Source organism: Camelina sativa, chromosome 2 (assembly GCF_030686135.1).
Source record: "Camelina sativa cultivar CO46 ecotype springtype chromosome 2, ASM3068613v1".
Taxonomy (NCBI): Eukaryota; Viridiplantae; Streptophyta; class Magnoliopsida; order Brassicales; family Brassicaceae; genus Camelina; species Camelina sativa.
In genome coordinates this window covers 20,445,355-20,579,146 of record NC_141881.1, presented here as the reverse complement: position 1 = coordinate 20,579,146, position 133,792 = coordinate 20,445,355, and the positions used below count along the sequence as shown (strand labels likewise).

At 34.9% G+C, this 133,792-nt stretch overlaps 24 protein-coding genes, 4 long non-coding RNA genes and 6 pseudogenes across 53 annotated transcripts; 15 read left to right on the top strand and 19 right to left on the bottom strand.

Annotated features, from left to right (window-relative positions):
* Positions 1-11,075: 11,075 nt before the first annotated feature.
* Positions 11,076-11,813, bottom strand: LOC147948926 (uncharacterized). Its single transcript, XM_087469285.1, has one exon. The coding sequence runs from the start codon at positions 11,811-11,813 to the stop codon at positions 11,076-11,078; it is 738 nt and encodes a 245-aa protein (XP_087325411.1).
* Positions 11,814-12,565: 752 nt separating this feature from the next.
* LOC147948925 (uncharacterized) lies at positions 12,566-13,515 on the bottom strand. Its single transcript, XM_087469281.1, has 3 exons — positions 13,141-13,515; positions 12,853-12,987; positions 12,566-12,727 (listed from the first exon to the last, which is right to left on the bottom strand). The coding sequence occupies exons 1-3, from the start codon at positions 13,513-13,515 to the stop codon at positions 12,566-12,568; spliced, it is 672 nt and encodes a 223-aa protein (XP_087325407.1).
* Positions 13,516-17,635: 4,120 nt separating this feature from the next.
* LOC104753030 (uncharacterized) lies at positions 17,636-19,628 on the bottom strand. Its single transcript, XM_087465487.1, has 2 exons — positions 18,418-19,628; positions 17,636-18,244 (listed from the first exon to the last, which is right to left on the bottom strand). Exons 1-2 carry the CDS (start codon positions 19,058-19,060, stop codon positions 18,207-18,209), a joined length of 681 nt encoding a protein of 226 aa, XP_087321613.1. The 5' UTR covers positions 19,061-19,628; the 3' UTR covers positions 17,636-18,206.
* A 1,841-nt stretch (positions 19,629-21,469) lies between these two features.
* On the bottom strand, positions 21,470-22,031 carry LOC147948924 (uncharacterized; annotated as a pseudogene).
* Positions 22,032-26,861: 4,830 nt separating this feature from the next.
* On the bottom strand, positions 26,862-27,326 carry LOC147948923 (uncharacterized; annotated as a pseudogene).
* A 5,722-nt stretch (positions 27,327-33,048) lies between these two features.
* Positions 33,049-34,748, bottom strand: LOC104727037 (protein DETOXIFICATION 50 pseudogene; annotated as a pseudogene). Its single transcript, XR_015580910.1, has one exon. The product of XR_015580910.1 is annotated as a protein DETOXIFICATION 50 pseudogene (transcript).
* A 1,449-nt stretch (positions 34,749-36,197) lies between these two features.
* On the bottom strand, positions 36,198-37,970 carry LOC104727028 (protein DETOXIFICATION 50). The gene has a single exon (XM_010446022.3). The coding sequence runs from the start codon at positions 37,838-37,840 to the stop codon at positions 36,308-36,310; it is 1,533 nt and encodes a 510-aa protein (XP_010444324.1). The 5' UTR covers positions 37,841-37,970; the 3' UTR covers positions 36,198-36,307.
* Positions 37,971-44,466: 6,496 nt separating this feature from the next.
* Positions 44,467-47,649, bottom strand: LOC104726997 (serine/arginine-rich splicing factor RS41). Of its 12 annotated transcripts, none has more exons than XM_087465475.1 (8): positions 47,467-47,592; positions 46,637-46,747; positions 46,311-46,468; positions 45,915-46,229; positions 45,621-45,733; positions 45,290-45,531; positions 44,678-45,187; positions 44,467-44,580 (listed from the first exon to the last, which is right to left on the bottom strand). In XM_087465475.1, the coding sequence occupies exons 4-8, from the start codon at positions 45,919-45,921 to the stop codon at positions 44,550-44,552; spliced, it is 903 nt and encodes a 300-aa protein (XP_087321601.1). In that variant the 5' UTR covers positions 45,922-46,229; positions 46,311-46,468; positions 46,637-46,747; positions 47,467-47,592; the 3' UTR covers positions 44,467-44,549. The 12 variants fall into 12 exon arrangements, with proteins under 12 accessions (XP_087321601.1, XP_010444314.1, XP_087321608.1 ...); XM_010446012.3 differs by having other exon boundaries at positions 44,467-44,583; positions 47,467-47,569; XM_087465482.1 differs by having other exon boundaries at positions 47,496-47,563.
* A 193-nt stretch (positions 47,650-47,842) lies between these two features.
* On the bottom strand, positions 47,843-49,979 carry LOC104726982 (uncharacterized). Of its 4 annotated transcripts, none has more exons than XM_087465433.1 (7): positions 49,378-49,979; positions 49,064-49,182; positions 48,862-48,950; positions 48,706-48,780; positions 48,505-48,612; positions 48,309-48,410; positions 47,843-48,230 (listed from the first exon to the last, which is right to left on the bottom strand). In XM_087465433.1, exons 1-7 carry the CDS (start codon positions 49,407-49,409, stop codon positions 47,928-47,930), a joined length of 828 nt encoding a protein of 275 aa, XP_087321559.1. In that variant the 5' UTR covers positions 49,410-49,979; the 3' UTR covers positions 47,843-47,927. The 4 variants fall into 4 exon arrangements, with proteins under 4 accessions (XP_087321559.1, XP_087321562.1, XP_087321567.1 ...); XM_087465436.1 differs by having other exon boundaries at positions 49,064-49,203; positions 49,378-49,926; XM_087465441.1 differs by having other exon boundaries at positions 49,361-49,912.
* A 3,110-nt stretch (positions 49,980-53,089) lies between these two features.
* Positions 53,090-55,134, top strand: LOC147948922 (uncharacterized). The gene is made up of 4 exons (XM_087469263.1): positions 53,090-53,597; positions 53,703-54,010; positions 54,088-54,579; positions 54,676-55,134. Exons 1-4 carry the CDS (start codon positions 53,090-53,092, stop codon positions 55,132-55,134), a joined length of 1,767 nt encoding a protein of 588 aa, XP_087325389.1.
* Positions 55,135-56,296: 1,162 nt separating this feature from the next.
* Positions 56,297-57,406, top strand: LOC104726971 (ethylene-responsive transcription factor ERF025 pseudogene; annotated as a pseudogene). The gene has a single exon (XR_015580906.1). The product of XR_015580906.1 is annotated as an ethylene-responsive transcription factor ERF025 pseudogene (transcript).
* An 8,592-nt stretch (positions 57,407-65,998) lies between these two features.
* LOC147948921 (uncharacterized) lies at positions 65,999-66,523 on the top strand. The gene is made up of 2 exons (XR_015566201.1): positions 65,999-66,158; positions 66,303-66,523. It is a non-coding gene; the product is annotated as an uncharacterized LOC147948921 (long non-coding RNA).
* Positions 66,524-67,860: 1,337 nt separating this feature from the next.
* LOC104726957 (uncharacterized) lies at positions 67,861-69,037 on the bottom strand. The gene is made up of 4 exons (XR_015566202.1): positions 68,887-69,037; positions 68,643-68,765; positions 68,163-68,242; positions 67,861-68,058 (listed from the first exon to the last, which is right to left on the bottom strand). It is a non-coding gene; the product is annotated as an uncharacterized LOC104726957 (long non-coding RNA).
* Positions 69,038-69,398: 361 nt separating this feature from the next.
* Positions 69,399-73,523, top strand: LOC104726944 (importin subunit alpha-8). Its single transcript, XM_087465414.1, has 10 exons — positions 69,399-71,163; positions 71,256-71,355; positions 71,457-71,551; positions 71,638-71,760; positions 71,837-72,019; positions 72,098-72,261; positions 72,357-72,435; positions 72,552-72,680; positions 72,779-72,906; positions 72,995-73,523. The coding sequence occupies exons 1-10, from the start codon at positions 71,146-71,148 to the stop codon at positions 73,311-73,313; spliced, it is 1,338 nt and encodes a 445-aa protein (XP_087321540.1). The 5' UTR covers positions 69,399-71,145; the 3' UTR covers positions 73,314-73,523.
* On the top strand, positions 69,571-70,952 carry LOC104726934 (uncharacterized). Its single transcript, XM_010445911.3, has one exon. The coding sequence runs from the start codon at positions 69,571-69,573 to the stop codon at positions 70,771-70,773; it is 1,203 nt and encodes a 400-aa protein (XP_010444213.1). The 3' UTR covers positions 70,774-70,952.
* Positions 73,524-74,708: 1,185 nt separating the features above from the next.
* Positions 74,709-75,715, top strand: LOC104726925 (dehydration-responsive element-binding protein 1D-like). Its single transcript, XM_010445901.2, has one exon. The coding sequence runs from the start codon at positions 74,812-74,814 to the stop codon at positions 75,478-75,480; it is 669 nt and encodes a 222-aa protein (XP_010444203.1). The 5' UTR covers positions 74,709-74,811; the 3' UTR covers positions 75,481-75,715.
* Positions 75,716-76,800: 1,085 nt separating this feature from the next.
* LOC104726908 (zinc finger CCCH domain-containing protein 63-like) lies at positions 76,801-79,704 on the top strand. Its single transcript, XM_010445877.3, has 9 exons — positions 76,801-77,036; positions 77,186-77,778; positions 78,107-78,196; positions 78,315-78,416; positions 78,517-78,663; positions 78,754-78,873; positions 78,953-79,012; positions 79,111-79,208; positions 79,291-79,704. Exons 2-9 carry the CDS (start codon positions 77,212-77,214, stop codon positions 79,433-79,435), a joined length of 1,329 nt encoding a protein of 442 aa, XP_010444179.2. The 5' UTR covers positions 76,801-77,036; positions 77,186-77,211; the 3' UTR covers positions 79,436-79,704.
* LOC104726916 (sorbitol dehydrogenase) lies at positions 79,675-81,539 on the bottom strand. Its single transcript, XM_010445889.3, has 5 exons — positions 81,155-81,539; positions 80,987-81,054; positions 80,358-80,885; positions 80,076-80,263; positions 79,675-79,981 (listed from the first exon to the last, which is right to left on the bottom strand). The coding sequence occupies exons 1-5, from the start codon at positions 81,270-81,272 to the stop codon at positions 79,786-79,788; spliced, it is 1,098 nt and encodes a 365-aa protein (XP_010444191.2). The 5' UTR covers positions 81,273-81,539; the 3' UTR covers positions 79,675-79,785.
* A 168-nt stretch (positions 81,540-81,707) lies between these two features.
* LOC104726891 (uncharacterized) lies at positions 81,708-82,927 on the bottom strand. Of its 2 annotated transcripts, none has more exons than XM_010445854.2 (3): positions 82,843-82,927; positions 82,326-82,547; positions 81,708-82,179 (listed from the first exon to the last, which is right to left on the bottom strand). In XM_010445854.2, the coding sequence occupies exons 2-3, from the start codon at positions 82,527-82,529 to the stop codon at positions 82,066-82,068; spliced, it is 318 nt and encodes a 105-aa protein (XP_010444156.1). In that variant the 5' UTR covers positions 82,530-82,547; positions 82,843-82,927; the 3' UTR covers positions 81,708-82,065. The 2 variants fall into 2 exon arrangements, with proteins under 2 accessions (XP_010444156.1, XP_087321538.1); XM_087465412.1 differs by having other exon boundaries at positions 82,326-82,541.
* Positions 82,928-85,796: 2,869 nt separating this feature from the next.
* On the bottom strand, positions 85,797-86,567 carry LOC104753015 (uncharacterized). Its single transcript, XR_015566193.1, has 3 exons — positions 86,328-86,567; positions 85,991-86,054; positions 85,797-85,890 (listed from the first exon to the last, which is right to left on the bottom strand). It is a non-coding gene; the product is annotated as an uncharacterized LOC104753015 (long non-coding RNA).
* A 1,339-nt stretch (positions 86,568-87,906) lies between these two features.
* LOC104726879 (protein HOTHEAD-like) lies at positions 87,907-90,638 on the top strand. 2 transcript variants are annotated; one of them, XM_010445834.2, is made up of 5 exons: positions 87,907-88,234; positions 88,341-88,982; positions 89,265-89,665; positions 89,768-90,339; positions 90,423-90,638. In XM_010445834.2, exons 1-5 carry the CDS (start codon positions 88,153-88,155, stop codon positions 90,484-90,486), a joined length of 1,761 nt encoding a protein of 586 aa, XP_010444136.2. In that variant the 5' UTR covers positions 87,907-88,152; the 3' UTR covers positions 90,487-90,638. The 2 variants fall into 2 exon arrangements, with proteins under 2 accessions (XP_010444136.2, XP_087321522.1); XM_087465396.1 differs by having other exon boundaries at positions 88,055-88,234; positions 88,354-88,982.
* A 7-nt stretch (positions 90,639-90,645) lies between these two features.
* Positions 90,646-92,219, bottom strand: LOC104726869 (DNA-directed RNA polymerases II, IV and V subunit 6A). Its single transcript, XM_010445822.3, has 6 exons — positions 92,045-92,219; positions 91,657-91,690; positions 91,399-91,568; positions 91,139-91,190; positions 90,980-91,047; positions 90,646-90,867 (listed from the first exon to the last, which is right to left on the bottom strand). Exons 1-6 carry the CDS (start codon positions 92,080-92,082, stop codon positions 90,798-90,800), a joined length of 432 nt encoding a protein of 143 aa, XP_010444124.1. The 5' UTR covers positions 92,083-92,219; the 3' UTR covers positions 90,646-90,797.
* Positions 92,220-92,469: 250 nt separating this feature from the next.
* LOC104726860 (protein HOTHEAD-like) lies at positions 92,470-94,847 on the bottom strand. 3 transcript variants are annotated; one of them, XM_087465383.1, is made up of 5 exons: positions 94,606-94,847; positions 93,849-94,490; positions 93,361-93,761; positions 92,761-93,254; positions 92,470-92,674 (listed from the first exon to the last, which is right to left on the bottom strand). In XM_087465383.1, exons 1-5 carry the CDS (start codon positions 94,676-94,678, stop codon positions 92,545-92,547), a joined length of 1,740 nt encoding a protein of 579 aa, XP_087321509.1. In that variant the 5' UTR covers positions 94,679-94,847; the 3' UTR covers positions 92,470-92,544. The 3 variants fall into 3 exon arrangements, with proteins under 3 accessions (XP_087321509.1, XP_087321512.1, XP_087321517.1); XM_087465386.1 differs by having other exon boundaries at positions 93,361-93,758; positions 94,606-94,767; XM_087465391.1 differs by lacking the exon at positions 92,470-92,674 and having other exon boundaries at positions 92,694-93,254; positions 94,606-94,764.
* Positions 94,848-95,223: 376 nt separating this feature from the next.
* Positions 95,224-98,268, bottom strand: LOC104726843 (protein HOTHEAD-like). The gene is made up of 5 exons (XM_010445795.3): positions 98,144-98,268; positions 97,378-98,019; positions 96,482-96,882; positions 95,837-96,393; positions 95,224-95,747 (listed from the first exon to the last, which is right to left on the bottom strand). The coding sequence occupies exons 1-5, from the start codon at positions 98,229-98,231 to the stop codon at positions 95,696-95,698; spliced, it is 1,740 nt and encodes a 579-aa protein (XP_010444097.2). The 5' UTR covers positions 98,232-98,268; the 3' UTR covers positions 95,224-95,695.
* Positions 98,269-102,442: 4,174 nt separating this feature from the next.
* On the top strand, positions 102,443-105,874 carry LOC104726834 (molybdenum cofactor sulfurase-like). The gene is made up of 2 exons (XM_087486511.1): positions 102,443-104,540; positions 104,736-105,874. The coding sequence occupies exon 1, from the start codon at positions 102,591-102,593 to the stop codon at positions 104,286-104,288; it is 1,698 nt and encodes a 565-aa protein (XP_087342637.1). The 5' UTR covers positions 102,443-102,590; the 3' UTR covers positions 104,289-104,540; positions 104,736-105,874.
* On the top strand, positions 104,779-105,874 carry LOC104726825 (transcription factor TCP19-like). Its single transcript, XM_010445774.2, has one exon. It carries the CDS (start codon positions 104,779-104,781, stop codon positions 105,721-105,723), a length of 945 nt encoding a protein of 314 aa, XP_010444076.1. The 3' UTR covers positions 105,724-105,874.
* A 354-nt stretch (positions 105,875-106,228) lies between these two features.
* LOC104726813 (alkane hydroxylase MAH1 pseudogene) lies at positions 106,229-107,856 on the top strand (annotated as a pseudogene). Its single transcript, XR_015566182.1, has one exon. The product of XR_015566182.1 is annotated as an alkane hydroxylase MAH1 pseudogene (transcript).
* A 186-nt stretch (positions 107,857-108,042) lies between these two features.
* LOC104753004 (putative long-chain-alcohol O-fatty-acyltransferase 5 pseudogene) lies at positions 108,043-109,365 on the bottom strand (annotated as a pseudogene). The gene has a single exon (XR_015566183.1). The product of XR_015566183.1 is annotated as a putative long-chain-alcohol O-fatty-acyltransferase 5 pseudogene (transcript).
* A 3,291-nt stretch (positions 109,366-112,656) lies between these two features.
* On the top strand, positions 112,657-114,227 carry LOC104726802 (peroxidase 66-like). Its single transcript, XM_010445753.2, has 3 exons — positions 112,657-113,069; positions 113,167-113,355; positions 113,488-114,227. Exons 1-3 carry the CDS (start codon positions 112,857-112,859, stop codon positions 114,052-114,054), a joined length of 969 nt encoding a protein of 322 aa, XP_010444055.1. The 5' UTR covers positions 112,657-112,856; the 3' UTR covers positions 114,055-114,227.
* Positions 114,228-114,301: 74 nt separating this feature from the next.
* LOC104726794 (uncharacterized) lies at positions 114,302-115,954 on the bottom strand. The gene is made up of 4 exons (XM_010445741.2): positions 115,772-115,954; positions 115,066-115,313; positions 114,687-114,906; positions 114,302-114,602 (listed from the first exon to the last, which is right to left on the bottom strand). The coding sequence occupies exons 1-4, from the start codon at positions 115,937-115,939 to the stop codon at positions 114,480-114,482; spliced, it is 759 nt and encodes a 252-aa protein (XP_010444043.1). The 5' UTR covers positions 115,940-115,954; the 3' UTR covers positions 114,302-114,479.
* Positions 115,955-117,763: 1,809 nt separating this feature from the next.
* Positions 117,764-121,116, top strand: LOC104726779 (MADS-box protein AGL71-like). Its single transcript, XM_010445723.3, has 8 exons — positions 117,764-117,899; positions 118,280-118,466; positions 119,711-119,795; positions 119,912-119,973; positions 120,087-120,186; positions 120,287-120,328; positions 120,454-120,495; positions 120,748-121,116. The coding sequence occupies exons 2-8, from the start codon at positions 118,285-118,287 to the stop codon at positions 120,883-120,885; spliced, it is 651 nt and encodes a 216-aa protein (XP_010444025.1). The 5' UTR covers positions 117,764-117,899; positions 118,280-118,284; the 3' UTR covers positions 120,886-121,116.
* Positions 121,117-122,754: 1,638 nt separating this feature from the next.
* AGL72 (K-box region and MADS-box transcription factor family protein) lies at positions 122,755-125,937 on the top strand. Of its 4 annotated transcripts, XM_087465369.1 has the most exons (9): positions 122,799-122,847; positions 122,995-123,070; positions 123,233-123,431; positions 124,339-124,423; positions 124,569-124,630; positions 124,735-124,834; positions 125,158-125,199; positions 125,285-125,326; positions 125,608-125,937. In XM_087465369.1, the coding sequence occupies exons 3-9, from the start codon at positions 123,250-123,252 to the stop codon at positions 125,701-125,703; spliced, it is 609 nt and encodes a 202-aa protein (XP_087321495.1). In that variant the 5' UTR covers positions 122,799-122,847; positions 122,995-123,070; positions 123,233-123,249; the 3' UTR covers positions 125,704-125,937. The 4 variants fall into 4 exon arrangements, with proteins under 4 accessions (XP_010443997.1, XP_087321498.1, XP_087321495.1 ...); XM_010445695.2 differs by lacking the exon at positions 122,995-123,070 and having other exon boundaries at positions 122,755-122,847; XM_087465374.1 differs by lacking the exon at positions 125,158-125,199.
* Positions 125,938-126,309: 372 nt separating this feature from the next.
* Positions 126,310-128,873, bottom strand: LOC104726745 (uncharacterized). Its single transcript, XM_010445679.3, has 4 exons — positions 128,155-128,873; positions 127,983-128,050; positions 126,909-127,877; positions 126,310-126,820 (listed from the first exon to the last, which is right to left on the bottom strand). The coding sequence occupies exons 1-4, from the start codon at positions 128,324-128,326 to the stop codon at positions 126,482-126,484; spliced, it is 1,548 nt and encodes a 515-aa protein (XP_010443981.2). The 5' UTR covers positions 128,327-128,873; the 3' UTR covers positions 126,310-126,481.
* Positions 128,874-132,395: 3,522 nt separating this feature from the next.
* On the top strand, positions 132,396-132,922 carry LOC147948920 (uncharacterized). Its single transcript, XR_015573824.1, has 2 exons — positions 132,396-132,556; positions 132,700-132,922. It is a non-coding gene; the product is annotated as an uncharacterized LOC147948920 (long non-coding RNA).
* The last annotated feature ends 870 nt before the right edge of the window (positions 132,923-133,792 follow it).

Below are 133,792 nucleotides of genomic sequence, written 5' to 3'. Positions count from 1 at the left end.
AGGAATTATTCATGAGACTTCTTGTGTTAGGACACTCCAACAGAACGGTCGCGTAGAGTGCAAGCATCGACATATACTAAACATTGCGTGGGATTTACGTTTCCAATCATCTCTCCCTGTGGAATTTTAGAGTTTTTATGCACTGACCGCGGGTTACTTGATTAACCGCACACCAATTGCTGTTCTTAATGGGAAGACTCCCTTTGAGATGTTATATGATCAACCACCGCCAATGAATCACCTTCGGGTGTTTAGTTGCTTATGTTACGTTCATGATCAACGCCGGGATGGTGATAAGTTTACTTCTCAGAGCAATAAGTCGATTTTTCTTGGTTATCCGTTTGGGAAAAAGGGTTGGAAGGTCTATAATCCTGATAGTGGTGTGATTTCTGTTTCTCGCTATGTCATTTCTGTTTCCATATGCTGTCACAGCTTACAAGGTGTCCAATCGATTCTTATGTAGATTGTTCTCAGTTTTCAGAGTACCATCGCGCCTTTCTTGCGGCTATAACTGCTGGTGTTATCCCAAAAACATATGCTGAAGCATTTCTTGATGAAAATTGGCGGAATGCGGTCCGTGTGGAGGTTGATGCTCTTGAGGATCAGAGCACTTGGATTGTCGAGACTCTTCCTCCAGGAAAGAAAACTTTGGGTTGTAAATGGGTCTTTACTTTGAAATATCGGTCAGATGGGACGCTTAAACGATATAAGGCTCGTTCGGTCGTTCTTGGCAACAATCAAACAGAGGGTTTGGATTACAACGAAACATTTGCACCCGTGTGCAAGATGACTACAGTTTGTTTTTTTCTTGAAGTTGCCGTTTCTTGTGATTGAGAGGTTCATCAAATGGATGTACACAATGCATTCTTACATGGGGACTTAGACGAAGAAGTGTATATTCGGTTTCCTCTAGAATTTCGAACTGATGATAAGACAAAGGTTTGTCGTCTATATAAGTCTCTTTATGGTCTGCGTCAAGCACCCCAATGTTGGTTCGCTAAGCTCTCTACGGCTTTGAAAGACTATGGTTTTAAACAATGTGTGAAGGATTACTCTCTTGTCACTTTTGCGGATGCGGATACACGGATTCATGTTCTGGTGTAAGTTGATGATCTCATTGTTACTGGCAGTTCTCCACAGATTATTGCTGGTTTCAAGTCATATTTAAGTTCATGCTTTCATATGAAAGATCTTGGTATTTCAAAATATTTCTTAGGCATTGAAGTGGCTCGTAATTCTGAAGGCATATACTTGTAAGTACACGCTCGATATCATTTGTGACTCAGGTTTGCTTGGTGTCAGACCGGTATCTCATCCTCTTGAGCAAGACCATCACCTCGCGCGAGCTGGTGGGGCAGTTCTTCCGGATCCTTTCATGTATCGTCGATTAGTGGGCCGGCTTATTTATCTTAGTGTGACACGCCCAAATATCTCTTATGTTATTCATATGCTCTCACAATTTATGCATGCTCCACAGGAGCTTCATTGGAAAGCTGTACTTCGTGTGGTTCGTTATTTGAAGAACAATCCAGGACAGGGCATTCTCTTGCGTGCTGGTACAGATCTTCGTATTACGGCCTGGTGTGACGCCGACTATGCTGGTTGCTCACTTAGTCGTCGCTCGCTCACGGCTTGGTTTATTCAGCTTGGTGGTTCTCCGGTTTCTTGGCACACACGGAAATAGGATGTGGTTTCGCGTTCTTCGGCTGAGGCTGAGTTTCGTTCGATGGCAGAAACAGTGTGTGAACTTCTATGGTTACGGAAGCTTCTTATGTTTCTTGGTGTTGATTGTTCTTATCTGATCCCACTTCATTGTGACAATCAGTCGGCTATTCATATTAGTAAGATTCCGGTGTTTCACAAACGCACGAAGCATATTGAGACTGATTGTCATTTTATCCGTGATGAGATCCTCCGTGGTGTTATTGCTCCTCAATATGTTGGTACTAAAGAACAGCTTGCTGATATTCTTACTAAAGTACTTGGCCGCAAAGAGTTTGATGAGTTTCATGGCAAGTTGGATATTTGTGATCTTCATACTCCAACTTGAGGGGGGATATTGAGAGATATAAATGTGTATATGTAATATTCCTATTGTCTAAGTCTAGTTGTATAATATCTGTAAGTACTTAGGTTTAATTGTATGAGTATATATATAAGGGTTTTAGCCTCCGATGAATACAAACAAAAAAACCTTTTATACCAAAGTAGTTTTCTTTACAACGTTTAACAAATATAATGCCTACAATCAACATAATGTTAACCTCCATTTATAAATTATAACAATATTCTGATTTTTTTTTTCTTCTTTTTCTTTTTAATGGTTAACTTTGATTGTGAGTGAGATTCAGTTTATCAGATTTTTTTTTTCTCTCTAGGAAAATGGTGTGAAACTGTATTTTCCATCGACATATGCGTCTAATATCAAATGCCATTATCTACTTGACTACTTGTGTCCTTTTTTATACATGTTTCTGTAATATTCACTAGAAAAAAAAAATATTAGTAAATTTTCATTAAAACATCGACATGAATTTCAAACTCATGTACCATTTATTTATTTCCATTTTGTTCTAACTATTTCATACCATTCTCATTTAAAAAATGATTACCATTTTGTATCACCAATCAATCCATCAATACTATACAGTATACACCAAAAAATTAATTAATAAAGTATTTTTGGAGGACGTCAATTATCTCTCACCATCAAATAATATATGTAATCATTTGGAAAACTAATCATGCAAATAGTTGACGTAAAGTACAGATTCACTCTGGCGATTAAACTAATAAAATGAGGCGCATATTAACATCAATCATATCCAAATTATCACATATTTCATGCAAATAAACATAATTATTAACATTTAACTATTGTAGATTGCATTTAATCAATGTAAAAAAAGATGAAAAAAAAAGATGAGATTAGTTGTCACTGTACAACTATTACGGATTATACATTAGTGAATTAGAAAACCATATTTATACCTAGGTTACAAATAATCAAGAATAACTAGCTCAAACTTCGTGACCTCTAAGAAGAATCATATTGGGACCAACTTATGGCACGAAATGATATATTATATTACCCTAAAAGATTAATTTTCGGTGGTTGTGGTGTCTCCACGAGATAAGAATCGACCAAATCGAGGGTTGTGCTGTGAAGTGTGGACCAAAGATATGATTATATCATATAATCATCAAACGAAACACACAGACACACTAAAAAAATCGGTAGGAGCTAAAAAATAAATGGTCGACTGTCGGTAGAAGAGGACAGAACAAGTAAGTAGTTAGAAGCAATTATCAAAGAAGCATCGCAATCAATAGTGAAGTCTTTTCTTTTATATATATACGTACACATATAAACCTACTAGATCAGATTTGGGACTAATCTTGAATACAATCATCACGTGAATACCGCAATATATCAATGAGTGTGTGGCCAATAAGAATTGACAAACAAAACGAAACAATTACTACACTATAACTATTTAATTCAGTACAATGTTTTTAAAAGCAAACAATGTTTTTTGTTTGTTTTGTTTTTTGTAATTACATTTTTAGAGATGTCAATATATTACATGCAAATTCTGCTTACAGAAAAACATGAGCATGCATCTCCCCCACATGTACTGCTGGGGTCTCAAAAGCTTGTCCGCAGCCTTTTCTTGAATCAATTGAAAGAAATCATAACATTAAGATATATTAATATATCGTCAATTACCTTTAATTACAAAAAAAAAAAACGAAATTATGGAGAAATTGTCGTAGAACGAAGTTGAAAAACCTACCATCACTAAAAGGATATTAAATGAAAACGAAGTTGACAATATTTGGTTCAAGGCAAAAGGGAAAAGCATCAATATTGAATAGACAATTCTACCAATGAAATTGGAAATATTTGTTTGGAATTATACATAGTGACACCGGACAGTGTGAGATTTTACTTAGGAAAAAGAGAGTTTCATATACATTCTCTTCAGATACAAAAGAATACTATCTTTAAAAACAATCCAAATTCTATTAGATTGGTGAAATTGACTCCCATCGACGAATCTTTGTTTGTAATTTGTTTATAGAATGATTCATCAGAACTATAATCGAAATTAATCTAGTTGGTGTCTTGTGGGGATTAGCCATGTCTAAATGGAATTATATTAAATGATTTTATTCTCACATAGAGATAGATTCCTATTGTTTCAGTGTATGTCCTCGGATGCCATGAAATACTATAGAACAAATTGTATTCTATTTTATCCAAGTGATTCAGTTTAGTCTGTTATAATATTCATTGAATAACATGAATGTACACCTTTTTGTCGTACCTTTTTGAATACTAGGAGGATTATAACTTAATTATAACTTTGAGCACCTATGTTTGTTATCTTTCATGTCTACAACCATGGTTATGGAACACAACTAAGCCTATATAAATAAATAAACTCCAAAACCACCCCACCATATATATTATAGGGTTGGTGAACAACTGAACAAGCCAGTGGGCTTCCGATTTTGTAAAATATAATAATATGTTTTGTGTTGTTATTTATATTATATTGTAACTGTATGCGGCAGGAGTAGGAGTAGTAGTATAGTAGTAGTCAGACTCAAGATGTGCAATGAAAGCAAATAATGACGAGGTCAGTGAAGTTATATGGCTTCTGCTCAATCATATCTTCTGATCTGGTAGTTCTCAGACAGGGAAGTGAATGCAAGATAGTAACGTTAAAGGTTGCTGTGGAGCCACCTAACCTCTTTTGTTAAGTCATCAATATTGATGACATTGACCAAGTTAGAGAAAAGTACCAGTCTTCTTAATTGTATAGCTAAACTTCAGTTCCACTAAGGATTTAAATAATAACCAACATGATTAGAAGATGTATAAAATCAATGAACAACGCATTCGAGTCCAAAAGTAACAAGTGGTGGAAGAATTAACGTGGAGTAAATATTTGGGTTTGATGATGTGAGCGAAAAGAACACAGCAAGAAAAGAAAAAAGCAGCTTTTGTTGTAAAACACTTAGTGGACTCCATCGACCGGCCTGTCTAAGGTCTATGTATTGTGTCTCAGTCTCTTAGGCCCATAGGTCCATTAGCTTATTACTTATGTCGGTCCATTGTAATCTCTATATATATGTAACCTCGAGACTTCATTCAATAATAAGACAAGAGATTTTGTCCCTAAATCCTCTAGTTTATAACACGTTATCAGCACGATAGCCTCTAAGGCCAGCTGAGAAAACCCTAACCCTAAAACCCTAAAGCCGCCGCCCACAAAACCCTAAAGCCGCCATCCACAAAGTTCTTGTTCGTCCAAAGTTTGGCGATAGTCCAAACCTCTCGGTGATAATCCAAAACTATCGGCGATTACTCCCTATTCACGATCCACCATCGTCCGCGGTCTGGATTCTACTCGAAGATACATCCGAGTTCGGTCCGCGCGAGTTTCTGTTCGAAGTTACTATCGGCGATCGGTGTTTACTCGAAGTAACATCCGAGTTCTATCCGGGGTGAGTCTTGTTCGGTTTTGTTTGAGACTTATCCGAGGTTTGTTGTTCGCGGTTCCGGGAAGCATCCGAGAGCGGTATGGGAGCGATACGAGGATCTGTCCGAGAGCAGTCCGAGAGCAGTTCGAGAATGGTACGAGGATTGGGTCGATAGCGGTTCTGATCGAGGTTCGTGAGTGAAATCTAAGGTCTTTAGCTCCCAGATCAAAACCAGTCATACCCTACTTGGTGAAAGGTAAATAAGATCTAAAATCCTCCTTAAAACCCTATAAATCGAATTTGAACCTAAAGCTATTGAATCCTAAAACATCCAAGTACATAACAAACAAATCTTAAGATCCCTATATCCTGTAAAACTTTAAAATCGGATTGCATAGGATTGTTAGATTGTTTGTGAAATTGCACCAAAAAGATATCAAGCTTGAATTTGGTTGATTGATTAATATTGCTTGATTGATTGTTGCATAAGAACCTAGAACTAAACTGTTAGATTCATAAGAAAGAAATAAATCAAACTGTTCTAGGATATTAAAACTTGGATCATTCATGCATCATTAGTAAAATCGGATCTTGTATAGATTGATATAGAATCGGCTGCATGAATTAATTCTTAGGATTTCTTAAGCATAAACTCAAACATAGATTTCCTGTAAAATTTCGGCCATAGGAATCATAAATTTCGAGCATAAGCTTGTTCTAGAATTATTAGGATAACTTCCATAAATCTTGATCATTATCCTAAAATTTATGTAAAATGAACTTTATTATTAAGAGTAAATCCGATTGAGAATAAAAACTTTTGTTAATATTCTGTAAATTAAAACATAAAATCTCGGATTAAATATTTGATTAGGATAAGTTCCTAAAACTCTTAAAACATAATATACTAAATCCTAGACTAAAAGGGAAAACATAGAAAAGGAAATCCTATCTAGAAATAAGGAAATTGTAGCATGCATCATCTATTTGTTTTTGTTGTCCTTGCATGCATAAATATAAGCCACGAAAATATGAGTAAGGCAAGGCATGTTTCGGTCTCAAATACCGCATGGCCTAAGTTTAAATTATAGGCATGGTTCGGTCTCAAATACCGCATGGCTTAGAAGAAATTGATGGCATGGTTCGGTCTTAAATACCGCATGGCCTAAACTAAAAACAGTTCCATGGTTTGGTCTTAAATACCACATGGCATGATCCAAATTAATTACATGGTTTGGTCTTAAAAACCGCATGATATAATCGGGTGCATGTTCTGTATTAACCTAAAAAATCAAAGGACCTATGTGAGTGTATTAAGGATGATAATGATTGCACTAAGAAAAATATATATAAGGTGATTATGCATATGCACACCTTGATGAGAGTCTCAAGAATCAGTACCTCACCATAGAAAATCCTATTGACCTTTGGACAGAGTTGGAAAATCAAATATGGACACCAACAGATGGTGCTCCTACCAAAGGCTCAATTCGATTGGAAAAACCTAAGGATCCAGGACTTCAAATCCTTGGATGAGTATAACTCAGAGCTTTTAAGATTGTCTCTATCCTAAGGTTGTGTGGTACTGAGATTACTAAGAAGGAATTGCTAGAGAAGACATTCTCGGCTTATCACACTAAGGGGTTTAAGACCTATGCAGACCTCATCTCTTGTTTACTGCTTGCTGAGCAAAACAATGAGCAATTATAAATGAAAAAGTGCAATGAAGCTCACAAGGTTAACATTACAAAGAAAAATCCTCAAGAGCCTAAAGAGCCTAATGAGACTAACTACGTCCACAGAGAAAGACACTACGGCCGTGGCCGTGGTGGTAGAGGACGTGGTGGTCGAGTAGGCCAGGCTAGCCGAGGAGGCCGCGGACATGTTGGTCCAGGTCGTGGGACTTACCAAGGAAATAATTATGGTGGTCAAGGCCATAGAAATCGATTAGGCTTCGGCCTTGGTTGGTGTAGAGGCCGCGGGTTATCTAAACCCGCAACATAAGACCAAGTCTACTTGTAATAATAATTATGGTATAGACAACCATTAGATAAAGACATGCAGAAATCCTAAAGCACCTTGTTGATCTCTATTAAGAGAATTTGAAATAAAGAAAATAAATCCAGAAATCTAACCTGGTTCATCTCGATGGTGAAGGAAATTTCAACTATGAGAATGATGACTAAATTGGATTATGAGATTTGTAATTGCCTAAAGAAAAATAATTAAACTCATGTGGTGTATTAATTTAATTTCTATGCTTTGAATTTGATTGAATTATTATTTCCTTCATTATATATTTGCAAGTTTAAAACATAAAATTATTGTCCTATTTGTAGAAATGGCCGAGGACATATAATAAAAAGTGCCAATGTTAGTACAATTGCGGGTATAGCAATTTTATGTGAAGGCTACGGCCAGGCTCACATTTTGTTACCTAATGGCACACATATTGAACTAAGTGATGCCTTATACTCACCCAGCTCTAAGAGAAACTTATTGAGCTTTAAAGATATAAGATCAAATGGTTATCATATTGAAACCAAGGGTGAAGGATCTAAAGAGTTCCTCTACATTACAGAAAATGTGAAAGGAAAAAAGAAGATCCTAGAGACTATACCTGCACTAGCCTCTGGTTTATACCATGCTAAGATTAACATGATAGAAGCTAACTTGGCAAAGCAAAGAAAATATTCAACGAATAATTCACTATGGCATGACCGGCTTGGCCGGCCGGGTTCGGACATGATGCGTAAACTAATTAAGAGTTCGAAAGGGCACAACCTTAAAGAAAGAAAAGTTATCCCTAAAAACTCACGTGTGTAGCATGTACACAAGGGAAGCTTATTATATCCCAAGCATTTAATCATAATGGTATGTCCATGGGGGGAAGTGTGGACCACCCTGTGGCACATGCACATACAGAGAATGGATTAGATGAATCCTTCATTAAGTGTATTCCATTAAATGCTCGACCATTACTTATGAGGTCGAAGCTTCTTGTGTCGGCTTGGGGACACACAATATTACATGCAACAGAACTTATACGCATCAGGCCATCTAGTGAAAATAAATATTCCCAATTAATAATGGGTCATAAGCCAGACATATCCCATCTAAAATAAGTGCCGTTTATATTGCATCCACATAGAGAACTAAGATGGGATTTCAAAGGAGAATGGGAATATACGTTGATATGAGTCTCCCACTATTATAAAGTATCTTGAGCCAACCACATGTGATTTATTTGTGGCCAGATACGCGGACTGTAAGTTTACATAATCCGAATTCCCTATGTAGGGTGGAGAGACTAACAAGCTGGTCAAAGAATTAATATGGAATCAAACATCCTTAAATTGGCAAGATCCTCGGACTCTAGCATGTGATGCAGAGGTCCAAAGAATTATATATTTGCAAAAGTTAGCTAATAAATTGCCAGATTCCATTTGACCCAAAGAGAGTAATAAAATTGTACATACCAGCTTGTAATGCACCAGTACGTATTGATGTTCACAAGGAACACAATAAACAAGTTGCTACAGAAAGGTTCCAAAGATAGAATCCTCGGAAAAATAAAAGAGGTGCATATCAGACCGAGGCTAAGGGAATTATAGAGAAGCCAGACATTGTTACAGAAACTCCTAAGGCACCAAGTGAGACTCAGGACGCTGAACCTCAAGAGCCTGAAGGAGTTGACAACAATGAGATCTCAATAAACTATATCATGTCTGGAATATAATGGAACTGCAAAGATGTCGACATTAAATGAAATATTATGCATACAAGGTAGCACTTGAGACAAATGAGGATCTAGAGCCCACGTCTATATTAGAGTGCACTCAAAGCAAAGAAGCTATTGACGTGGAGCTTAACTCTTACAAGAAGAGTAGTGTGTTTGGTCCGACCTTAAGGATAACACCGGAAACTAAACCCAGTTGGACATAAATAGGTCTTTGTAAGAAAGAGAAATGAGAATAATGAAATCGTGAGATATAAACACGGCTTGTAGCACAAGGATTCTCTCAAAGACCTGGCAAAGATTATGAGGAGACATACTCCCTTATGATGGATGCAACGACTTTTAGATATCTAATAAGTCTGGCTGTAATTTGTGGTTAATGGATGTTGTAACCACATACTTATATGGTCCACTGGAAAATAAAAGATTACCAGAGGGTATAGAGCTCAATTATAAGAGTGGTTCTCGAGAAAACACTGCATAAGGCTAGACAAATCCCTTACTGGACTGAAACAAAATGGGTGTATATGTTACAATAGATTCAGTAAGTACCAAGTCAAAGAGGGCTATAAAATGATCCCATCAGTCCATGTATTTATAAAGAAGTTTGCAAACAAAGGATTTGTAATCATAGCAGTATATGAGGATAATTTGAATATCCTAAGAACCTCTGGGAAATCACCCAAACAGTAGAATATCTCAAGAGAGAATTCAAAGTGAAAGACCTAGGCAAGAAGAAGAAAAAAATTCTGTTTGGGATTACAACTTAAGTACATTGATGATGAAAACCTTGTGCATCAAAGGGCATATACAGAAAAGGTACTCAAGAGATTTAATATGGAGCAAGCTCACTCATTGACTAGCCCAATGGTTGCGAGAAGTACACAAGTGGATAAAAGATCCATTTGCTCCTAAGAAGGACAATGAAGAAATTCTTGGTCCTAAAATGCCACACCTCAGTGCTATAGGAGTGTTAATGTTCTTGGCTAGCCACACTAGACCATAGATAAGTTTTGCCGTGAACCTCCTAGCAAGAATTAGTTCTTGTTCGACCCAAAGGCACTGGAGTGAAATTAAGTATTAATTACGTTACCTACAAGGAACATTTAAATTTGGGTTTATATTATACTAATTATAACAAAGATGTTTTAGTTGGTTTTGTTGATGCAGGTTATAGCAAAGAAAGTTTAGTATGTTTGGTTAATATTGATGATAAGGAGCCAACAGTACTATATGAAGACAATGCAGCCTGTATCGCACAGCTCAAAGAAGGTTACATCAAGGGAGATCGGACGAAGCACATCCTGCCGAAGTTCTTCTTCACACAGGAACTACAAAAGGCCGGAGCAGTTCAAGTGGTGCAAGTTCAGTCATGCGACAGCTCAGCCGATCTCTTCACCAAGGCATTACCGACAACGACATTCAGGAAGCTCACGCACCAGATTGGAATGCGGAGGCTCAAGGACTTAGAGTGATGTTTGGAACAGGGGGAGCAATGTGTGCTGTACTCTTTTTCCTTCACCAAGGTTTTGTCCCAATGGGTTTTCCTGGTAAGGTTTTAATGAGGCAGCATCCCCTAAGCACATTGCAGCGATCCCATCGAACATAGGCACGGTCATATTGTCCAAGGGGGAGTGTTGTAAAACACTTAGTGGACTCCATCGACCGGCCCGTCTAAGGTCCATGTATTTTGTCTCAGCCTCTTAGGCCCATAGGTCCATTAGCTTATTACTTATGTCGGTCCATTGTAATCTCTATATATATGTAACCTCGAGACTTCATTCAATAATAAGACAAGAGATTTTGTCCCTAAATCCTCTAGTTTACAACAGCTTTCTTCTTATCAATAGAGTGGTCGCCGGCTTGGTGGCCATGGAATTAAGTGAGACCTGTGTTTCATCGTTCTTTGAGATTCCTCAAAATCCAAACGTTTCAAAGTGCAATAGACATCAGGCAGAGGCTCCTCCGTCAAAATCATATTGATTGTTTGCATGTGAGATTGATTCACACTGATCAAAAACTGCCTAAGGCACTCCTCTTCCTCATATTTTTCCCAAGCTTCCTTTGCTCCACAGGTACACACAACAGGAGGTTTGTAATACTTCAACTCGTTCCACAATGTCATGAACTTTGTGAAATAGTCATTGATATTCATTGACTCATGCTGCTTCAAGTTCCATAATTGTGTCTTGTTCTGATACAATCTAATATTATCGTTTATGTGGTACCTAGTTTCAAGCGCTGACCACATTGCTTGAGCAGTCTTATGGTACATGATACTCTTTCTAATATCCTCAGATACATAACTCATAATCCATGACATCACCATGCTATTACAGCAAGACCACATAGCAGATGTTTGATCATTGGGAGGTGGTTTAAGAAGTGTTCCATCAACAAAACCAATCTTGTTCTTTATTCTCAAAGCTACGGTCATGAGAGGAATCCAAATATGGTAATTAGAACCAGTAAGAACCTCATCCGAAACAAGGCTTACACCAGGCTGATTACCTTCGCATAAGCATAAAGGGTTACGTTTAACACATTGGTTCTGATTGTTATTGGTACCTCCAAGAGTCATGATTCTAAATAGCTGGAAAAATATATGCAAAGCAAGTATCAAGTGAGTTAGGTTTAAACTGGAGAGTAATGATCACGGAACTGCCATAATCTGATGCTCATTATATGCAAAGCAAATAAAACTGACGATTTCTGGTGCTTTTAATCTGATGCTAGGTTGGTGTTAGTTGTAGTAAAGAGAAGTTTATGAGAAAATGTATTATGAAGTTTTATTAGCTAAGATTCTCCCTTCTTAGCACCCAAAGTATTAAATTTCTAGACATTAGAGAGTGTTGCATCTTATAAATTTGAAACTGCACATTTGGAAATAGACTATGAACTGGCTTTTGAGAGTTGGTACTTGGTAGTTCTTTCTGAAAGGAATAAGCATGAGACTACTTAGTGTTACCTCCTGTGTTTTAAATGGAGAGAGGCAAGGTGAGGCTACAAAGGTCTGGCATGTGCCTTGAGCCTAGGCGCCAATCGCTCCGCGCCTTTGCTGCCTGAGGCAAGTCTACACAATAAAACGTACAGGTTATTCATAATCATTGATTCCTTAGCTATATTAATACAATTTGTGAGTCTAAAATATGGATCATTTGAAACATAGAGAAAGAGACAACCCAATAATAGTAAAACTGATAATTGAAAACAAAACTAAGAAAAAGTCAATCCAACAAAGTTTTAAGCTGAGAACTGAAAACAAAACAAAGAAACAGCTAATCCAAACAAAGTTTTAAACTTAAAACTCTCAAAATTCATCTCATGATTCTCCTATTCATCATACTCAACATCTTCCACACCCGCTTGAGTGTCCTCATCTCCTCCTGTGAAATCTTCTTCAATTTCATTCTCATCATCTTCATCAATCAAAGTCAGTGGAGTTGTAGATGACCTTTGAGATGATCTTGGAGCTGGATTGGAGCTGGATTGGAGCTTGAGGCTGTATGCTTCCCTTTCTTAGCTCTACTTGTGCATTGTGCTGTTGCTTTTTTTTTGTTTTAGTAAGATAGTTAGGATTCTACTGTTGAGTATTCTACTGTTGAGTATGCTCTGCTTACCACATCCCATGTTAAATCATCATCTTCAAACACTAGATCACACTCAAAAGTAGAATCCTCATCCATTCTTCCAACCAGCCACTCATTACAATCATCAATATCTTCTAGGATGATCGGATCAATGGTGTCTTTCAGCTTGTAACAGCATTGTAAAGTGAGATTGTATTTAACAAACACCAAGTCATTCAAACGTTCTTGAGCCAGTCGATTCTTTTTCTTGGTATGGAGATGTTGAAACATGCTCTAGTTTCTCTCACAACCAGTTGCACTAAACATGAGACTAAGAACCTTTATGGCATAGTCTGTAAGTGTTGGTGTAGATCCTCCATAAGAAGACCACCACTCAGCTGTTGCTTTTATTTTCCTTTTTCTTTTTGCCATGGGCATCCCAAAGAGTTCTATAGCATTTTTAAACAGTGTCAACTCTGTGTTTATCTTATCTTGAGTTACAATTTCAGGAACCAACTTTTCAATAACATTGTAGCGACCTTTCATAACCTCTTCACAGTTCACCCTAGACTCTACATTATACTGAAATTCTGGATTCAAAAAGTAGTCAGCAACATGCAAAGGATGATGGAGTTGACAATCCCATCGCTTATCAATGATTGCAAATGCATCTTTGTATTGTTCGTCCTTCTTGTGAGACCCTTTTCGGCCCATTAAAGGCCCAGTCCCTTTGTTAAACAAAAACCCTAAGCGAGTGTGTATATATGGGTGTATGTATTGTCTTCTTCGTCATAGCCGCTTACAAGTTTTCGTTCCAAATTCGATCACTCCCTTGTTCCCGTAAATCTAAATCTCAAGTCACCATCACCATCCTCGTTGAGATCAAGTTGCTGTCCTTGTTGTGGTGTGTCCTTGTTCGTGAGAAAGTAGAAACGAGTTGTTCGCCACGTTACGTCGAGCCGTAGTCACCACCGCTTGAGTCACCGTTTGTCTCCGTCGTTAACTTCTCTCACCGGAGTCCAGATCCATTACCGGTGGTTTGTTTGGGTAAGGAAATCCAAACATTAATCTGTTTTCCATCTTCTTCAAGTCACTGTTTTAGCTTCGTTAATCTGTTGCGAGATATCTGAAAGTTTTGGTTGTTGTTTCTGGTTGCTTCTGTCGCAAGTCAGGTTGTTGGCTTCTTCATCTGCAAGTTAGGTCGTCTGCTGTTGTTTCTGTTTCCCGTCTGCAAGCGAGGTTGTTTGGTTCCATGGGCAGTAAGTCTCTGGTTCCTTTGTTTCTGGTTTTCTTGATCTGCAAGTTCCGGATTAAGGTGCTGAACAGTATTCTTCTTGTACAAGTTTCAGGCTTACCGCTTTCAACTTCTCCATTCCTAGTGTCGTCGTCTTCAATCAGGTGGGGGAGGGATTTGCGGATTCATAACACCTCATTTACACTTCTGTACATCGGATAAGCGTTAGTCTAAAGTTAGACATTATTGATTGTTGGTTGCTAGGTGGTTAGAGTAGTAATATTTAAATGTTTTAATGCTTGTTGCATGGTTATATGGTTACGTGAGATGCATGTAGATTATTAGTGTTTTAAGTCGTAAAGTTGCTGCATGGTAATATGAGGACGTGAGATGCATGTTGCTTGTTAATGTTTTACGTCGTACTTTAGTCTTTGTGGTGATAAAATTATTAAGAAAATAATTAAAAATGGGACTGAGAATGTTGGACTGTAATGAACCGACGGGTTCATTATGGGTCATAAACCCCTGACGAGCAGGAGAAGAATCGAGCTATGGGCCGTGGTCTTCTAAGAAAAGGAGGGTTTGGGAGCCATAAAAAGTGTTAATGGCCAAATCTATAATCAAAGTAAAATATTAAAATATATATTATGAAAAATATTTTGTTGTGGAACGTTGTAGTCTTTCACGTAAGTGAAAGCTATATGCTTGTTGTCTAATTTTATGCTGGTGTTTGGAAGTTGTGTGAAAGTATATCTGTAAGGTTATGTTTTGGTGGGCAGTGTTGACCACCTCACTGAGTAATTAATTACTCACTCCCCAATCTTTTCTCTTCAGGTCACGGTGAGAATCTTGAGTAGTTGCACAAGTTCGTCTCACTTTGTGGTGTGTTTTTTGGGAACGTTGGGTTAATATTTTTACCGGTTATTCTCTATCTTTCTTTTTACGTTCGGATTTCTTTTTATTTATGACGTTCTTTTCTTTTCTTTTTAATAAGACTATTGAGATATTGCATTAAGGTTTTTATTTTAATTAAGTAAGGATTTTCTGGAAATATGAGTAACTTAGTATTTTTATTATATAGATGTGTTTTTAAAAAAAAACCTTTTAGTAAGAAAACTAGTGTAGTCCCAAAAGGGTTTGGGAGCGGGTTGTGACAATTTTGGTATCAGAGCCAGGTTAAAGTCAAGCCGGTGTTGACCCAGAAGGCTAAGTTATATATATATATATATATATATATATATATATATATATATTTTTTAAGGTAAAAAAAAAAAAAATTGATTTTTCTTGAATGGTATTTTGAAAGGAAGTTTTCAGTATTTAAAAAAAAAAAAAAAAAAAAACACCTAAAGTGAGACTTGTGTTAGTATATTTGTAAAGTTCGTTCTGGCAGTGGTCCTTATATTTGGCATTGTGTGAACAGAAAATGGCACCAAACAAAAGAGGAAGGCGTCCTGCAAACCCTAGAGAAAACCCAGTTGATGCGGCACCAGCTAATGAGCGAGTTCAGCCAGAGATTCCGGTTGCAGCCAACGCGGCAGAGATTGCTGCAAATCGTACTGAAATACAAGAACTCCGTAACATGATGCGGGAGATTTTGGACCGACCTGTGTATGCACCCCACCACCACCTAGAGAAGCGGCACCACGTCAGCCACTGCCAGCACCTCCAGTTGTTGCACCTCGACAGCGTCAGCCACCACCGCCACCGGCAGAGTTTTCTTATTTTGAGACAATGAAGCTCGTGGGCACCATGAAGACAGAGTACTTTAGTGGTGGAAATGATCAGGCAGGAGCTGATGATTGGAGACGGATGCTGGAGAAAAACTTCAGGTCAGCAAGATGTCCTGTGGAGTTTAGAAGGGATCTCGCTGTGCACTACTTGCGCGGAGATGCAGATAATTGGTGGAGAAATGTTGAGAGGAGCTTTCCAGTTGATTATGAGCCCACATGGGAGGATTTTCTAGAGGAGTTCAATAAGAAGTATTTTCCTCAGGAAGCTATGGATCAGCTAGAATGTGAGTTTTTAGAGCTTCGTCAGGGCACAAAGACGGTCAGGTCATAGCCTATGCATCGAGGCAGTTGCGGAAACACGAGACTAACTATCCTACTCATGACTTGGAGCTAGCTGCAATTGTCTTTGCTCTTAAGGTTTGGAGATCCTACTTATATGGAGAGAAGGTGCAAGTATTTACTGATCATAAGAGTTTGAAGTATATCTTCACACAATCAGATTTGAATTTGAGGCAGAGGAGATGGGTGGAGTTGCTTGCGGACTATGATTTGGATATTGCTTATCATCCAGGAAAGCTAACCAGGTAGCGGATGCACTAAGTAGAAGGAGAAATGATGTGAATGGAACTAAGGAGGTGCAGGAGTTGGTTTCAGCCTTATCGAGTCTGAATATTTGTGAAGCCTCTGTTGATGACGATGTAATGGGTCTGAAAGCAGTAAACCAAGCTGATTTACTATTGAGAATCCGCGAGGCACAAAAAGAAGATGCTGAGACAAAGAAAGCAGTAGAAGCTGAAGTTGGTGGTTATCACACGACAGAGAATGGAACATTTATTTTTAAAGGTCGAGTGTGTGTTCCAGATAATAAAGCTCTAAAAGAAGAGATCTTGAAGCAAGCGCACCAGTCACGTTTTGCCATTCATCCAGGTTCTACTAAGATGTATAGAGACTTGAAAAGGTATTATCATTGGAAGGGAATGAAGCGAGAAGTAGCTGATTGGGTATCAAAGTGCACGACTTGTCAGTTGGTGAAAGCGGAACATAGAGTGCCAAGTGGACTTCTACAGAGTTTACCACTGCCAGAATGGAAATGGGATATGGTGACTATGGATTTTGTTACTGGGCTTCCAATGACAATAAGTAAGCGAGATGCAGTTTGGGTAATTGTAGACAGACTTACAAAATCAGCTCATTTCTTGGCAGTAAATAAAAGGGACACGGCAGAACGCTTAGCTCAGAAGTATTTGGATGAGATAGTGAAACTTCATGGAGTTCCTGTGAGCATTGTTTCTGACAGAGACCCAAAGTTCACATCAGTATTTTGGAAAGCGTTTCAAAAAGCCTTGGGGACTAGTGTGCACTTAAGTACAGCTTACCACCCGCAGACAGACGGTCAATCTGAGCGGACAATTCAAACGTTGGGAGATATGCTTAGAGCTTGTATGCTCGACTGGGGAGGTCGTTGGGAAAAATATTTGCCTTTAGTGGAATTTGCTTACAACAACAGTTACCATTCTAGCATTGGCATGCCCCCATTTGAGGCTCTTTATGGACGACCTTGTCGCACACCACTTTGTTGGACAGAAGTGGGGGAGCGTCGGGACATCAAGCCTGAGATAATTCAAGAGTCAACTGAGCAAGTGGAATTGCTCAAAAACAGAATAAAAGAAGCTCATGATCACCAGAAAAGTTATGCAGACAAGAGACGAAAGGATTTGGAGTTATTCTCTATCTTTCTTTTTACGTTCGGATTTCTTTTTATTTATGACGTTCTTTTCTTTTCTTTTTAACAAGACTATTGAGATATTGCATTAAGGTTTTTATTTTAATTAAGTAAGGATTTTCTGGAAATATGAGTAACTTAGTATTTTTATTATATAGATGTGTTTTAAAAAAAAAACCTTTTAGTAAGAAAACTAGTGTAGTCCCAAAAGGGTTTGGGAGCGGGTTGTGACACTTCTCATTGAAGGTCCAAGCAATGGCCTCTTTAGCCCTATCCATCGCTTCGTAAATGTACCCCATAGCTGGTTTTTTCTCTCCGTCAACCACCTAAGAACCTTAACTAGAGGCCCTGTCAACTTGAGTGCATACACCATGCTGTGTCAGAATCTGTCACTCATGATGAACTTTTTCACATTCATTGCTCATAAATCCTTTGGCCACTTGGAATCATTCCATTCTTGAGAAGTTACAAAACTCCTCAAGTTTTTCCTCTGCTTGTGATATTGCGCAAGTGTGATGAATGATGTAGCAAACCGAGTAACTGCTGGTCTATGTAGATTTGCTTGGTTTGTGAATTTTCTCATCATATTGACAAAAGAAGTGTGACTATAGATGTAGTTGTTCATGTACATGCAGTTCTTGATTACAGACTTCACTGAAAGAAGTTTTCCTATATACTCCAACATGAGATCTATAACGTGGGCTGCACAAGGAAGTCAATACAGATGTGGTCGTTTCACCATTAGCAATTGGCCTACAATAGTAACAAAACACAAATCAGTGTTAGTATCAGTCTGAAAAAAACATAACCTTATAAAGTAACAAACTCACCGGCCTACAATAGTAACAAAACACAAATCAGTGTTAGTATCAGTCTGAAAAAAAAAAGTCTGAAAAAAACAGAACCTTATAAAGTAACAAACTCACCAGCTTTTACATAGTTTGATGTGTTGTCCGTTATCACTGTCACAACATTAGATTCCCCAACTTCTTCCACCATTCGATCAAGCTTATCAAACAACAAATTAGTATCTTTCACATATGTTGAAACATCAACTGATTTGATGAAAACTGATCCCTTTGGCGAGTTAACAAGAAAGTTAATAATGTCTTTTTGGACAACAGAATCACGCCATCCGTCTGACATGATTGAACAGCCTTTAGTTGCCCATTCTGTTTTGTGCTCCACCATCAGTTTTTCTGTTTCTCTTACTTCCTTCTTCAGGAAAGGAATCCGTAGCTCATACATAGTTGGTGGTTTAAAGCCAGACCCATATTGACCAACTAATTCAAGTGCTTCTCTAAAACTATCAAAGGTAACTGCATTAAACGGAAGCCATGCATCATAGAACCACCTTGCAATAGCAGCGCATGCCTTGTCCCTAAGTTCCTTATCAGATTTTCTAAAAACTTCTTTTCTGTCTTTTCTTCCTTTCAAGATATCATGAGGAGTTGGACAAACATATCTATCCATTGGACCCTTATGTTTCTTGGAAGGTGGCTGACTAGGCTGACCTTCATCTTCATCTTTATCTTCCACATCATATATAGTGGCTTGTGGTGGCATCATTTGAGTAGTGGCTTTGACTTAAGCCTTGTTAAGCATGAAAGTTTTTACTTTTTTCCTCACATTGTCTTTAACTAGATTGCAGGCAGTAACATTCTTATAACCACCAATGATATGTTGTTTTCACGTTGAACTCCACCATTTGTGACTTTCTTACAAAAAATACACATAAAGCTACCATGTTTACCATAAACAGGAGTGGTATATGTCCATGTTGGATCTTTTGGCTTAGTAGAATCAGATATGATGAGGAGTTTGAAGAAAGAAGAGTAAAAAAAAAAAAAAGTAGGGAGAATGGAGAAAAAGCTAGTCGTAAGAAAGGCTGGAGATGTGAGAAGAGGCTGAAGATGTGAGGAATAGGAGTTTATATGCACGATTTTAAATAGGGTTTTCATTTTTTAGCAACCAAATCAGGCAAATAAATATCAATTTTTAACTATTGTTACCTTTTTTTCAATAGGCGCCAAACGCTTTGGAGCGAGCTTCACGTCAAGGCGTCAAGGAGTGAGCGCTTTTGGGCTATAGCCTCGCCTCAGCTACTAAAGGCGATGAAACTTGAGCCAACCCTCGCCTAGGACACGCCTTTTAAAACACAGGTTACCTCTCGGCACTTGAACTTAATATGCTATAGGAAAGTTTCTAGGACGTACTATTCTTTTGCTAAAATCATGCATAGGACCACCTCATCAATTATTGCGGATGCTTCATCCCTCTTGGTTATTGCTTCTTTTCCTCTCTCAGCACACACTGTGTGTTAATGGATCTGATATGCAGCTTGTCTTTACCAGGTGTAGGATTTAACAGTTAGGAAACTGTTGACTGAGTTTAAGAGTCACGAAGGGTAAATTCAATATTAATTGGCTCCTTCTCCTTCTCTTTGGCTGGGATTTTTGGAATGGTGCTATATGTTGAGTTGATAATAACAATATTGGCTCCTTCTACTTCTCTTTGGCAACGTTCACCAAACTGTTACATAGAATATGTAAAATTAGTCTGATTACAGTTATTTAGAGCATTCTGTTTTTGCATGTGGTACTGGTTCAACTAATAGGACTGTAAAATTCTAGGGTCTGGAAACATTTGAGCTGGTAAGGTACTACATTTTTAATGCTATGTCGAATTAGTGACATATTTATCATCCGTCTGCTTGGTTGTGATTAACTTTGTCTCCGATAAGAAGATGAAGAAGACAAAGAAGAAGAGAAGAAGAGAAGAAGAAGACATATACTTGCATACATGTAATTGTAATAGTTTAGGATCAACTATTGGACCCATGAAATTTCAAAGGAAATTTCAAAGTTTCTTAATGAATTTCTTAACTTAACATTTTTCAAAATTTATAATAATAAAAAAATTAAGCAATTTTGTTAATGACCAACCAATGGAGATGTACTTACTAACTTCTTCATCTTAAACCTTGTGGAGGAATTGCTCGTGCATGCCTGATTCAGGTGAAAACATATAACATATATGAGCTACATCAATCACAATCACATTATCAGAATCACCATAAATAGAGAAGAAATGACGGAGATCATGAATAGATATATTACCTTGACTGAGGCGTGGAGGTAGCAGCCTCAGAACCTCAGACAGTTTGCCCTGAATACAAGTTGTTGTAAGGATCAATGAATATATATATATAAGCCGACAAAATTACAAGATGGACAAAGGGTTTGCATAAAACAATAAGATCTGAGCTTCAGATTCAGAGTCAGGTAATTAAGGTAGCCTATCAGAATCATCACTTTGAAGCTCCTTGGCCTTCTGAATATCCATCTTTATCTGCATCCGCTGTTCCTTATATAACCCTCAACTCAAAGAAAGTGGCTTTCTCAACTTTCAACGGGTGAAGTGGGAGGAGATCACCATTACCAAAACGAGGATTACGGTAAGTGAAAGGACGCATTTATCGCTGAGAGAGAAATATCAAAGCCTCCAAATTAAAACACTTTCAGGACTGTATAAACCCTAGCCAAGAAACTCGTAAATTCCACAAAGAAACCTAAATTAAAGACGCCAAATTGACAATGAAAAAAAAATCGAAATGTGACGAAAAAAATGAAGGAGCAATACGTATGAGAAGATTATTAATGATCATACAACTTTTTTTTTTTGAGTCCAACGAATCAGATTTGTTCGAAGACGGAAACGCAGTGAGAATAAAAATTTCATTAGGGCATCCTTAATGGGAGAACTTTTTTTTGTGTTCTTAGATTAAATATATAGTGAAAATAATGTAAAATCAGTTGTTAAGATCATAGGTAAAAAAAATGGGGGAACTAATTTTGGTGTTCTTAGAATAAAAATATACTGTTTAAGAACATGTTTAAGATTTAATACAAAAACAAAAAAGCTTAGTTGATGAACAAACTAATACAACTAATCCTAATAAAAGAAGAGTCAGGTCTGAATTTAAAGCTCTGTCTCGTTTTCGTTGAAGTTCCAGTCTCTGACAAGGTCTCTTCTCACAGCACGGCTTCGTACTAAGCGTGGTGAGGCTCCTTCACCTGCTTGGAAATTGGGTTGTGGGGTTACCTTTGAGGATGATGCAGGGAAAGTGTTTACCTTTGAGGATGATGCAGGGAGAGTGTTTACCTTTGAGGGTTACCTTCCTTGTGAGGCAGCTGACAATCACAGAGCATCTACCTTTGTTGTCTGAGCTAGAAACAGAGTAGCTTCTAAATGAGTGGGATGGGCTCTCTACACTATGGCACACGGGGTTTGAATCACAAGCACACTTGCTCTTTAAAATTCCTGCGTTTAGACATAGTCCAATGGTTTCAGAAACATACGAATGGAACATAAGATAAAGGTCTGCTGCGAGTGATCTCACATTTCTGTGGAACAAGTTACTTGAAAAAGGACCCTTCATTGTGAAATAAATAGAACAAGAACTAAGCTAACCATTCACAAAAAGTCAATTCCTTTACTCACGAAATCTAAACAAAATCAGACACCGTTTCAAACAGCAATATTGAACTTCTTCGAATCACCAACTTACTCATGAACACTAGCAAGCAAAAACAAAGACAATGCAAAATTTTACATCATTCGAAAAAAGAACATCAACCTTCAACTTCTCCCCATCATCAGCCCACACGAATACCAAATTAAGTATCTTTCCAGTTTCTTCCTCTCTATGAATCTAACAAGAAACACCAAAACCCATCACTAAACTCAAAACTCATTCACAATATCCGCATTTTACTAAATCCAACGATTGAAACTGAAATCTTAAGAATAATACCCTGAGGGGAAGTACTCGACCCGATTCAACAAGCGACGAAGAGCCCTGACCAGCTCGGATCTGAAGCGGGAATCCGACTGCGGGAAAACCACGGCGGGAATCCGACCAATCGTCCGGTCTCGAGCCGATACTCCTCGACCCGTGGCTTCGCGTGGAATCGATTTGGGTGTTTTAATCGGAAGATTTTTGTGTTAATACGGCGAGGATGAAGGAAACGAAGTCGCGATATCGAAGAAGAAGGTGAATGCTACTTTTTTCGACCAATCAGAGGAGAGGAAAAATATTAGAACACCCTTTGGATCAGTTCTGAACCAAGATCAAAAATATTGATCTAAGCCCACTGTTACTTATTTTTATTATTTATTGGGCTTAGAACAGGGGGAAAGTTATCCCATTAAGGATTGCCTTAGGGAAAAAGAAGGTATACAGATCTCGATCTCAGCATTTGACCACTTGCAAAGTTTATAAATTTTGACTTTTTTGGTCCTCAAAATACTGGGATGTATAGGTAGTAGGAAAATCGAAGTCCCAAACTCAAAATTTTGTAAACATATATCACAACGTATGTATAAGTTCAAGAATGATCTTTTATGTTATTTGTTTTTGGAACATATAAGATCAAAGCTCAAAGTAATATACGTACGAGGTACCCAAGGAATAATTGGGGTTAGTTTTCAAAAAGACTTAGAATAATATATAATGTATATATATGGTTCAATCTACTCATTGTTATTAATATTATATTGATTTTGATAAAAGCAGTAAACCTTGATACTGCAATGTTCAAATTATGTAAGCGTGATTGTTGAAACGTTTGACATCGCTATAGATAGGTTTGAAGACTTTCATAGTGTGCCTATGAACCAATCCATGGTGCGTGACACTATTAAGTACAACAGCTATATAAAGTTAGCACTTGCAGTGTTCGTTATCACTCATTGCTAAGTTTTCAGTTTCCATCAAAATCATTGCTACTATATAATTTATTGTATATAATAAAAGATGAAAAAATATATAATGATTCTGATGGAAACTAATATGAAATATGTATGATGTGGCTCACACATCTCAACAGACTTCCCACGAGAACTAGGCTGGCAAGCTGGAAAATGCAAATTGATAATGTCTGTTGTATCTGCGGTCTCTGCCTTAAAACCCGCGAGCACCTCTTTCTCCATTGTGAGTACAGTGAAGAGTTATGGCTGCAGACGACAAGGCGGTTGGGGTACAACCCGTTTGTATTCCATATTTGGGAAGCTTTTGCGGTTTGGATGGGTATATCAGATGCTACCTCTTCGCAAACCCTTTGGAGACTGGTGGCACAAGCAGTCATCTACGCCATTTGTCTGGAAAGGAACAATTGGTTTCACAATAACATTACAACTCCACCGCATATATTGTTCAAGGTTCTGGACAGGCAGATTAGGGATGCAATTCTCGCAAAGAGCGACAGGAAAAATGTAACATTCGCGAACCAGAATCCTGGTTTAGGAGCAAACGAGTTTAAGTTAAACGATGTGTTTTGGGGTTAGGGTAAACCCAGGAATCGTTTATAAAAAAAGAAACTCATGGATTTGGCCGAGTTTGGCCGTTTTTGAGAAAAAGAGAAGAGAGAAAGAAGTTCTTGAGCTTTTGGTGAGTTTTTGGGAGATTCATAGCTGTTCTTGGGAGATCAGAAGCTAGGAACGTTGTAGGAGCTTGCTAGGAGTGTAGATCCGCTTGTTTAAGGGTTAGAATCTTCTTGGCAAAGGTGAGTGCATGACCATGGCTTCTCTAAGTTTGAGATTCTCTGATTTTGCTTGTTTATGTGTTATATGGTTGATTCCATGGCTTGTTAGCACGTTATTGAGCCACAAGAGGCTTTGGGAGGCTTCTTTGTGGCATTGGTTTGTGTTTTGGTGGTTTAGGGACGGAGATCTGGCGAGGAGCTTCGGGGAAGAAGATGCTCGGCATATGCGTCGATTGATGCAATTTGTGTGTCGGTCAATGCAATGCGAGGACAGCGTGAATTGACCTAGGAGCGTCAGTCGATGCCATGTGGAGGTATCGATCGATGCAATTAGGGATTTCGTGAAATGTCAAACATGCATCGATCGATGTAGTGTTGGTGTCGGTCGATGCAGGCGAGCCTTGTGTCGGTCAATGCAAGCTTGTGTCGTTCGATGCATGGTTTGGTGTCGGTCGATGTAATTGTTCTGGTTTGTTGTTTGTTTATTGATTTTTTTATGGTTAGAGTTATCTCAATTGCTTGTGTGTATAGCCTAATAGATGGGATGATTGCCTCACTAAGTATTTATAAAATACTCACGCATTTCATGTGTTGTGATGCAGGTAAAGGCAAAGTATGATCGTGGAATCAAGGCAATGAAGAGGAGGATGTTCTAGTGGCTCATTGATGTGTTGTCTGGCTTCTATTAGGTTGCTAGAGTTGAGTCAGTAGAACATTGCTATGTTGCTGATTTTATGTTTTATGACTTGGTTGAATTATCACTATTATTGGTTTATTAATTATTAGTTATTGATTATTGGTATCTTTTGGCTATTTCTGCTGTTTGGTTTGATTGTGGTTAGGTGGCTAGTGGGTATGAGACCACTAGTTAATTATTATTAAAAAAAAAAAACAGGTCGACTCGTTTCAAAAAATTTCAAGAGTCTCATGCGTGATTGGTTGAGATATGTTTAGGGGCTTTTCCCTATTTCATTTTATATCTAAGATAGTTCTTGTTTTTTCCCTTTTTTGGCAAGCTCTATATTCCTGTAACAAAGCTATTGTACAATCTATTTTCACTAATGAAAATTCACATATTTAAAAAAAAAATATGAAATATGTATGAATTTTCCGCAATATGTTAAAATGACCAAATGAAGACTTTTAAACGCTTTTAAGTTTTACCACTTAAGTATCTAATAATAGAATTTAGTTATAAAATGTGAATATTATAAAGGGAAAAATGCCAAAAAAAACCCAAATTATTTTTATTTTTAAATTTAATATCCAATGGTTTTGCATTGGAATAAAAATGCTTCGTGTATTTCTTTGATGCTTTTTAAAACATCATGTTATATTGATTTGTCGATTCAAACATCCGACTTAACAGACGTTAATTTGATTAACGGAATGTCTAAACCGGGTTAATTAAACCAAACACATGGGTAATTGGTGTTAAACGAAAGACAATAATGCCCTTAGTTATCTCCCCCAAATCAAATTGCTCAAACCCTAAAAACATATTTCCCCAATTTCTTTTCTTCTTTGTCGTGTGTGTTCTGCTTTGAACAACTTATGGATCGAGTGATGAGTGAAGGCGTTTGATTTTGTTGATTGGGTTCAGTGTTTTGGGCGTGAATTCTGAGAGTATCACGGAGATGAGGTATGTCGATTTCAGGTTTTTAGGTTTTGGGTTCTCAGTCAATTGCAATTTTGGGGCCGATTTTAATTCTTAGGGATTTTAGGGTTCATAGATTCTATTATTTTTGATTGGGTGAGTAAAATCGTTCATAGATTCTATTATTTTTGATTGGGTGGGTGAAATTGATTATTTTTGGGTTCATAGATTTTATTATTTTAGGGTTCATAGATTTCAATTCGATTTCTGTTTTTAGGTATTTGTTTGTACTAATCGTGAATGTCTTCTTGTTGTGTCTAGTGCTTTCGAGTGTTTGAAGTGCAAAATACACTTTGGAGGAGATGGAGAGAGATTGTGACTTGAAACAGATAAATGGTCTATTGAAGTGCCTGACAAAAGAAAAAAGCATAGGCGTCCTAAGAAGTATGCTAGGATAAAAGAACCAGGTGAATCATCAACCAATCCGTCCAAGGCTACAAGGGAAGGCCAAACCGTAACTTGTACAAATTGCAAGCAACGAGGTCATAATAAAGGCACTTGCAAAAATCCGGCTGTACAACCAGCTCCTACACGCAAAAGAGGAAGACCAAGAAAGCAACTGGTAATTTTCATTATTGGTTTGTTTCTTTTATGAGAGCTTTCTGTTTGTGACATTTTAGCGTTTCCCTAGGATAATAATGATCCATGGAGCATACACAATGCACCAAAGAGGTGGCAGCAAGCTCAAAGCCAGTCCACTCCAATCGTTTCTCAAAGTCAATCCGCAGAACAACCTCAGCATTCAAGTGCTCCCGCAGCTGGTAGAGGACGTGCTCATGGACTTCCTCCTGGAACTAAAAATGGTGAAAGAAAAGGTCGTCTTAGAGCTCGTGGTAAAGGTCGTGGCAAAGGATCAGATGAAGCTCCTAAACTGCCTTTTTTCTTTATGTCTCCATGGACTGACAAATTCTTTGATGTTTGGCAACCAAAAAAAAAACTAAGTTCATGTCTTCTAGGTTCTGATTGATTAGGATGGTACGATGATCTATTTAGGAGGATATTTTGGTGGGATCCTTGTATGTTATCAAACTAAACGGCTCTTTTGGATCAATGGTACTGATTTTTAGGAAATCTCCATTTCAAATAACATCAAACAAAGATTAACCATACAACAGACTAAACGAAAACAACAATAACAAACAACAACAACAACAACAACCCAAGATAGCTACTTTCCCAATCCAAGTATCATCACAATTACGACAATTAATCCTCCCCAGGACAACACGATGAACTGTCGGAGCATTTTCTCTCTCTCAGTAGCTGCCACAACTTTATTTTCAAGCTGATTCTTCTCTTGCTCGTATTTGTTTACTAACCCAGAATGCATCATCGTCATCGCACCACTCACACCATGTTCATTCATGGCCTTCAGAGATTCTTTAAGCGTTTTGATTTCATCTTTCTGATGACGAATCTCATCTCTAGCTTCTAATAAGCTAATCTTCTGTCAACCATACGGCTTTTCTTCATATGTCCAACCAAAGAACCCATGAACAACACATATGTAGAATCTTCTTCCTGGATTATCGTTTTTCCATGATTTTACAACAATCGTCGCTTTTCCACAATTGCATATAGGATCCCCAAAACGTCTCCCTGAGTTTGCATCAGACCCAGAACTTTGACTCATTACTCGATCCATAAGTTTTTCAAAGAAGAACACACATGATGAAGAAGAAAAGAAATGGGGGAATTATGTTTTTAGGGTTTGAGCAAATCGATTTGGAGGAAATAACTAAGAGCAACATTGTCTTTCGTTTAACATTAATTACCCACGTGTTTGGTTTAATTAACCCGGTTAAGAAATTCTGTTAATCAAATTAACGCCTGTTAAGTCGGATGTTTGATTCGACAAATCAATATAACGTGATGTTTTAAAAAGTATCAAAGAATACACGAGACGGTTTTATTCCAATGCAAAACCATTGGATATTAAACTTCCAAATAAAAATAACTTGGATTTTTTTTTGGGTATTTTTGCCATATTATAACTATACTGTTTAAGTTCTATATATTGTAATTTACGAATATATCGGTTAGTTCTAAAACCAGCAACGGAGAGATACGTGGTTATACAATAGTAATGGTATCCACAGACTTGTACTATCAAGGACTTGCAATTTTTTTCATTCTTTATTTGCAGAAACTAGCTAGTTTTTTTGTTGTTGTCGTCACTCGTCAACATGTCTTTGAAGAAGACTAGTATATACTTAAACCCTTTTAAATATAGTTGAATGTTTGAACGTATTTTTGACGCCCGAAAGGAAAAGTCAAATGCATGAGCATTGGGTTGGGGTTGCATGCACACCGTACGTGATACGTCCTTTGAATAAACTTTGTTAGTTATGATTATAAATTCTAAGTCGGTATATACAACTACAAAACCAATAAATTAGCGACAAGACCCTCTAACTTGTTTACGTCTTTATCAGAATAAAACGTAACAAAGTCAATAATGCATCTTAGACTTCAACTAGCCATTGGTTAATAATAACACGTATGATATAAGACTAGTCCAATAAGCATTTGGGCTTACAAGGAATCTGTCTCTCCAAATGAATCAAGAATCCTTACATATAAAAAAATAAAATAATTAAGTATCACTATTTGTGTGTACGGCTTTTGGTCATTTCGATAGGACGATGAATAAATTTGAATTAAAAGTGACTATTGCAGCTAATCAAAAGACCAAAGTGAGGCTGTGGAACGAACAGCAAAAGCCTCTTTCTTTGTTCACTTCCGTTGTCTTGTCTCCTTCAAGCCCACCACTTTCTATCTATGATTTGACTTTAATAATTTGATAAATCTGTGGCCTATTAGGTCTTTCTTACATTTTAATCTATTTGTTAACATAGTAGGGATCAACCTCGTTGTATCTTATTCGCTATTACGCTTATAGTAATGGAGTGACGAATGATGATATACGAGGACACGTGCGTAAACCGAGAATATATGTATATTCTATGCATTTATGGTTCTGTCTTCGATTAGAATATTAACAACATAGCATACAATTACATCTACACATACATGTAATCTACGTGGAAACTATATGTGCAAATGCCAATAAGCTAATCCATGAACACAAAGGCCAACTTATGAGTGTAATATATATACTACTTATATTTTAGCTATGAATGAAATTTATAGGAATATAACTGATAATTTCGATAAACAAAGGGATCAATTGTTATTGGGATTATATTTCTATTGCCACTAGCACCCGCATTTTCAGTAATACCCTTTCATGTAAAGCAAAAGTCTCAAACACTAAATCTAGTTAAGCCAATTTGCATCAAATGGCCTCTGACCATTAGTAGCAAAATTAATTTTCGTCCTCACAATAGCAAATAATTATCAAACCTCCAAGTCTCCAAGTATATATATGGTTCAATCATTATTTTAGGATCTATATGAGGCTCTTTTTTGTTTCCACAACACTAAGAAAAAAATGTATCTAGACTTTACTTCTTTCACCATATCAAGGATTTTCAAGTTTGTTCACTATTGGCTATTGCTCCAAAGTGGGAAGTATCGAGGATAACTGTGATCGATTATAATCACTTATTGGTGAGCTCAATTCTCAATTTTTGACTTCCTTATTATTCAACGTCATATGTACATTTTGAATTAATTTGTGTAAAGAGGCTACTCGAATATATTTTCTTGACATCATCCGTTTGTTCATTTTCTTTGAATCCGTATGTTTTACGGGTTAGGTTCTTTTACCTTTAGAAAAAAAAAATGTTTTCATCGACAGCAACTAGATGCTGACTAGAGACCTTGTATGATCTAACTGCAGATGTTTGTCATGTATGTTGTATATATCTAAATGTTTTGAATTAAAAAAAAAAAAATGGATGGTGTAAATAAGATAATTATTTCTTGTTTGATGAAGAGGCATACACAATAATTGACGATGATATTTCTATTATAAACATTGTAACTATTCAATGCTCTAATCACAATTAATTTTTAAATCAGAGTGATGAACTTATTAAAGTTTCCGTTGTTGTTTCGTTCTCAAAACATAGCTAGTACCCCCTCTGTCTGTCGTCGTGTCCTTTGTTTCTTTGTCTCCGTGGTTTAGGCATTGTCATTGTGGTCATAGCCACTGTGATTATCATTAGTTAACATTTCCATACTCATAATTTATGTCCTAGTATTTGTAACGCTTGGACAATTTATGTCCAGAGGCGTCATTGTCTATGATATGTTACCAAGAATATTATCAACAGATCATTTTCATTTTTATGACAATCGAAAATCGTCAAACATTTTTCTACCAAATGTAAACATTTTGAGATGTAAAGACCATTAGATACATTTTCCTACATGCATATAATTAAAAAATCGACCAAACAATTAGAGTATTCGCGTAATTCACACAACTTTTCGTGGTGACAAAATTGATTTTTAAAAAATCAAACATAAATACATTTGGTAATTTCTCTGAGTCGCTTAGCTTTCATGAAACTTGTGCCATTCTCTCTAGTTTAGTTTGTCGTTTCCATAGTCCCGAGACTATGCAAGTATTATTAAATCTGATATAGTAGGATTCAGTTTTTTTGGCCTGGCCTTTCGAGGCCGCTCTATAGTCAATAGGAGTATATACTAGTATAACGATTCTTAATTAGTCAAAGGGTTAGCTCGGGTTTTTAAATAATTATTTTGTGTGTGTTTCATAACCACAAGCCGAGGAGACAGAATCTCCTGAATATGATCAATATAAGGTACTAATGCATGTGACAACATTGATATTATTAATGTATATGCTTTCATCTCATCAACTTCAAATTATTGCTGAACCATAAAATAATTAAGAAAGTGATAATATTGCTGAACCATCTCCACTTTTTTCAAATAGAGAAACTGATATATATTTTATGCAATTCTTTTTTAAGGAATGATAATATAAACTTCAATAATGTTTTGGCATTAATTGTCAAATCTTCTGTATACATGTGGAAATCTCAATATTAAATTAGTAATTCGATAGAACAATAACAAGTGTAATTGGCTCTTCAGTCCTAGGAAGTAAGTACCCCCTATCCTTAAAATCAATTAATTAGCAAATCACAAATTTTGGAGTTGTACGTGTTAGAAGAATTTATCAATACTCCAACATGAGTGATTCTTGGCATTGTGTTTCCTAACCAAATCTTTCTCAGTCCTCGTAAGCTGCCACGTTAAGACAAAAGATGCTGTGTAGTGTAGTTCCTTCTCAAAAATATATATCAAAGAATTTAGTAATTAATTCAATAATAATCCATATAGTTCACTTCTAAGGATCTTTAACCCAGGTTCTGTTTTTGTTTAATCACTCTTCTCTAGTCTCTTTCTTTACGTCATAGATTATTTTTGTGTTATTAAATCTAAAGAACACTAGAAACTGCACTAACTTTACTATCTGTCAGAGAATTTTAGATATAATTCTAACATCTCTAACACTAATTTCAATCCCACTCTATATTTTGCTTTAAATTTTATTTTAGAGTAGAAAATTCTGTAATACTATTCTAACTCTAAAACAGAAATCTCCGTTTTAAAAATATATATATTTAGAAATTTCCATTTTTGATTTACACTAAATTTTGGAAAATTTTGTTTTATAATTAGAAATTTAGTAGGAAAAGGAAAAAAAAAAAAAAACTCATCTCCTATAAAACAGAGTTAAAACAGAGTACTCTGTTTTGAAGAAAAAAATAGAAAAATCTGTTGGAAATGCTCTAATACAAAAAAAAAAAAGTAAATATATAATTCAAAACGTTATGTAATTATGAAATAATAGAGTTTATCAATATCTTTTAATTCGTAGCTAGATGGCAAGGGACATTCAGGCATTTAGTTTAAAAAGTTATGTATGTGCATTTTTTACTAAAAATAAAACACATATATATGAATATATGCATCATAATATATATATATATATATATATATATATATATATTTATATATATAAATGGCGATACCAATTGCTAGAAGAAGAATGATACGTTTAGCGAACAAAAAGATCGACCACTTTGAAACGTAATGCAAACGAAATTAAACTATAGTATCACATAAGTGAATCGATTTCCCATGAAGACAGGGATTTCTTAAGAAATAAGTACAAATAAACTAATATATGAAAAACTGTTGAAGTGCCTCAAGTGATGTGAGTTATTATTCACTTTGGTTGTTTTGTAAAGACAAAATCTGTAGAGAGTGCCCTTTGAATTACTTAAAAGGGAGGATATTCCCTCACCATATTTTACTAGTTTTCGTGGATACGAATCTCTATTTCTTATTATATATAATTAATCAAATGTATTATTAGATAAAATTGAGTTGTACTTAGTTAGTCTCTTTAATTTGATATAATTGTTATAGATTGCACCATAACGATTTGGTAGCTGATATAAAATTTTATATTCGAGTTCAAATGTTTCTATTTGGTAGCTGGTTATAGGTTTTAGATTGTTTTGGAGGATAACGAACCAATTTATGGTGCAAACGTGGAAGTGGTGAAAAGGTCACGGAGAGATGCATCATGATGAGTTTAGAATTCGTTTAAAGACTTCCCATTGCTGTCGACTACGGGTTCAAACGCAGCGGTTGCGGTTGCGGTTACGGGAGTTTGCAAAAATAGATGGTTGTGGTTTCAAGCGTTATTAAACGTTTTAAACAATTGGTTTAGCGGTTTAAAATTGGTGCGTTTGCAGGAGGTTTACGACTGGTTGACCAGCGAGTGCAATAGCAGTTAAAACATAATAAATGTGATATATAATTATATAAATGTTTTAAAATATCAAAAACTTTTTTAAACTTAATTAATAATTAAAAATCATAAAAATACTACAATAATTATTTAGAAAAACAAATAAATTTCATAGTGAAATGTTTATTACTTTATGCATTTGGTCTATCAACAAAAATTTCATCAAGTAATGTGACAAATAGCAAAACACATATATATAGAAGATAGAAAAAAATAAATTGTTGTCTTTAAAATAAATAAATAATAATAATAATAATATTCCAACCGCAATCATCCGCAACTGCAAATGCTTGCGAGAACCAATTTTTGGAATTCAGTTGTTAGAAGCGGTATAAACGGTTTATGTGATTGGCCCCAACCGCTAGCAACTGCAAACGTAGCGTTTGTGGGAGCTAGCGGGAGAACCAGTCAGGCCCTAAAGTTATAATCGATTTATGAAATTGCAACGATGAATCTCTCGGTTGTTATTGGTATCCTACAAAATTTACATCAGCATCTCACATTTACTAAAAAGTTACCAATTAACTCGAAACAAAGACATTATTATTGACTATCTTAGACTTTTTATTTATTTATTTAAATTAACATGACATCATTCAAACTTTTACCATTTATTTTATTTATTTTAGTTATTTTATTTATTTTATTTATTTTATTTATTTTATTTATTTTATTTATTTTATTTAGGTATACAGGATAATTCATACATGGTCAACTAGTTTACTACCACTTGGTCAACTAGCTGAGCCTCAACTTCGTCCTCGTTGTTGTGGTTGCCACTAGCCACTGCCATTGTGAGCTCCCTAGCCCTTTCCGCCTCCAATTCCCAATCAGTCCTGTATATTACCATCATCATACCAACCATACAGGTGATTTGTGCGGCGAGCATTCCTTTCCAAAATCCCTCAAATCCAAATTCAAACCAAAACGCCATAATTACTCCCACAGGTATCCCAACCGCGTAAAATGACACTCCATTAATGATAACTACGGTCATCGGTCTCGCAGATCCTCTAAGAACGCCGCATCCCGTTGTTTGCAGAGAGTTCCCTAATTCGCAAAAGCCAACGATTAGCAGAGCCTTCATAGTCAACTGAATGATATTGTCGTTGTTGGTGAAAAGCCTAGTCCATTTTTCTCTAAAAGAGACAACAAATGTGAGAGCCATGAACCCCATTGCAATGCTGAGACTGAGTCCAACAACGACTACTCTTTTCACTCTCTGTGGTTGGTTGGAACCAAGCTCATTTCCAACTCGGGTCGAGACTCCTAAACTCAAGGAATGATGGAAACTGTAAACAAGAGAAGTTATTTTGATGATAATTCCCATCGAAGCAATGCTTGCTTTAGGGTCTGAGAGGACTCCACAAAGAAATGTGATAATTTCATAGAACCACCACTCAAGACAAACCGATATACAATATGGTAGTGCGAGACAAAGTAGTTTTTTCCATTCTCTCACATTATCTTCATATGTCTCCTCATAAATCTGCTCGGCCTCGTCATCACTTGGATTTTCTTCAGAAAAACAATTGTAGAGGAAGATAAAGGCGAGTAGGTTTAAATTTGACACAACTTCACTCATGGCAAAACCTTTAATCCCATAACCAAGATACGTCACAAAAAATGACATGATTGGCCAGTAAAGAAGATTTGCGGTCAGTGTGCAGTATAATAAAGGAAGAGTCTCTGATTTGGTCTTGAGATAAACTTTTAGTGGGTGTAAGAAAGACTGAATGAAGAGATCTGGGATAGACCAAAGCAGAAAGATGTGAGCTTCAGACACGAGGTCCTGGTTTTGTAGCAACATTCCAGGAATTTTCTCCATGTAGATCCAGACAAGCATAATGGGAAAAGAAATTAGGAGGAGGAGGATGATTCCTCGTTTAATAGTTGCATGGACATAGTTATAACGTCTAGCGCCAAAGGCTTGGGAGCAAATAGGTTCAATACCCATTGTTAGACCAGAGAAAAGTGAATATCCAGTGATATTCACAAATGCAATGGCAAAGGCACCACTAGCAAGAGTGTCATCTCCAAGACCCCCGAGGATGGACATAGAGATGAATGAGCGAATGTAGCTGGCGATATTTATAAGGACCAATGGGTAAGAGATTTTACCGATTAATATTGCTTCATTTATGAAGACGGGGAAAAGAGAGACGTAATTTCTTAAGAATAGTAGTCTCTCATGATTGACTCTCGGGAGTAAGGGTGTTGTAATTTCGCTTCCGGCAAGATTTGATTCACTCATTCTTGTTGTTTTTTGTCAATAAAATTTAGGTGTGATTTGTGAATAATAATTGTTAATGCGCTTGGCTTTATATAAAGAATGTAGTATGAGTTTTCACATTATTAGTATGCCATTTCTGTAATATGTTATATATTCAAGTCAAAGTTTCGAATTTGAGCAACCTATTTAATTTTACACATAGTTTCTACTAAATTGAATATACAGTGATTAGGCTTGGGCATAAAAACCGTACCCGAATATCTAGTCTGGAACCCGATCCAAAAAACCAGGTTTAAATTGGGTATGGATTTACCTATAAAACTTTATTGTGTTCTATTTTCCAATACCCATGGATTCGGGTTAGGGTTGGTTATACATGGTACCGGTTCGGGTATTCATCAAATCATAATATATAAATATATCTAAAAATATTTATAATATTTAGCATTAATATAATTCAGTTGCCCACAATTATAATTATAATTTTGAATATATCAATTAGTTTTATACCTAAATATCAAAAAGTAATCAAATTATTTAAAATTATTTGTTAAATAAGTTTAAATTTATTTGAATTTAATTAATTTTAAATCTTTTTTTCGGGTATCCAGTTGTTTGGATACGAATCAGGTTTTGAAATTTGTAACTCAAATCAACTCGAATGCGATATTACCCGAACCGAACCGAATCCAAATATCAAAATATATTCAATGAGTTCTATTTTTTAAAATCCGTTTATCTGAACCCGATCAGATAATATCTGAACTCGAACGGATTATCCAAATTCCAGACCTAGTAGTGATACATGGTAACATCCATATAAAACTATATGATACGACTAATTTAAGGTCGTTGTTGTTTAGAAAAATAAATTACTTTCTGTGATTGTGATATGTTTTTTTCTTATTTCAGTCAACAAACACAATATTAAATGTAAATTTATACACATGAGTTTTGTTCTATTTGAATTTGTATATTTTTTCTATTCAAATGAAATTGCTTTGGTTGCATTTGCATATGGATGTTGGTCTCATGGTAATTTTTGGCCAAACAAGAAATGATGAAAGGCTCCTTATATATAGATAACTTGGCATGAATCATGCACCTTTCGGAGTCTTTATATGTGTAAACAATCAAGTTGAGTATTAATCGGATACTAGACGTTCCAAAACATTAAGTAGAAATTCATGATTTTTTTTTTTTTGTAAATAGGTTATATAAAACAATGGTATAGTCCAAAACATTAACCGGATACCATTGTATAAGGCTATAGTCCAAAACAATGGTAAAAAATTACCGTGGCAAAATGGTAGAAACTGTTCCATAGTATCCACCTAGTTTTGAAACTCTGTAGCCATTAATTCATAGCCTTATACAACTTTTTTTTGGTCAACCTTTTCTTTAAATCTTTTATAAATTTTAAAACCTTGAGTACAAAAGATGAATCTCTCAATAATTGTTATCATTATACACTACAAAAATTTACATTAATCATCCAACGATTCCCCTTCTCCAATAAAGAAAAAAAGTTATCAATTAATTCAAATGAAAGTCAATTTAATTTGTTTTTTTTTTTTTGTGTTAATGACCGTCCCATGATTGACTCATTCCTCCCTAATTATATTTTAACCATCCCAGCCTCCACATCCTCCTTTACGTCGTCGTCACTGCTGCCACTATCCACCGCAGTGGTGAGCTCCTTAGCCCTTTCAGCCTCCAATTCCCAATCAGTCCTACACGTAGCTGCCATCATACCAATCACACATGTGATCTGCGCCGCGAGCATCCCGAGCCAAAGTCCCTTGAATCCGAACCCAAACCAAAACGCCATAACTGCTCCAACCGGGATACCAACAGCGTAAAACGCCACCCCGTTGATATTAGCTCCGATCTTCGGCCTCGCGGAGCCTCTGAGAACCCCGCAACCCGTAGTTTGCGGGCAGTTCCCAAGCTCGCATAAGCCGACGATTGGCAGAGCCATGGCAGTCAACTTCATGATTTCTTTGTCATCTGTGAAAAACATCGCCCATGTGTTTCTAACCGAGACAGTGAACGTGAAAGCCGTGAACCCGAGGGCGATGCTGAGACCAAGTCCAACAATGGCGGCTCTTTTAGCTCTCTGCGGCTGGTTCGAACCAAGCTCGTTTCCCACCCGAGTGGACACTCCTAAGCTCAAGGAATTAGGGAAGATGTAAACAAGGGAAGTGATTTGGATGAGGATTCCCATAGAAGCAACGCTTGCTTTAGGGTCTATGAGAAACCCACAAAGCAAAATCATAATCTCATAGCACCACCACTCGAGACAAACCGATATACAACTCGGTATCGCGAGACAGAGCAGTTTCTTCCATTCTCTCACGCTATCTTCATACGTCTCCTCTGTAACCTTCTCGTCCTCGTCCACACTTAGCTTCTCTTCCAAGAAACAGATGTAGATGAAGAGAAAGGCAACAAGGTTGAAGTTAGACACAACACCACTCAAGGCGATGCCTTTGATCCCCAAACCGAGATAACTCACTAACAAGAACGTGACCGGCAAGTGGAGAAAGCTCGCGACCACTGTGCAGATTGATAAAGGAAGAGTCTTTGACTGCGTCCGGAGATAAACTCTTAATGGGTGTAAGAAAGATTGAGCAACGAGATCTGGAACAGAGTAAAGCAAAAAGATATGAGCTTCGGACGCGAGCTTCTTGTCCTGTTTCAAGATTAGAAGAATCTTCTCCATGTTCATCCAAAGAAGTGCAACAGGGAGAGAAGTGACTAGGAGGAGGATGATCCCTCGCCTAATAGTCGCGCTGACGTGGTTGTACCGTCTAGCTCCGAAGGCTTGAGAGCAGATAGACTCAACTCCCATGGTTAAACCAGAGAAAAGAGAGTATCCGGTGATGTTTGCGAATGCGGCGGCCAGAGAGCCACCGGCGAGAGTGGCGTCTCCGAGACCGCCGAGGAAAGACAGAGAGACGAAAGAGCGAACGTAGAGGAAGAGACCAGTGAGGACCAAAGGGTAAGAGATTTTGCCGATTGAGATGGCTTCATTTATGTAGACAGAGGGAACAGAGGAGTAATCTTTCAGAAAATGTAGTTTCTGATGAGAGCTTTTTTGGAGTAAAGGTATTGTAACTTCGTCTCTGACACGATTTGATTGACTCATTCTTCTTTGTTTTTGTCAATATCTATGTGTGTGTGAGAGAGAGAGAGAGAGAGAGAAGAGAGAAGATTCTTTTTAGGTGTGAAGAAGATTGGTTGTGCATTTGGCTTTATATAGAGAGGAGTGGTGGATTTTAATATTGTTAGTATTCCTTTTAAGTCATATGTTAAAAAATTCACACGCTTATTTATAACACTTTTTGATTTAATTTTTTCCACATGTATTTCATTTCATTTGGATTTGCATAAATGTGTAGTTAGCTATAAGTCTAATATTTTATATAGTACATAAGATTTTTACTCAGTCTGACTTTGTAATGTGACATTGTAGTAGCATGCGTATAAATCAATATACGACTTAATAATTATTATTTTTCTTTTTTTTCCGTCATATTTTTCTTTTTTATATATATAGTCAACATATACGATATTAAATATAGATTTGTGTATTTTGTTCCATTTGAATTCTGTATACACGTGAAGTACTATGGTTAAATCTATGCACACGGTATTTACTAAGTTTTGAATCTGTATAGTAACACATTTGATAGCATGTATTAATGTATATACATCAAGTTGTAATTTAAGAAAATATTGATTCTTATAGTATTTATTTTATTTTTGTCTTATGTTATTTTTCCAAGTCAGAGAATACGATATTCAGTGTACCATATAATGTACATTGTTTAGTTTACTCAGTTTGTATGTGTATAAATGAGACGTGGTAGAATACGCATAAATCAATATAAGTATAAAGTCGTTCGTCATTTAAAAAATATCTATTATTTTCTGGTTTTTGTCATAGATTTTTTCTTTTAATTTTACTCAAGTTCAATGTAAATATAAATACATGTACATTCTATTGTATCTGAATTTGTACGCACGTGTGTAACTAAATATCGAATTTGATAGTGAACATGTTTACGTTTCTACTGGATATAAATTTGTATAGTGACATATCAAAAGCATTGTGTATTGACTGTAAGCAAATCCTTTAACAAAAAAAAAAACAAAAACAAAAAACATTGTGTATTGAAATCTTATGATAAGAATACAGTCTGCCATATTAGCTATCAATGTTAATTTTTTGTTCACGTTATGATTTTTAACCTTGGACAAGAACTCATCATTCTCGTAGCTTTCAAAAACATTCACCCATACATTATTTCGTCTTTAGGCAACCCTTACGATCGAAGACTCATTCGATCCTTCAAAAATTACAAGTACACAAACACAACAAAAGTGTTAACTTTTCATCATCACAAGTCTCTTTTAATCAAATACGAAATGATTAGAATTTTAGATTAACTGACACGGAACGTAATAATAATCTGAAACAAGGGGACGGGTCAAATTATCATGTTTAACGTGCCACTAAGTACTTGACGATCGAGTGGGTTTTTAACCTATTCAAATAGAAACTTCATCTTCTCTCTTTTCTTTTTGTTTTTGGTTATCATTTTTCTGCTTATAACTTTTCAAAGTCGCGAGTTTACACGCGGTGTGTGTCCCACGCGTTGAATTAGCCAACTGGTGGAGTTTTGGGGTTTAACGAACAAACAAAAAAGTTTATCGTTTACTCACACAACAATTTTCGAATTTAGATTTGGATTATGATATGTGGTAATATATAAATTCCTAATCTGCTTTTATACTAATTTTAAGTGTCAATTCAACAAAAGTTAAAGGGGAATTTATACGTTATATGAAAACTCTGGTCAATAAAAATAATTGGAAGTTCGTTAATATGCTAACTATGAAGTGGTATTGGCTGGTCGGACGTTGACCAGACAAAACAGTGTTTGAACAAAATAGTGTTCAACAACATTGGAGAAGAGAAAAAAAAAAATCGTTTTGGGACCAAATAAACCATAAAGAAGAAGAGAACTTGTATTTTAAGACAAAAAGAGAAAAGAAAAGAAAAATCATATACAGTAGCTATAATATAAGAATTAAATTTACAAATTTTATTCCATGTCCAACTATACTGATATATATTTTCTAATATATATCACAGTGAATAATTAAAAAATTTGTTTATTGCTAAAATGATTGCATGATTATCATCTATTTTCTACTGTATAAAACTGGAAATGCGGAGTTATATATCTCTATATACGCCAAATTTGTGATTGTTTATTTTGAAGTGTACGCCAGTGTTAATTGCTTATAATTAGTGTGTGAGAGTTACAGTCATTCACTGTATAAATATTTTCAGTTCATTAAATTGAATTTACTTACACTTTTCATAACACAACTGAATAAAAGGGACTTAACATGTGCCCCATACCCATTATCCTTTTCCTATTTGAATTCTCTTTTATAATTGTGATGTTTTGCAAATCTTTTTGTCCTTACTTCAACAAAAAAATAAATAAACTACAAGTACAAGTTTTGATAGGACGAAGACTTTTTCATCGATCGGGTCTCTCGTGTTTATATATTAGAGCATTTGTAAACTGCAAGGAGATCTTTTGTGGTTTACTAGCTAGTTTTCGTAACTTCTTACACATGTCACATCATTTTTAGTCGAATAAAACTTATCATTTAGAGACTTATAACTTGTGATCCAATTATGTGGGAACACTTCAAAAAGAGAATTATTTGACACGCTAATTTACAAGTTGGATCTTAGTAACCTCCTTGCGCCACCTTGTGGAAGAACTAGGACATAATGCAATAAAATATTACATATAGATGCAAAATATCATTAACTTATCTTTTCTTTATATACCGTGTTGAATTTGTATATATATATCATGGTTTTATGACCTAAGAGCACTTCTATCGGAGTAGAATTAGAGATATTTTGATGAACAAATTGACAAACAAGTAAACTCCGATTATAAGCAAATTTCATAAAACCCTTCTAGAGAGTGATATGTATGATCTTAGTATACTTATGATTTGGCTTATATTATTTATGTATTAATATTGGGTAATAAAACTTTGCATTATGTGAATGGTACAATGTTATTATGTTAATGATGTCACTATGAAATATATGCTAGCATATCTTATCACAACAATACAATTGATTATTGAATTAAATATATATATATATATATATATATTCCTTTCGATATTATATTGAGAGAAACTGATGAAGAAAAAATAAAAATATATAAGCACTGATTAAACCTTTAGACTCTTATCTATCATACTTTTGGAATTGAATAGAGGGAGGTGGTCATGGTTATCTCTTGTCGAGTGTCGACGATGGCAACTCGTCGTGCAATTTTTTCTGCCGTACCTTTTTTGTCCTATATAAATATAATTGTTTTCTTTTGTAGTTTGCTACGAGACTACGTTGTCGATATGTTGAAAAGCTATAGAATATATTAATACATGTATGTACATTTTATTTGTCTATTTTTGCTCTTTTAATGGTTATTTTCTTTAAAGTGCATTGAGTCAAATATATAAAACGCCTTTCGGTAGATCTCATTCTGGAAGTTTTGTACTAAAGAACCTTACTGCCTATAACACGTGTTTCTCTAATCATGATGTGTACTAAACTTATGACTTGTGAGAAACAAAACAAAGTAAATGACAAAACAAGTAAAGCTACGGCAAATAAACAAAGGTCCAAAAAAATTATATAAATTAACTACTGAGAAAAATGTGAATCTCATATCAAATACGTAAAAGGATAAGTTAGTATTTTGTTTTTCGTTTTATTTGGTTCGTTTTCTATATTGGCAACACATATAGTTTGGTTCAATTCTGATCACTTAGGAAAAAGAAAAAATTAAAAAAAAATTAAAAGAAAATCTTGATTTGGATTTATGATTAAAATTGGGGTTTGGTTTTTCAAACTGAGCCCGTAATTATGGCATAGATTGCTTACAAAATTATTCATTGAAAAAAGTGAATAAATGATCATTGCTAGAAATAACCATGTATAAATTTAATATCTAAACAATGGGTAGGATTTGTAATGTTGAAAAAAAAAACAAATTGTAGGATAGTGTAGATTCGTTTCACTCAGAACATTGCTTCATTTAGTTGAAAACGAATCATCAACATTGACTATGGATATTATAGTTGAATGACATTTTCATTATTTTCTTCACTTATAATCAAAACTTTAAAGGTTTCAATAGTATAACTATATGATGTGTCAATGAATATCAACTACATTCATTGGATTCTAGAGATAAATTCGTAACCAACTTCTCGTCCCCCATTTACCATCTTTTCATTTTATAATTATAATCACAATCTATCTTTCCAGCTAAGACAATATTTTAATGAAATGTGATTAGTTGTAAAATCTATGAGTAGGTTGATTAGCTCTTTTGCTTCCCTTTCCCGAAGATAATCACAACAATAGATTCCTACAATATTATTATAAAGAATAATAAAAAAGAGAGACAAAACAAAAGTTTGTCTTCAATCTTTATAAGCCGTAATAATAATATAAAGAGTTTTGTGTTGAGAAAGTCAAAAAAAAATGAAAAATGAAGCGACTTGTAGGTGTTAAAGCAACACAATATAAGGGTGATTCATCCAGTCATCATTTTATACGGCTACACATCCACCGGTCCATATTTATTTGGGACCAGCACACTTCTTATTATAATATACCATTTCTTTTGTATTTTACTTTCTCATAATATACTCTATACAATCTAAGTAAGTTAAGTCGACATATTATTCAATTATAAGCAGAGAAACGTACAGTTCCCCGGCCCTTTTCTAATTCAATTTGACTTCCAAAGCTTTCTTCTTTTTTTAAGAAAGTTTTATGATATTTTGGAACGATTTGGTGACGTTAACGATTGCATGTTTCAAGGACACTAAACTTGTTGGGAAGAACAAAGCTAGGAGTTAATAATGTCTCCATCAAATCTATCAATCAAGATCCATTGAAAGATAGAATGGTTACGTTAGATTGCGTTCAGTGCTTGAATTTTTGCTAGTAATCGATAAGATGAGATAATGTATGTGTGTGTGTGAGTTGGAGTTGCGTTTTTAGACTCTCATGTCTCAACAACTGAGACACTCCTCTTTATCTTTTTACTTTTTCTAGTAGTTTTAGCCTAATAAGTAAACCCACTCTTTACCACAACCTCTCCCTTATAGTAATGTTTCTGCCTAACTTCCCTCTTTTTCATCCTCATTTTAAGTTTACTCATCACATAAAACAAATGGCACTTATCACCATTCACCATATTCGTTTCTACCTAGGTGTATGTCTAACCACTGACAGTTGTAATGAATCTGATGTTTACTTACCATAGTTTTGTCCGTTTGTTTTGAGCTTTGCGTTCATATTTACACTTTACTATATAAACCCGTAACCTTTGTACATAAAGAAAAATGTTACTTATTTATTACTTATGTGTTTAGTTTTACAATTTGTGAAGCACAAAATGTTCTATATCTCAAAGTTGATGATCAACGGAGTGTGTATGTCTAACCACTGACAGTTGTAATGAATCTGATGTTTACTTACTATAGTTTTGTCCGTTTGTTTTGAGCTTTGCGTTCATATTTACACTTTACTATATAAACCCGTAAACTTTGTACATAAAGAAAAATGTTACTTAAACACAAAATGTTCTATACCTTAAAGTTGATGATCAACGGAGTGTGTATGTCTAACCACTGATAGTTGTAATGAATCTGATGTTTACTTACTATAGTTTTGTCCGTTTGTTTTGAGCTTTGCGTTCATATTTACACTTTACTATATAAACCCGTAAACTTTGTACATAAAGAAAAATGTTACTTAAACACAAAATGTTCTATACCTTAAAGTTGATGATCAACGGAGTGTGTATGTCTAACCACTGATAGTTGTAATGAATCTGATGTTTACTTACTATAGTTTTGTCCGTTTGTTTTGAGCTTTGCGTTCATATTTACACTTTACTATATAAACCCGTAAACTTTGTACATAAAGAAAAATGTTACTTAAACACAAAATGTTCTATACCTTAAAGTTGATGATCAACGGAGTGTGTATGTCTAACCACTGACAGTTGTAATGAATCTGATGTTTACTTACTATAGTTTTGTCCGTTTGTTTTGAGCTTTGCGTCCATATTTACACTTTACTATATAAAACCCTGTAACCTTTGTACATAAAGAAAAGTCGTACGGTTCGGGAGCCGAGCTTAGTGTGTGACTCGTTGGTTTAGGATTAGATTAAGATAAAAAAAAAAAAAAAAAAGGTACTATGTTATTTTCATCGACAATTATTCACAAGGTTCTCCGTACAAATCCCTGCCTTATAATCCCTGCCTTATTTTAAATATCATGAACACTTTACTATATAAAACCCTGTAACCTTTGGACATAAAGAAAAGTGTTACTTTTATGTGTTTAGTTTTACAATTTGTGAAACACAAAATGTTCTATATCTCAAAGTTGATGATTAACGGAGTGTGCAGAAAACGTTACTGACCTTAACCTAACGAGAGTAACGTTTAGCTGTGATTGTCGACTATATTTTTTAGCTGTGCTTTGATATTAAAAGAGATACTAAAGTCAGATAATGTAATCCCAACGAGAGTAACGTTTCACCAATACTACAATAAGCGAATCCTTACGAGTCAAAATAAATGAAGTTTACAAAAGCACTCTTAACAAGACTCAAAACGAACACACTAAATAACTAAAGCATGACATAGCAAAGACTTCAGTTCAGAACATGAGAGACATTTCGTTTGTGAATCTCACACAATCATTTTGTCTGCATCCAATCATTCCTCTGCTTGAGGCGAACGCGAGGGGCTGCTTCAGTGTCAAACCACAAAACAAAAATATGTAAGTATATGACGATATAGATATGATTCAAAATGTAATCTAAAGATAGCTTGAGATGGGGTACCTCTCGCGTATTGGGCTTTCTGCACCATCATATCCTCTTACTGCATCTTCTTCCATTATCTGTCCAGGGCTTTCAACTTGACCATTCTCAGGGCTTGACTTCGACCTTGACCTCGATCTCTCCCTCCTCTTCTCATATGGAGGAGGGCTCCTGCTTTCATCACGTTCCTTTTTCGGACTTCGGTTCCTCACAGCTCCATTCTCAGGGCTAGCCACCCTCTCCCTCCTACGGTCATCCCTCTTATAATCAGGGCTAAGTCTGGCTCTCCTGTAAGGGCTAGGGCTGCGTCGTCCGCGACCATAATCAGGACTAGTCCTTTCCCTCCTGTGAGCTACTGGACTAGCACCTCGGCCATAGTCAGGACTTCCCCTTTCTCTTCTGTAAGGACTCGGTGACCGCCTTCTCCTATCAGGTGACCTATCACGGCGTCTTTCAGGGCTGTATCCGTTCCCTCTCGCATCATCATCTTTCTTAGCATACTCCACTGAGATCACGTTGTCCATCAGCTTACTGCAAGAACAAAAAAAAAAAACAGACAATGATGGAAGCTGTAAGTAGGGAAAGCATTCAGGACAAATGAGAGTGTGAAACTGGACAAGAAAAGAAAGAAACCTTGAATTTGTAGATTCCAGTGCTCTGGTGGCATCTTCTTGCGACTCATATTGGATAAACGCAAAGTTCCTTCTAATTCTAACATTAACGATTTTTCCATACGGCTCAAAGTGTCTCTCCAAGTCCCGAGTCCTAGTGCCCTGTGCATCGAAGTTGATCACAAACAGAGTCTTGGAAGGTCTCATGCTAGACGATGATCTCCTTGAACCACCACCTGATCTTCCAGCAGCTACACGGTCATTCTATACCATGTATTAGAAATTTGCATTCAATCACTAGATCCGTCTCGATAGTATTAGTAAAATCTTAAAAATGATATTCAATTTTCTACCTTTGTCCACTCAACACGGAGCCTGCGTCCCGTGCGGCCATATTCATAGCGATCAAGCGCACGGATGGCATCTTCAGCATCTCTCTCGTCTTCCATATAGACAAAAGCAAACCCTGCGGAAAGAACCAAGAGGCAGAAATCAGAACAATCATATAAAGTAAACCAAGTAAATGAACCTCCTTCAATAGGACTTCTAATATAAAGACTCCTCCTTCCAAATACTTACTGTGACAAATATATTTGAACATTCCGTAGAACCTAAAAACTCTACAAACTATAAGTAGTTTTACAGACCTTGCATTATGGAATTAATATGTCAAAGAAGAACAACTGAAAATGAGGATGAGGAGGAGGAGGTCAGACGGAATTGTGAACAGAAACGCGGTGGTGCATTCTCCATTTTGATATGCTGCCTCTGGTGTGAGAGGTTGGTTGGTATGATTCTACCAAAGAGGCATGTCCAAGAGTAGGAAAAGTCAAGAGGAATGAAATGCAACTAAGGCGGGGGTTATGGGAACGTAGTGCCATTGCGCAGATGAGGCAGGAAATGGATTATTCCATATGGTCCATCAATGGGGCAGGGTGGGAGAATGGGCATCCCAAATAATCCTGCGCCAAAATCAAATTTTGAGTATGGCGGTTTACCCTAAAATTACTCGGATCTTTTCTCTTCTGAGGTATGCTATGTACTTCATGCCGGGTGCTTCAAGTGGCTAGGCGGATGCTGGAATCAGATGACTGACGAACCAATGGGATGCAGAGAGCAAAAGGACGGTCCTCCAGAGATTCTTATCGAATGAGCGTGGAACGTGGGATGCAGAGAGCAAAAGGACGGTCCTCCAGAGATGCTTATGGAATGAGCGTGTACGTGGAAACAAGAACAATGCTTTTTATTGAATTTGGCTTGTTCATCGGATTTGGAGTGGTTTACAAGACTTTTTATCCATCCAAGTTGACCAAAACAAAAACAAAAAGAAGGAAACTAAGAGAGGATAAAAAAAAAAGCCAAGACTTACCAGCTTTCATATCAACCCTCTCGACCTTGCCATATTTTCTGAAAAGCCGCTCAAGATCACCCTCACGAGCATCATACTCAAAGTTCCCGCAGAAGACAGGCTTCATGTTTCCTACAAACAGACCACAGAAAACGATTTTATAGCTCCTCTCAACAACCAAAGCAACAAAAGAGATACCAGACAGAGCACATAATACACCCAAAATAAAACAATTAGACACACGAACATATGTTTAAAGAATATAGACAAAGAACATAACAGAGACGCCAAACCACAACAAATTTTTAGTCCTTAATATACTTCAAAATTCCAAATCTAAAACTATAATCACCACAACCCATAAACCCACCACAGCAAAATATGATCAGATATACTTCAAGATTTAAAAAAATTAAAACTTTAGATTCATCCACAACCCATAACATTCCACAGCAAATATAGTTCAAGATAACTAAAAGGCAACTCCAATTTATCACAAAAGATTCAAACTTTTAATCAAAATATACATAAAGATTTCAAATTCAAACTCCAATACATCACAAACCTAAATAATATCCCAATCAAGCTGTTAAACAAAGGAAGTGCAGCTTAAAGTAATATATAATCCATCCAGCTATGATAAAACCTCAGATCTGACATAAATTATATGAGAAAACCAAAGCTAGAGACAACAACAACAACAACAAAAATTCAAAGAAGAAAAGTGAAATTTGACGAACAAGAAAAGAGAGAGAGAGAGAGAGAGAGAGAGAAAAGCGAGAGACCAAACACAGAGATCAAAATTAAGGTTTATAGAAATTACAGACAAGAAAAAGCTTCTCTGAGATTACCCTTAAACTTGAAAGTTGAAAAATCGTACCGGCCGTCGAAAGCTCAAAGTCGAAACCCTAGAGAGGATACACAAAAAGCTTCTCTAGATTTTTTTTTTTGTTTGTTTGCTTTCTTCGAGGCTCCGCAGATAATAAATGTGAAAACAGATTTTATATATATTTTATTTTTATTTTTATTTTTGTGGTCAAATAAATTTGATTTTGTTAATAGTATTAAATTTAAGTCTAATAAAGATTAAAGACTCTTTTTATTTTCGTTAATAACTAGGATCCACTTTGGGCCTCTTGTCTTAAGTCTTAACCACACACAAAATGTAAATTCATTATACAAACAAGATTCTACAATAATCTCTTTAAAAAATGAAAATACAAAATCTGGAAAAAAAAAAAATCATATTATATATACCCATTTTACACTATCATTTTTGGATTTGCAATGACAAGTTGTTTTTGTAACAATATCATGAAGGGATTTGGTTCATCATCACAAACTTGAGATACAGTTCATATAACTCCCATAACAATAACCCTATAATGGTGTCTCTTGCAAGGCTTTTTAAAACCTTTTGAATCCAGCCGTTTGATGATGATGTTGTACCACCTTTATATGAATCTCCTCTTCCCACCAAGTCTCTAAACCGAAGATCCCCGGAGTCCGACACCAATGCGTAGATCACACCGTTCATGTGTCCTTTTCCGATCACACCCACTACTGTTTTACAACCGTTCACTGCCTTACTCCTCTTCAACGACCAAGCTAGATACTGTCCAAGCAAAAAGAACATTACTTTAACAAAGTATTATTATCTACTTCAATTAGTTTGGCGGTTTTTTATGCTTACGGTGTCTCTTTCGTGTATTAGAGGTAGTAAGAGTGATGGGTATGAGAAACTTAGCCGTTCGTATAGCTGCAAACTTCCATTGCTTTCATCTGTTTCTTGTTCCTGTTGCAATGAGTATACAAACCCCAAAGTTACAAACTTTATCATAGTCTTCAAAGTTTAACTAAACCCGAGTTGGGGAAAAGAAAATAAAAACCTTAAGCTCAGCTGCGGATATACTGGATGAAGATGTGATTGCCCGAGTCACAGCCATCACCAGGTTAAGCTTCTCTCCCCATTTCAGAGAGTTCCAAGCCCTTTCGAGCTACAACATTAAAGAAAGCCATTAGTCCCATTGGTTTCATATCCATATGGCATATGTAACTACAGAAACAATCACTTAGTTGTTGAACATTACTGTGATTTCGATGGGTCTGTCTCCAAGAACCAGCTGTGCACCAACTTCCTCAGAAGCTTTCCGAGCAGCACGAAACTACATGCAAAAGTTTGATCAAGAACATTCTCAATATCTAAAAACGAACCTTTAAAATCATATGGATACTCAAAACCATACCTCATCCCCAAAAGGTCGGTCAGCAACAGAAGATAACTTAGAAGAGAAAACCGCTAAGAGAAGCCGCAAGGCCAACGCAGTTTGGCCTCCTATGATCATCCCAACCAGCCAACACACACACCAACAAAAAAAAAATCAAACATTGAAGCAAAACCAAGTACATGGATAAAGAAAGGTGAAGTCTTTGATTAGATAGTTATACCCAAGTCTAAGCTCCGGCCTACAGCACCGAGAAAGCCTGTTCCAGTCAACGACAACACTCCAGATTTCAAGTTAGTGTCAGCCTCTCCTCCAACACTCGAAGTATACATAATCCCAGCTCTGCAATACCAACATCAACCTCTGCAATGTGTTACTGTCAGATACTTTTGTTCCCCAAATCACAATTCCCATCACAACACAATGACCTCTCAATACCTAATCCAATTCCCTCAATTCATCAAATTGACAACAAATTCTCAAACTTTCATAGATAAACTCATCAAATTTCACATAAAACCCTAAAAAGAATTTGACTTTCCTGCTACGACAGAGCTCGACGGCGACATTATCAGGTTTCAAAGTACGAACGACGCGTTCAACGACGGAAGCAGACTCCGACGAGATATGAGAAGTACCCACAAGCCAAATCGCTTCCGGCTCAACGAACTCCTTGCGCCAAGATGGAACAGGGCCAAAGCTCTGTTTCTGGACCAGAACCAAAGTCCCGTTATCAGCGAGGTCAAGCAACTCCGGGAAAGTTTTAGCGATTGCGGCTCGTGAGTCCGACGCAATCTCGTTGCGGAAATCAAAGTCCGGCGGTGGAGTCTGGACAGAGACGGAGACGGAGAGTGAGAGTTTGGTGGGTTTGATGAAGAAAGGCTTTGAATTTATTAAGGGTGTGAAGAAGGGGAAGGTTACTGGACTTGGAAGGAGTTTCATCGGATGCTGATGAACTCCGAGAGAGTCAGAGAGATGAGATGATGATCAAAGTCGAGATTTTTATTTTCTTGATTTCAACTAAAATCGTGTGTTGTGAAAAGATTGAAACTTTGATTGGTTTAGAATACATTTGGGTTGTTTTGTGATTTTTTACGAGGATGACGAGAGTGCACGTTAATGGCCACAATGGGTACTTTGACAGTTTGACGTTTTGACATTAGTATTGAAACTATCCAATTCAGTTTAGTCGATTCTCAAATCTTATTTACCTTACGATTTTGCATATATCAGAAAATGGTCTAGATCTAAGAACATTTGTATCTTATCCCATTATGATTACATTTACACATTCAAAGCATCAAATTCATAAATAACAATACAAGCTAGTGGTCACTAAACTCACTTTTGGGGCTTGACCGGCATTGACCGATCATCGGAAAAGTTAGCATAGCACGTTTAGTAGGCAATTAAGACAGTGTTCATAGGCCATAGATAGGGGCGGGCATTAGCACGTGATGCTGGACAATGAACAAAAAAAGACAAGTAAAAGTAAATTCAGTCAGGTCGAAGGAAGCAAAGAAGCAAAAGAGGAGCTAAAGGACCGGAGGTTGTCGTATGGGTGAAATGTGGCTTTTATATAACGTTGGGTAGTAGTACCAACTTGGTACAATGGGTAGGGGCCTGCATCTTCTGCATGACCTTTCTCTAATGCATATATGTAGAGAAAAAATCATGTCGAGTGTTATGTATTCGAATTATATTCTCCATGATACCTTTAAATGGCTGTGTGTAGCGTACTGACGTAGGATTGAAGTAGTAGTAATAGTTTAATAATACCTAACATGGGTGTGATTAGAGGATGATCTCACATCATTTTTTTAGTGATCTTGTGGGCTGTAATTATGAAACAAATAAAATATGGAAAACGAGCCTATAGGAGAGTCCTACCGTGATACACAAATCGTGTGGGACATTTCATTTCTCATAATATAAAGTAAGACTCGTCGTCTTACCAAGCTTTGGCTGGCTTCCTTAAGTGCTCACCATTACCCATTAAAAGTATATCTTGACTTTTTTAACTATTTTATTTCTGTCATTTTATTGCCTCTTTGGTACCTTTCACCCTTAACTATTATTTGATTAACTAATTTAATTTTCTCTTCGTAATATTGAAATCGCGCAAGGTACGTGTTCGATTCGCAGCCTAGCTTTTTGGGTTTATTTTCCCTTTAAAAAAAAGAAAAAAATCGTTGGCAAAAGTGGAATGAAAATACCTTTTTGTACAACTCATTAAGTGGAAAGGTCGATACTTGAATACTTGAATACTTGATACGGAAGGGTATCTTCACTATCCTCCAAACAAGAACAAAAAGTTCTGATTTGTTCAATTTCTTCCAAATTCTTTAATACTAGGTTTTAATACAATTTATAAAATTAAATGCCAATGGTTATATAGTACAATTCTACGCTTTGATTATTGGCATGTGTATAACTTTTTTCTTTTCCACAAATGATAACTTTATTCAATTTTAAAATTATCAATGCATAATGTTTTCCGAAGTCACTGAGGCTGAGTTATATAGAATTCAGAATAGAAAGTGTTATCAATACATCCAAATTTTGCTAAATTGTGAGCAGTACTTACAGCCTCTTCTTATAAAAAAAAATTTATGATTAGTTTCTGCGCATTAAGTTTTGTAAAGAAACATTATTTTCATGTGATCAAAATATTAAATACTAACAATTATGTGCAATATATAGCATACCAGTTAAAATTATCACTATGTCTTTTTATTTCTTTTTGCAAATTATCATCTATGGTGTGTAGTTTGGCAAATTCACCAGAGAATGTCTTTAGACTTGACAAATAATGCTATTCGGAAAAGAAATCTATAAAAGTTTTAGAACTTTTCTGAAAAGAATTATAAAGATTACTGTTACCAACAAGAATACAAAAGTATACCTCGTTAATATTTTGCTCATTCGAGCAACGGAAAAGATGTTTTTTTGGTCCCATCAATTCTTTATACTAGTATGTTCCACTAGAACTCTACAACCTTACAGTATATTATATTAGTAGTCACTCCGTGCTACACACCGATTTAATTTACAATGTTTTTGAATATTTTTCTATGATTTTAAAAATTCTTAGTTAAGATAATATTAATTAAATAAAAATATTATTTGAGATTTGAGATACAGTATGAAGATTAGTAAAATGTGTATCTTTCTATTTATGAAAAATTGTAGTTAAGAGCATATAGAAAATTTATTATTTAATTAGATAATAAATGCACTAATTTTTATATCAATTTCTATTTATTAGGTAAATGTAATTTATACTTTTTCCGGTTTTTTACTTGTCTTGTTTTCTCATATAAATTTTAAAAAAACTATTAAATTATCTGTTTTACCCTTAATTAATATATTTTATTTGTTAAAACTTTAAAACAGCAGGGATAAAACTGAAATATTCACCAAGAATTTTCATTGAAAACCTGAAACGACAACTAAATTAAAACATAGGAAATATTTCATTGTTATAGGAGTCACATAAACTATGTGAAAGTTATAGATATGCAATCATTACATATTAATATATTTTCTTATATATGTAATATTTCTAAATGTTATTATTAATCATTCATTGCATTACTATACATATTATGAAAGTTACAAAAATGAGAGTTAGTATAAAATATGAGATTAATGAGATGGAATAGGAAAGTTAATAAAAAAATGTATCAGGTTTATAAAAATACATTATTGTGAATTAATAACTAAAATTTTCTATTGTTTTAAATATATATATTCAAGAGTTATATATTATAAATATAGATCTATGAAAGGGAATTTTAGCTAATCAAATCATGAATTTAAATATATATTCACTTCTTTCTTAAACAGAAATATATATAGTTATCTCTTTATCACAAAAAATATATTCAATTCTCATTTAGCTATTTAGAAATTATATATTAAAATATACTTTAGTTTATTTTTTATTTTATTTTTGCCAACCATTTGGCCACAACATGCCGGCCCATTAGCCGTATCCCTACATTCGTAGGGAGCAAGACTCAATCTCTGGTGTGATGGTGCCTTGTGCATTAAGGAATTATCTTCCATTTACAAAAAACTAAACTTTATAGGATGTTTGATCCTTTAAGAGAGAGAAAGGATTGAGATCAAATATTAATGATCATAAATTCGCAAGTGTTTATATATTTTAGTTGCGCAGGAAATGTTCCATGGATTGAATACTAATCAACGATGTAAGTCGGATTTTCTGGCATTTAAAACGGATATGAGCAAAGCATACGACCGTGTTGAATGGGAGTTTCTGGAAGCGGTTATGATTAAGTTAGGATTTGATAGTCGGTGGATTACTTGGATTATGTGGTGTGTTTCTTCGGTATCATATCAAGTTCTTTTCAATGGTCAACCTCGGGGTTCCATTTTACCAAAGAGGGGGTTACGCCAGGGTGATCCTCTTTCTCCCTATTTGTTCATTCTTTGTACAGAGGTTCTAATAGCGAATATTAAAAAGGCTGAACGTGAAAACAAACTTACCGGAATATCGATTGCTCGAGATTGTCCGTCAATATTGCACTTATTGTTTGCTGATGATAGTCTGTTCTTCTGTAAAGCAGAGGAGTCTGAATGTAAGGTGGTAATGGATATTATAGGTAATTACGGAAAAGCGTCGGGACAAGAGGTGAATTTAGAGAAATCTTCTATTATGTTTGGTAAGAAAGTTCCGCCGGATGTACGATCTCGGATAAAATCAGTAATTGGTATTTCTAGGGAGGGAGGTATGGGTTCTTATTTGGGAATTCCTGAAAATCTCCAGGGTTCGAAGACTAACGTTTTCAGTTATGTTAATGAACGTCTGGATGAGCGAGTTAATGGTTGATCAGCGAAGATCCTATCTAAAGGGGGTAAAGAAATTATGATTAAGTCGGTGGCATTAGCTCTACCAACTCATGTTATGTCGAGCTTCAAATTGCCACAGGCATTAACGACCAAACTTACGGGAGCCATATCAAGATTCTGGTGGAAGTCTAATGATAAGGCTAGAGGCATGCATTGGGTAGCTTGGGATAAAATGTGTGAGGATAAATGTGATGGGGGTTTGGGGTTTCACGCTTTGGAAGAATTTAATGATGCAATGTTGGCTAAGCAGTATTGGCGACTGATTCATTACCCGAATTCTTTAATGGCTCGGGTAATGCGTGGTCGTTACTTCCGGAGAAGACATCTATTACGGGCAAATAAACCATATTCTCCATCCTTTGCGTGAAGGAGTATTTTTCTGTTAAGGGACTAGTGGAACGTGGGGCACGATGGATAGTAGGTTCGGGTGGTGACATTTCGGTATGGCGGGATCCTTGGATACCAGACCACCATCCACGACCAGCGACTGGTAGGGGGAGAATCCTACATCCTAATTTTAAGGTCAACCATTTAATTAATCCCCTTACGCTGGATTGGCATTTGCCCATTTTAGAGGAGTATATGGATCCTGCGGATATTCCGCTTATACAGAGCTTGGTGGTTAGCAAGACATTACGTTCGGATAGATTGATTTGGCATTATACTAAGTCCGGTAAATATTCTGTGAGATCTGGATATAGGCTAGCACGGGAGTTACAGAAGGAGGTCAAATTTGGGCCAACGTGTACAGTGTTACGGGCACAAGCTTGGAAACTTGAAGTCCCATCAAAGGTTCAACATTTTTTCTGGCAAGTGGCGTCTGGTAGTCTTCCTGTCAAGGAACGGATCGCTCATCGGGGGGTCCGGTGTGATGTTACATGTCAACGGTGCGGTTCTGCGGTGGAGTCTATTAACCATGCTCTTTTTGAGTGTGAATGATCCCGTTTGGTTTGGGAGTTATCACCGATTCATACACCATCGACTGGCTTTCCTTATGGATCAGTGTATTCAAATTTAGACTTCTTATATTCTAAGGTGTTCTCAAGCTCCGGGGGATCAAGTATTGGATATTTATTGCCTTGGATACTTTGGACAATTTGGAAAGATAGGAATAAAAAGGTATTTCAAGGAGTCGAGGCTGAGCCAATGGATATTATAAATCAGGCGACAAACGACAAACTTTTGTGGGAGGAGGCAAAGTCCTTTGCTGTGAATTTGTTGCCTCCTCAGCCACCCCCGGAGGATAGAGTTATTTCTGTTTGCTGTAAGGTTGATGGTTCCTGGAAAGGTTTGGACCCTTTAGAGGGCTTGGGATGGTGGTATGGTACTCAAGATGACAGGACGCTACTTTTGGGTGCTCGCAGTCTCCGTCGTAGTCCTTCGTCCCTTCATTCGGAGTTTAATGCCTTGCTTTAGCCTATGGAGTCTCTTCGGGCGGCAGGGATTGATTGTCAGAATTTTGAGTCAGATAGCGCTGAATTGGTGGCGATGGTGCAGGCTCCGGATGACTTGCTAGCTTTTTCACATTTATTGGAAGATTTTCACTCCCTCAGATCATCTTTCACCTCCTTCACTCTGACCCAAATCCCGCGATTGTCAAACGTCCGAGCAGATAGTCTAGCTCGATCCTCTAGACCTTTAGCTTCTGAAGTCTCATTTGTAAACTCTTTCGCTCCAGTTTGGGTAACCAACCTTGGAGTTTCTTTTTAATTTATTTTAATGTTTGGTTGAAAAAAAAAAAAAAATTCGCAAGTGTTTCAAAATAATAAATTAAAAATGAGAAGTAATATAAACAAAAATGAAAATTGAGGAAAATAGTGGGAAGATATAAAGAAATGCATAAAATGATGGTATTATTTCAAATCAAGACATAAATGATTATGTTCATAATTTATCCTGAAATTCCTATTATGAAAACTTATAAATTTTATGTAATTCAAAACTACCATGACGTTTGAAATAATAAGTGTGAACCGAACAAAATAATTATATAATTAGATTAAACCATCTCACAATCTTACGTAATTTTTCAGAAAGTAAGCTCAAAAATTTAATTTTATATAAAAAAAATTTATGAGCTTGTAGTTAATTAGGTCCTAACAAAAAAGTACAGGTGTCAGAAAAATAGTAAGTCAAATGTCATCTCTTTAGTAAAAGTTGAGAAAAACCTTCTCATATTATATAAGATTATTCAATACTTGTCAGTTTTTGTGGCTGAATAGATTATCCATAAGTCAAGCCAATATAAGAAAAGCTCTATTATCCATAAGTTTTTAACCCTTTTTCTTATATAAATCGTGTGGCTGTTTAGTTATTTTACCTCAGAGGCTCAACCCAATATAAAAAAAAAAGCTCTACCCAATAGGCTACTATCGAATCAATTAGTGTAGTTTGTGATTTGGTCATCCTGAGTGGCTGTCTCTACATGGGGTTCACAAATCTACTCTTTTTATTTTATTTTATTTTAAATGGTATGTATACTAGTATAAAAATTGAATATGATCAATTGAGGAATGAGGTGAGAGGAAAATTGCAATTTCTCTTTATACAAATCATAAAGAAATAAATATCATAATCAAATACTATAAATTGTATAAATGTGTAACAGCTAACATCATTTCAACCAAAAAACGGAGCTTCTTACGAATTTGCCACGGTTTTAAAATCTCTTTCATCTAAGAACATATCATAATACTATATATACAACAAAACACACTTTGATACAAAAAAAAAAACACAAAACACATTTGTTACATTAGTTTAACTTATCAGACAAAACACATTAAGCTTCTTTTTATGTCGAATACTTATTCTCCGACCACCGGGAATCAAGAAACTACGACGTCGTCTCGTGAAGTCTCAATCGCATTGCCTTCGAAACCTTCTGATCAGTCTCCTCAATCCTCTCCAAGCTCTTCTTCTTCACCGAGACCGTCTTCTCTCGCCGTCGCCGGTGGATCTCCGGCGAGGAGAACGGGGACTGGATTATCCGGGAAGCACTCTTTCTTCAGGGGAATACGGCTACGAAACGGGAAATGGGTATCGGAGATCAGAGAGCCACGTAAAACGACGAGAATATGGCTCGGGACTTATCCAGCACCGGAGATGGCTGCCGCGGCTTACGACGTGGCGGCTTTAGCTTTAAAAGGCTCCGACGCCGTTTTGAACTTTCCTGGTTTGGCTTTGACTTACGTGCCTCCGGTTTCGAACTCTGCTGCGGATATAAGAGCGGCTGCTAGCAAAGCAGCGGAGATGAAACAGCCGGATCCGGGTGAAGCTGAGAAGGTATTGGATCCGACGGGTCAACCCGGAAAAGAGGAAGAACTAGTAGTAGAAGTAGAAGAAGGGTTGGAGTTTATGGATGAGGAAGAGATGTTGAATATGCCGACTTTGTTGACGGAGATGGCTGAAGGTATGTTGATGAGTCCACCGAGAATGATGATAACTCCGACCGTGGATGATGATTCGCCGGATAATCATCATGGAGATAATCTTTGGAGTTACAAATAAAAAATCCTTTGAAGCTGTCTTTTTCTTGTTTTTTATTTTTCCGGTCGAATGAGATATTTTTTTTGGGGTCGCTCTGTGTAATGGGAAAGTCAAATAGGTTATTAATATTTTTGAAAAACGTTATTTTTATGCATATTTGTTGTATTGCTCTATGAATTCGATTTTCTTTTTCTTTCTTTTTCTATTGATTTTTATAAGTATTTAATCCTAAGTTTTTAGGTCAACTGTTTATTTATGCTGCTTTTAGATAGAGAACGATTTTTTTTTCAATAACAAATGTATAGAAGTATCTAGAAGCAACAAAAAATGTTTGTGGTAACTGATCCAATTTTTTTTTAACAAAAAAAAAATAAAACTGATCCAATTTTAAATATATCTTAAAATCTGAAAATAGAACATGTTCTAACTGTTAGTATTATTTGACAAGAGAGAAAAAAAGTTCATGGAAAACATGAAAGCTTAATTTTCTATTTTGTCAACAGCAACTTAAATGTTTGAACGATAGAACTGTCATATATTAACTGCATAGGAGAAATTTGTTTGGAAGTTTGGAACATCATGTCCACTATGTTCCTCTTCCCATCAGACCACACACACATGACACATCTTTATCATCTATGGATTATCCAACCATATATATCATGTTTGACAACGTTTTGAGCATATACCAATAACTTCTTCAAACTCTATGTTATATGGGTAAATTGCTACATTTATGACAACATTAAAGATACCTCAGAAGCTTCTCAACCAAATTCTTGTCCTTGAATTTTTTTCTTTTGCCTAGAATCTGTCCTTCATTTGTTATAGAACACAACTTACCACTCAAATTCCTCTTTTTTTCTTACCCTCACCCATCCGTATGGTTGGTTTCTGATTGAGATACCATCATCATGTCCACTATGTTCCTCTTCCCATTAGTGGTTACTGCAATGTTTCTCATGCATCTTTAACACTTTCACATCCTATGTAACTAGGTGTTTCCCCACGCAACGCGTGGGTTGTGGTGTAGTTGGCACTTTCTTGTTTTTTTTTGGTCTTTTTCGTATTCTCTTTTGTATTATTTCGTTTTAATTAGGCATATACAGGCTTTGCCGTCACTTTTATTTATACACTATATGTTTATACCATTTCGTTCAGATGTGTATAATTGTGGCGTTTATTTTTTATGAATTATGAAGATGTTGTTTCTTGCTTTTGAGGATCCAATCTTATCATTGACTGATATTGTTTCCAATACATTTATTGTATTATAGTTTTTCTAATTAACTGCTTATGTAAACTCTTCATACGTTGATGTTGCAATAATAAGTTATTTTTTTAAAATATCTTCCGTGTAAGTGATTATGTTTGTATGCCCATGTTTTGGTCTAATATCAATAAGATCGTTTCTGTTTTTCTTTAGTTGGCTTTGAAACCAATATTGAGTTAAGCAAATAATGGGTCGAATTATGGTGTTAATAAGTAATATAAATTCTTATGTATATATATTGTATATATGTGACTATAAATCTAGCTAACTAAAAAATTATGTAATATTTAAATACAATCTTGAACATATATATATATATATATATTTTATTTGTGGGAGGAATGTATGAAATTATTGGATAGAAGTTATTTTTGAGTTAAATGACCTTTAATGTCTTTAAAGTGAGTTAAATATTAATAAATTTTTATATGTGTCTTGACTTTTTTAAAAATGAATACCAAGTGTTTCCTTCCAAATTTGAAGTGATATAGTATTTTAGTTTTCTTATATTATTTTATGAACTTCAATGTAAAAGTTTTTCAAAGTAATAAGTACACTCACTGATTGAATTATAAAATTTGGAGAAATGTTTATTTCGTTTAATCATCTGCTCTTTTAAATAAATTAAATAAGTATGTTGTTATTCCTACAAATAGGACAACATATATTATAGTTTAACCATGGAGTTAAGCAATGGAAATGGAACTTGTGATTGCAAGACAAAATGCTTATATGTTACACATTAATCGTTTAAAAATGAATAGGAATATCTAATTCTCAAATAAAGTTGATTGTTTTGTTAAAACCAACATATGTGAATTTAAATTTAACTATACAAATTTAAAAAATAAATATGAATAGATTAGAAAGGCAAGAAATATAAAAGAAATATTTTTTTATATAAATAAAATAAAAATTGAAAACAATGTTAAATATATATAATACTTTCTACATTAAAATATGAGAAATACCCTAAAATAGCACTAAAACAAGTTTTAAGGACAACTATAGCACACATTTCATAAATTTCCAAAAATAGCACTAACATATTAAAATATTTAAAATTAATTTTTAGAATTTGTTTTTTTAGGTTTGGGTTCCCAATTTCACAATTAGGGTATAGTTTTGACATGTAGGGTTTAGTATTTTGAATTTAGGATTTAATTTTAAAAGATTAATTAGTGCTATTTTTGGAATTTTAGAGTTGTTGTGCTAAGTTTGGAATAAAAACTTATTTTGGTGCTATTTTTGAGAATCTCCCTTAAAATATAGAATCAAACTCTTACAAGTTACAACACATATGAGATATAACAACATTTGATATTGGTAGGAGAGGAGGAGAGAATGTTTACTATAAGATGGTAATCCAAATTAGATAATGGAGATGAATCTTTAAAAAATAGAACAATGTAATATATAAATATATATATATATATATATATAATACTTTCTAAATTAAAATATAGAATCAAACTCTTACAACACATATGAGATATAACAACATTTGGTATTGGTGGGAGATGAGGAGAGAATGATTACTTATAAGATAATAATCCAAATTAGATAAAGGAGATAAATCTTTTAAAATAAGAACAATGTAAATTATATATCATGTAGTCTCTTAAATTAAAATTTAGCATTAACAATTTACAATGATATTTCATTTGTTTATTACAACCCATACAACAAAAATAAGAAATCAAAAATAACAAAAAAAAGCGAAAAAATGATTTGAGGTATTGTAGAAGAGAATGAGAGAATGTGAAAATGAGATAGTAAAAGAATGTCAAGTCGCGTTACCTCGCGTAGTAGGGCTTGGCTATGAATCGGGCCTTGTCGATTCAATGATGACCAAAAAAAAAAAGAATGTCAATATGAGAGAATGATAGAATGAGAGAATGCTTATTTATATGATAAGAAATGATGGAAGTTATATTTAGAACTATGGAGTTACAATAGTAATTTATTGTGTTTGAATAAAATTGAGTGGTAGAATATGATTAATGCATAATTAATTTTATTTTCAGTTATAATTTTATTTTAATGTGTGAGTTAAATGTATTGTGTTTATTGGGTCTTAAATATTGTTTAAAGCAATTAGAAAAAAAAAAAAATTAGAAAACATTAAATGAATCAACCAATAAGGAGAGACCAAAACCTTACTTATATATATATGATATATTGCTTTAAACTTTGAAATGAGAAATATATTATAAACAATAATTTTACATAAGAAATATATTAATTTAGCCAACCAAAATATGAATATAAGTTTAGCCAACCAAAATAAATAACAAAATATTAAAATTTAACCAAAAATATTTTCTCTTGAAAGATAAATAAGTTAGTAGGAGGAATGAATTAATATACAATTATTGGATAGGAGTTACATTTAAGTTAAATGGAGTTACATGTCTTTAATTATAAATAAATATTTTAATTTTTATAACCTAAAATAAAAGGAATACCAAGTGGCTGAATCAAAATTCACATGATTTGGTTGTTTGTTGATATAAACTCAACACTTACACATAATATTTCAAAATAAAAAATATTACTTTTTAAGTAACAAACTAAATTAGTTTTCTTATAATATTATATGAATTCTTCAATCTCAATGATTTTTAAAACCCCAAGGATAACTTATATTTTTTTTTGTTTTCACTCATCAATTTAATTTATAGTGCTAGATTTCATACTAATGGTTTCATCTTTAGAGAATTTAGTGAAATAATATTTTTAAAATTATATTTTATTTTTATATTTAAGTTCCAGTTCAATATGTTTTGTTTTTTGGATCATTTTTTATTTTGATTAAAGACACAAAAAACCAATGTTTAATTATGTTCTTTTTGTTTTCAAAAACCTCAAATCATAAATATATATATATATATATATATATATATATATATTATATTGATCTATGCAGATTTATCAAGAGAATTTGTTAAAAATGCCCCTTTTGATATACCCCTTTTCAAAAATACCCTCTTTTCTGGTCATTTTTATTTATGCCCTCTTTTAATTTTTAATGACCATTTTACCCTTAGATGAAAATTATTTTATTCAATAAAAAGAAAAACAAAATTTTCCCGCCAAAAAATTTCCGACATATTTTCCCGCCAAAAAATTTTCAAAAAAATTTTCCCGCCAAAAATTTTTTTGTCAAAAAACTTTTGATAAAAAATTTCGAAAAAAAAAATTTTCCCGCCAAAAAAAATTTACAAGGTTTTAAAAAGGTTTTATAAGGTTTCTACCTTATAAAAGCCTTATAAACACCTTGTAAAGGCTTTTACAAGATTTTTTAAAGAGTTTTAAAAAGTTTTTTAAACAACTTGTAAACGCTTTTACAAGATTTTTAAAAGGTATTTAAAAGGTTTTTAAAAGGTTTTCAAATGGTTTTTAAAAGGATTTTTAAAAGGTTTTTAAACACCTTCTAAACCTTTTTACAATGTTTTTAAAAACCTTGTAAAAGTTTTTATAAAATTTTTAAAAGGTTTTTAAACACCTTTTAAATGCTTTTAAAAAGTTTTTAAAAGCGTTTACAAAGTGTTTAAAAACCTTTTAAAGCATTTACAAGCTTTTTAAAAGCATTTACAAGCTTTTTAAAAGCATTTACAAGGTTTTTAAAAGCGTTTACAATGTGTTTAAAAACCTTTTAAACTTTTAAAAGCGTTTACAAGGTTTTTAAAAAGTATAAATTTCAATATTTTTGGCGGGAAAATTTTTCGATTTTGGCGGGAAAAATTTTTTTTTTGGCGGGAAAAAATAATTTTTTCGGGAAAAATTTTCGATTTTGGCGGGAAATTTTTTTGGCGGGAAAATATTTTCGATTTTGATGACTGTACATTCTTGCTGTCACTCAAAAGGGTAATTTGGTCATTTTGTATATAAAGAGGGGTAGTTTTAAAAATGGTCAACATGAAGGGGTATTTTTAAAAAGAGATATGGAAAAAGGGGCATTTTTGAGAATGCCCCATTTATCAATTGGATCACAAAACAAAATAGTCTTTATAAATGGATAAATGGATAATTATATTGATCTTTAAATATTATATTATTAAAATGACTAGAATTTGAACCCTCGCACGCGCGGGATTTTAATTTAAAATATTTTTTATCAATATAAATTTTTGAGCTCAAATATATTTATTGAAATTTTGGAGTATAAATCTATATAAACACTAAACTTATTTTACTAAGTAACATACAACATATATACTACTGAAGATAATGTTTATTTGTTATATTTATTTGCGAGGGATTTTAGTTTAAATTTTTTAGGAATAAAAATCATTGAATATAAATATAATTAGTCATTTAAAGTTTAAAAGATAAATCCAAATAAAAGTCATACTTATTTTACTAATATATATATATATATATATATATTGTCTAGTGTCGCAGTAATGTTTTTCTGGTAAATCAATAATATATAACATAGTAACAAAAAATGATTTAAAGAATCTCCCTCGAAGAGTACATTTCATATTTATATCCAATGAAAACATCATTTTAAAATTTCTAACACCGAAGGTCGATCATTGACCTAATTATAGAAATCATTTAAATATATTGATATCCCACATTAAATGCAAATATACAAAGTTTGATGAACACTTTTACTGTTATGTCACTACAATGGAGTTATCCAAGTGCATCGTCTGTCATAATAGAAATTACGACCAAGTCAAAAATGCGTAAATGGTGAAATGATTAAACCCGACATCCATTCACTAATCCAAGTTACATATGTGTCTAAAACCCTTCATATGTTAATTTTGTGATGCAACCTCAGCTTCGTCTTTTAAAAAAAACATACTTTAGTAATATGTTATTTCTGGCAATGTTTTTGGTTAAAAGCATTTGATCATAAATTGATAAAATCTCAAGCATGTTTTATATATATATATATTTTTTTATCATGTTATAGAATTTTAGCTTCGGTTGATAATATGCATTCTGAGATATACTATACATGTCACTTTTTAATAACGACTTACATATCATTTTCTCTATATATTGTGACTATTGATTTTGTGTTTTTTTAGATGGATTAATTTTTCAAGATTCTTTTTCATAGTTTTTCCCAAAAAAAATTGTGACTCTTACAATATCTTTGTTTTAGATCAAAACTTTTAACTTGAGTTAAATAATTAATCTTTTATTTTTCTATAAGTGAAATTGTTTCTTAGAAACTAATATTTCACTTAATTTTATTTTTATGTTTAGAATTTTATAAATACAATTACATAAATTGTTTTTTACTCTACATGTATTAAAATCTTACTTATATTCTAAAACTTAGTAACTCATTCTAAATTTTGGAATATGATCATTTTTGGTTAAAATTTAAATAATAATATTATTACTAAAATAAATCAATAGTATTATTTTTACTATTTTAAAATATTCATTTATTTAAAACATTTGGGTTTAATATGGGCTTTTAAAGTGTTATGAATGAATGGATTAGAAGCTACATAGTGGATTAGTGTTTAGGATTAGGCCCAAATAAAAAGAATGAGTTGCTGATGTGGCAGCATGAGGAGTGAGGAAAGGTAACTTTATATATATAGATACATGAATATGTGAGATAAATAGAGACATAATAGATAATTACATATGGATCATTTCAACTTTATGATCTTATTGGTTGGTGAATATTGCAAGAAAGTATGAAAATAATGACTTATAAGATGTTAATATAAAATAGAAAATGGAGATAAACATTTTAAAAGATTAAAATAAATATATAAGATATACATATCATACAAACTCTAAAACTAAGTTTTTACAATGATATTTGATTTGATTTTTTATAACCCATACAACAACAATAACAAAAAAAATACAAAACAAAACAAAACAAAACAAAAAAGAGATTTGAGAGTAGTGGAAGAAGATGAGAGAATGAAAAAGTGATAGAGTAAGAGAATAAGATAATGAATATTTATAGGAAGAGAAATGATGAAAAATTACATTAAAAAAATGAGAGTTACAATTCTAATTTATTGTTTTGTTTTAATACAATTGATTAATACAACTTAGTGGAGAAATAAAGTTAATGCATAATTTATAGGGAGAATTTATATGATTTCAGTTTTATATTATGTGAGTTAAATGTGAAAATTAATTGGATATAATTTTTTTTTGTTAAAATTGCATTGCCAAGTGGACCAATAAGAAGAGAGTGAAACTCTACTTTTATATATATGATTTAAATGATCGGAGGAGACTCATGGACATTAATTAGCATGAAACAAACTTATGCAAAACTGAGGCGTCCACGTAGCAAACTTCTCAACCCATCATAAAGGTATGAAATTCCGGCTACCTTCGATCCGCAAACTTGAGACAATTTGTCAACTTCGTCTCTGATTTGTTTGTCATAAGCTTTTTACATGATTTCTCTAATGGCAATGTAACTATTGTGCTAGATCTGGAAGTAAGTTTCTGGGATTAAAGTTGTAGCAATAAAAGAAACTAGATTTTAATACCGCAGCACAATTTTTAAAAATAATTATTAAGAAAAGTTATGTTTTATTTTGTGTGTTTTTTTAATACTTAGATTCTATAAATGAGTTTTTTTTTTTGTGTGTGTTTATTACCGGTGAAGATTGGCGTAAAACCTCTCGTGAACTCATATGAAATAAGACTAAAATATTTTGTGTATTTTTGTAGACTAATCCGTAAAAAACTGTATACTCATATATATGTAAACTCTAACCCATAACATGATCTGCAACAAATTTTTTTTAGCAAGTTAAAAGTATCTAGAATATTTAAATTGTGTATACTAATTTCTTTTTGAATTATTCTATGTATGTTTTTGGATATTACGAATAATAATTTCAAATTTTAATATTTATTTATTGGCAAGGGTTTAACTATGTAAATCGTACAAATAAAAGATTACTTTACCAAATGTATTTCCAAATTAATAACAGGATAATTAATTTTAGTTTTAATGTTTTAGACAATAAATTCATACAGCCATTAAAAAGATGATCTTATTTATTTATAATCAATTTCAATACATTAGGTTCGTATGACAAGCAACAAAATGTCATAGGCTTGTTTACTCACAACTAAAAGTAAATTTATAATAAAAAAATTAAACGTCTGAATTAGAAAATATTTTTTTTATATTGTGCATTGTCTTATATCACATTGTGTCATCTTTTAATAGTATATATATATATATGATATAATATTTTACTTAAACCGTATAAAACATATATTGTTAATCATATTCAGTTGGGATATTTTTAGAGACAAAACATACAGGTACCTGACTTCCTAAAGGTTGAAAAAATATTTTAAGTCAAACAAAACTTTTAAACCACTTACAAAATTAAGTAATATATATTTGACCGAAGATTTTTTCACGATTTTTGTTGAAAAAATCAATGTAATTAAGGTCAACAAAATCTTAAGTCAAACAAAATTTCTATGGTATTATTACTAATATTTGAAAATTCATCTATAAAAGGACAATCAACTCTCTTTTTACTTACTCACTAAGTGGTTTTACAAAATATTTCATAGTAATTCTATTGAACAAAAAAAAAGTAATTCTATTGTAGACTTGTTTATAGAAAGATGATGCCTTCAAAGTCTCATTTGGTTGCTCTTCTCTTGATCATTTCTCTCATTGTTAATGTTCAATCTATTCGTAAGTTTTTGTTTTTGTATCTTAATTATGTGCATATTTTTCAATATACATATAATTATCATCCTTTTATAATTAATGCAATTATTATAAATCTTATGACAATTATATGTAATTATTATATTTCTAATTTGATTAATTTTACAGGAATTATGGATAATTCAGATGACGATTGTAAATACAAAGGACCATGTCACAAGAGGGAAGATTGCTTCCAAAGATGTGGACTAAAAGCACCTTCTCATGGTGCTTTGTGTGTACCTTCAACAACCGGTCCGGAACGTGTATGCTGTTGTCTCTATTAATATGACACTGAATATGATTGACAATGTTCAATAAGGTTTAAATAAGATATTATATCATCTCTACATATATTGTTTCATATTATTATATTTTCAAATTTACATGTCTTAATATAGATTAAAGATAATTCAAACATAACTAACTAAAATTAAAAGTACAAGAGATCTAACATGAGTTATACTACAATATGTGTTTTACAACTTATACATTTTTTTTTTTTTGTAATTTCATGTTTAGTTTCAAATAAACAATTTTATGATATTTTTTGTTTGCATACCAACCCAATATATGAAAATTGAATATGAATAAGACTTAATAAATGTAGAGCTGTAAAATTTATATTGATCTTTATAAATTATTAAAAATGATACATGAATATGTGAGATATCCATAGACATAATAGATAATTACATATGGATCATTTCAACTTTATGATCTTATTGTGTCGTGAATATTGTAAGGAAGTATGAAAATAATGACTTATAAGATGTTAATATAAAATAGAAAATGGAGATAAACATTTTAAAAGAATATATTAAATATATAAGATATACATATCATACAAACTCTAAAACTAAGCTTTTACAATGATATTTGATTTGATTTTTTATAACCCATATAACAACAATAAAAAAAAAAATACAAAACAAAACAAAACAAAACAAAACAAAAAAGAGATTTGAGAGTAGTGGAAGAAGATGAGAGAACAAAAGAGTGATAGACTAAGAGAATAAGATAATGAGTATTTATAGGAAGAGAAATGATGAAAAATTACATTTAGAAAAATGAGAGTTACAATTCTAATTTATTGTTTTGTTTTAATACAATTGATTAATACAACTTAGTGGAGAAATAAAGTTAATGCATAATTTATAGGGAGAAGGTATAAAGATTTCAGTTTTATATTATGTGAGTTAAATGTGAAAATTAATTGTTTTAAATTTGTGTTTTAATATAATTTTGTTTTTGTTAAAATTGCATTGCCAAGTGGACCAATAAGGAGAGACTGAAACTCTACTTTTATATATATGATGATTTCTTTATAAAAAACTAGTATACCACCCGTACTACGTACGGGGAAAAAAAATAAGATTGATTTTATACGAATGAATAAACTGTTTTGTGTTAATGATAAGCTATGTAAAATTCTACTTGATTAAAACAAAACTATGATCTAAAAGTTCCTATTTTCTGATGACAAAAAAACCTTCTAATTTTCTAAATTAAATTTGAGATTACAGTGGCTTATCTTCTCAAAACTTGTTTTTTGAAAATATTTAAATTCAGAGGTGAAGTGGTTATGAAATATTAGAGAACTAATTATATCTCGATTTGCTAAATGAGTTAATAAACATATATATATATATATATATATATATATATATATATATCGATCATAAGCTAGTATAAGAATCATTAGTCAGGCGTGAATTAATCTTAGCAAAGATGGATACTTAACACTTAAACAGACATGGATTATGGATATAGCTATATATCAATATCTGCAAGTGATGAAGTGAAATGAAAACTGTTCAAATTTATTCATAAAACAAACCTTAGAAAATTAGGCATGCTTTTTTACTCTTGAATTTGATACAATCTGCACACACAAAAATAATTGTTTAATGTGAGAACTTTGCAAATAATAATTTATTAGAAGACTTGAAAGAAAAAGCTCAAAGGAATCAATCTTTGTTGTTATACCGCAAAAAACTTGTAAGAGTTTCTCTGGTTTTATACTTGAAAGCCGCCACTTTTGGTTGATTTCACACTTTTACTCTTCTCTGCAAAATTCTCCCCACAAAAAAAATAACAAGTATCAGAAGAATCAGATTGTTCATCTTCACGACAACAACGAAACATCTCATTTTTTTTTGCATGCTACGAATCACACACAGAAACTATCCAAGTCAAGCATGAAATTACTATTATTCATTATAATCAGAAATCTAATCTGAAAATAGTTGAAAAGGTTACCTTCGATCCCAACCAAACGAAGGAGGTTCAATAGAGATAGACAAAGAGACAGTAGAGATCTAAAAAATCTTAGTGAAGAAAAGGTATGTAAGAGCCGTAATATGTTCTTGTGCTGCTCTATTAAACCAAATTTTATGTCACCCATTTTGACAAACAGTTAGTAGAAAAAACTTATGAACTGCAGCTTTTGATAGTGAAGAATCATACCTTTTTGCCAATAGTTTATGTTCCTTTGGTTTTCAATCTCGTTACTTTTGTTTGATTGTATAAAAGCAAAATACATGTTTTCATCACGTCAAACTCTTTTTTCTACTTTCTATGTCGACAGATCTGAGATATAAAGAGAGAGAGAGACAAAAAATTATTTTAAATTAGATCAAGAGCGAAAGATAATAAACATAACTACATTTCTTACATAAGAAAAAAGGAGAACATGTCAAGTAAAACGTACTCAATTCATGGTAAGAAAAGTGAAGAGAAATAGTGAAAGATTTGAGATTTCTTGATTTTGGGTCTGTTGGGAATACGAAAAATGTAGAGATTTTGAAGTTTTCTTTTGGTATGAAATCATGTCGGTGAAGAATTGAATTGAAGAAGTGGATATGATATGAGATCGTGGAGGAGGCAGTTGTAAAAGAGATTTTTGTTTTTTTTTTTTTGTTGCAGTTATTTGTAAATTGAAAATGGTAATTGTTTTTTTTTTTCATTTTTTTTTTTTCCAACGATCACTTTTGTTTTATATATGTTTTTTAATTAATTTTGTTGTTTTGCTGACATGTCAAGTTTTTATTGGCACAGTAATTTGTGCTTTATAAGATAAAGGATGAAAGTAAAAAACAAACAAAAAAATAACAAAAGTAAAAAAAAAGTCTCTCTAGAAGACCTTCTAGACGAACTAGAGGTTCTCAAACAACTAAAACCAAAGGAGAGGATAAACTTCGGTTAGGCAGCATATCCATCCGCACAGCCGTCGTCTTCCTCACCGGACATGCTAGATAACAACAATCCTCACCCAAGCTTGTCCGGACCAGAGGGACCATCTCTGATACGTGTCCACAAGACCTAAACCAATCTCTCCCTAAACACTAATCACACCTACGCCAATTTCACTGGTTCCATCGCTAAGAAGCTCCCAATGAGTTTGTTCTGTAATTCAATTGAAACCCTTTATCCAAAACCTTTCCTTTCCCACAAATCTCACTTCTTCACCTTCTCCGATTCCAAATTCCGAAACCCTAAACTCGTCACCTTCCCACTTCGCCGTCTACGTCCGATCAAATCATGTCTTAAATCAGCATCTTCATCAGAAATCGACTTGGTGAGAAACAAAGAAGGAGTCTTTGCTCCAAAGGAGAAGAAAGTTGTAGTCTTGTGGGACTTAGACAACAAACCACCACGAGGTCCACCCTACGAAGCAGCTAGAGCTCTCCGTAAAGTCGCGGAGAAGCTCGGCCGAGTCGTTGAGATCTCCGCTTACGCAAATCGTCATGCTTTTATCCATTTACCTCATTGGGTCGTCGAAGAGAGACGTGAAAGGAGGAGTCTTGATTTCATGGAGAGGAAAGGAGAAGTGACTCCGGTCGAGCCTTACATATGTGGAGTTTGTGGTCGGAAGTGTAAAACGAATCTTGATTTGAAGAAACATTTCAAGCAGCTTCATGAGAGAGAGAGACAGAAGAAAGTGAATAGGATGAGGTCTTTGAAAGGTAAGAAGCGTCAGAAGTTTAAAGAACGTTATGTTTCAGGGAATGAGAAGTATAATGAAGCAGCGAGGAGGTTGTTGACTCCTAAAGTTGGATATGGGTTAGAGGCTGAGCTACGGCGAGCTGGAGTTTATGTGAAGACTGTGGAGGATAAGCCACAAGCGGCTGATTGGGCTGTGAAGAGACAGATACAGCATTCTATGACTAGAGGGATTGATTGGTTGGTTTTGGTTTCTGATGATAAGGATTTTTCAGATATGTTGAGGAAAGCTAGGGAGGCTGATCTTGGGACTTTGGTTGTTAGTGATAGGGATAGAGCTTTGGGAAGGCATGCTGATTTGTGGGTGCCTTGGATTGGTGTGGAGAAGGGAGAGATAGGGGAGAAGGATTTGATTCCGGGGAAGAGACCACGGTTTGAGGAGGATGAGGAGGAGAGTGAGGTGGGGTTTAGTGGTGGAGATGAGTTGTTTTCATTGTCGTATGATGAGGATGAGAGGGAGGAGATGACAGTGGAGAGTGATGGGTTTGGGAGGTTTAATGTGTCTGCGTTTGCGGAAGATGAATGGGTGGAGGATGAAGGAGACTTTGCGTTGAGTGATAGTGATGATGATAGTGACGATGAGCTTGGTTTCTGATACATAGTGATTGAGTTGCATCTTCTGATTGTTAGTTAATTGGTTTACGAAATAAACCAGAACTAGTAGAGTTCAAAAAGGCTCTGGTTGATTGATGTAATTGAAATCAAAAGCATAACCATTCTTACATAAGCCAAGTTATAGTCCGGTTTAAATCAAAATCAAAATTTCAATTTTAATAGGTTGATGACTTTTTTTTTTTTTTGTTCGCCTCTTTAAAAGTTCATCTGCTTTCTTTTTTTCGCTCCTTGTTTTCTTTTCTTGCATTCTTCTTGCTCAATTGCAAAAATCGTTCTCTTTCACACAGTTCAGTAGAGATTTCTAGGGTTTCTCTTTCAAGTTTTGTAAATTGCTTTTGGAGAGGAGAAAGCCATGTCGCGGAAAACAGAGGTTCGTCTAAACTTATCTCACAAGTAATCAATCACTCTCTGGTGAGTTTGTGATTGGTTCGTCTAAACTTATCTCTGTTCTTTTCACTGTAGATGGAAGAAGTTTCACAAGCTATGATCGATGGTGTTATGTCAGATGATCTTCCATTGCAGTTTGAATCTATTGCCAAGATCAGAAGTATTCTATCACGGAGTAAAAAAAAACTTCCTCTCTTTTTTTCCTCTCTTTGCTTTTCTTGAAACCTAGATTTCGAAGATTCTTCTTTTATTCACTAACTCGAATCTTTCTACCAGGAGATATAACTATTCCTTGTGAAACTGTGATACGATCTGGCATTATGCCTCGTCTCGTTCAGTTTCTTGACAAGCAAGAATACCCTACTCTTCAAGTTAGAAGAAAACGTCCCTCGTCAGCAAGTTAATATCTTTTGATGATCTTTGATTCCAGTTTACATTTAATGATCTTTTTCCATAGTATGAGGCAGCTTGGATTCTCAAAGACATTGCTACTGAAAAACCGAATGAGTTAGTTGATCACGACGCTGTTCCATTCTTAATTCAGCTTCTTAATTCTCCTACAGAGTATATCCGTGAGCAGGTATGTATTCTACTTGTTTAGTAGATATGTATGTATGCTTTGTCACAGTTACGAGTTTTGAAGTTACTTTGTGTAGGCTATATTGGCACTGGGTAACGTTGCTGGTCATTCAACGAAGTACCGTGACTTTGTTCTTCAGTTAGGGGTATTGATGCCACTGTTAAGTCTTATGTACAAGGGTAAAAGTAAAACGCTCAGGAGTGGCACTAGGACTTTGTGTAACTTGTTTTGTGGCCAACCTCCCCTGACCTTCGATCAGGTCTTCTTACTTCTCTCTCCTCTGTTTCCTCTGTTTTTATACGTCCAATGCTTAACATATGAAGCAATGATTCAACAGATGAAACCTGCTCTCCCTGCACTTAAACTACTTCTTCATTCAAACGATGAAGAAGTCGTGAAAAATGCTTGCTTGGCACTATCTAATATCTCTTATGGTTCTGAAGATGGTATCCAAAGTTTGATTGAGGCTGACTTTGTCCCAAAACTAGTTCAATTACTCAAGTTAGTGCTTCTCACAAGTCAGAACATATTTAAACCCTTTGCGACATGTTTGGATAATGAAGGCTGACCAATTTTTTTTGTTTTTTGGTTTGCAGACACCCTTCTCCAGCGGTGCTTGTTCATGCACTTCGTACCATTGGGGATATAACTGCTGGAAATAATCAGCAAACACGGGTATGTAATTCATGTTTATCACAAATATCCCGTGAATGTGACCAAACAACAAAATGCTTTGTTTTAAACATCTCCTCTTAGGGCTCTGAATGTTTCTCTTTGAACTTATTCTTCAGTCTGTGGTCAATTGCGGTGCTTTACCAATTCTTTCCGACTTACTTACTCGAAACTATGAGAAAAACATAAAGAAGAGTGCTTGCTGGGTGATTTCAAACATCACTGCAGGCACTGAAGAACAAATTCAGGTGAGTAGCTGTTGTTGCTACTTTGCTATATACATCCTTTGTCTTTTGCTATCACTAAATGTTTATTTGTCTTTCTTTTCTCCCCCTGGTGATTACAGTCAGTGATTGATGAAAGTTTGATTCCAACCTTGGTCAATCTGGCTCAAAGTGCTGATATTGACATAAAGAAAGAAGCTGTATGGGCAATTTTAGGTGTGGTCGTAGGTGGTTCTCTTCATCAAATCAAGTACGTCCCAGTCTTCTTCTTTTTTTTTTTTTCACTTTGACATGCTTATAGATCATCAAGTCTCACATTCTCCATTGGTGTGGTTCAGATACATGGTGAAGCAGAGTTGCATAAAACCTTTATGCGATATTCTAGTATGTCCAGATCTAAGAACCATCTTACTCTCAGAGTGTCTGGATGGGTTAGCCAACATTTTGAAGGCCGGAGAGGTTGTAACGAATGTAAGAGACAAGAACTGTTATGCTCTGCTGATTGAAGGTGCGGAAGGGCGAGAAAAGATTGAGGACCTGCAAAGCCATGAAAACGGTGAGATCTGCTCGAAGGCTTTGAAGATTCTGGAGAAATATTGGCTTGTTAAAGATGATGAGAAGTACGAGTACCAAAGTGATGATTCAGTTGGATCTTAGAGTCAAAACTCCAAGAGCGCGAGTGGAGAACTTTACTTGGTGTTCAATCGAATGTACAGAGTTGATATGAGACTTTGGCGTTGAGTGATAGTGATGATGAGCTCTTCTAATTCATGGTGATTGAGTTGCATTTATGAATGTTAATTGGTTTGTGTTGAGTGATAGTGATGATGAGCTCTTTAATAGAAAACCTTCATTCTACATAGTAAAGATGATGGTCAACCTCTGATCCATATTTAGGAGTTGGCAAAACTAGCCGAACCAACCTGCAAAGACTATGCTATTACATTAGTATATGTTTACAGCAAGCCGACTTAGTAAGTGCCTCAAACATTTTCATATCGATTAATCTGATATAAAATTAATCTTTTAACCTTTGATAAAAGTAGTTTTTGTCTACTCGTTATAGCTCGACCGCTTACCCCCAATTCTTCCAGTACTTAAAAATAATTGTTTTTTAATAAGACTGCAAGTTTATACTACTATTTTACTAACCAAAATTAATTATGAATGATATTTATTTTAATTGTTCGGAATAATCTAAATTTATTTCCAAAGCAAACCGAATGGAGGCAAGTGTTTTTTGTTTTGTTTGAACTTTTGTGTCGCAAGACCAAAAAGAACTCAGAATTTTGAAATCGTCCAACCAAACGAAAGTTAGTGTCTCTAGAAACAAAATTTAATACATTAGTTTCCAAAAAAAGGTTAGTGAAGAAAAGAAACAGAACCAGCCTTGGCCACGTATCCAATTTCGGCTTAGTTAAATAACAATAATAATAATAATTCGACTCAACGAAAGAAGAAGAAATGATTTAAAGAAAAAGAAAAAAAAAAAGCCGAAAGAAGAAGTCCATAGAATAATGAATAGTCCAAAGGATTTCCCAAAATAAAGCACTAGACCAAATCCAGAAGATTTCCAAAAATAATAATGAATAAAAACAAAAAGACCCACATCTCTTGAAAGCGCGTGGGGAAAAAAAAAAACACAAAACCGTGGCTCGACAGCGGACGCACCGTCCTTTCAAACGTGGCTCACCTCTCGAACCAAAAAGAGAGCAGTTCAGTCCAAATGTCGAAACCGTGTCTCGATGACGTCATCCCTAACCCATCTCTTTCACTTTAAACTAAAGTCTCTTTTGTCTTTTTGCTAAATCGTTCCCTTCCTCCGAACATAACTTAATCGAAATTGAATATAATAACCAAAATATCAAAACTGAGCTATCGAATCCAAAACCGACACAGTAGGCAATACACTCGGACTAAGTAAAGTGATTCAGAAGGACACGTGTCAGTAAAATACCGTGGGACAGTTGTCTTTACCAGATCCCTCCGTGTTCTGTCTCACTTTTTTTTTTTCTTATAAAATAAAAATTAAAACACAACACAACTTCACTTTCTTGTAATAAAAATATCTCAAAAAGTTCCAAACACCTGAAAAAAAAAAAGGAGAAAAAAAGATAGAAAGAGAAATTAAACATCTTATCCGGAACACACAAATATGAATCCTTTTTGTTCTGCTTTCTCGGACTCGTTCCTCTCAGTACCCGATCATAGGTCTCCGGTTTCAGACAGTAGTGAGTGTTCACCGAAGCTAGCTTCGAGTTGTCCTAAGAAACGAGCTGGGAGGAAGAAGTTTCGCGAAACGCGTCATCCGATTTACAGAGGAGTTCGTCAGAGGAACTCTGGCAAATGGGTTTGTGAAGTTAGAGAGCCTAACAAGAAATCTAGGATTTGGTTAGGGACTTTTCCAACGGTTGAAATGGCTGCTCGTGCTCACGACGTTGCTGCTTTGGCTCTCCGTGGTCGCTCTGCTTGTCTCAATTTTGCTGATTCTGCTTGGCGGCTTCGTATCCCTGAGACTACTTGTCCTAAGGAGATTCAGAAAGCTGCGGCTGAGGCTGCGATGGCGTTTCAGAATGAGAGTGTGACTGCGGAGGGATCGCAGACTGCGGCGGAGACGGAGGCTGTGAGGGAAGGGGAGAGGAGAATGGTAATGGAGGAGCAGAGTAGTAGTGTGTTTTATATGGATGAAGAGGAAGTTTTGGGGATGCCCAACTTTTTTGAGAATATGGCTGAGGGGATGCTTTTGCCCCCGCCGGAAGTTGGCTGGAACTTTAACGACTTTGACGGTGATGCTGACATGTCACTCTGGAATTTTAACGATTGAATTTTTCAAATAAAAAAAAATTGTTTCTGGATGATAATAAGTTAGTAGTTAGAGATTATTTGGACTTCTAGGATTGGTCCGTAGTTACGTACTTGGATTTTTAATTGTTTGGTACCAAAAAATTTGGAGTCATAAATCGTATATCATTTATTATATATTAGTCATTTATTCTTTGAAATGTTTTGTTTGTGTAACAGATTTTGGTCAAACTAGAGATATCAATTTTTTTTTTAAAGTTTTGGTGTGTTGTACACCTCAATTTGTGGATAGATTTCTCATGTGTCAAGTTAGAATCATAATGACTTTGACGTATCATCATCACTTAGGAGTTTGAGAGTGTTTGGATTGTATTTGTTTTGGATATTTATATAGTTAGAGATTGTTTGGACTTCTAAGATTGGTCCGTAGTTCCGTACCTGCTTTTTTCTTTCTTTTATTGGTGTACCAGAAGTTTAAGAATCTGGTCGACGGAGGTGTGAGTTTGTTTGACATGCACATTGGTAGTAGAAAACTAGAAAGAGTGCAATAATAATATGCTTTTTAATTCATTTTTTGGGTGAGTCAGAGTGAATAAACATTTTGATTCGTAGCATCTCAATATTATATTCGACAGCCGATTTTAAAATTGTGAAAAAATCTCTTACACAATAGTCATTCAACCACGTGGAAGGAGAAAATGACTAAGAGAGTTTTCTTGACCAATAACACTAATATTATAACATATACATACATTGTGGTCCTTCATACTTTTGTCAAACGAAAAGATAAAGTGTACAATATTTATTTGTGGCCTGCAACTTCTCACGGCTTGTGTGGTAAAGGCCAGTCCTGGACGCTGTTCAAATCATGTGTATCTTTCTCCACTGAGCAAACACTAAAAAAAGAGGTATTACTTGCTACCGTTTTCATTTTTGAAAAAAAAACAAGTCTCCCTTCACTAGTTTTCTTCCTCTCTTTGAGTTGAGAAGACTATTGTAAAATAATTATTAAATGATATATATAATTTTTTTTGGTAGGAAATAATATATATTATTTTCTAAAATAGTAAAGACTTTTAATATATGAAAAAATAATAATATATATAACTCTAAGGAAAGATAGCAATAAAAAATTGTATACCAAAAAGTTCAAAAGACCTAAAAAAGCCAATGAACTTTCTCTAATCAACCGGTTTTGTTGTTCCGGTCTAAATCAGAACCGGGTTTTGTTGTTCCGGTCTACACCAGAACCGGTTTCAACCAAGATTAAACATTAAAAAGTAATTTTGTAAAATAGACCCATCATAGGGGTAAAATTATAATTAGACATAGACGTCAAGCTGACGCGACTGGTGTTTCACTTTCTTTCTTCTTTCTCTCTCTTTCTACTAGTTCTGTCCTCTCCACGAAGATCCCCGAAAAGCTTATAAACCAAATCCAAATCCAAATCCAAATCCAAATCCACTTCAAGTTTTTCACTTTTTCTCTTCATTCATTAAATTCACAGTTCACACATTCACAATAATCCCAATTTTTTTAAAATTTCGACACTACTTGTTCGAGATTCTTTTTTTTGTGGTAATTAATTTTTCTAGGGTTTTCTCCAATTTTGCCGCTTGATTTAATCTATACGTGATCGGGTTTTGAAACAACCTATAGAGCTAAAAGTCCTGTTCTTTCTTGTATTAATTTGTCTACGTTGCTGGTGTTGTTGTTGTAATCTATAGAGAGAGAGAAGCCAAAAAAAAAAAACATGGATTTTGATTTGAACGGAGGAAACAAACGAGTCTTCAATAGACTCGGCGGCGGCGGAGGCGGTGGTGGTGGTGGGTCAAATCGTTCGTTGGCACCAACGGATACAAGACAAAAGGTTTGTTTCCACTGGCGAGCTGGGCGTTGTAATCGTTCTCCTTGCCCTTATCTACATAGAGAATTACCGGGTCCTGGTCCGGGTCAAGGTCAAGGTCCGGGTTATACGAACAAAAGGGTCGCTGAGGAATCTGGTTTTGCGGGTCCGAGTCACCGGAGAGGACCTGGGTTTAATGGGAACTCGAGTAGTAGTTGGGGGAGGTTTGGTGGGAACAGAACGGTGACGAAGACTGAGAAAGTTTGCAACTTTTGGGTAGATGGGAATTGCAGTTATGGTGATAAGTGTAGATACTTGCATTGTTGGAGTAAAGGAGATAGCTTCTCGTTGTTGACTCAGCTTGATGGTCATGAGAAGCTTGTTAGTGGTATTGCTTTGCCTTCTGGCTCTGATAAGCTTTATACTGGGAGTAAAGATGAGTCCTTGCGTGTTTGGGATTGTGCTTCTGGACAGGTATGGTTTGCTTAAAGGACCTTTTTGTTTTAAGCTAGATTTGTGTGGTTAGGATGTAGAGTAGCTAACTCGTGAACCTTGTTTGATGGATTGTTTAACGGATAGTTATCATTGTTTAGTTAAGCTGTAGAGTGTATCAAAAGAATCACAAGTAGAGTAATGAGCACAGATAGATTGATGTCAGTTGGTGTCTTAGTTGTCACACTAGGAAAAGAAGTGTCTAATTCGATGATCCTAATCGTATGTGAGGATTGCATTCCAGAACTTGTGAAAGTCTTTATCAAGTTTTACTTATTATGGATTTTGTTTTTTTTTCTCTTTTGATTAGTGTACAGGAGTACTCAAACTTGGTGGGGAAGTTGGCTGTGTGCTTAGTGAAGGGCCGTGGCTATTGGTTGGCATGCCAAATCTTGTCAAGGCAAGTCCTCAGTATGATTCCTCTTAGCAGTAACTTTTCTTGACTGTCTCAATAGATATCGAGAAACCCCTTTCATTCTTAGATCTTGTTGGCTAATATCTCATTCTTGTTGATACAGGCGTGGAATATTGAAACCAATGCAGACCAGAGTCTAAGTGGACCTGTTGGCCAAGTATATTCTCTTGTTGTGGGAACTGATCTTCTCTTCGCTGGTACACAGGTAAAATTCCCAGTGATTTTTTTGTTTGTGTACTACAATCTCTGCGATATATGGCGGCTTTTGGTTTAGTAAGTCACAAGTTCTTTACTTTTTTATTCAGGATGGCTCTATCTTGGCATGGAGATATAATACTGCCACTAACTGCTTTGAACCAGCGGCGTCACTGACGGGCCACTCACTTGCAGTTGTTACATTATATGTTGGGGCAAACAGACTTTATTCGGGTTCCATGGACAAATCTATAAAAGTAAGTACTTGTATTGTTTATCATCCTTGAATTTAAAACTCCCTTTTTTGATTCGTTTGAGCTAATCTATTTGGTTTATATGTTTAATAGGTTTGGAGCCTGGATAATTTGCAGTGTATACAAACACTCACGGATCATACATCAGTTGTGATGTCTCTCATTTGCTGGGATCAATTTCTCTTGTCTTGTTCATTGGACAACACTGTTAAGGTTTATTCGTCTTTCTTTAACTTCATAACTTTTATTGGAAATTTCGTTCTTCTCTCCTTGATGTGTCTTCCCGCTGTAGATATGGGCTGCAGGCGAAGGTGGCAACTTGGAAGTGACATACACTCACAAAGAAGAACATGTATGGTTTTTTATCAATGTGTTAGTTACCCTCTCTTATGGTCTTAATCTATATGTAATGTAACTAATAAATTTTGGCAATGTCTAAATTGGATTCAGGGAGTGTTAGCTTTATGTGGTGTACATGATGCAGAAGCCAAGCCAGTTTTATTATGCTCTTGCAACGACAGTACCTTGCGCCTCTACGACTTACCATCGTAAGACTTGCAACTTTTTTTGTTTAAATTCTTCAATTCCTCCTCTTTTGTTGGTTCTGATAAGCTTAGCTTCGTTCATTAGATTTACGGAGAGGGGAAAAATCTTTGCAAAGCAAGAGATACGGGCGATCCAGATAGGTCCTGGGGGCATATTTTTCACGGGTGACGGAACTGGTCAAGTCAAAGTATGGAAATGGTCCACTGAACCAGCCACGGCTTCGTCTTGAGAAAGTTTGATGCGATCGTCAAAGAGTTCTTTTCTACGGTTTTCTTGTACCATTATATATGGATCTGTTGGAATTTTTCTTTCTTGTTGAGGTCCTTCGAGTAGAAGCCACGGTCTGATGAGATGGACGGTGGCTAAGATCTTCTCATGTTGGGAATTTTGAGACAGAATTGGGAGAATTTAGGTCCCTTTTTGTCCAATTTCAGCATTTGTCTTGTAACGTTTGGATTGTGTGGTCAATTTGTCATAATGGATTATCTATTCATGAGAGATTCAGAGTTGATAATAAAGTTACAGAAGCATCATTATTACAGAACCTTGAAATATTCTTAGAAAAGCAAAGATTATTTTTCACAGATTGAACATAACTTTGATGGCATTGTTCCCACGAGCACTGGTTTCAAAGGCGTCTTCCACTTCCTTCTTCTGAGAGAAACCGAATCTGTGGGTTATGAGTGGCTTTACATCAATCTTACCACTTGTCAGGAACTCAAGACACAAAGGCCATGTGTTCTTGTACCTGAACACACCTACCACATCTACCTCCCTGTCTCAAAATAACACATTTTGCTTGTGCATCATGCGATTGTTTTCGGAGATTCTTACTTTAATGGTTACTGTAAAAACTCAAAAGAGGTTACCTTGCAGCTGCAGGAGTGAGAGGGACAGTCATTATACCATGACCCATTCCGACAAGACAGACTTTACCACCACACCGAGTGGCTGCTAATGCTGTTGACATGGTTTTGTTAAAACCCGCACAGTCGAACGTCACATCAACGTTTGACCCCATAGCTTTCTGAATTTGTTCAACCTCAGAACCAACATCCTGCAAAAGTGTAAAGGGACAGGTTCTCATCTTTACACAGTCAGATCACTAATGCTTTCAGAAAGATTTGGCAAGTAAAAAAAGTGTAAAGAACCTCTAAGTTTGTTGTCACTTGAACAATCCCATCTGCACCGAGCTGTTTGGCTACGGATAAACGGTTCTCATCAACATCCACAATAACAATTCTAGGCACACCAAAAGCCCGAGCAGCCAACATGGTGACAAGGCCAATAGGTCCGGCTCCCATTACCAATACATTTGTTTCAGGGCCAACCTCAGCTCGGCGACAAGCATGCACACCAACACTCAGTGGTTCACACATTGCTCCTTCCTCCAAACTCACATTCTCAGGCAATTTGAAGCATAGATCGGCAGGGTGAACCACTTGGTTAGCTAGAGAGCCATGAACTGGTGGGGTTGCAAAGAACTTCATCTCTGGACAAAGGTTGTATCTTCCTTCCCTGCAGAGATTGCATCTCCAACAGCTGATCCCAGGTTCAAGAGCAACACGGTCACCAACCACTAGATGTTTCACTTCTTCACCTACTTCTTCAATGATCCCAGCACATTCATGTCCAATCACCATTGGTTCTTTCACCACAAAATCCGCACATCTCATGGTCTTTGTTTTGTAACATTTACAGCCATCAAAAACCAACGTCAAGAGCCATTAAAAAATCAAAGAAAAGAACCAAAGATTCTCTTTGATTATATCCCAAGTACCTTAAGGTAATGAACATCACTTCCACAAATACCAACAGCTTTCATCCTAACTCTCACATCATGAGGACCTTTGCATGAACATAAATCTATCAGTTTCCAAGGCTTTTGAACCAAAGGATCACAGGACAATCCAATTAAATTAAATCCCAGAGAAAGTTATTGTCTTACCAACAGAAGGAAGAAGAAAAGGTTGGATCTTAAGGGTATTGATACCAACCAACCAAGCAGCCATGTTCTCTTCTCCAACCTTTGAGCCTTCTCCGTGAGACATCCCTCCTTTCCCCATAACTCTTCTCTACTACGCTCAGTTCAAAGCTCTATTGATCTCAGCTATTAGATTAAGCCAAAGCTTACCAGAACCAGAGCCTTAAAATAATGATTAAGAAAATAAAAGGGTCAGCATCGAAGTCTCCACTAAATAAATAAATAAATAGAGCAAAAACACAAGAACCAGACAAAACAAACACAAGCGGTGGGTGGCTTTTAATGTTTTTGGATAAAACCCGTATGGTTAGTATTTCTACGTTCTCATCATAAATCTCGTTTACCATTTTCTACTCTTCATCCAAATATAGACATGATAAGAACAAGTGCCTCAAAATAGCTTTCAAGTTTTCAAAACTTGGATGGTCTTTTATGCATTGGATAACATTTAGCAATATCAGAAGAGCATATTAATGAAGTCAAAAGACTAGTTTGATTACAGGAGAACAAGAAGAACTTAAGGAAGATTTTTTTCATTTACTTTGGCTGCCTTCTTTATATCAGAATTTGCAATTGCTACTGAGTTCTCTCACTTTGGTGGCTTCATCCAAGATATCAAGAACATAAATATGTTCTTGGTACACATATTGCTAAGCCAAAACAAATGCGGTACAACACAAACAAAAATTGTAACCCACACATCTCGGGTTTGTCAATACTCAGAGGAGTAAAAAAGGAAAGCTCTCTGGCTACATCTAGCATCACAATTATTCAAAAATTTACCCAAGATCTGTCCAAAGAAGTGAAGTAACCAGAAACGGCTCATCTCCCAAGAAAGTCAAAGAGAGGAACGAATGCGCATGCATTGCATATAATCAAGACTCGTAAACCTCGGGAAGACGAAGACCTACACTCGCTGCAGATTTGTTAAGCACTCGTTTCATCTCTTCAGTTCTATCAACCGCAATGTTGTATGAGAACAGCAAATCCTGCAAATAACCAGTTCACATATATCCATGTGAGAGAGACTATAAACACAACAACTAATACATTAATTAGTTAGATATATAGATCATGCTTTCCAAAACACAACTGCCAATGTGATTAAGACCAAACCATTAAAAAAGACTTTCACCTTGTGAGAATGAATGCTATTAAGAAGATAAGCGTAATTGCGGGCGAGGTTCATCTTCTCCGAGTTTGCAGGAGCATTCTTCCTAAACTCTTGCTTAACAAAGTCTATGAAATGAGCCTTGTGGTCTTCTTTACCAATATGTTTCACCACTGCTTTGAGTAGGTCACGGTATACTCTAGCAGCTTTAACAACCTCACCACTCATCTTCTCCTTCTTCTTCACCTTATAAACACATTTCAAATACACACACACATAAATAAATTAGGGTTACAACTCCAAATCGATTTGACTTATTCAATCAAATTATCTCATTCTAGTTCGATTAGAATAGCTAGTTAACTAATTAAGATCAAAATCAACAGACGAACGAGTTCAAAATCCCACAGCAAAATGGACAAATCGAAACAAGAGTTTGAACCGATGATTGAACGCAATCGAGATTGAATTGGGATACTAATGAATCTTAAGGATGGTTAAAATCGAGCTTGTTCAGTATAAGAAGTGAGAAGAAGCTTACACTAGATTCTCGCTGGCGCTGATCTGATCGGATAAAGTAGAAATCGGAAGTGAAGAAGAAGAAGAAGAAGAAGAAGCTCAGAACTGAACTTAATTTTTTTTAACTAAATTAGGTAATGGGCTTATAGAAGGAGCACAAGCCCAAAAGGTTGAGTAATAATCAGCCCAAAATTTGGCCTGCTCTTTCCTCTTGTAAGTTGCACAACTAAAGATATTTGAAATATTCCCTTATTCCTTCTTACTAAATCACAAATTCTTTTACTTTTATGAGGATGGATTAAGTTCAAAGATAAATTAAGTAATCGATGGTTGTATTTGTTTTTTTTTTTTTTTTTGGACAAAGGATGATTCTATTCATTCAAATAGAAAACATACAAATAAAGGAATATAGAATCCTAGAGTTTAAACGATTACAAGGAGAAGCTTTCCCCAAAGCCAAAAGCAAGAACAAACATCGGGCAATATTCCATGAGGGCTATGACACAAGTGCTAAGAAGCAAATGAAGGCATGTGGGATCATGGTTGCAGGATTGGACATGTCGAAGATCTCGAGAGATGGCAGGTAAGTCACGGTTAATAGACACAGTGCCATTGATAGCAGAATCAGAGCCAAGGAGCTAGCTAAAGTGAGGATCACTAGCAAACGCTGAGCCAAGGTAGGGATTCGGGAGTCAAAGACCCGGCGGTGATGGAGGGGCAATTGAAAATTTGCTCACCTAGGTGGGACCTGAAGTATAGAGCTAGAATTGTCGAGGGGAGGTTATTGGTAAAGAAGCTTCTAAAACAATAACCACAGCCTCGACAATTTGAGTTCAGTTCTAGTATGCCATGAGGCTTCAGCAACTTAGGAGCAAAGTATTTCAGGATTGAAGTTAGAACTAGGATTCACAGAACATAAATATAGACCGTAACATAACAGGTGGATCCTCTCTGCCATGAAAATGGTGATCAAGGATTCCACACAAAGTTTGTAGTCGGGAGGACATTGGCGAAGAGAAAACAGACCTGAGCTTCAAAGAAGAGGTTGGTTGCAGGGCAATGGGGACATGAGAGTTTAGTAAAGAAGCTAACAGCAGGTGCATAGGATAAATGTACTGTCGGAGCAAACCGGGTCGGTCCTCTCTGCCATGAAAATGGTGATCAAGGATTCCACACAGGTTTTGAATTTGACAACACATGGGAACAGAGACAAAAGGCCTGAGCTTCAGGGGATGGTGTGAGAACCGGGATTTAAGACAAACATGGTAAAACAAGCTTTGAGGACCAACAGACAATGTCGAAACATGAGCAGTCGCCATAGTTCTGACATACTCTTTGTACATCCTAGACACACTAGCTAGATGGAATCTCAGATGCAGTCTTCGGACATCGAGTATACCCAAACAAGCTAAGAGTAGTCTATAGGATAACAATGAGCTAGATAGAGAGAACCTGGGCTTTCAGGGATTGAGCAAGACCAGTTGGGATGCCATCAGACCGAGTTCGGATCCATAACTCATCCGCAGAGATCCGGTGGTTGCGGATGGCCAGTGGAGTTTAAACACGCAGCGGTTATCCGGAGGGGAGGAAAAGATCTCCTCCTCTGGTAGTAGTGGCCATGGGTCTGCAAAGCTCTCAAGGTGACAAGTCTGTGAGACGGGAGTCTAAAAATGGGGGCAAGACGCGGCTCTGGGAGAATTCCGCCAAGCATCAGCTCCGACGTATCGTATCTTGGGGAGGTTCGGCTGATGTTACAGAAAGAAGTTCTTCAGAGGCGGAGCACACTACGGATCGAGAAATTTGAAGATGTAAGGACTTTGAAGACTTCGACGGTAGGCCTGGGCAAGAGTATTTGAGGATGGGGTTCGCCGGACTCCACATCCTTCGGGACAAGCTCAGAGGCAAGTCTTCTTCGGCTGGATCTGGAATGGTGATCGGGGACTGAGGTAGATTCAAAAGGGGAAAATAAATGGGGAAAAAAGATTTAAAAGAGGAAACGAAGGAGCACAGGAAGCAGCAGAGTAAACCAGAAGGTGAGAGCACCCGACGCCGGAGCCCTACTGGCGTCGGAAAGTGATGGTGGTTACGGCGCCTCGAAAATAGTGCCTGGGAGAGAAATTAGGGCAAACTCTTCTTTTCCCTTCGATGGTTGTATTTGTTAGAGCATGGGCATTGGTGTCCCCTTGTTTTTGGTCCCCCAAATTTAATAGTATTATTTTGAAAGGTTCTTATTTTTAGTATAAGCATTGGTGTCTATTTGTATTTGGTCCTCCAAATAAAATAATAATATTTTCAAAGTTTAAATCTTTTAGGCATTAACATCTACTAAGTAGTAAATATACATCCCACTGGGGATTTATGTAGATGTTAAGCTAAGAAGAAGTAATAGCAGACGCAAAACATACATCATCAGCTGAGATCCTGACTTGCAGCTTGTTCTTGCACTCAGTACAGCTCATCACACCCTGCAATATCAGTAGATGTTCCGTCAAATCATATTAGCATATAATGAGGTAAAAATGCCTAACACACAGAAAACCACCATATCAGTAGTTGACAATTTGAGAGAAATAAACCGAATCTGTATCAAATATAGCAATGTAAATACAATAACGGTAGCCTAGATCATTAGCAGCGGAGAAAAAGCTTACTGTTCCATCACAAATTGGGCAGTCTTTTGAAAGCAATGGTGCACTAATGTCGATGGAGGAGGAAAGATGAATCAACTCAGCTCGATTTTCAACAATGGCATCTGCAACAGAATCAGCTGTTGGTTTCTCTCCACTACAAAAAAAGACAGAAAGGAGAAATCTTTAAGTTCTTTATGTATGTTACAATATCACTTGGATAACTAAAGCATTAACATACATCATTACGAATATTCAAGAGACTTGTCACAATAGTTTATTAACTCTCACGAAGTCTAATCGTTGAAGCGATTATAACTTGGTTTAACAAGAGACAATCCTACCTTCTCATATTGTAATCTTTGATTTGGTAATGAACATTCCCTGTTCCTTTGCACATGGTGCACCGTAATGCCTGCCACCCATTACAAGTTTTGCAATCCCTACCAACATAAAAATTTGCTCATTTCACTTGATGAATTCAAACATGTGAACCACAAATTTTCTAACTCATAAGACTAACTTCAAATCTTGAAAGCTGACCTTTGGCATATGACTTTTTCCCCAAATCCAATGCAATGTCATAAGTTCCAAGCGTAGCAACCGCCTACAATTCATTGGAACTTGAATGATAAAAAAGATTCCATATACCACAAAGTAAAACAAACACACATCTTCCAGTTTCCTAAACTGATTCTTATCTAATTCAAACTCTAATTAAAGTTCAAAACTTCAGCAAAAAACCAGAGAGAAATTGTCACGAAAACATAAGATACGAGAAAACCCGGAAAGAAAATGATAAACTCCAAGCTAGAAACTGAGCAAAACCAACAAAAAGTTTCAACCTTTTCAACAGCTAAGAACAGAGAAAGCAACTCACGAAAACAGAGAGATAAGAAAGTTTTGAGACGAATTCAGGGATGCCAAAGCCACGAGGTGCAGAGCCAGCGATGTCAAAAGCAAGAGTGAAAGGAGACAAGACAAGCTTGATTGGGAAATCGAGAATGTCTATGACTTGTTGTCCATAAAGAGTAGAGAATTACTTGAACTGAGTATCAGCGAACTGTGCCACGTTCTGTATTAAACGACCTGGTCCTCTCGACATTGGAGAAGATGAAGAAGAAGATAAGAGAGTTTTTCTCGCTCTCTGGTTTTGGTTTCGGGAGACATAGAAAATCGGCTTCGGGAATTCGTCGAGAACTTCGGGAGAGAAGATCGGATCGCCTTCAGGAGACACAGAAGATCGGCTTCGAGAATTCGTCGCCGTCGAGATAGAAGAGAGAAGTCGAGAAGTTTCTCTCGCGAAATTGTTTTCGGTTAATCCTAGACAAAATCTTCTACCAGTCACAACCAACCACGTGTCCAAGTACACGGACGAAAAACGTCCCAAATTAAGAATCGTTTCTTCGATATTAGACCTTTATTTATTTATTTAAAAACAAAAAGACTGGAGGACAGCCCAAGTGTACGCCGTTGCACATAGTCAAACCAGTATTTGGCAGTTTTCATAACCTTTCAGCAATTCTAAGGCTTTTCGTAGAAATTAAAAGAGATATATGATATATCGAATAAAAATATATGTGTCAGTCCACTGGTTTTAAAAAAAAAAAAATGAAGTTGAAAATCCATAAAAAAAAAAATACAAAGAGAATTGGAAAAAAGAGAAACAAGAAAACAAAGAAATTAAATTTTTTTAAAAAATCAGTAAATTGAGGCCCGGCAACAAAAGGTAGGCTCAGAAAAGTTAGATAGATCGATCGGTAGATGTCATTCCAACGTTACTCGATACGTTTAGATCCCTGAACCACTATATCCATCATAACTCATAAACATTCCTATGAATAGATTATTATATATAATCAGTTAATGAAAAATGCACGTTTTTTATAAGCAAAAACTTTTTAAAGAGAATTGAATAAACGTATCCCTTATATATAAACAAAGTAGTGGGCAGTCCGTAGTTGGAGCTAACTTCTTTCTATTTTTGACGGTGTTGTGAACTTTGTTATGCTCTCAGTCTCATACATACACCACGTTCAAACTATCATTGTATAAACGTATCCCTAGATAGCACATTTTGAATAGTACTATATAATATCCGAATTTACACATAAAACTATCATTGTATTTTAACTATTTATGTAGATTTTTGATAGATCTACATATTAATGATTGAATAACTATCAAAGTTCTTAAACATATATTGCTATAAAATACATGCAAAATGTGTTTCAAATGTCTTCTTGTGTGGTATGTAATTTGTAAAAAGAAGTAGTCCACTAAGATTTTTTATGCATATTGTCATTACTCATTAGTGGTGGTTGGGATAAAATCTTTACATGCAAGAGAATAAACAAATTCTAATTGTTGATGAGTCACGACTTTCATCGAGACCATTAATACTATTTTTATGACTTCATATATATTACGATTGAGGAAATTTATAGTTGCAAAGATTCACATAACCAGAAACAAGAACATCCCTTCTTTAATTTAAAAAATGAAAAAAATTTAACCAAGACCCTAAAATCTTTGTATGAATCTAGGACCAATAAATAAGTGTTGGTGAACCATAAAAGCTTCCTCTCATAAAGACGAACGAAAAGAGGCTCATGCATCATCTTATTATATAAACCCTATCAAACCTATTCTTATTTTTTGCTCTAATCTTAATATAAAAGATTCAAACATAATCTTTCACCGTAATGGGTTTACAAATATTATGGTTAGGTCGCATTGTTCTCGTCGTAACATTCATCTCCCATGCCTTGTGTTTTCCAGATCAAGGTATTGTATTTTTACGTATCACTCAATGTGTGACGATATATATTAATCAGCGTTTGAAACTTATCGTATTAATAAATAGTGAAAATTGTTATTTTTTTACGTGAAGCTGGCTATTACAGTTTTATGAAAGATGCAATACTTGCACCAATGTTCGCTCGGTTCGACTACATAATCATCGGAGGAGGAACCTCTGGTTGCGCATTAGCCGCAACGCTATCTCAAAACGCTAGCGTTTTGGTTCTCGAACGAGGCGGCGCTCCTTACGACAATCTGACGGCCACAGATATCGGAAACTTCGCCAACACACTCTCAAACACATCACCCAAGTCGTGGTCGCAGCTTTTTGTATCCGAGGACGGAGTTTACAACACACGTGCCCGCGTCCTCGGTGGAGGCTCGGTGTTAAACGCCGGGTTCTACACACGTGCGGGAGATGAGTACGTGAAGGAGGCTGAGTGGAAGAGCGATGAAGTTGAAGCTGCTTACGAGTGGGTCGAGCAAAAAATAGCGTTTCAACCGCCCATGATGGGGTGGCAAACGGCGTTGAAAGATGGACTTTTGGAGGCTGGTGAGTTTCCGTATAATGGTTTCACGTACGATCATATCAACGGGACTAAGGTCGGTGGTACGATCTTTGACCGTGCTGGTCATAGACACACTGCGGCTGATTTGTTGGAATATGCTAAGCCGGAGACCATTGTTGTCTACTTGCACGCTTCTGTTCACAAGATCCTCTTCACCACCAAAGGTATAATTTGATTCATTTACATATTTTCTTTTTGTTGTTTTTGTTCTATTATTTGGTTAAGAGCAAGCAAATCCGGTTTATAGTTTCGGTTCGGGTGGTCATATAAACCATATTAAGCTGTTGTAGATTAAAAAATGAGAGCGTAAGTATAATTGGGGTAGTCATCTATACACTATACAGTTTTTTTTGGTAAGGCTCTATACACTATACAGTTTAGATTTAGTTCGGTTTGGTTTTATATGTCCACTTCCACTTAAGATACAAAAACTACGTTTTGGACAGGAAGGCCAAGGCCAAAAGCATACGGAGTTATATTTCAAGACGCAAACGGAGTGTTACACAAGGTAGAGTTAGAGAAGAACGCAATGAACGAGGTGATTTTGTCAGCGGGTGCTATCGGGAGCCCGCAGTTGTTGATGCTGAGCGGTATAGGTCCCACGGCTCATCTCGCGGCTCACGGGATTAAACCGGTGGTCTTAGATCATCCGATGGTAGGGCAAGGGATGGGAGATAATCCGATGAATGCAATCTTTATTCCTTCTCCTACTCCTGTCGAGGTTTCTCTAATACAAGTCGTTGGAATCACAAAGTTTGATAGTTACATTGAAGGAGCAAGTGGCGTCATCTTCACTTATAGTTGGACCCGTAAATTTTTCGATGGTGTTTTGAATTATCTCAACGAGGTATAACATATTATACTATTTACACAATCAAAGTTATTATATAACTTTGTTATTTATATCCATGAGACTATATGTTAAATCTATCTTCTTTCATTGTGTAAGATGCAAGCAAGCCGTACTGCTAGTACCACATCTCCAACATTGTCGACCCAATCCATTACAGATTTTTTCAAATCCATGGATCCTCTATTGAATGCTTCCACGAGAGCCGGTTTAATCCTTCAGAAAATCGCGGGACCGGTCTCGAGAGGTCATTTGGAGCTTAGGAACACAAATCCAGATGATAATCCTTCAGTGAGGTTCAACTACTATCAAGATCCAGAGGATCTAAAGAAGTGTGTTGAAGGGATCAACACCATTATTAAAGTGATCAATTCCAAGGCATTCTCCAAATTCAAGTACCTGGACGCAACCATAAAAGGCCTGCTCGACTTAATACTTAGCGTTCCCACCAATCTAAGGCCGAGGCACTTAACCTCAGCATTCAATTTGAAGCAGTTTTGCATTGACACTGTGATGACTATTTGGCATTACCATGGAGGTTGCCAAGTTGGAAGAGTGGTTGACAAGAATTACAGAGTGTTAGGCCTCGATTCATTAAGGGTCATTGATGGATCCACATTTCTCAAGTCCCCTGGGACTAACCCTCAAGCTACGGTTATGATGCTTGGAAGGTAAAAATGCATAAACCAAATGATCGAATGATCCAAAATATGTTGAAGATTTGATTAGCTGAATGTCTTGATGTTATGTGTAGGTATATGGGCCAAAGGATTCTTCAAGAGAGGGCAACTTACCACAAAAAGGATGATGAATCATAAGATATTACTCTAGAGACATATGCTTTGAAAAATCTTGATCTTGGAATTGATTTAATCAAATGTACGATGAACTTAAATAGGCTGAATGTGTACATCCGTCCATGTTCTGTTTCTATTATGTATAATAATGCTGGAACTACTGAACTTCGGGACTTCTGGTTTTTGCAAAGTCTCGGAATATAAAACCAACAACTAAGTCGGCAGTACACATAAGTTTCAGTGATTAAAGTATGAGAGATTTAACATCCATATGAGGGCAAAAGATAGCAAAATACATACAGATATCTCTCTCTCACTCTCTGGTCAGATTCTCAATCACCACCGACTTGACGCTTCCACGAGTCTTCAACGATCAGTTCATCAACTCCCCACTCCTCGAAACTGATTCAGAGTCATACAGTTAGTCACAAGAAAAGAAGAGATCGAAGTGATTGAAGAGAAGAACATAAGCTCAAAAATTCTGAATTTTGATTAAGATTGTTGCAATGCTCACCTTCCATCAGGTAGATAGCGTCTGATAGTGAATGGAATCTTCCTTTGCCTAAGCTCCTTCATTGCAATCTAAAGCCAAATCATAATTAATTACCTCAAGCGTTCCATATATCTACGTTTCAGAACAAGTCAGAAAACAACAAGGAAGGAAGTAGTATACCTCAAGAGGATCAGTCTCACCCTCTAGCTCGACCATGACAGGAGCATTCATGCTGCATCAGACAAAAAAAGAAAACATAATTGGGAATCAAACTTTTCGAGCCAACTTAACAGTCAAAGATTGTTCTCAGGCTAACTAAGTACTCTCAACAACGATTTTACAAAAATGATGACAGTTTCTTAACAAAATGAAGATCTCTAAGATAAGTAATATATACTTGATACTCATGAAACAAAAGGGGAAGAAACAAAGAACCATACCTAATCTGCAAAGCGCGAGTACCGAGAATACGTGCACGTTCATACTTGGTCATAAACTTGGACGTTTTCCGTGGACGTTGTACAGCTTCAGTTTCAACCTTATCTTCTGTTTCAATTGGCTCACCATTGATATCCTCCTCTTTCATATCAGCATCTTCCTCTACTCCTTCCTACACACACAACAAATGAGAAACAGAAGGTTGTATAATAATAAGCAACATCAATGTCTCTTCTACGAAGAAATAAACTGTAGCTTACTTCAATCTCAGGCTCCACTGGCTCATCCTCATATCTGCAAATTGAAAATCCCACAATCAAACAATTAGTAAGAAATCAGTCTGAGATTTCACTAGAAAGCTCAGAGAGTAACAAAAAAAAGTCGTTTTTTTCTCAATCAATCGCCGATGAAATTAGGGTTTCTACCTTAAATGCTACGCCGAACAAAACCGAAGCTAAGGTTTTATCGAGAGAAACCCATTAATAAATACTGTTAATTTAGAGAGAATAGCCTAATCCAAATTTTGCTCTGAATCGTTTATGAATTCGTTGAGAAAAAAAAAATCGAATCTTTTTGAAATCGAGTCACAAAAAAAATGAATACAGAGAGAGAGAGAGAGAGATAGAGAGAGCAGGAGAGGAGAATTACCCCAAGTCATCGACTTCGTTGTAATCATCGTCAGCCATTGTAGTCGATTTTTTTTAAGAAATCGCTTCTCCTCCTCCGCCTCGGTGATAAACCCTAACAAATCGTTGACGATGCAGAGAGAGAGAATGCGTTTGCGTTGTGTTGATCCCACTCTCAATAAATTGATATTTATTCCGGTTTATTTATTGAACCGTCTTTTATTTTAAGCCCAATGTAGGCCCATATAAGCCCAGATCATGGTCTTGGTGCATATGATTTATGAGCATCGAGTAAATGTGACTAGCATGAAACAACGTCAGTGTTGACTTGAAAGTATTTGTAGTATGGTTGGTGAAATGTAAAATGACTTGAAATTATATTTGTAATTTTGTATTTTTGAAATAGATTTAACAAGAAATTTAATAATATTTATTCATAAATCATTATTATTAAATAATTAATATGGTTTTATTCATGAAATATGTGATATACAATATACACTATGAGGCTACTTTTTTATTTCAGAATTTCTTCTTCTTGGATGATGAATAGCCAATACTGGTCTCATCTTTAGTTGGAACAACGGTAGAATAATCACAATCTTTTTCTCGAAAAGCAGCTCTCTCTCGAAGAATCCTTTGCCCCATGTACCTACACATGCATATAACACTCCAACAATTAATCATATATATCTTTCCAAGAATCATACATGATCATTTGTTATCAGCGTACTTTACCTTCCGAGCATCATGACCGTGGCTTGTGGATTAGTCCCCGGAGACTTGAGAAATGTTGATCCATCAATGACCCTTAAGGCATCAATGCCTATGACTTTGTAATTCTTGTCGACCACTCTTCCAACTTGGCAACCTCCATGGTAATGCCATATAGTCATCACAGTATCAATGCAAAACTGCGTCAAGTTGAACGTTGAGGTCTCGTGCCTTGGCCTCAGATTGATGGGAAGGCCCAACATGACATTGAGCAGCTCACGTGCGGTCACACCTGGGTACTTGTACTTGGAGAAGGCATTAGAGTTTATCACTTTAATAACTGTTTCAAGTCCCTTAACACATCTCTTAAGATCTTCTGGTTCTCGGTAGTAGTTGAATGTCACTGAAGGGTTATCATCTGGATTTAAGTTCCGGAGTTCTAAGTAACCTCTTGAGAGCGGTCCGTCTACTTTGTGGAAGACCACGCCCACATTTTCAATTATGTTCAATCGAAGCCTCTGCACGCATAATGCGTCATGAAGAAAGGTAACATATAGTCTCATGCATGATTTGAGTACGTAACAAGTTATAATAACTTTTCAAGTGTATTTATATATATTGTACCTGGTTGAGAAGATCCAACATACCATCGAATAATTTATGGGTCAAGTTAAAAGAGACGTTTAAGCCACTTCCTCCTTCAATGAAATCATAGAACCTAGTGATTCCAACGACCTGTACGAGGGACAGTTCTACAGGTTGAGGAGAAGGGACGATCGCAGCGTTCATCGGATTATCTCCCATCCCTTGCCCAACCATGGGTTGATCCAGGACCACCGGATTCACCCTATGAGACTCAAGATGGGCCATAGGACCAACACCACTCAGCATCAATAGTTGCGGGCTACCAATGGCTCCCGCAGACAAAATAACCTCGTTCATTGCGTTCTTTCCCAGCTCTGCCTTGTGGAACACTCCATTTGCGTCCTGATATATTACTCCGTACGCCTTAGGCCTCTCTCCTTCTGTCCAAAACAGAGTTTTCTTATCCAAAGTGTATAAAAATATAAAAAAACAAAATGTGAATATGAAACTATATAAACATCAACTACCTCTAGTGGTGGTGAAGAGGATCTTGTGGACAAGAGCGTGCAAGTAGACAACAATCCCGTCCGGATTAGCATACGCTAACAAATCTGCAGCCGAGTGTCTATGGCCGGCAGGGTCAAAGATCGTACCGCCGATCTTAGTCCCATTAATATGAAGGTACGTGAAACCGTTGTATGGAACCACTCCAGCTTCCAAAAGCCCATTTTTAAGTGCCGATTGCCATCCCATCACTTGTGGCTTGAACACAAGTTTCGTTTCTACCCATTCGTAAGCAGCTTCCACTTCATCGATATCCCACTCAGCCATCTTCACGTAAGCTTCCTCGGCACGTGAGTAAAACCTAGCGTTCAGCACCGAGTCTCCACCGAGGACGCGTGCACGATGGTTGTAAACGCCGTCCTCGGAGATGAAAAGCTGCGACCAAGCTTTTGGTGTGGTGTTTAAGAGTGTGATGGCGAAGTTTTCGATATTGGTAGCCGCAAGATTGTCATAAGGAGAGCCGCCGCGTTCAAGAACCAAAACGTTGGCGTTTTGAGATAGTGTTGCGGCTAATGCACAACCGGAGGTCCCTCCTCCGATGACTATGTAGTCGAAGCGAGCATAAGTTGGTGCTAGTGTTGCATCTTTCATAAATCCATAATACCCTGTGTTGACATTAAACAATTTCTATATAGTAATATAACGTAACAGGTGACATGTTATTGAACATGTCCATGATGAATGGTAACTACTAACTATTATTATATATATGATATGTACCTTTATCGGAATAACATGGGCTATACAATATGAAAATTGTGATCAGAATAAAACAAAAAATATGAAAATCCATTGCGCGCAGTTTAAGAGTAGATTCCCAATGTTCTATATATCTTTTGGAGATTAAAGAAACACTACTATATATAGCAAGATGAAGTATGAACCCCTTTGTTCAAATTTGATTAGTTCCCCAATTTATGGGTATTTTTCTTACAACCAAACGATTTCGTACTGAAATATACAAAAAAAAAGAACTCAAGAAACCACAGCTATTACTTTTTCTAAAGTTTTTTTTTTTGTGTGGCAAATAACATCGGAACAGAAAAATATTATTATGTATGATTATCTTTAATTTAACTATTACGGTAATTTTTCTATATAAAATCATTCAAACTTGTCCAAAAACTAATTAACAAACAGTATTTTATTTGCTCCTATTGCTATTTTGTTAATATCATTCAACTTTTGCCATTGCGAAAAAAAATTCTCCTAAAACAGTTTATTTTAGAAAAACAAATAGTCAGTAGCATAAAGCGATTAAAGTCTTTATTGCTTCCTCTTAAAAGTTTAAACCAAAGAAAGGCACCAACTTAAGCTAAACAATGCAACTTCAGATTATTTAAAAGATCAACACACTTTTTTCGCAAATACTAAATAAGAAATGTTTGAGTTAAAAAGATAAATCAATAATCAACATCAATCACCACTCTCGTTCATTTGTAAATAACTTCACATCTTCTCCAACACAAAACTACCGATGCAGCGTGAAGTGCCGGTCTTACCTTTGTATTCTTTTGGGATTTCTTCCTTATTCGTTTTGTTATTTCCTCAGTTTGAGATTATACCATTTCAATTCTAATAGGATTTGTGGTTTAAATGTCTTTGTTCTGACAGGTACAAAAACTTTCGGCTCCTCTCTTACTCTTTCCCTTTTTGGTTCTTGTAATGCAATGTACTAACTACTAATCACCAACAAAATAAAAGCAAAATATTTTAAACCTAGTCACAACAGTTGGGCTCTCATTGTTTGGTCCAGAAAGAATGCAAATTCACCTAGCAACAATCTCAATTTAGAACCTTAGGCTTCTTGCTATTTTTCGTGGAAAGCGGCCCTTTCCCTAAGAATTTTCTGCCCCATGTACCTAAACATAGTAGTCCAACAATCATTTTTCATTTTCCAACAATATAATCATATATTCCTTATGGATTTTGTGATGGTTTTGGTGCTTACCTTCCGAGCATCATGACTGTGGCTTGCGGATTAGTCCCCGGAGACTTGAGAAATGTGGATCCATCAATGACCCTTAAGGCATCTATGCCTATGACTTTGTAATTCTTGTCAACGACTTTTCCAACTTGGCAACCTCCATGGTAATGCCAAATAGTCATCACAGTGTCGATGCAAAACTGCTTCAAGTCGAAACTTGAGCTCAAGTGCCTCGGCCTCAGATTGGTGGGAAGGCCCAACATGAGACCTAACAGTTCATGCCCGGTCACACCAGGGTACTTGTACTCTGAGAAAGCCTTGGAATTTATCACTTTAATAATGGTCTCAACCCCTTCAACACACTTGTTCAAATCCTCTGGTTCTTGATAGTAGTTGAATGTCACTGAAGGGTTATCGTGAGGATTACTGTTCCGGAGCTCCATGTGTCCTCTCGAGGCTGGTCCATCTACCTTGTGGAATATTATACCCCCATTGATCATCACGTTCAATCCAAGATCCAAGGGTTTTAAAAAGTTTACGATAGACTTGGTCAGGACATTCCTAGACGTAGTATCGCTTGTCTGGATAAACGTACCATAGTTAGATAATAAAAAAATAATCTTATAAATAATAAGCCTTTAAATGTATTTATGTTATATGTATATATACCTCGTTAAAAAGATTCAAAACACCATCGAAAAACCTACGGGTCAAATCAAAAGAGAGACTCAAACCACTTGCACCTTCGATGTAAGTATCAAACTTTGTGATCCCAACAGCTTGTACGAGGGATACTTCTACAGATTGAGGAGAAAGGATGAGTAAGGGGTTAAGGGGATTATCAGCCATTCCCTGCCCAACCATGGGGTGATCTAGAACGAGTGGGTTCACGCCACGATTAGCAAGATGGGCTTCAGGACCCACGCCACTCAGCATCAACAGTTGCGGACTACCCATGGCTCCAGCTGACAAGATCACTTCGTTCATTGCGTTATTTGCTAGCTCTACCTTGTGGAACACTCCATTTGCGTCCTCAAATATCACTTGGTACGCTTTTGGTTTTTGGCTACCTGTTTTATTATATTTTAAAGTTGATTTTTGTTTCAAGTAAATTTAAGTAAGAATCATTCGTTAAATTCAACTAAATCATAAATTAAGTGAAAACGAAAAAAAAAAAGTCAAATAAATCGGGTTGTCCATTAATAATACTTGACCATTCATTTACTCATAACTATCAACCAATTCAATGTCTAGCTAGATTTTTAAAATACTTTTTTTTTTCAACAAACTACCATTGATTGGCTTAATTTAAAATTACTTATTCGTTTCTATATTTTAAAAATATTTTAACAAAATGCCTCTTGTCTGGAAACAACAACATTTTTATGTTTTATTCTCTAGACATATATTAAAACTTTTAGAAAGTGATATAACATTAAAAAAAAATTAAAACTGTTTTTAAAAAATCAAAAGGTTAAAATCAGTTTATTCGATAAACCCCTAAAACAAATGTGATTATGTCCTACCAAAAAAAAAACAAAAAAATGTGAATATGAATCGAGTACCTTTGGTGGTGAAGATGATCTTGTGAACAGAAGCTTGCAAGTAAACAACAATCGTTTCCGGATTAGCATATTCTAACAAATCCGCCGCCGTGTGTCTATGACCAGCACGGTCAAAGATCGTACCACCGATCTTTGTCCCGTAGATATGATCGTACGTGAAACCGTTGTCCGGAAACTCACCAGCCTCCAAAAGCCCATCTTTGAGTGCCGATTGCCATCCCATCACTTGTGGCTCGAACACAAGTTTCTTCTCGACCCACTCGTAAGCAGCTTTCACTTCATCCATCTCCCACTCAGCTTCCTCCACGTAATCATCGCCCGCACGCGAGTAAAATCCTGCGTTTATCACCGAGCCTCCACCGAGGACACGTGGCCGTGTGTTGTAAACGCCGTCCTCGGAGACGAAGAGCTGCGACCACGAGTTCGGTGTGTTGCTTAAGAGTGTGTTAGCGAAGTTTCCAATATCACTGGCCGTGGGATTGTCATAAGGGGAGCCACCACGTTCAAGAACCAAAACACTAGCGTTTTGAGAGAGCGTTGCGGCTAATGCACAACCTGCTGTTCCTCCTCCTCCGATGATGTAGTCGAAACGAGCTAGCTTTGGTGCCAATGTAGCATCTTTCATAAATGTATAATGCCCGGCTTTACACCCAAATAACAAATAACAATAAAATCATGAATATTGAAGTGAATACTAGAATCCAACATATATATCATCATCACACACTGAATCGTATCTATAGGAATTAGGGACGCAGTATCGTACCTTTCTCGGAATAACAAGAGCCATGGAAGATGAACACTACGACGAGTATATTACGGAATACATGAATACATGAGTTGATGGTCATCATACCATACCACGGCAGTGCAATGTTACTAATCAAAGCAATGACTATATAACGGTCGATATTGTAAAATGTATATTACAAAAAGTCAAAGACAGATCTGCAAGGAGTTGTTTATAAAGTCATCCTATAACAAATAGACTAATAATGGTATGCCATGTGAGAACGGAAGAAATGTTGTTGACATTAGTATACAAAAACAATAGAGATATAATCAAATCAATACACCACATCTCCACATGCATTATGCAATATACATTTGTATATAGTTATTACATTTTTATAGTTGTTAACATATTCTTGAGAATTAATAAGAATTACACGTTCACGCTTCTTAAGCATCCAAATCCATGGACCATGATAATGGTGTTATCTTAAATCAAAGCCTCTCTCTATTCAATGATTAGGTGAATCCCGTATTACACGCAAGTATCTATATTTCCTTTGTAATAAGATGATGAGAAAAATATTTCTAATCATTATTTAGTTGAAATCATTCCGTTGGCTTTTCTTTTATTCAACTAAACATATTTTAACCAACTCAACGACGTTTTTAGTTCATAGTGCTACAGTACTTTAAATGAATGGTTTTGAAGAGCAATCATCTACAAGTAGTCTACTACCGAGAGTGGTGAGCCTCAAGCACAACTCGGTAAGCGCTAACCGAACATATTCGTAACTCATGAGCCAATGCGATCAAAGTAGTATCCAACTATTTTTTCCTATCTAGTTGACAAGTAAATCAAACCTATATCGTTAACGTGAGTTATTAACAATTTCTGTACTGCAATCTGCATAACGGATTAATGAATATTTTAAGAATATGATAATTTTCAAAAAACAAACTTTTTAAATCTATACTACTAAAAGGGAAGCATTTTTAATTAAATAGACATAGATTAAGAGATTATTACATGAAATGCCACTCAAATTGGAATAACTCTTCGAGCCAAACAGATACTAGATGAGTTACGATTAGCAAAAAAATAGGAGCCAAACAGATATTATTTGGTATTTAAGTGTATATGTCATTAAGCTAAACAAATAAAAGTCGTAGCCAAACAAGATGGTTACACGATATTAAAGTGTATATTTGCCGAAAAGCTAAATTAATCTTCACACACAATTAGCATAAATACCAATAAAGTCAATATTATACCCAATATTTTTGAAAATCATTTTTAAGATTTTCGTAAAAGATTTGATTATTGAAGTCAATATTCTATATATCTTAACTTATTTACTTTGATGGTATTTTATTTGTTATTTCCAAAAACGACCATCTAATTTAATATGTCTAATAAAAAAATAATCATTTTTTAAAAAGTTTAACAAAAATACTAATTAATTCTGATTATAATAAATATAATTTTAAATTTAAATTTATTTTTCAGTTATGAAAACAGTTACTATATTTGTAATATATAATCTAACCACAATTTATTATTTTGAAAGTAGTATATTCTTTATATTATTTGGATTTTAGATTCATCAGTATCTCAAAAAATTCAAATATTATTGATTTCCAAAATATTAATTCAAAATATATACTATGCTTAAATTTTTGCAGATCTTGTTTCATAAGTGAAAAAACAATTTTTAACAGTTAAGAATAGTTTTAGTGGATTTATATCATAACTGTTAAGATTCTAATAAATTATATGGTGAAGGGATTATTATTTCATTCTCACACTTTAAAAGCAAACTAATATAATTTTATGTTATAGATGTTATACAACTAAATATATCTACAAATAAAACCCACACATACATGAGGATCTGAAATGCTTACATAATTGAATATGAAATGTGTAGATTATTATTAAAACCACTGTTATGATTTATGAAATGAAAAATCATATACTGGACGGGACATACAACTTTTTTTTTTCTTGAAATATATATACCATCTTTCTCTTACTGTTTTTTTTGTTTTTAATGTAGTTATCTCTACATATAACAAAGACAAAACTTATCATTCTTTTAGTTTAAAACAAATTATAAACAAATCGAATACTAAATTGATATGAGTTTGAATTATGAATGTTAACATTCCTAAAGAAATATGTTTAAAAATATAACTTCATACATATGTTATCTATTATAAATCTAATAACAAACTTAGTTTTTGAATCAATTCTGCACGTACGTGTAGATCCGAATAATTGTAACATTATATAAGTTTCACTTATTATTAAACCCTCGGCCACCGCCACCATGCACCTTTACCTAAATAGTAATAAACTAATAATATAATACATGATATATAATTTAAGATACATAAACTAAGTCCAAGAAAAAAAACTTGGGGACGAAGTTTTATACAAATGAGAACGCTATAAACTTTAAATTAAAACAATAGAAGTTTGAATATCATGTGCAACAAAAAAATGGTCATCTATTGTTACTATATTTTATTGTTCCTGTGTATACTGTATAGCTATTTTTATATTTTGTAAGTTTATATATATAGTTGATTCTGATATTAGAAAATTAGAGTTTATCGTACTCAAACAAATTAGTATAGTTATATATACTTATATCTATATTCCGCATTTTTTCATTAACATATTTGCTGTTTTTATTTTCTTTTGGGTAGGACATATTTGGCTGATTTCGTTTACATATCTTATTATATAAAGTTGAGTTTTGAAAGTTAGCCCGATGAGACAGCCAATGTTGGTAGAACTGAGCCAACCAATGAGACCACCAATGTCGGTACAAATGAGCCAACAAATGAGTCAACCAATGAGCCAACCAATGAGACAACCAATGTTGGTGGTGAGCTAACCAATGTCGGTAATCTTTCTTCTCTTAAAGAAGTTGTGGAATCTGTTGAGATTCTAAAAAGTGAAATGAAAGGAATCAAAAGGGACTTGAGTGTACTAAATTCACTCCCTATGAGTTGAAGGAGGTAAGTTTGATTTTTAATATGTGTGTTATTTACTGTGTTTAAAAAACTCTTGATTCATTTGTCTCTTTTGTGGCAGATTCTTCATAAGCATAATGAAGTGCTTAAGATTATTCCGGATTTGCGAACAAAGCCCGAACTAGAGATGGTCGAGTTTTCTTTGAAGAGGCTTGACAGTTCAATAGTTTCCACTTTGGCGGAAGCAACCATTAGAGCAATTGGCACTGGTATTTTTAGTGGAGGCGTTGAAAGAGTTTGAAGATTCTGTTGTGGAAAATATCACGTCAAAGTATTTGCAACGCTAGATGTTGCTGTTTTAGATGTTGCTGTTTCAACTGTCGAGGGTTTTACATTTTTTCACTCGCCTGAAAATCTATCGAGTTATGAAGAAATACTCTATTCTTCCAATTAGATATTAACTTTTACACATGTCAAAATCTGAAATTGATAACTTGACACATGTCAAAATCTTGTAACCTAACCTAACTTTATATAATAAGATACTGACCTTTTTCGTTAACATACATTATTTGATTTTTTTGTTTTGTTTTTTTTGTAGGACATATTTGGCTGATTTCGTTTACTAAGAAATGGGCATAGTGGTATATCTTAGCATGTAAGCATTGTAAAATAGCTAAGGAAACAAAAGTAAAGCAGAAAACACTTTCTTGACCACTAAAATCAACGCGTTCTAAAGAAAGAGAAACTCGTAACAAAGTGTTACACTTTTTTTTAGTCTTTTCTCGATAATAATCATTACTCCCCTACGAATTTGCTTCTGATTTTCTTCTTCTCTCTCATATACTAGATCTTATGAGACAAAACCATCCATCAAACCATATTACAAGTCTTGTACCAGTGCAATTATCTCATATATGTTCTACGTAGTTCACCCCACACAGTTTCAGCGAAAATCTTGGTGATTGAGTTTTGAGACGTTATATTCATATTGGGACTATATATTTACTTTTCTCTTTATTTAATGCAGTAAATAATAATAACATCCATCATTCGAAATGTTTTTACTCAAACTTTATAAGTACGTCATATCATTTAAACAATTCATTACTGCATACTAACTACACTGAAGTTCACTTGTTTCGTTTCATCCTCTGGCTCATTCAGCTGATATTCTCTAACTATAAAAATTCTATATAAATTTTGGCATTTTCCAGTAATGTACTTAAAATCTTTTTTTTTTTTTTTGTTCAACGTACTTAAAATCTTTTCTAATTTTCAATAGAATCAACTAAAAATTTTAAAATAGAGAAAACATATATTCATCATATCATACATGGTAAAAGACAAGAGAAACACGCTTTTGTCTTAGGTGCACTAGCACTACTACCTTTAAAAACTTTAGACTTTAGTGTATTTAACACAAGCTAGACTAAACACTTGACATCACAAAAACACATAAATCTTTGGTACCCAAACAAAGAAAAGAGATTCAAATGCACCAACCATGTCCCGGAGATTCACCACCACCAAACTGCCTCCACGGCTGCTTCTCATCCTCACCATTTCACGGTGCCACCACTTCCGAGCATCCTTCAGATTCAACTTCCACCATCACTTCCGCCACTCTCCGCCGTGATTTCGCTCAAACCACCGTCTCCACCATCTTCCCGGACACACAATTCGCCGATCCAAATTCTCTCCCTTCTCTTCAAGAATCCTTCTCTGATTTCATCCAAGCTTACCCCAATTACTCCGACACTTACAAGATCGACCATATCAGATCTGACCATTACTTTCACTTGGGGTTATCACATTACACGTGTCTTGATTACATAGGAATTGGTTTATACTCTTACTCTCAGTTACTCAACTACGACCCTTCCACTTACCAGATCTCTTCTTCCTTGTCTGAAAGTCCCTTCTTCAGTGTTTCTCCCAAGATCGGTAACCTCAAGGAGAAGCTTCTCAACGATGGAGGTCAAGAAACAGAGTTTGAGTACTCGATGAAGAGAAGAATCATGAGTTTTCTAAAAATCTCCGAGGAAGACTACTCAATGGTCTATACCGTCAATAGAACTTCAGCTTTCAGACTCGTCGCAGAGTCTTACCCGTTTAACTCAAAACGAAAGCTTTTGACGGTTTACGACTACGAGAGCGAGGCAGTGAATGAAATAAACAGAGTCTCTGAGAAACGTGGAGCCAAAGTAGCTGCAGCTGAATTCTCATGGCCAAGACTCAAGATCTGTTCATCCAAGCTAAGGAAGATGGTTACTTCTGGAAGAAGCGGAAGCAAGAAGAAGAAAGGTATTTTCGTCTTTCCGCTTCATTCTAGGGTTACAGGATCTAGGTATCCGTATCTATGGATGAGTGTGGCGCAAGAAAACGGGTGGCATGTCATGATCGATGCTTGCGGTTTGGGACCTAAGGATATGGATAGCTTTGGTCTTTCGATATATAACCCCGATTTCATGGTGTGTTCGTTCTACAAGGTGTTTGGAGAAAACCCTTCCGGATTCGGTTGCTTGTTTGTCAAGAAATCCACCATTCCGGTTCTTGAATCTTCCACTGGCTCAGGTATGGTTAACCTCGTACCTACCGACAACCCTCTTTCACTACACGCATTGGAAATCAACCGGACTGAAACAGAATCTGAAGAAACATATAGCTTTAGTTCTAGTGTAGAATACAAAGGCTTAGATCATGTGGACTCACTAGGGTTAGTAGCAACAGGGAACAGATCAAGATGCTTGATCAACTGGTTGGTAAGTGCTCTCTACAAACTCAAACATTCAACAACTAGCCGTCTCGTTAAAATCTACGGTCCAAAAGTTAATTTCAATCGAGGACCAGCGGTTGCGTTCAATCTGTTCAACCAAAAGGGAGAAAAAATCGAACCGTTCATCGTGCAGAAGCTAGCTGATTGCAGCAATATCTCACTCGGGAAAGGTTTCTTGAAGAACATCATGTTCGAAGAAGACTACGAAGGAGTGAAAGAGAAGAGAAGAAACAGAGACGTCGACGAACAGGGGATCTCTGTTCTCACTGCCGCGTTAGGGTTTCTCGCAAATTTCGAAGATGTTTATAAGCTTTGGATATTTGTTGCTCGGTTTTTGGATTCGGAGTTTGTAGATAAAGAGAGTGGGAGATGTGGTGTTCATGTTTATGAACACAAGAACCGTGAAATTGTCTAGTTTCGGCTCGGTTTGGGTTGGTTGGTTAATAAACCGGTTCAACTATCAATAAAACGTAGTTCGGTTATTAAGGTCAGAGGGAGAGAGTGATGTAGTCGAAGGCCAAGGCCCATTAGTAGGCCCATATTTGTTCAGCTGCTAAGATGTGATCTACACCGTTGATTTGATGTGGGAGTATATAAGAATTAAACGATGATCTTTGAGGTTGAGGGGCCCTTCTTCCATTTTTGTAGGGTTCTTGGAGAGGATAAGGTGAGCTGTGAACTTTTTGATTTTTATACCTTTTTAGGGTTTCCTCACTTTTTTTTTTTTTTTTTTTTGCTTTTTCCCCCTTTTATTTTGTCACTGTTCTTTAATTTGCCTTAAAAAATTCAAACTTTTTAAGGTTTGGTTCGTCTGCCAAATTGAAAGTTAACCAAATTTGACTTAAATTTCTCTGCTTTACAGAAAAAAAAAAAAAATCAAATCTTTGGCTAATTTTGAGAGGTAAATGGAGTCGAATCGAGAAGGCAAAGCGATACGAGAGATTGACGAAAATGTTGACCAAGTAGTAACAATGACCAATCTGTTTGACCCGGATCCGAAAACTAACCCGGGTTTACTCATGAAGAAAGAACAAGTCGGGTTTTTGCAGCCGTCGGCGATGATGACGATGTCTAACTCGCTCGAACCGGCTCCGAAGAAGAAGAGGTTACCGACTAAAGACCGTCACACGAAAGTAGAAGGACGAGGTCGGAGGATCCGAATGCCTGCGGGTTGCGCTGCTCGGGTCTTTCAGTTGACCCGTGAGCTCGGTCACAAATCAGAAGGTGAAACCATACGGTGGTTATTGGAACGAGCTGAACCGGCGATAATTGAAGCTACCGGAACCGGTACTGTACCGGCTATTGCTGTTTCGGTTAACGGGACTTTAAAAATTCCTACGACCTCTCCAAATGACTGCGGCGGTGACGGTGACCTAACGAAACGGAGGAAGAGGAACTGTACGAGCAACTTCGTCGACGTTAACGAACACGACAGCTGTTATAGCTCCGTTACTTCTGGTTTAGCTCCGATCACGGTGTCAAATTACGGTGTTAATATCATGAACGTTAATACGCAGGGTTTAGTGCCGTTTTGGCCTATGGGTATGGGTATGGGTATAGGTATGGGTACTGCATTTGTTACTGGTGATCCGAATCAAATGGGCCAAATGTGGGCTATACCTACCGTTGCTACAGCACCGTTTCTGAACCTTGGTACTACACCGGTGTCTAGCTACGTCTCAGATGCTTCTCCCGCCGCTGAACCACAGATGGAAACTAGCGGTGGCGAAGGCGGTGGGACGCAATCGCTGAGGGATTTTTCGTTGGAGATTTATGATAAGAAAGAGCTTCAGTTTTTGGGTGGCTCAGGGAACTCGTCTCCATCATCGTCATGTCACAACAAGACTTAGGGAAACTTAACTGTTAGTTCTTGTTTTTATATAGGTCAGTTTGATCTCTGATTTAGGAAAAAAGATGTGTAAAAGATTTGGGAAGAACAATTCAATCTTTATATTTCTATCAAAACATTTTGGTAATGAATGGTATGAGACTGTCCTATCATATTTTTAAGATGTCCAACAATTAGTAAAATGACATATAAGAGGCTAAATAAACAATATCTTTTCTAATTTATATAGCATGTAATTAAACCTTAGAATCTTTCGGATAAGTTGAGCCTGTCTCTTCTCCTAAATTGCAGTGACTGACTGAGAGAGACGCTACCAGTGATCTTTAAAAGTTTCGTCTCATCCATTTGTGGTTAGTAATTGCTAATTGGTACAAAACTGCACTTATTATGATGATAGTGCCTGACTGCCTTGCACGCAATTCAATATGTCAAAATAATTGAATAACTCATAGCTGTGACATATAATATTTCTAGTTTGTCTATAAATTAAGTTTCCTCTTCACTCAAAGACATCATCACAACATTGTTTCATCTTTGTTTATTTTCTCATATGGATTCAATAAGTTTAATTGGAGTTTCCATAGCCATCATTTGCTTTCTCATCCTCCATTGCTTCCTCTTCAAGAAACATCTTTACCGGTTCTTTATAATTAGCTGGCCGGTTGTTGGGATGATTCCGGGTCTTGTTTTGGTGCTCCACCGTGTCTATGACTTCGCCGTGGACCTTCTTGAAAGCACTGAGCTAACATTTTTATTCAAGGGACCGTGGTTCACTGGAATGGATTTGCTGCTCACAGCTGATCCAGCTAATATTCACTACATAGTAAACTCAAACTTCTCCAATTTTGTTAAAGGTTCTGACTTCAAAGAAGTCTTTGATGCCTTCGAATATGCGTTACTCACAAAGGACTCGGTGGCATGGAAGAATCTGAGGAAAGCTACTCATGTCATGATCAACCATCAAGGATTTCAAAGATTGTCAATGAGTACCATGAGAGGTAAACTCAAGGACGGGCTTGTTCCATTTTTTAATCATATCGTTAAAGAAGGCACAACGGTAGATTTACAAGAAGTGTTCAGGAGGCTCACGCTTGATATAACTCTAGTTACAGTAACCGGGTGTGATGATCCTAGATCTCTCTCCATTGAAATGCCAGAGGTTGAGTCTGCTAAAGCTCTAGACGATATATTAGAAGGGATAAAGTATAGGCATGTTAAACCTAGATTCTTATGGAAGCTACAAAACTGGCTCGGAGTTGGGATAGAGAAGAAGATGACAGAAGCTGGTGCCATTTTTGATAGAGTGTGTGCAAAATACATATCAGCCAGGAGAGAAGAGATAAAAAGATCAAAAGGGATTGATCATGATGGAGAAAGTGAAGATCTTTTGACATCTCATATAAAGCTTGATACAACCAAGTACCAGCTCTTGGATCCTATCAATGATAAATTCCTAAGAGACAATGTCTTAGCTCTACTTCTAGCTGGGAGAGATACCATTGCCTCTGCTCTCACTTGGTTCTTCTGGCTTTTGTCCGAAAACCATAAAGCGATGACTAAGATTCGCCAAGAGATTGACAAGATTCTACCAAGAAGTAGTAGTAGTGGCCAAGAGAAACCATCTTATGATCAAATGGAGTGCGTAAACAAGCTAGTGTATCTACATGCCGCATTGTGTGAGACAATGAGGCTTTACCCACCGGTTCCTCTCGAGCGTGTGTCTCCTCTAGAATCAGATGTGCTTCCAAGTGGACATAAAGTCGAAGCAAACTCAAACATTTTGATCTTCATTTATGGGGTTGGTAGGATGAGAGCTGTATGGGGAGAAGATGCCTTAGACTTCAAGCCAGAGAGATGGATTTCCGAGACCGGGGAGTTGAGACATGTACCTGCCTTCAAGTTCTTAGCTTTCAATGCCGGCCCAAGAATTTGCTTGGGTAAACAATTAGCTATGACTCTAATGAAGATAGTGGCGGTGGAGATATTACGAAACTATGACATTAATGTTGCCACAGGGCAGAAGTTTGAACCAGATACTAGTTTAATTCTTAGAATTAAGCATGGATTTAAGGTTACAATTAACAAGAGATGCTCAGCTTAATATTAGTGAAATACTTATGTTGTGTTTCTCCCACGTCGCTTAAGAAATCATAGTTGGTTAAAAAAGAAAAAGAAAAAACTTTAGTGGTGACTTGTTTACCATTTCCGGTTTTTTACCTATATTTCTTAAACCATTTCGGACTTAGGAAACTTAACTGTTAGTTCTTGGTTTTTATATGTCAGTTTGACCACTGATTTAGAAAAAAAGATGTGTAAAAGATTTGGGAAGAACAGTTTAATCTTTATGTTTCTGTCAAACATTTTGGTAATGAACGAGACTGTCCGATCATGTTTTAAGATTCCAACAAGTAACTTGTTTCAAATATCTCCAAGTGACTAAATAAACTTGTGCTTCAAGAAACTAACTAAAAACAAACCCTCGTTGATGTATTTCTCCACCACGCCGCTCCTAGCAAGCTGAGGTATCATCAACCAAGAACCAGACAGGAACACAAACCCCACCGTGAGTATCCTCGAAACCACCGGACTCAATTTCCACCGCTGCATCATCGTCGTCTTCTTCTTCACAGCCAATTCCGCCGCAAGGCAAACGCCTTGTAACATGAAGAACAGAGTAACTTCTCCTGTGGGCATCTCACGAGTTAAATAGAAGAATAGCAAGTCGTGGACCAAACCAGAGACGGTGAACGTCACCAAGATCCCAAAATACAGAGCCCAATCGGAGCTCATTCGCCGTTCAGAGACTTGCCGCATTGGTTTGTACACGGCTGGTTTGAGAATCGTTGGCACAATAGTATTCCATCGGCGACCCCAGAAGTCTTGTAGAGATGTGGCTAAGTATGGTTTATTAGACTGTGGCTCCAGGTCACAACCAAGAGAGATAGAAACAAAAACTTTGAGTAACGTAAGAATAATCTCAATCTCTAGGTACATATGTAAAAAATAGAGTCCTAATAGCAGAACAGGAGGCAGAGTTTGTTTGTAATCATACAAATTTAATAGCACACCAAAGATAGCAACTTTAACGGCGAAAGCCAATATGGGCAGATGAGTTTGAGGTTTAGGGTTTTGTTGGGTTTTGATTGGAAAGCAAGTAAAGCAGAGGAACCGAGAGAGACTTGCGGGAACTGGGACTAGTGGACCTTTATCAAAGGAGAAGAGGATGAGTTTGAAATTTGCGAGCCATGTGAGGAAAAATGCTGTGATGAAAGAGAGATGCACAGTGGAGAAAAACAGAGGAAGAACAAGAAACAGAGCAAGGAAGGGGGAAACAGAGAGGAACCGAGGAAGACCTGATTTGATTCTAGGTGGCAAATAGTAACAATAAGATACAGAGATGATTGTAAAAACCAAGACTTTGATCAAGCTCTTGAGTTCTTCCTCCATCTCTCAGATCTTTTGTGTTTTGCTGTTGAGCTTTGGGCAATAACTTAAGTTGTGACTTGGCTGATTTTGTTTAATGTCATTTTTTACTAGCAATCACCTAAGTTAAATATTTGAAGAAGAGATTACATCGAGTAGGTGGGAATTGAACTAAATATAAAGAAGTTATATAAATATCAGAGTAACGTTCTTGTTGGCTTGAGTTAAACATTGTAATTTCTCAACCATACAAAATAAATAACAAGAATTGTCTCCATTGGCTGGCTGATGAGTATCCATACATATACCATAAATACAATAAATTCTCAACCATATACAAGTATTGATTCCAAGTTTATAGAAACCTGTAGAAATCGTCCACAAAGTTCGTCTCATCCATTTGTGTGGTTTGTAGTTGCTCATTGGTACAAACTCCAATTATTATGATAGTGCCTGCACACAATTCAATATTTCAAACTAAGGGGGGTTATTGGATCCTTGATTTTAATGGATTTGAAATCCTTATAAGATTTGGAAATCCACATAGAATCCATGGATTTTAAAATCAAATAATATGGATTTGAAAATCAAATAATGTGGATTTGAAAGTCAAAGAAAGTGGATCTGAAATTCCTAGATAATAGAATTCAAAAGTTATAAAAGAAATAGAACTTATAAAAATAATTTCTCATGTAGCATTCTCAAGTGAAACAGTCCACATATTTGATGATATTGTCTCTCTCCACTCGTTGGCATAGTCTCTTTGTTGTTCTTGGGTTGTAAGTACTTCAGTATTATCATCGTCATTAATTTATTCAACAACTTCTTCTGCACTCTCGATTTTTTCTGGAAAAATATCCGTTCGACAAAACTTTCGCAGAAAATTATGTAAACCAACACATGCAAGTACAATCTTTGTTAGTGTTCCTTGTCAAAGCATCATTTAATATAATGTCCGAAATTATCATATCCGATATTTACGTATTGTTACGTATTGTTATGTTCGTGCATGAACACTCTTTATGATTTTTACGTAAAAGCACTTTGACTGCATCGTAATAATAGTTAGCACCCAAATAACGTATTGTGAGTCTGTGTTATCATGTCATTATAACCTATTGTGATTTGGTTGAATTCTGTGTTATTAACTTATTATTATCATGTCATTATTTATTTCATTATTACGTATTGTGATTTTTTTTCCAAATCCACCCAAATAACTAGGTGGAGACCAAGGATTTCAATCTCTATATTTACAAGTAAAACATATTTTCAAATCCATCCAAATCCAATATGAAATCAAATCCATACTCAAATCTTTAATAATGAATAAGGGGTGATTTTAATTAGGATTTAGAATTCATACATCCAATAACACTGAATTTTAATAAAGATTTTAAAATGAATGATTGAATAACAGATGATTTAACTTGGATTTCTAAATCCATTCAAATCAAGGATCCAATAACACCCCCTAATTGGATAGCTCATAGACGTAACTCGTAAGATATAATATTTCATAATGTGGGAAAATTTAGGCAGAAAACTAAACTAATTTTTAAGGTCTATAAAAATGTGGATTTTCTTATATTATATTAAAGACGTACACTCAAATTGCAAAATATAGATGGTTTTCCTAAGACATGGAAATCGATTATTGATAAGGAGACTCCACAACTTAAACGGAAGTCACTAACCCATGACAACTTTGTTAAAAATATGCATATTACCAAACAAACTCACAAAGACAAAAACAAATTTATACTATTCTTTTTGGAAAGTCTTATTACAAGCCAACCAATAATTTTGTTTGTTTTAAGTTCTATTTCGAATCCATAGCCTACGAGTAATTTAATAAGGAGACAAATTTAACTGTGATCAACCTTAAATTTTAGCTTGTAATGGGGGTTTATTGTATGCTTAAGCTTTTATTTTTGATTAATGGGGTTTTGAAGTTTAGTGTAGATTTAGTTTGTCGAAACTTCAACGGTACCTTGTTTACCTTTTGGTTATTTACCTACATTTTTACAACCAATTTTATGTTTCTATTTTAATTTAAGTTAAGTGTGCTAAAAATTATTAAAGTAAAGATTAATACTTCTTAATTCAACCACATAGGAAACCACATAGGAAAATATTTAGAAAACTCATAGAATTGAGTTTTTGGATTTAAAACCTACAAATTTTAGATTTCCCTAACTTTTTGGAAAACAGAAAATCAAATGGATACCTTCCGGACACTGGACACACATTTGACATCACCTAAGGTTAAGCATTTGCATAATCAAGTCCAGTTTGTGATCTGATTCTTACAGTGTATAAATTATTTTAGGATTGTACTCCTTTTTTTTTTTCCTTAACTCAAGAGTGATCCTAAAGGCTTTCTAGGCCCAAAGACTAATCTTCTGGGACCGGGGGAAACAATGTTAAATTTCGAACCCCCATAGCCAATACTACTCGAACCCAAGTGGCGGGACTTTTCTCCTTTTACCACTGTCTTCCTTTCTTTACGAGGTTATGTATTGAACATATATGATCAATATTAATGGCTGTATAAGTATAAATAATACAGGTTTTTAGAATGCTCATGTTAACAGAAGGATAAACAATGTGCGGATGCCATGTGGTATCAAGAAATGTAGTTTTAAGTATTAGTATAAATGTGGTATTATTTGTTTTATTTCTTTGTTGTCGACCGTATGGTGCGTGGTGCGTATCCAATGCACGTAATCCTCTTCGGTTGTACGCAAATCCAATTTTAATGTAATTTTCTCGTTTAAAAATTGAAAATTTCATTAGAATATTTAGATAATTCTCGTAACTACAATGCAAACAGTGCCGTACACGTGAGAAGAAAGAAAAAAAGCAAAAAGATGCAGAAAATAAAATAGTAGTACTACAAATCCTTTCACCAACCGTACTGCTAAGCCAAGGCATATTGAAACCAAACACTGATAGGCATAACTCAACAGTAGCTACACCTTTATGACCATCTTCTTGTTTAATTCTCTTCTTTATGCTTTCTTAATCTTACTCTATATCCACACAAACGACGACACACACATCACAATGCCACCATTTTACATCTGATTTTTTAGTCTATATTACTCATATTTAAACTTAAGTTAACCCAACAACCACCTTGTCATGCGGTTTATTTGGTACCATCCCTGTTCTAAACCGTTACCTTTCCTAATATGGCATCATCATCCGCATCAGGATTCTATTTTAAATGGGATTTTTTATTATTTTGAAATTCAACTATGTTACAAAACAAAACAAAAGTTTACTATAACAGAAAGAGAAGATTTTGTCGTTAGATATGTTCATGGTCAAATGTATAATAGATTAGATATATTCATGGTCAAAATGTATACACTTTTTTAATATGGTTTACCAAAAAACAGATTCTATCCAGCACGGCTGTACATATTCTAAGTTTCACCAAAGTATATGCTTCGACTCAAAGTACGATTATATATTAAGGAGAAAAGAATTTGAACACCGGAATATATGCATGTTTGTTTCAAATAATTTGAGTAACTTTAAAGCATGTGTTATACACATATACATTTTCTAGAATATTAGCCTCTCATATCCTCTCCTTATATAACCAAAAGTGTCCCGCTTCTTCTTCTTCATCAAATCCTCAAACAACTTCAAGAACCACATAAGAGTGCTTTCTGAGGCCCAAAACACGAAAGCATTAAAATGGCATTCTCGAAAGCACTCATACTTGCTCTGATCTTTGTTGTTTTTGCGATAGTTAAGCCTTCAGAAGGTTCTCTTAATGCTCATTTCTATGATCAATCGTGCCCCACTGCTGAAAAAATCATACTTGACACTGTTAGGAATGCTTCTTTGTATGATCCCAAAGTGCCTGCTCGTCTCCTTAGAATGTTCTTCCACGACTGTTTCATCAGGGTATGCATCTTGATCTTCTTTCTTCAATCTTTGATAATTGATCCAGTTATATGTAGGTGAGTTTTGTGTAAACTATTTGGTTGGTTGGTTGTTGTAGGGATGTGATGCGTCTATTCTACTAGACTCGGTAGTGTCAAACCAAGCTGAGAAGGATGGTCCTCCAAACATCTCGGTACGGTCATTTTACGTGATCGAAGATGCTAAGAAAAAGCTCGAAAAGGCTTGTCCTCGTACGGTATCTTGTGCCGATGTAATCGCCATTGCAGCCAGAGATGTGGTCACCCTGGTAAATCCCTCTATTACTTTATATATGGTCTATCCAGTTAACGTTTTCTTCTTCAGTTCATTTCTGTAGTTTCATTTTAAACATTTTGGTTTACTTGTCCATGCCTCTTTGTCATATATCTCTTTTTTTTAGTCCGGTGGTCCTTACTGGAGCGTACTAAAAGGGCGAAAAGACGGAACAGTTTCGCTAGCCAGCGAGAGTACAAATCTCCCACCACCAACGTTCAATGTTTCACAACTGATCCAAAGCTTTGCAGCGAGAGGGTTGTCGGTGAAAGACATGGTTACGCTCTCAGGTGGCCACACCATAGGGTTCTCTCACTGTTCTTCTTTCGAGCCCCGTCTTCAAAACTTCAGCAAAATCCACGATATTGATCCTTCGATGAACTATGCGTTTGCACAAACCCTGAAAAAGAAATGCCCAAGATCAACTAACCGAGACAAGAACGCAGGGACGTTCATGGACTCTACAGGCTCGGTTTTCGATAATGTTTACTACAAGCAGATTTTGTCTGGGAAAGGAGTGTTTGTGTCTGATCAGACGCTTCTTGGCGATTCCCGGACTAAGAAAATCGTTGAGAAGTATGCTCAAGACCAAAAAGCTTTCTTCAGAGAGTTTGCAGCTGCCATGGTGAAACTTGGAAACGTTGGAGTCAAGAAGACCGGACAAGTGAGAGTTAACCCCCGGTTCATCAACTAAAAGCATAACCCCTAACAAGCAACCTAATGAGAGTTTCTTTTCTTCAAATTTGACTTCAATTATACTTGATATTCTAATAATGTACACCGGCCAGTTTATGGATCGGTTTTTAAACCTTCTAATTCTCAACGAGTTGCAGAGTATGCTTTTAAAAGGAAATTTGTTCTGCTTCAGTGAACTTACCTTTATATTCATCAGCATTTTCACTTACTGGTTAACAAATTTGAGTCACTTAACATCAAACAGATATGGAAAAACGAGTCATAGATAGACTCATGGCGGCTTCTAATAAACGCTGAACCAGCGGAAACCATGAGCTTAATTCAGGTAAATATTGATCTACACAAGCTTAATCGATGGCTCATAATGTTGTATGAAAGTAATTAATGTGAGAAACACAAAATACAGAGAAGATGAATCAGTGTTCATGCAAAAACAACATCAGAACGGAACACATACTTGACACCTTTGGAGACATTCCTTCCTTCATGCAACATGCACTTGTCTCCATGGATGTGAAAGAGAGCCATACCTTCCACTGGAGCTACCTGCGATATTAAGCAAGTTTAGTTGATGATATATCAACAAAAGATGAAATTAAGACCAAAGAAACAAATTCGAGAGGTGATTACCTCAGCCACGATACTGTTCCTTGAACCATAAAAGACGGTTTCTCCACCTACTAAAGGCTCAGCTGAAGAAGAATCATTTGTCTTGCTTGAACTGCTCTTGGATTTTGATTTCGTGCTGTTCCCGCTTAGATATATCAACAATGTGTAATAAGTCCGCTTTCCATCTTCAAGATCAGCACTTTCATCAATATGACGACCAAAATGCTGACCAGCACTATACCTGAAAATTCACAATCCCACTGTGACAAACCTAAATACATCCATAGACCGCAACGAAGAAACATGAAAAGAACATATTCTTTGCACATCTTTCAACAATTTTTTTTAACCATTACCAAGAAACAAAGAATGAAACTTCAAAAATGTTGGGACTACAAACCTGTAAAATCTAATGTTTGGATTCAAGCCAACAGCAACCTTCCTCCTAATCTTGATATCAGTAAATAAATCGGAAAGCCCCGATTGCCATAACGTATCAGCAAGGACGGGATCGTTCACTGAGATTCGATGGTTATCCCTATAAGCTTCACCATAGGCTGGACCACGACTTCCTTGGTGAGTGAAACCGAGAGACTCTGCTATTTTAATAAAACCCTTTGATTCATCAGAAGTCAGACAGTTTTCCACCTGAAATCATAAACCCCAAATGTATAAGAAACCTCCTAAAGCAACCAATCTATACTTCAAAATGTTATGTATCATACACATGTGTTATCTAACATCATATTTCACAAAAGAAAAGTTATGAACAAAACCAATCTAAACAAGAAGAAAGCGAATCAATTTCAACAAAAAAACCTAAAACCCATTAAAATTTAGCTTTTTAAAGAGTTCCAAGCAAAATAGTTTCGCAATTTTAGCTTTTAACCTAGATAGATTCGAACAACTCACTGATGATGATAATGGAACATAAACCCATCAATTTGAGCTATAATACAAGAATCCGCTCATCAAAATCGATAAAAATCATAAATTTACAACTTTGGATTCCATTATTCTCCAGGAATCATCGGGAGATATAAACCCCTAAAGCACGAATTAGGCTTAAACTAAAATTTGATAAAATGGTTTTGTGAGGAGCTTACAGTGAAGAGATCATGGTTCTTTAGATAAGAGACATTGAGATTTGGTTTGAGTTTGATCTTTGGCCACTTTATTGATGATTCTCCATTGTCTCCCATCTTCGCGTTTCTAGCTTTCTGGGGAGGGTGTAAGATCAGATTGAGGTGATGATTTAAATTTGTTATATTCATTTATAATTTTTCTTTAGGGGTTTTTTACTCAAAATTCATATATATGATTTTTGCGAAGCCCAATTTTGAATTTTAAGCTCAATAATTGTATAGATGGCCCAATTACAAGAGTGTTCCTTCCGGATCCATGTTTTGATGACACACATATGACTTAACAAATGTGTCAAAAATGGCTCTCTTAAGAGCATTCATAATGTGTCTTATTATTATACTATTTTTTTTAAATGTGTCTCATTTTCATTTTGTTGTTTTGTTAATAACATATGTGTTATGTCCAATTTTAATTTTAGTACTTGTGACACGACGACATACTAACGTAACTCATCCTACTATATTAATTGAGAAGTACAAAACTAAAAATAAACTTAAAAGTGTAAAAAATTACATGTAATTGCCATTAGAAATTGTTAAATAAAGGCTAAAACTGCTGAGGCTATAAAAGATAATTAGTAATTATTAAAAATTAAAAATCTTACTATATTAATTAACCAAAATTGTGGGGTTACATGGATAATCAATCCATTTAAATTAAATACATAAACCAAAAAAAATCTAAACCAAAAAAATATTCCCTTAACAAAATCTTTATCCTCTTAACAAAAAAATCTCAAACCATGAATTCTTAAAAAATTTAAGTTCTTTCAAACGTGTCTATAATCAAATGTTTAAACTATTTATTCATTGTTACAGCCTCAGTTTTTTATTGATGTCATTTTTTCAATAAACATATTAAAAATTGAAAAAATTGCTAAGATTGTAAACCAAAAATTTCATTAATAAATCATTATAAATAATTTAATTAATAAACTATTTTTGCAAATTTTTCTAAAATAAAATGTTCAGCCCGCGGTCTACCGCGAGTTAATACCTAGTTGAACAATTAAACGATATGTTATGATCAAACCGTTGTTCGTATACAATCGCAATATGTCAATGTATGTAAACGATGTTCCATTAGATTGTGTCTTTTTATTTTGGATCCTATCTTCTTTTAATAAAATGTTGTTGACAAAAAGGACAATATAGGTTTTGGTCACATTTGTGAAAATAATAAAATGCATCCATATGGAGGAGCAAGAAATTGGAATCAATGTTGACCGGCCGAATCCCACGACCGAAAGAAAAAAAAAAAAAGGAAGAAAGAATAATTCATATTCCCCTTATCACGATTTAGACTTGAGGTTGAGGACATAATGGTGTGAGTTATTATACTATTATTTCACTTTCTTTTCTCATATTTTAGACACATACTCTTATCACATTTTCTTTCAAGAGAAAAGAGGAATATTACTAAACATAACCAAAGAAACCAAGTAAAAGAGGAAAAAAGGAATCTGTGTGTTGTCTGTTGAAGACGAGGTCTCTCATCTCATTTCAACAGAAGCTGACTGTGATTTGTGGGAAAGCTGAAATAACATACGTGTTCTTATATAATTGGTTGACAGTGCACATCAGTGTACGATGATGTCGACACGCCCATCGAAGAACACTATTCTTTAATATCTTTATACATGTATTATTATGATCTATTCCACCCACTCTTGTCTTCTGTCACCAAAAAAAAATTAAAAAAAATTAAAAACCAGATTATCACCTGTATTTTTAGAACTTAGTCCTTTAAGTTTCCACAATTTATATATTTTTAGTTAATTAATTGTTTTTTTTCTTCTGCTGCTCTATTCTTAATTTTACCAAAAACAGATAAAGTCATGGGACATTTCTTTAATCAGAAACTGGGACACACTCACTTTTGTTTTTTCTTTTCTTAAATACTAGTGTTCTCTCTATTCCATTGTTGATCAATTATTTATCCAACTAGTTCACCAAAAGAAGAAAATAAAAAGTCTGTTTTCTTCTTTTTCCTTTTTCTCTGTCCAATTAATCAGAACACAGAAAAAAAAAAGAGAGCAAAGCTTAGACTTAGGGTTTGTGGCTCTTGTACAAAGAGAGAGACACAGAGGTAAACACAAAGCATCATCATGAGATCTAGTTCATGCCCCTTTCCAGGGTTTTTATTTTCTACCATTGTTAAGCTTTTGTTTCATTCCATTCTTTGTTATTTCCATCTCTTAAATTTTTTTTTTGTCGGCTGATTTTTTTCTGGAAAAAAATTATGTTCTTTTGGGATTTTGAAGTGAATCTAGATAAATCTTGTTTTGAATCTCTTCAGTTTCCTACATTTTCTTGGGAAAGATGATTATATCAAACTTTGACTTCCGGCTTTGAATCTCCTTCTCGTTTTGCAATAGACTATCTCTTTGGTTTTGTCTGGAATGAAAAGTCCTTTTGGATTTTTAGTTAGGGTTTCAATCTGATAAATCTTGGAATGTAATATGGCAGGAAAGATGGTGAGAGGGAAAATCGAGATCAAGAAGATCGAGAACGTGACGAGCAGACAAGTAACGTTTTCTAAGCGAAGGAGCGGTCTCTTTAAGAAGGCTCATGAGCTTTCGGTTCTATGCGATGCTCAAGTCGCCGCCATTGTCTTCTCTCAGAGTGGAAGATTATACGAATACTCTAGCTCCGAGTAAGAATATTCTTTCATCTAATATTTTACATATATGCCTATTTCTAAATCCTTTTCTACACATAGATTTATAGAGTTTGAGTGTCTCTATAGCTTTCTGTAGTGAATAGTTCTATTTCACTGAAGAAATCGTACTAGAGATTTTGCAATCACGTTAAAGATTTGCCTCTCTCTCTCTCTCTCTCTTTTTCTTTTTTCCTAGCTAGTTCCTGAAAACATTGATTTTTGTTTCTTTAAAAAAGAAAAATACTTGTGGAAATGAATATACTGAGATAAGCTTGAGGATGTCAATTAATAGCAAAACTAGAAAGTTTGACTAAAAAGGTTGTTCTTCAAGCACGAGCAAGTGGATTAGGGTTTTCAGAAAAGACGTTTCTTGAACAGTGAACCTCGTATACCTTGGAACTTAAATTGTTTACCCACGCAGTACCCACTTGGCATCTGGTTTTATTAGAATACCCCAACAAAAATGAATATACGAACATGTAAGTACAGAAAATTGTATATATTATGGATGAGAGAAGAAGATTTAAAAAGAATCTCTCGGGGATCCAAACTTTGTCACTAGATTTTCAATTATGAATATCAATTATAGCCAACAAGAAGTCTGTACATAGTTCACGTTATGATTCCCTTTGTTTTTGTTTTTTTTGTTTTTTGGTTATATATGGTTAAAATTGGCTTAAAATTTTGTGTAGGATTCATTTTGTATGATTAATTCCTATTCTTTCGTTTTGCATTTCATGCTTAGCAACCTTTGTGCAGCCACAAAGTCTTTATTAAGTTTGATGATTGCAAAAACGAATTTGATTACATAGAATTAAAGTTAGCCAACAAAAAGTCTATACATAGTTCATGTTATGTTTCGCTTTGTGTTTTGGTTATGGTTAATTCGTGGCTAAAAAATTGGTTTTTTTTTTGTCTTGATTTATAGAGCAGGATTCAATTTATATGATTAGTTCCTATTGTCTCGTTTTGCATTTCATGCTTTAGCAAACTTTGTGCAGCAACCAATGCTTCATTAGGTTTGCTGATTGCAAAAAATAAAGAATTTTGATTACATGGAATTTATCCAAATAAGATATCTAACGTTATCCAAAACTCGGTTGACAGTCATGGTAGTCCGTATAAAATGATAACATGTACTTGTAACTTTTTGAGAATGTTCACACATAATATTTCAATTCTTATGAATGTACCTCATCATTGACAAAGAAAGCATCTCTTGTGAACAAACTTTTCAGGATGGAGAAAATTATAGAAAGATATGGCAAGTTTAGTAATAACTCCTTTGTGGCAGAGAGGCCCCAAGTAGAACGATACTTGCAGGTTAATTCTCTATCATGCATACCTTTTTTTTTTTAGTGTTTCGTTTTTTTATATATACATTATGTTAATCTGGAATATATTTGGATGATAGTTTCTATTTTTGGGTGTATATATAGGAGCTGAAGAAGGAAATGGATAGAATGGTAAAGAAGATTGATCTTCTTGAAGTTCATCACCGGTTCGCATCTCACTAGTCCTGTGGTTATTCGATTTGTATATATATACTATACTTTGTTTTAGTCCTAAAGTATACTGAAATTTGTTATCTCTTGAATGACACTATATATAAAGTAAGCTGATGGGGCAAGGTTTGGGTTCGTGTTCAGTGGCAGAACTTCAAGAGATAGACACTCAAATTGAGAAGAGCCTTCGTATTGTAAGGTCAAGAAAGGTAAGAATTACATACACACACATAGATTCATATATTTTGTATATATATATACACACAGGTTAATGATGTAATGTTCTCATTGGTTGATCTTGGTGCGTAGGCTGAGTTATACGCAGGTCAACTGGAAAAGCTAAAAGAAAAGGTACGTACAGTTTTTTTTTTTTTTTTTACTTGAGTAACTTATGATATACAAATTTAATTTTTGAGATTGGTTATATTTTTTTCTATGTGATTTTAATTTATTGATCTTTCATCTTCGTTTTCTAGGAGAGAGAGCTCTTGAACGAGAGAAAAAGGCTGCGTGAAGAGGTAATTACGCACACACTCATCTTAGTGCTTGCATCTGTTGCTTTAAACTTTAAAGCTATGTTGGGGTATATGAGTTGCTTTTAATAGCTAACTCTCCTCGAGTTACATTGTATCACGAACGCTCATTCCTTTGGTTTGGTTGAATTGACAAAGCATATTTCATATTTAAAAGAAAAAACTACAAATAGGTAATAATGTCTTTATGCATGACTTTTATATATACAAATTATGAAAATTATACTCTATTTTCAGCAAATTAGAGAAAGGTTGATGCGACCGGTGGTGCCACTAACATTACAAATATGTGATAAGGGTAAAAGTACTGAAGGTGGTGGTTCGTCGGATGTTGAAACCGATCTATTTATTGGATTGCCCGTGACTCGGCTATAACATATTTCACACGTTCCGTAAATTGGCTGATCACAGTTTTTATTACTTCAGTGGGTTCGATGTTTGTAATTGTACCTACACCACTGATTCCATAGTTTACAGTTTTCTGAGTGCTCTTGACCATCTCTCAATATGTGTATAAACAGGAAATAATTTGACATGTATAAGTTGTCACTTTAGACTCTTTAGTTTTATTTTTCGGAATAATCAAACGTGACGGTTTTGTTTCTATGTCTAATCTGGCGTCGTCTTATCTCAAAGCCTTAATTAACAAGTCCGTATTTGAACTTTTTAGTTCTCAAGAAGATTATTTATATCGTCAAGACCAAATCAAGACGAACAGTTAAAACAAATCTTAGTCTTGATATTGCAGGAAAGTGTAAAATACACGTGGATATGTCTGGTTGCTTATGAAATTACGTCTACTCTATGATGATGATGATATCGACGCGCCAATCGAAGACGTTGTCCATTTTTCCTTTACATTTTCCATTGATGAATCAAACTTTGGCTAAAACAAAATCTTACTCATTTTGAATTTATAGTCAAGACCAAATCTTGCTCGGATAAAAAAAAAAAAAAAAAAAAAAAAAAAAAAAAAAAAAAAAAAAAAAAAAAAATCTTGCTCGGATCCATAGTCTTCCAAATATATTGCTCAGAGTTAATGAAACTAACACTAAGATGAGTGTGTGCGTATGAATGAAAACAAACAATTCCACTTTTTGATTAAGCAAGATTTTCTTTTTGTTTTTTTGACTGGGAAACCTAAGAATAATATTAAACTATGTAAAATTTTATTTAAATACCTTTGGTAAAATGTATTAACATGAAAATTAAAAGCAAAACGTATCGGAAAAAATTGGGTTAAGTGAGACTGAAATTAAAAAATATATATATTTTAGACCAATTTTATTTTTTCTAATATCTTCATTTTTATATTATCATATGTACAGTATGTTGACTCTGCTTTCCATTTATTACTTTCAGTATTAATTTATTTTCTGTTATTATGTTTTCAGTTCTTCTGAAAATAATTCTAAATTTTTATTGAATCTTAATATAATATTTTAAAATGGTAACTATGATTTTCTAATGTTATTTGTTTTTTTTTTAGTTTTTATGATGTATCATAGATAAATTTAGAAAAACTTAAATATAGAATCTGAAAAATGATTAGAGGTAAATATTTAAATATCTCCCACAATAGCTTTGGAATAATAAGTTTTTCTAATTAGTAATAAAATATTTATAACTATATTTATTTATTAATCATATTTTAATCACTATCTATGAGCTGTTCAAACAAAAACAAAGTCACTTGGTGATAACATTCCTCATATTTAAATTCATGCATTAATGATGTTTTCACCGTTAAACTTGAAAAAATTATTCAAAAACTTTTTTTTAACGAAAATCACATACTCGATCTGTTTCAAAATATAAGATGTTTTTTTGCCTACAAAAAAAAAAACAATAATAGAAGATATTTTGGCTAAAATTATAAAATTTAATAAAATAATTAATATCTTTTGTTTTATGTGTTTTAGCATTAAAAACATAACTTAAGTATCTAATTAAAAATAATTTGATAGTTGACAAAAAAAAAAATAATTTGATCAATAATAATTTTATAAACAATAGAAATAATCAAAAAATTGTTTAATTTAACTTTTTGCATGGAAAATTTAAAACAAAATGTCTAAAACCATCCTAGTAGAGAGAGTTAAAAGTTTCGACAAACTGATTGACCCACACTAGAACCAATTCATCCGGTTCGGTTTAACGAAAAGTTGATTTTACATAGACAGAGAGATTCCTCTTAGCTGCTTTTCCTTACCTACTGCCTACGTGGGCTAATGGAAAAAAAACGTTACCAAATTAGAGAAGGCAGATTCTTTATTTTTCTTAAACAAAGAGGTTAGACTTAGGGTTTGTGGCTGCTGCGCTAAGAGCCTAAGAGAGGTAAACACAAAGCACTTTTGTTAATTGTTGTATGATTTCACTTTCCACCAAATTTTCCTTCTTTTGTCTGATTGCTTTTTCTTTTCCTTCTTGGAGTAAATTATTCCTTATCTATCCAAATTTGTCTTCTTGAATGACTTTTTGAAGCAAATCTCGACAAAACTAGCTCTCAAAAGGGTTTTGGGAGTTTCCTTTCATTTCTCAGATTTCTCACGTTTTCTTGGTAAAATTCTCACACTGATAAATCTTTGAGTTGGTTTTCAATCAAGAAACCAAACCATTTCTGGGTTTTGACTTTTGGAGTCTTGTGAGTTTGTTTCTCTGATCTGCCAGCAAATCTTTTACATTTAGTTAGGGTTTTTATAAATCTTGATTGGTTTTGTAGGAAGTAAAGTAATTGAAATGGTGAGAGGAAAGATCGAGATCAAGAAGATCGAGAACGTAACAAGCAGACAAGTCACATTTTCCAAGCGAAGGAGTGGTCTCTTTAAGAAGGCTCATGAGCTTTCTGTTCTGTGTGATGCTCAAGTCGCAGCTATGATCTTCTCTCAGAAAGGAAGATTATATGAATTCGCAAGCTCCGAGTAAGTATCTTAAATCAGCTTGACAATATAATTTACTCTAATCTATACTGTTTCAAAACTCTTTTTGTGATGTTGAATTAAATGTTGTCTGATTAGTACTTGTGTAGTTGAATATTTCTGAACAAATAGTACTTGAGATTTCTTAATATATAGGTAAAAGATTTTGCTTGTACAAGTTGTTAGATTTTCCCAAAATATTCCTCTTTCACATTTCATTTATTTTATTTATCCTATGGTTTTATTTGGAAACAATTATCTTTCTGTTTTAACTTCCTGTTCTTTTTTTCCATTTATAGTTCAACTTGAGGTTTATCTTATGAATTAATTAGGGTTTTCAGACATACGGATTATTGAATATTGAGCCTTAATCTACGTTGGAACTCAAAGTGTCAAACTGAAACCCACAAACCATTTGACATATTATTCTGTTCGAAGAATGAACTTTTACAATTTAAGAACATATATAAAATCAAATGAACTATCTATATATGAGATAGTGTTTTGTCAAACCGTTTTTCTATATGAGTTTGTTGATATATTGTTAATGTTCTGAGTCCAAGTTCTAATCCATGCTTCCCATGGTCTAGTTAATTAGGTCGGACGGCTCACTAAATTAAGTAGGCATATGGTTGGTTGAGAATGATTTGCATAACATAACAATACATTAATCATGGACAATTTGATTCATATCTAGCTGGTTTTATAGAATCGACACAGACATGTCCAACAAATATCTTGTTCATGATCAATACCAATATATAAGGCCATATGTCTAGTATAATAATATCCATATGTGATTATAAAGAGCCATAGATGGAATAAGATGATTAACCATGCAAGAGAGTATTCACATAATCTTCAAGTAAACCTAACAACCTAATGAAGCCTTTCTTGAGATATGTCTTAGTATCCAGAAGACGATCAAGCGATACGCTGAATATAAGAGAGAGTGCTTTGGTGCAGAAACTCACCCCATAGAGCAATACGTGCAGGTTCATTTTGATATACCAATTCTCAGCATAAATATAATTATTACTCTAGGTTCATCAATTACTTAGAAACCTTTTTGATTCATGTCAAACTTAAGTTTCAAATTACATCTAGCCACATTTTGGTACAACCATTTTGGATTTGCAGGGACTAAAGAAGGAAATGGTGACAATGGTGAAAAAGATTGAAGTGCTTGAAGTTCATAACCGGTTTGTATCTCAATGTCACATATGTTTTCTATATTTATGAGTTAATTGAGTTTTAAGTGGTTCCTAAAGAAAGTGTGCTAATTTTGATAATGTGGCTTTGTTAGGAAGCTCATGGGGCAAAGTTTGGCGTTTTGTTCGGTGAAAGAACTTCAGGATATAGCCACTCAGATAGAGAAAAGCCTTCATATTGTTAGATCAACAAAGGTAAGATATACAAAAAATGAAATAACCAAAAATATACTCCCTCCGTTTCAAAATATAGGATGTTTTAGAGAAGTTTGTTGTTTCATAATATAGTATGTTTTCAAATTTCAATGCAACTTTTAGATTAGTTTAGTATTTTATATTATGCAGTATTGTTTCTGATTGGTTGAACTTATTAAAAGTAAAGTCTTCTTAATCTGCGTGCTTTGCTTAAAACATCCTATATTTTGAAACGGAGGGAGTATATAAAATGAAATCAGATATTTCTTTCGATATTGTACGGCTTAATTTCTTTTGGACTCTATGTCGGTTGATATTGGTAGGCTAAGTTATATGAAGATGAGCTAAAGAAACTAGAAGCCAAGGTTAGAATAATTACAATTCGATTTTGTTTGGATCTTTTGTCCTCTGCCATGTGTTTTTATCGATCTCTCTTCCTTCAAAAATTAGGAGAGGGAACTCAAGGACGAGAGAGTCAGGCTCTGTGGAAAGGTATGTACCATTTGCCAATTTCTATACCTATATGTGCATATATATATATATATATATATATATATATAGAGTCGTAAATACGTACAATTGGATGATAGTACTCATTGTAACTTGAACCCATTTTCATTCACAAAAGAAGTTTTTAACTTATGTACGGAGGGAAATTGGAATATGGCATATTATGCTTTAACAAAAATTGTTTTGTTTTATGACACCAGTTATGTATGCAAATTAAGAAAATAACCAAAAAATTACGAAAATAATATATACTCTTATGTCAGGTTGGAGAAAGGCCAATGGGAATGCCGTCGGGAAGCAAAGAGAAAGAGGATGTGGAAACTGATCTATTTATTGGATTTCCGAAGAGCCGACCATAAAATCGTCCTCGTTCGTTAAACCTCATTCTAGCTATTCATTCTCAACTAATGTTGTATATTTATAGTGTTTCAATCACTTTTATATAAACTAAAAATAATGTAATGTGTACCGGTTATGCTTTATTTTATGGATGTAATGTAATGTATGCTCTTAAGTTTATTTTCTTCTTCATACTTTTAGCAGAACCGATTTGTTCTTATTTATTAATTTAATCTACTATACAATATTTGTTTGTTGAAGATTTGATTTTACGGTAGTTGAACAGTAGATGATTTATGGACTGCACAATTTTAACATTTTGTTCTTAGTGTTAAAGTTTGTGTATAAATATAGAAATTTAATCATGTATGTTACATACTTTGATATATTTGATAGTTCATAGAATTTTAATAGTTTATATATAGAGAGAGATTTCCTTAAAAAGTATGTACACTGCGTTCAATTTTGCGCAACACAGTTCTTCTTATACCATGAATGTTCTCTTGGGACAACATATAATTTAATGTTCATGGATCCATATGGACCACCATCTCAATATACGATATTCATTAATTTTTGAATGAAGTAATTAAGTCATGACTATGAATTGAAAGATCAAGCGACTATGGCCTAGAAACATATAACGATTAATAAAAAAAAATATAAGGATTCATTCACATTTTGATATGAAAATTAAATATAAACACCTATGGCCTTTGGGGAATTACAGAGCTAAATACAAATGGCCCAATAAAGAAACTATTCTAATACTTAATTAGTCGCAGTCCATAAATTAAATCACCAAATGATTTGTCTCAGTTCAGACGCGGTTTCTTGAACGAGCGCGTCTATGATATCCCGCTCAATCTCTGCAATGATCTCTTCTTCTTCCTCTTCAACCTTCTTCTTCTTCTTCTGTAGAAGGTGATCAACTTCCATTAAAGCAAGCTCTCCAGGAACTTGACAACACTTGCTGCTATATCTCGCTACAGCCGCAATATTCATTATTCTTCTGATGTAGTCTTTTTCAGAATCGAGTTCACTGGCTACTTGTGGACTATTCTTCTCGATTTTGTTTATCAAACTAGAGCAAACGTATGCGTCTTCATTCGATTTCGGTCTATCTCTTTCGTTAATCTTGAAAAAAAAAAACGGAATCTATCAGAGCTTGGAAACTTAGTAGTGTGAGTTAGAGAAAGAGAGGAAGATGAAACTAGATTATTACCTGTTTCTGAGGAGGTCGTGTGGCAGAGATGTTTTCAAGAACATTTGACTTTGGTATTTTCTTGAACATCTTGTGTGAAGGCTTGGCTTTAACGTCTCTTGGTTCTGACAAGATAGTCTCTCGCTGTTTGATTCGAATATCGGATGTTGGAGAAGTAGACTTTATTATGGGACGTTGAGTAGTGAGCCTTGTTTCAATCTCTGCCTTTTTGCATCGGTTGATGGGTTTTAGTTGCCTTTGTTTTACTCTGTTCTGACTCTGTTTCTCTCCAGTGGCTTTTGACATGGAAACAAGAATCACTGTTGTTGGCTTTGGCTTCTGATGAATGATCTGTTCTTGTCTGAAGGAAGATGAGGAATTAGGTTTACGAGTGGTGCTTGGTTTGTTTTCTTTATTTGAAAACCTGGTTCTTGGTGAGCAAGAAACTGTTGTGTCTCTTCTAGGCTCATGTAATGGTCTTGCCTCTCTGTTCTTCACCGAGTTTGTTACATCCATACCGACGACTCTTCCAGTGACGACTCTTTCTTTGATTTGTTTTACTATCTGCCTCGCGTAATCTCTCGGACTTCGGTTCTCTTCTTGGTCTTGTTTCATCTCTTTCAGCCTTGAACACCTAAACTCTTCATGCTTATTCTCTTTGTTCAGCTGAAGAGAGAGACGATGAATGTCGAAATCCGATATCCGAGCAGAGGAGATTCTAGGGCTCACCGGTAGAGATCGTGTGCCTTTATTGGAAAGTCTATGGTTTGTGAGACGACTTGATCCATGATAGCTCGACATAGTATGATGATTTGACATTGAATCATTTCTATCAGGAAGAAGGTCAAGACCCATTAGTCTAGCCACCAAGTTTGGTGTTTTGCTTCCTGGTGAGCTGCATATTTCAGATGAAGATGTGGAACTATCAGTCGCAAGAGCTCTCAGTCTTGAACTCTTTGTCCCTACCTCTGTTCTCACTCTCATGCTTACCTACAATTTCAAAGTCATTATCAAAAAAATTATCTCAACTATAAAATTAAAACATATCAGACACCTTAGCAAAAATCCATTTTTTAATTTTTTTTTATGACTTACAGGAATATTCAAAATTTGTTTGTCCTTATAGGTTGTTAATGGTAGAGACTCTTCTATTAACTTCAAGCCTGAAAATTTCACAATGACAACACTCATGTTTATTAGTATCTCTGAAACCAACCAAATGGTTAGAAAAATCAACTTAAGCTGTGTGAGAAAAGAGAGTACACACCTTTTGACCTTGAAGGAGAATCAATGGTGAGGTGATTATGAGAATGGAAGTAAAAATGTTGAAAATCAAACAAGTGGTGAAAAGCAGCCATGCATCCATTTGTTTTTCTCTTGGACTTAGATGAGGAAAAGATTGCTCCATCACCGCCACCGCCGTGGCAGTTTCTTCCCATTTGAAGTAAGAAAAAGCTTACACTTTTTTTTTCTTTCTTTTTTTCACTTCTTTAAGTTAAACACAGTGGTGAAAAGGGACTGACAAAAAAAAGAGTTTAATGAAGAATGATGGATGAGGATACAAAAAACCAAGGAATGGTTGCTTTTTTTTTGTTTTGTTTTTGTAGTTCTTGAGTTTTTTAAATTAGCAGACAAGAGATGTTGGAAGCAGCTATCTTCTCTGCAATTCTCTCTCTTTCTTACATTGGGAATCGAACATGAGGGAAGGTGGTGAAGAATATTTAATGTGACAAGAAATGTGATTTCAAAGAAAGAAGAGGATAGCGAGATAGATAGTAAATTACAAGGTTTTATGAAACTGTAAAAAATAGTTAGTAAGTAGGAGTAGTAGAATTTATTAGATAACGATGGCCACACTTAATCTCTCTCTCTATGTAACCAGACAGCTTGAGTGTTTTACAATATCATTCATTCCCACCACACTTCATCTCTTTTTCTCTTTCTCCTCTCTATCTCTCATCTTCTCTTTCTACTAATTTTGTGTGTGTTTTTCAAGTTTTGAACTTTAAAATTATAAAACAAATTAAAAGCTTCTTTTTTTTTTTAATTTGTTTCCTTATGGATTTTCAAACTCGTGAACCATTTTTGTGGCTTACGTAACAGAATATTCTCACCATATGTAAGAAGTTTGTTTCATGGTACTACCCGAGATGGTTAGTTAGGTTAATGTACAATGTGAATGACACCACAAGTTTCAACTATTTGTGCAGACCTTCGATGTCTTTATATTTTCTAGGATTTTTGTCTTTTGAGTTTTTCTTTGTTCTGATCCATTTGTTTTCTTTGGGGCACAATTTTTTTTACACGTATAGTCCGTTTAGATAATAGTACTATCTTTTACTACTACGCAATGAGAACGATTACAGAAAATTATCTTTGCCATTTTAAAATATAGTAAGAGAATCATAATGAGATTAGTTCTTTTTGTATTAATGACGAGTTGAGAGCGTTGACGATAATTAAAGTTGTGTCTAGATCGCTTTTAACTTAAATTTGAATTCACTTTCCACGTTTTAGAAATAGCATTATGTTTACTACTGATCCTAAACAAGTCATAAATTCATAACCTTACTACTAACTCTCTTTTATTAGAATTGGAATTTGAACTTTTCTTTATGCAATATGCATATATATATATATATATAAATGTTTTGTTTGTTTTTTTCATAGTCATTAATTTTTCCCAAAGTCACATGGTTTTTTCTAGATCATTTTGTTTCTTACACAATTAATACTACTCCATTATCCAAGTCTGTAATTATACACATATATACACAAGAAGAGCAGCCCCCACCCACATTGCCCATACTTTAAAAGGAGAATTCATCTCTAGTGTCCCTATACCAGAAATTCATCTCTGCATTACTCCCACTTAATCTCACTACCCCTTTTTTTAACGAAAGGACGAAACTACCCCTCTAACAATTTTTAAAGAATAGTTGTACCATATATCTCCTAGTTGCACCTTGCATAGTTGTACCATATATCCCCTAGTTGTACCAGTTGCACCATAGTTGTACCAGTTACACCTCGCATAGTTGTACCATATATCCCCTAGTTGTACCAGTTGCATCCTAGTTGTACCAGTTGTACCGCGCATAGTGGGATTCAAACCCTGGGCGCACGCGCATGCGCATGGAGCTCACAACCACTAAGCTACTGTATTTTTCGTTGAACAATTACTTATTTAATTATATTTAACCTAAAACAATCTTCATTAAGAGTAATATTGTCCTTTTACCATTGAGGGAGTTTTGAGAATTTGTTTTGATAGAAAGGGTGTTATGAGATTTTAGCTCCTTTAAAAGAGTGTCTATATTTTATAATAATGGAGTAAGATTTAGTAAAAGATGGAGACGAGATTAATTTTGTAACTACTAAACTTTTATAGCAAAAAAATATACTAAACTTCTTGTACGTTTGCTTACATTTATCTGCAATAAATCCTTTTTTATAGATCAAACTCTACTTGGTGCATAAATTTTTGTTTATCCTTGAACAAATATTGGACCAAGAAAACTTGAGCGACCAAACGTTATTTATCTAACACATTGAATTTTTTTTTATTGCTATATAACCTTTTTATCATCCATTAAGTGTTTGGAAACTTTCACACGGATTTTTTTAAATATTACCACATTTAAAATAAAATAAAGCTTAAGAAATTTGATGTATATATACGAGTTTAAACATTTTCAGCTATAACATAAAATGTTTATAAACATTTAGTTTTAAACATTTTATTTCAAAGTAAAAAAACATAGATACTCGTAATTTCCCCTAAATCAAATACCTTATCAAATCAATGTGGCATGATGACTACTTAAATTATATGCTTAATACAAAGTATCAAACATGATTCAACAACCGATTTTGAAGGGTTTCTTAGAGACCGTCATCTGCTGGTTGCGTAAATTAACTTGATCTACAGGTTTATCCAAGTTGATTATCGTAACTGTTTTTTTTTTATTTAAATGGTTGGAGGAGACTCATGGACATTAATTAGCATGAAACAAACTTATGCAAAACTGAGGCGTCCATGTAGCAAACTTCTCAACCCATCATAAAGGTATGAAATTCCGGCTACCTTCGATCCGCAAACTTGAGACAATTTGTCAACTTCGTCTCTGATTTGTTTGTCATAAGCTTTTTACATGCTTTCTCTAATGGCAATGTAACTATTGTGCTAGATCTGGAAGTAAGTTTCTGGGATTAAAGTTGTAGCAATAAAAGAAACTAGATTTTAATACCGCAGCACAATTTTTAAAAATAATTATTAAAAAAAGTTATGTTTTATTTTGTGTGTTTTTTTAATACTTAGATTCTATAAATGAGTTTTTTTTTTTGTGTGTGTTTAGTACCGGTGAAGATTGGCGTAAAACCTCTCGTGAACTCATATGAAATAAGACTAAAATATTTTGTGTATTTTTGTAGACTAATCCGTAAAAAACTGTATACTCACATATATGTAAACTCTAACCCATAACATGATCTGCAACAAATTTTTTTTAGCAAGTTAAAAGTATCTAGAATATTTAAATTGTGTATACTAATTTCTTTTTGAATTATTCTATGTATGTTTTTGGATATTACGAATAATAATTTCAAATTTTAATATTTATTTATTGGCAAGGGTTTAACTATGTAAATCGTACAAATAAAAGGTTACTTTACCGAATGTATTTCCAAATTAATAACAGGATAATTAATTTTAGTTTTAATGTTTTAGACAATAAATTCATACAGCCATTAAAAAGATGATCTTATTTATTTATAATAATTTTAATACATTAGGTTCGTATGACAAGCAACAAAATGTCATAGGCTTGTTTACTCACAACTAAAAGTAAATTTATAATAAAAAATTAAACGTCTGAATTAGAAAATAATTTTTTTATATTGTGCATTGTCTTATATCACTTTGTGTCATCTTTTAATAGTTTATATATATATATGATATAATATTTTACTTAAACCGTATAAAACATATACTCCCTCCGTTCTAGTTTAACTGTCGTTTAAGGTTTTTGCACACAAATTAAGGAAACTATTAAATTTTATGTTTTGCCCTTCATTAATATATTTTATAATTTTTTCATTGGTTGAAACTTTAAAACAGTAGGGATAAGATTGGAATATTCATCAAACATCTGCATTGAAAATCTAAAACGATAACTAATATGACACAAAAATTAAATCCTAGAACGACAGTTAAACTAGAACGGAGGGAGTATTGTTAATCATATTCAGTTGGGATATTTTTAGAGACAAAACATACAAGTACCTGACTTCCTAAAGGTTGACAAAATATTTTAAGTCAAACAAAACTTTTAAACCACTTACAAAATTAAGTAATATATATTTGACCGAAGATTTTTTCACGATTTTTGTTGAAAAAATCAATGTAATTAAGGTCAACAAAATCTTAAGTCAAACAAAATTTCTATGGTATTATTACTAATATTTGAAAATTCATCTATAAAAGGACAATCAACTCTCTTTTTACTTACTCACTAAGTGGTTTTACAAAATATTTCATAGTAATTCTATTGAACAAAAAAAAAAGTAATTCTATTGTAGACTTGTTTATAGAAAGATGATGCCTTCAAAGTCTCATTTGGTTGCTCTTCTCTTGATCATTTCTCTCATTGTTAATGTTCAATCTATTCGTAAGTTTTTGTTTTTGTATCTTAATGATGTGCATATTTTTCAATATACATATAATTATCATCCTTTTATAATTAATGCAATTATTATAAATCTTATGACAATTATATGTAATTATTATATTTCTAATTGATTAATTTTACAGGAATTATGGATGATTCAGATGACGATTGTAAATACAAAGGACCATGTCACAAGAGGGAAGATTGCTTCCAAAGATGTGGACTAAAAGCACCTTCTCATGGTGCTTTGTGTGTACCGTCAACAACCGGTCCGGAACGTGTATGCTGTTGTCTCTATTAATAGGCAACTGAATATGATTGACAATGTTCAATAAGGTTTAAATAAGATATTATATCATCTCTACATATATTGTTTCATATTATTATATTTTCAAATTTACATGTCTTAATATAGATTAAAGATAATTCAAACATAACTAACTAAAATTAAAAGTACAGGAGATCTAACATGAGTTATACTACAATATGTGTTTTACAACTTATACATTTTTTTTTTTTTTTTTGTAATTTCATGTTTAGTTTCAAATAAACAATTTTATGATATTTTTTGTTTGCATACCAACCCAATATATGAAAATCGAATATGAATAAGACTTAATAAATGTAGAGCTGTAAAATTTGAAAGCCATACACGTCTGATCACAATTCAATATATAAAAAATATGTTTCTGAAAAGAAATAATATAGAACAACAGAAAAAGAGTAAAATTAGGCGATCATATTCAATAAATACATTTAAAAACTAAGATTTCTGACTGATTTTAAAAGCAGTTTTATTATTTATTTTTTCAATTTTTTTTTGTTGTCTATCGTATTTTATTAGAATCTGAACGCATCATATTTGTTATCTGAAATCCTACTATATTAATTGAGAAGTACAAATACGAAACTAACTTTAAAAAATGTAAAAATTTACATTCAAATGCCATTAGAAATATTTAATAAAAATTAATTACTTAATAATAAAGTTAATAAATACTTTGACAAAATATAAACAATATATCAAAATTTTCTAATAAAATATTTTAAATAATTATTAATTTTCAAAAAAAAAAATTATTTTCTTTTTCTATTTAATTATGCACGAAAATTATTATTTATTTTTCAAAATATATTACCAATCAAAATTTTTAAACCTAAAATTTTATATCCAAGTAGATAATATGATTATTTTTAATAACTAGATTTGGAAGATTTCGTTAAGATTTTAAATTA

What these genes read in the sequence shown, in the direction of transcription:
- LOC147948926 (XM_087469285.1), bottom strand. Translation starts at nt 11,813, where the DNA reads ATGACTCTTGGAGGTACCAATAACAATCAGAACCAATGTGTTAAACGT.
- LOC147948925 (XM_087469281.1), bottom strand. Translation starts at nt 13,515, where the DNA reads ATGGGCCGAAAAGGGTCTCACAAGAAGGACGAACAATACAAAGATGCA. An exon ending in TTACAGACTATGCCATAAAG is followed by an intron (nt 12,988 to 13,140) that starts GTTCTTAGTCTC and finishes TGCTGTTACAAG; the next exon opens with CTGAAAGACACCATTGATCC. An exon ending in ATGATTTAACATGGGATGTG is followed by an intron (nt 12,728 to 12,852) that starts GTAAGCAGAGCA and finishes TACAGCCTCAAG; the next exon opens with CTCCAATCCAGCTCCAATCC.
- LOC104753030 (XM_087465487.1), bottom strand. Translation starts at nt 19,060, where the DNA reads ATGATGCCACCACAAGCCACTATATATGATGTGGAAGATAAAGATGAA. An exon ending in ATCAAACTATGTAAAAGCTG is followed by an intron (nt 18,245 to 18,417) that starts GTGAGTTTGTTA and finishes TTACTATTGTAG; the next exon opens with GCCAATTGCTAATGGTGAAA.
- LOC104727028 (XM_010446022.3), bottom strand. Translation starts at nt 37,840, where the DNA reads ATGAGTCAATCAAATCGTGTCAGAGACGAAGTTACAATACCTTTACTC.
- LOC104726997 (XM_010445985.3), bottom strand. Translation starts at nt 46,742, where the DNA reads ATGAAGCCTGTCTTCTGCGGGAACTTTGAGTATGATGCTCGTGAGGGT. An exon ending in GAGGGTTGATATGAAAGCTG is followed by an intron (nt 45,734 to 46,636) that starts GTAAGTCTTGGC and finishes TTCTTTCCGCAG; the next exon opens with GGTTTGCTTTTGTCTATATG. An exon ending in CTGGAATCTACAAATTCAAG is followed by an intron (nt 45,188 to 45,289) that starts GTTTCTTTCTTT and finishes TTGTTCTTGCAG; the next exon opens with TAAGCTGATGGACAACGTGA.
- LOC104726982 (XM_087465441.1), bottom strand. Translation starts at nt 49,782, where the DNA reads ATGAAACTCCTTCCAAGTCCAGTAACCTTCCCCTTCTTCACACCCTTA. An exon ending in AAAGTCAAATTCTTTTTAGG is followed by an intron (nt 49,183 to 49,360) that starts GTTTTATGTGAA and finishes TTGGTATTGCAG; the next exon opens with AGCTGGGATTATGTATACTT. An exon ending in ACCGACCTTTTGGGGATGAG is followed by an intron (nt 48,781 to 48,861) that starts GTATGGTTTTGA and finishes TTTTGCATGTAG; the next exon opens with TTTCGTGCTGCTCGGAAAGC.
- LOC147948922 (XM_087469263.1), top strand. Translation starts at nt 53,090, where the DNA reads ATGAGCAAAGCATACGACCGTGTTGAATGGGAGTTTCTGGAAGCGGTT. An exon ending in CGAATTCTTTAATGGCTCGG is followed by an intron (nt 54,011 to 54,087) that starts GTAATGCGTGGT and finishes CTTTGCGTGAAG; the next exon opens with GAGTATTTTTCTGTTAAGGG. An exon ending in AACGGATCGCTCATCGGGGG is followed by an intron (nt 54,580 to 54,675) that starts GTCCGGTGTGAT and finishes TTGGTTTGGGAG; the next exon opens with TTATCACCGATTCATACACC.
- LOC104726934 (XM_010445911.3), top strand. Translation starts at nt 69,571, where the DNA reads ATGAGTTTGTTCTGTAATTCAATTGAAACCCTTTATCCAAAACCTTTC.
- LOC104726944 (XM_087465414.1), top strand. An exon ending in AAACTAGTTCAATTACTCAA is followed by an intron (nt 72,262 to 72,356) that starts GTTAGTGCTTCT and finishes TTTGGTTTGCAG; the next exon opens with ACACCCTTCTCCAGCGGTGC. An exon ending in GGTTCTCTTCATCAAATCAA is followed by an intron (nt 72,907 to 72,994) that starts GTACGTCCCAGT and finishes GGTGTGGTTCAG; the next exon opens with ATACATGGTGAAGCAGAGTT.
- LOC104726925 (XM_010445901.2), top strand. Translation starts at nt 74,812, where the DNA reads ATGAATCCTTTTTGTTCTGCTTTCTCGGACTCGTTCCTCTCAGTACCC.
- LOC104726908 (XM_010445877.3), top strand. Translation starts at nt 77,212, where the DNA reads ATGGATTTTGATTTGAACGGAGGAAACAAACGAGTCTTCAATAGACTC. An exon ending in CCATGGACAAATCTATAAAA is followed by an intron (nt 78,664 to 78,753) that starts GTAAGTACTTGT and finishes TATGTTTAATAG; the next exon opens with GTTTGGAGCCTGGATAATTT. An exon ending in CATTGGACAACACTGTTAAG is followed by an intron (nt 78,874 to 78,952) that starts GTTTATTCGTCT and finishes TTCCCGCTGTAG; the next exon opens with ATATGGGCTGCAGGCGAAGG.
- LOC104726916 (XM_010445889.3), bottom strand. Translation starts at nt 81,272, where the DNA reads ATGGGGAAAGGAGGGATGTCTCACGGAGAAGGCTCAAAGGTTGGAGAA. An exon ending in TTTTCTTCTTCCTTCTGTTG is followed by an intron (nt 81,055 to 81,154) that starts GTAAGACAATAA and finishes GTTCATGCAAAG; the next exon opens with GTCCTCATGATGTGAGAGTT. An exon ending in GTGATGTTCATTACCTTAAG is followed by an intron (nt 80,886 to 80,986) that starts GTACTTGGGATA and finishes TACAAAACAAAG; the next exon opens with ACCATGAGATGTGCGGATTT.
- LOC104726891 (XM_010445854.2), bottom strand. Translation starts at nt 82,529, where the DNA reads ATGAGTGGTGAGGTTGTTAAAGCTGCTAGAGTATACCGTGACCTACTC. An exon ending in ATAGCATTCATTCTCACAAG is followed by an intron (nt 82,180 to 82,325) that starts GTGAAAGTCTTT and finishes GGTTATTTGCAG; the next exon opens with GATTTGCTGTTCTCATACAA.
- LOC104726879 (XM_010445834.2), top strand. Translation starts at nt 88,153, where the DNA reads ATGGGTTTACAAATATTATGGTTAGGTCGCATTGTTCTCGTCGTAACA. An exon ending in GATCCTCTTCACCACCAAAG is followed by an intron (nt 88,983 to 89,264) that starts GTATAATTTGAT and finishes CGTTTTGGACAG; the next exon opens with GAAGGCCAAGGCCAAAAGCA. An exon ending in TTTTGAATTATCTCAACGAG is followed by an intron (nt 89,666 to 89,767) that starts GTATAACATATT and finishes TCATTGTGTAAG; the next exon opens with ATGCAAGCAAGCCGTACTGC.
- LOC104726869 (XM_010445822.3), bottom strand. Translation starts at nt 92,082, where the DNA reads ATGGCTGACGATGATTACAACGAAGTCGATGACTTGGG. An exon ending in GTGAGACTGATCCTCTTGAG is followed by an intron (nt 91,048 to 91,138) that starts GTATACTACTTC and finishes ATTTGGCTTTAG; the next exon opens with ATTGCAATGAAGGAGCTTAG. An exon ending in CGCTATCTACCTGATGGAAG is followed by an intron (nt 90,868 to 90,979) that starts GTGAGCATTGCA and finishes ACTCTGAATCAG; the next exon opens with TTTCGAGGAGTGGGGAGTTG.
- LOC104726860 (XM_087465383.1), bottom strand. Translation starts at nt 94,678, where the DNA reads ATGGATTTTCATATTTTTTGTTTTATTCTGATCACAATTTTCATATTG. An exon ending in TGTTGGATCTTCTCAACCAG is followed by an intron (nt 93,255 to 93,360) that starts GTACAATATATA and finishes TTATGCGTGCAG; the next exon opens with AGGCTTCGATTGAACATAAT. An exon ending in ACGGTCATGATGCTCGGAAG is followed by an intron (nt 92,675 to 92,760) that starts GTAAAGTACGCT and finishes ATGCATGTGTAG; the next exon opens with GTACATGGGGCAAAGGATTC.
- LOC104726843 (XM_010445795.3), bottom strand. Translation starts at nt 98,231, where the DNA reads ATGATGACCATCAACTCATGTATTCATGTATTCCGTAATATACTCGTC. An exon ending in GATCATCTTCACCACCAAAG is followed by an intron (nt 96,883 to 97,377) that starts GTACTCGATTCA and finishes ATAATAAAACAG; the next exon opens with GTAGCCAAAAACCAAAAGCG. An exon ending in ACAGTCATGATGCTCGGAAG is followed by an intron (nt 95,748 to 95,836) that starts GTAAGCACCAAA and finishes TACTATGTTTAG; the next exon opens with GTACATGGGGCAGAAAATTC.
- LOC104726834 (XM_087486511.1), top strand. Translation starts at nt 102,591, where the DNA reads ATGCACCAACCATGTCCCGGAGATTCACCACCACCAAACTGCCTCCAC.
- LOC104726825 (XM_010445774.2), top strand. Translation starts at nt 104,779, where the DNA reads ATGGAGTCGAATCGAGAAGGCAAAGCGATACGAGAGATTGACGAAAAT.
- LOC104726802 (XM_010445753.2), top strand. Translation starts at nt 112,857, where the DNA reads ATGGCATTCTCGAAAGCACTCATACTTGCTCTGATCTTTGTTGTTTTT. An exon ending in TCCACGACTGTTTCATCAGG is followed by an intron (nt 113,070 to 113,166) that starts GTATGCATCTTG and finishes TGGTTGTTGTAG; the next exon opens with GGATGTGATGCGTCTATTCT. An exon ending in CCAGAGATGTGGTCACCCTG is followed by an intron (nt 113,356 to 113,487) that starts GTAAATCCCTCT and finishes TCTTTTTTTTAG; the next exon opens with TCCGGTGGTCCTTACTGGAG.
- LOC104726794 (XM_010445741.2), bottom strand. Translation starts at nt 115,939, where the DNA reads ATGAATATAACAAATTTAAATCATCACCTCAATCTGATCTTACACCCT. An exon ending in AGAACCATGATCTCTTCACT is followed by an intron (nt 115,314 to 115,771) that starts GTAAGCTCCTCA and finishes TTATGATTTCAG; the next exon opens with GTGGAAAACTGTCTGACTTC. An exon ending in CCAAACATTAGATTTTACAG is followed by an intron (nt 114,907 to 115,065) that starts GTTTGTAGTCCC and finishes GTGAATTTTCAG; the next exon opens with GTATAGTGCTGGTCAGCATT.
- LOC104726779 (XM_010445723.3), top strand. Translation starts at nt 118,285, where the DNA reads ATGGTGAGAGGGAAAATCGAGATCAAGAAGATCGAGAACGTGACGAGC. An exon ending in TGGAAAAGCTAAAAGAAAAG is followed by an intron (nt 120,329 to 120,453) that starts GTACGTACAGTT and finishes TTCGTTTTCTAG; the next exon opens with GAGAGAGAGCTCTTGAACGA. An exon ending in GAAAAAGGCTGCGTGAAGAG is followed by an intron (nt 120,496 to 120,747) that starts GTAATTACGCAC and finishes CTCTATTTTCAG; the next exon opens with CAAATTAGAGAAAGGTTGAT.
- AGL72 (XM_010445695.2), top strand. Translation starts at nt 123,250, where the DNA reads ATGGTGAGAGGAAAGATCGAGATCAAGAAGATCGAGAACGTAACAAGC. An exon ending in TATGAATTCGCAAGCTCCGA is followed by an intron (nt 123,432 to 124,338) that starts GTAAGTATCTTA and finishes GATATGTCTTAG; the next exon opens with TATCCAGAAGACGATCAAGC. An exon ending in ATATTGTTAGATCAACAAAG is followed by an intron (nt 124,835 to 125,157) that starts GTAAGATATACA and finishes TGATATTGGTAG; the next exon opens with GCTAAGTTATATGAAGATGA.
- LOC104726745 (XM_010445679.3), bottom strand. Translation starts at nt 128,326, where the DNA reads ATGGGAAGAAACTGCCACGGCGGTGGCGGTGATGGAGCAATCTTTTCC. An exon ending in AACAAATTTTGAATATTCCT is followed by an intron (nt 127,878 to 127,982) that starts GTAAGTCATAAA and finishes TTGAAATTGTAG; the next exon opens with GTAAGCATGAGAGTGAGAAC. An exon ending in CACGACCTCCTCAGAAACAG is followed by an intron (nt 126,821 to 126,908) that starts GTAATAATCTAG and finishes TTTTTTTTCAAG; the next exon opens with ATTAACGAAAGAGATAGACC.